At 44.5% G+C, this 128,553-nt stretch overlaps 1 protein-coding gene across 3 annotated transcripts; it reads left to right on the forward strand.

Moving 5' to 3' along the window:
- Positions 1-5,829: 5,829 nt before the first annotated feature.
- LOC147708584 (uncharacterized) lies at positions 5,830-117,507 on the forward strand. Of its 3 annotated transcripts, none has more exons than XM_086927257.1 (8): positions 5,830-6,178; positions 38,507-38,627; positions 70,546-70,656; positions 79,244-79,336; positions 84,446-84,544; positions 95,440-95,535; positions 112,019-117,161; positions 117,299-117,507. In XM_086927257.1, exons 1-7 carry the CDS (start codon positions 6,155-6,157, stop codon positions 112,564-112,566), a joined length of 1,092 nt encoding a protein of 363 aa, XP_086783383.1. In that variant the 5' UTR covers positions 5,830-6,154; the 3' UTR covers positions 112,567-117,161; positions 117,299-117,507. The 3 variants fall into 3 exon arrangements, with proteins under 3 accessions (XP_086783383.1, XP_086783384.1, XP_086783382.1); XM_086927256.1 differs by having other exon boundaries at positions 6,004-6,178; positions 79,241-79,336; XM_086927258.1 differs by lacking the exon at positions 95,440-95,535 and having other exon boundaries at positions 5,930-6,178.
- The last annotated feature ends 11,046 nt before the right edge of the window (positions 117,508-128,553 follow it).

Consider the following 128,553-nt stretch of genomic DNA (forward strand, 5'->3'; position numbering starts at 1 on the left):
ACTCAGCCCTTAAGGCACACCTGCGGTGGCTACCGTCAGGCTAGTTGGGGAGGGTGGTTTTTCTGTGGGTATAGTTTGGATGGGAACTAGATGGTACTATTTGGGACCTGTTCTGGGGGGGTGGAGGGGGGTAAGGGGTTGGGGGGAGTTCTGTTGTTGTTGGGGGGGAGGCTTGCCATCGGTGTGGGACTAACAGTGAGTTTAATTATACTTGAGCATTGTTGGGGGAAACTGGATGAGAAACCATGGGACAATGGCTGATTTATCCACCTTGAAATGTATCACCTGGAATGTGCGGGGCCTTCACACCATGTCCAGACACCATAAGATCCATGCTTATCTGGTGCGCAGGGGGGTACAGATTGTGCTGCTACAGGAGACACACCTCACTAAGTCGGAAGGATTGGCGCTGCAGCGTAGATGGAGAGGGCAGGTATACTGCATCACATATTCAGCTTATGCTAGAGGCACGTTAATCTGGGTGCAGGCCGGGGTACCCTTGCAGGTAACTAAATCCACGGTGGATCCGGAGGGGCGATTCGTGGCAATTGCCGGCGAACTGGGGGGAAGGGCTCTGAACATTTGCTGCATATATGCGCCTAACGTGGACCAGCTTGCTTTCTTGACCGCGCTGTCGGGCTCCTTGGCCCACTACCTATCGGGACCTCTTTTAGTAGGGGGAGACTTTAACTCGGTGGTGGACGTTGATCTCGACCGATCCCATCCTGCGAGCACAACACCCGCGTGCCGGGGACTACTCCCACTTCTCTGGCATGCATGAGCTGCATGTGCGGCTAGATGGATTGCTGGGATCGACGGAACTAGTATCCTCGGCCGTGAGGTCTGAGTACCTGACAAGGACCATCTCCGACCACAATCCTCTATTAGTAGATTTCTGAAGGCTCCCGGGTACCCCCTGTGTGCCCACTTGGAGGCTGCGCCCCGAGATATTGGAAGATCTAGTGTTTAAGGGGGAACTGGAAGATAAAATCGCTGAGTACTTCTCTGAGAACGAGGGCACGGCTGGGACGAGGGCCACGGAATGGGATGCATTTAAAGTGGTGGTTCGGGGATATTGCATAACGAAGAAGGTGGGAATACGACAGGTCATTCTGGATGACCTGGCTAACGCTGACCGGAAACTCCGCGAGATGGAGCTTCTTCGTCCCGGCCGCCCGGGACTGCAGAGGCAGGCCTCGGCAGCAAGGGAGGGGATAGCCGTGGAGGTCGAACGACTGCGTAGCTTCGACTGCAAGGCTTACCTGACCAGGTCACTAGCTGAGGGGGATAAATCAGGAGCGCTCCTAGCTTGGCTGGCCAACCCCACGAGGCGTACTACCCCTACGATGCCCATGCGTACTGCGGAGGGCAACGAGGTTTACACCCAACCCGAGATCCTTGATTGCTATCTGCGTTACTATGAAGGATTATACCGCAGTAGACTAACGCAGGACACTACCCCGATTGACGAATTCTTGCAAGGTCTGCCAATCCCGCTCTAGAGCTTGAACAGGCGAAGGACTTGGGGAGAGATGTAGAACTGGGGGAGATCCGCAGCGCCATAAAAGGGATGGCGAGGAAAAAGACCCCAGACCTGGACGGACTTCCGGTGGAGTTTTACTCCTCTTACGCGGACCTCCTGGCCCCCCGGTTATTGGTAGTATATAAGGAGGCGAAGCGCCTAGGGCGCCTGCCCGGTTCGATGTGCGAGGCCTTGGTGGTCCCCCTACTCAAACCTGGCAAGGAGGGCAATGACCCGGCGTCTTACCGACCGCTTTCGATGCTTACGGTTGACTACAAGATTTTGAGCAGCATACTAGCATTGAGATTGCTGGGTCACATGAGCTCCCTAGTGCATGACGATCAAGCGGGATTCATCCCCAAGCGTAACACGATGATGAATATCCGCCGCCTGCTCCGCCTGCTGGAGGAAGCCCACGCTGAGGCCCCCTGTCCCTTAATCCTCTCGATTGACCTAGAGAAGGCTTTCGATAGCTTAGAATGGGAATACCTCCGCAGAGTGCTTGGTCACTTTGGTCTGGGGGAGGGGTTCCTGCGATGGGCCACGGTACTATACGCTTCGGCAATGGCCAGAGTGCGATCGGGCCCACTGATTTCCCAACAATACCCAGTGGAACGGGGCACAAGGCAGGTTGCTCGTTGTCCCCCCTGCTCTTTGCGCTCGCGGTGGAACCCCTGGCGCTGTCGATTCGAACTGGGGCCTACTACAGGGGGTTGCAGACCTTGACGGGGCAGCAATACATTTACCTCTATGCCGATGACCTGCTACTTTTTCTTGAGGATGCAGGCGATGCCTTGGCCGGGGCCGACACAGCACTTACGACCTTCGGAGAGCTTTCGGGCCTTAGGGTGAACTGGGCCAAAACTTGCCTGTTCCCGGTTCGAAGGGGGGAGCTCCGACCTGACACAACCAGGGTGATCAGATGGGAGCCTAGCTGCCTTCAATACCTAGGGGTGTACGTTTATCATGACCCTGCTGATATCCTCGACGGCAACATCTCCCGTTGTATTCGGGCACTGAAGGGCAGTATGAGCTTTTGGGCCACCATGCCGCTGTCGGTGGCAGGACGCATTGCACTGCTGAAAATGGTGGCGCTCCCTCGGCTACTATATTACTTTAGGACGCTCCCGATCTGGGTCCCACCGGCCACGTTCCGGACCTTGAATTCAATGCTAGTGGCGTTCCTCTGGGGATCGGGCCGCCGTAGAGTGGCGCTTAAGACCCTGATGAGACCCAAAACGGAACGGGGGTTGGCATTACCCGACTTTGAAAAGTACTATTTGGCTGCCCAGCTGCAGACTTACACCCAGGAGGTAGCGCAAGAGTTTCGAGGCCCGGAGGAGGAACGAGGGCGCGGTATACCCAGGCACGTTCTATCCTATATTGCACTACAACAAAGGTTAGTCTTGAGGGACCTCACGCATGAAGAACGCACCATACGGTTGTGCTGGAACTGGGTGATTGCCGGGCGGGACTGAAACGCCCGTATGCCCCGGAAATCCCGTTGGGGATGCTCACTGCCTTGCCGCATGGTGGCGATTGGTCACGGTTACGGCTTTGGGAAGACGCGGGGTTACAACTAGTAGGCGACCTTTATGAGGACGGAGTGTTGCTGCCCTTTCAGGTGTTTCTGGACCGCTTTGACATCCCCCGGGGCGATTTCTTGCTTCACGCGGCGGTCACGAGGGCAATCCAGGCGCACTGGCAGAAGGGTTTTGAGGAACCACCGACGTCAGCGGCGTGCCAATTTGTCATGATGTCGTCGGGGACGGTCAAAGCAGTAACGTGCTTGTACTCCAGGATGGTCAACGAGAGGCTACCCCCACTGGAGACACTCAGGACCCGATGGGAGGCTGACATAGGGAAAGACATCCTGGAGACTACGTGGGCGCAGCTGATGTGCCTAGCCTGGAAAGGTACGCGTCACGCTCGATTTCAGTTGGTTCACTTTTATATACTGCATCGGGCCTACTTGAACCCGGAGAAAATACAGAAATATTTTGCCTCGGACGCGGCGGCTTGCCCCAGATGCCGGACGCTCGGGGCTGACCTCATACACATGTTGTGGTCCTGCCCTGCGTTGTCCTTATACTGGACGCTGATAGGGGACACCCTTATCGGGATTACTGGGAGGGCCCTGGAGTTTGACGCCGCGGTGGGGATCCTGCATTGGTTCCCTCACACTCCCAAAAACAAAATCTCTAGTAAATGTATTGACCTGGGGCTAATACTGGCGAAGCGGGAGATAACCAGACACTGGAAGGCACGGGTTGGTCCAACAGGCACTAAATGGCGCAATGAACTTCTAAAATGGGTTGCGGGGGAGAGCACCCTGAGGTATCAACTGGCAAGGTGGCAGCAGAACGAGAAGGCGTTAGAGGCAGCACAGGAGTGGGAGACATTGGTGCAGGCCCTGCGCGATCATAGCACATCCAGTGACTCCGATAGTGATGAAGATGAACAGCCTCCGTCCCTGTAGAGATATTTAGAGGCGGAACTTCCATTAAGAAGGAAAAGGTTTCCTACCACAAGCTCTTTGCATGCACACTAGCGCACTGATGGCGGGGTGGGAGGGGGGAGGCAGATAGAGGGAAAGGGAAGCGGCGTAAGCTTCCACCGACATCGAAGATTTTTCATACTGTATGCTTGGTACTTAGTCCTCTGGGGGGGTTGGGTCAAGTGGGAGGGGTGGGGTGTTTTCAAGTTGTTTAGAAAAGCAGAAGAGGACCTTTCATTTATTTTGGTCAACGCCAGAAGACCACTAGACCCTCATACATTGGTTCAACGTAAACGCCCCCCAGCCTCCGGGATGTGGGCTGAATGGCTGTGTGTTAGTGGTATTTCTTTACCGGGGTTTCTTTCTTTTATTTGTCAATGATAATGTGTCAACGGACCGCCATGTAACTTTGGCTAATTCCTGCAATAAAAATATATTAAAAAAAAAAAACAGTACATGGGGGTATTTCTAAAGTTTTGTTTGAAATAGTTGGTTTTATTGTGATAAGATACTTTTTGGGGATCTTGAATTGCAAATGGGGATTTTTCTTGATATGCCAATATTTGTTCTTATGGAAAAAATTATGCTGTTTACCTGTCTTAATAAAGTGAACTTTTCTGCTAAGATAATAACAGTGAGTGGATTGTTGTTATTGCCCGAAGTGGTATTAACCCCTTCCATGCTGATGACAGAATGGTTCCGTCATCAGCATCGGTTGAGCTGTGCTGATGACGGAACCATTCCGTCATGACTCCGCCCGCGCAAGGCGGAGTCAGCACAGGCGGAAAATACGCCCCGCACGGAAGGGGTTAAGGGAAGAATGGGAGTGATTGTGTGATACTTATGGATGCAAACACTGAAAACGCACTTTGAGGCACCAAAATACTGGCCATTGATTTGACGTGTGTGGTATTCTTAGTTGAGCTGAGCCTTCCTTCTTATATTGTATACTGTGGCTCATGCATGTGCATAGTGTTCTAATGTAGAATCTACTCTGTTTAGAATGTTTGGCCTCAAGCTGAAGTCAGTTGTATGCTGATCTTTAGAGGATGAGGTCTCTAGCTTAGAGTTTACAATAAAACTCTCTTTAACTTTACCTCTGCCTTACTGCTCGTCATTTCATTGACTACACTACAACTTGCTCATAAGAAAGTGTCACTCGAGGTGTCACAATTTGGCAGCAGAATGTCACTCATGCGCACTATGAAATCATATTAGAAATGTCACTCATAAGCTGTCACTGTTGGCGACAAGTAAACCAGTGCAGATTTAATAATATATTCATACACGCCAGCCACCAGACCCCAAGGACTCCCGAAATTGCCTCTGCTTCATTAGAAGTCAAGGGGAAAATACAATCTCCGTTTTTTCCCAAATATTCCAAATTCCTGTTCTCAAATGTTGGCATGTATGCGTATTTTTTCTTGTTGCCCATTGCTTTGTAGCAGTTATTTAAAAAAAAAAAAACACTCCGACCCTTGTTTCTCTGTGTGATATCAACTCTTCGCCTCCAGTTCGTGGATAGGTCGCAATAGATGTTCAGCAATTACACCCCTGATCGAGGTATACTGCTAACAACCTTAATATTAACTGTCATGCTTTTTCAAATGTAATTTAAATCAGTAAGCCTAAATTGAAGTGATAAATTCCAGAGTTCCCGTTTTTACCTAAAGGCTGTGAGTTCTTTCCAGTACATGTTTAAATCGTCTTACGAAAAAAACAGTAGTGCTTCCATTGCAAGATGGCTACTATATTGTCGAAATCCCGAGTGCAGACTGGAAAATTGTTGTACTTCCACTGTAGTCTTCGCTGTGCAGCGCTGCCTAAGCAGGAAATAGTGACACGTTCTAAGCGAAGCGTTGATTGGTTGACTGAAGCCCCATGTCTCCCCTCTTCCGTATGCATCTTCTGTGACGGGGGTGGTGTTGTTGAGCTTGTCCAGCTGATTCCTCGGTCTGTAGGCATGTGCAATGAAAAGGACACGGGAGAGCTCAATTCGCGTTCTTGTTAGTTCCGTTCAACGGGGGAGAGCCAGGTGTACCGCAGGCATCTGATGCCTAGAAGTCACCTGTTGCTTAGTTACAACCCTGACATTGCAATTTCACCTGAAAAATACAATCTCAATAAAGAGAGAAATGTTGCTGCAAGATTCACAGAAGGTGAGTAGCGTGCATGCAGTACAAAGGATGAATGAAGAAAACAAAATGTTATGTTGAAAATTAGCATAAATTCAGCAATTCGTTGTATGTTTATGTCCGTATTTACTGTGAATGGCTTAATATATCTTAAATAAATTACAGCTTGTTAAAGCAACGTCAACGTCACATTCAGTTATGTCACACCTTTGTAACATCCCTCTTGTAGAAGGGATTAGTTTATTTTACAGGCAAGGCTGAGATTCAGTCTTTGCTACATATAAGAATATAACTTTATGAGTGCAACGTGTTTATTTCTTAACCATACCCACGCTTACTTCAATTAATCTCTGAGCAATAAAAAGTAAATGTTTGAGTCAAGTGAGTCTATTTTTAAAGCATAATCCATACATTTGTAAACTTTTAATCATGTAACATTAAATACTGTACAGATTTGATGTACAAATAAATATAAAATCCATGAACAGAATTTTTTAGAAGTTTTAGAAGCTACGCTATCTTAACGCTGTCATGTGAATTTAGAACTAGTGAAGTTAGTATAATCAATGATACATAAACTGAAAGACAATTATCTGAGATACATTTAAAAATGTGACATGGTGCATGAGATTTATGATTCTATTTCAGGACAGGAGGCTCCGATTATGCTTAGTCTCATTTCTTTACTGACACATAGCAGCCAATCACATTACAGTAAAGAAAAACAAAACAATACGTCACGTATGAACTCAGGGCAACCATAGAGTACACCCATAGTATATAAACAGTCTCAGAGGTAACCACTTCCTCTTTCTTTGCTGCTCCGCAGCCAGTTAAGTGCATATTTCTTATTCTCTGAATGTTTAACTTGTATTGAGAGTTTCATTAAATACCGCTTTGTGCGCGCTGTTTAATATTGCTTTGGCGCTTATTTTCGCGCTCTTACTGCCGTCTTGGTCGTCGTTCCTTACACTCGGCCGGCGCGTCGGTGGGAGCGTGTGTCACCTCCCGGGGTCGGGCACTTGCTGCCGTTTGTCCCGTATTTTGGTGGAGGGAGTTGGGGACTGTCCTGCCTCGCGCGCGTTCAGCGCGAGTCGGCTTCTGAGCTGTCGGGCGAGCCGTGTGTCTGCGCATGCGCGACCTTTGTCCCTAGGGGCTTTTCCTCGCGCAGCTGTGTTTCTGTCAACACAGCGCCGGCTCCTGAACGCGTCTGTTGACGTTTGCGCCCACTGCCTGTCAGCTTGTCCCTTTCGACGCCGGAGCTTGGAAAAAGGTCCCGGTTGTGAATTTGCATAGGCTTTGCCTAGAGTGGTGATTTTTTGGTCGGCAAGCCTCCCTCCACGCTCTAATTCTGGTGTTCTAAGCAGTTTTTTTTACTGTTTTTCTTGCTGACTGTGAGGTTTTTTCACTCCCTCGGACTGTGTCACTGACATACCGGATTCCTTGTCACCTAGTGGGCTGAATTACTACACTCCCAGTGTACCATGAGTGGCTCCTATCATTTTGAGGAGGAAGGTGACTTTGAGGAGGAGGGGTCTGACTTTTTTGAGCAGGACCTGGTGGAGGCACTCGACAAAGGGGTGCAGCTCTCTATGAATAGGGCAATGGCTCGCGCCATTACCCCCCTGAAGCGCCATTTGACGCAATATGCGCAACAGCAAGGTTGGCTTCCCTCAAAGAAGTCCTCATCTCCTGGTAATCCCCATTCTTCGGATTTTAGGAAGTTGGCTCGTTCCTTGTCCTCTAAATCCAAGGCTGTCCCTGTATTGGTAGAGAGCGATGACCATGATGCTTCCTCCTCTTCGTCGGAGGTTTTGCCTCCTCCCCCCAAAAAACGTAAGTGCAAAGAACATTTTGTGGATGCCTCCTCGCGGCCTCCTGTTTTAACTTTTGAGCCCGAGGATATTGTGCACCCGAATTCTTCCGCCTGGCTTCCTTCCCCGGCTGTGGCTGACTATGTTCAGCAATATATCAGGCACCCTTTTGACAAAGATGTTCGAGCGCGTCTTCGCTCAGAGTGTCCGCGACCAGATTTGGCGGACAACCTGGCGGACACGCCGGAGGTCGACCCTACTATCCTTACATACATGACCAAATTTTCCAAGGACCCCAAAAAGGGTCTAGATCGTTCCTGGCGGGCTTGTCAGGATAAGGTTTTGGACCTTTTAGGTCCAATCACTAAAATATTGGACCTGGGCTTCCGGGCCAAGGAGACATCCTCCACTGTCGATCCTGACGAGCTCATTCAGTGGGCACAGCGAGCCGTCTGTTTTTTAGGGAACGCCAACTGTGCCCTCTCGAGTGAACGCCGGCGTTCTATTCTTCTAAAACTGGACCCGAAGTTGTCTGAACTTTCTTCCTCGGAGGCAGGTGCTGCTGCTCAGGGCCTTCTTTTTGGTCAATCCTTTTTGAAGGAACTCACCCATTTTGTCAGCACTTTTAGTAGTATTGACAAGGCACAGGCCACTTTGAAGCGGGCCATGCGTCCGGTTTTTAACAAGGCCGGACGAAGCTGGGGACGGTCGTCCGGCCGCGGTCAATACCAATCCACTCAACGTGGGAACCAGTCCCAAAAGGGAGGCCATCAGGATTCCGGTTATGCCCAGCGGTCTCACTTCTACCCTTCCAAAAAAGGACGTGGACAGTTCAAGAAAGGAGGTTCAGGTGGCTACTCCGGCGGACGTCAAGATTCCGCCGCTTCAGGTGAGGCTTCTTCCTGCATGCAGTGTTGTTCTGGGGGGCAGGATCCGCCATTTTCTAGCCAATTGGCGCGCAATCTCAGGCGATGCTTGGGTGCTGGAAACAGTTCAGGGATTCAAAATCGAATTTTATCATCCCATTCACCAATCTCGTCCTCCCTTCCCTCTTCACTTCTCAAAGGAAAGTCAGGAGTTCATCACAGAGGAACTCAAGTCTCTGGTGTTGAAGGGGGCCATTGTGCCGACAGTCCGTCATCCGCAGGGCTTTGCCAGCTCGATCTTTCTGGTGGACAAGAAGGGAGGAGGTGCTCGGTTGGTCCTCAATCTGAAGGATTTCAATGCGGGGGTAGTTTACAGACACTTCAAGATGGAGGGTATCCATCTGTTGAGAGACCTCTTGAGGGAACGGGATTGGATGGTTCGTTTGGACCTCAAGGATGCTTATCTTTCGGTCCCGATCTTCCATCCACATCGCCGTTTTCTGCAGTTTCAGTGGCAGGGGACTTGGTATCAATACCAAGTCCTTCCCTTCGGCCTTTCGTCGGCACCGTGGTGTTTCACGAAGCTGTTACGTCCTGTAGTGGAATCGCTCCGCAGTCGTGGGGTCCGTTTGATCATTTATTTGGACGACATCCTCCTTCTGGCGGATTGTCCGGTCCGACTAATGACCCATCTGGACTGGACCATAGACCTTCTCCAGTCCCTCGGGTTTCTGGTGAATGTTCCCAAATCTGTGCTTCACCCTTCTCAGGTCATCGATTTCTTGGGGTTCAGAGTCAACTCCATCACTTGTCAGCTGCTGCTGCCCCAGCAGAAGATTCGCTATATCAAGAAAGAATTGAATTCCATTATCTCGAGTCCGACTGTGTCATTGAGGTTGTTAGCACGAGTAGTCGGGCTTCTGGCGTCTTCTCTGCAAGCAATATTTCCAGCGCCGCTACATTATCGAGCCCTTCAACGCCTGAAGATCCAGCATCTGCAGCGGGGCCTCCGGTATTCCGATTTGATACCTCTCTCGGAGGAGGCCAAGCTGGAGATGCAATGGTGGTTGGATCACATGGAGGCCTGGAACGGCAAAGCCCTCTTCGGCTCCTCCCCGGAGGTTGTGATCGAGTCGGATGCCAGTCGTTGGGGTTGGGGAGCCCGCTGCGGTCCGGTCTCGACGGGGGGACGGTGGTCTCAGCGGGAACTTTCGCTCCACATCAACTGTTTGGAGTTGCTGGCGGGGTCTTTTGCGATCAAATGCCTGTCGCCTCTTCAATCCCACTGTTGCATCCTTCTCCGGATGGACAATATATCCGCAGTGCGTTACATCAACAAGCTGGGGGGTACTCGGTCGCGATTGTTGGCGGAGATTGCCAAGGAGTTCTGGCACTATTGCCTCCAACACAAGATCACTGTTATTGCAGAGTACCTTCCCGGGTCTCGCAATATAGTGGCGGACTGGAACTCCAGACATCTGAGGGACTTCAGCGACTGGAGACTCCACCCCAGGGTGTTTCGCCAACTACTTCGCAACTGGGGTCCGTGTCTGATCGACCTCTTTGCGTCCCGGCTCAACGCCCAACTTCCCCAGTTCTTCAGCTGGCGACCGGATCCGGAGGCTCTTGCCACCGATGCTTTCCTTCAGACGTGGCCGACATCCCTCTGTTATGCGTTTCCCCCATTCATGATGCTCCCGAGGGTTCTGGCCTACGTGACGCGCTTTCAGGCGGAATTGATTCTGATTGCCCCTCTCTGGCGGGCTCAACCGTGGTTCCCTGTTCTTCTAGAGATGGCATGCGACCTGCCCTTTCTTCTTCCTCAGAGAGCGAATCTCCTTCTAGATCCATTGCAGAATCCGCATCCCCTGGTTCAGTCAGGCTCCCTCCTTCTCCTGGCGTGGCGAATTTCGGGGAACGTTGGACGGTGCCAGGCCTTTCTGAGGACGCTGCCAGATTCCTCAGCAATGCCTGGGCCCCTAACACTCACAAGCGCTACAGAAGTTCCTGGAAGCGTTGGAGTGATTGGTGTGCTCAACGGCAAGTTGATCCCACATCGGCTGATATCTCTTTGATATGCAATTTTTTGTCCTCTCTGTCCTCCTCTTCGGGTTTGGCTTATTACACAGTCAACAATTTCCGTTCCGCCATCTCGGCGGGTCATCTTCCTGTCGATGGCAAGCCAGTTGGGGAACATCCTCTCGTAGCCCAACTTCTGAAAGGTATTCGTATGGCTACTCCTCCTAAACCTAAATATGTTTCCCTCTGGGATGTTTCTGTGGTACTACGTTTTCTAGAAGCTTGGCCGATTAATTCCTTATTATCTCGTAAGCAACTTTCAGCCAAGCTTACTATGTTACTGTGTTTGCTTTCCTGCAAACGCATTTCTGACGTCCGCGCTATAGATCTAGCGGGTCGTAGTTTCACGCCTGAGGGTGTTTCATTTCGCCTTTCCCGGCGCACAAAAACTAACACGGAGGTCATTTCGTATCCTTCTTTTCCGGCTCGACCCAACCTTTGTGTGGTTCAGTGCCTTAAGGAGTATGAGGTGAGTACTTCTCTTTATCGATCTGATATGCAGGGTCAATTGTTGATTGCTTTGCAAAAACCCTTTCGTCCCGTTGCTCCAGCCACTTTGGCCCGTTGGGTAAGATGGCTTATGGAGGAAGCGGGCATTGATGTTTCTGTTTTCGGGGCTCACTCGGCTCGGGGAGCCATGGCCTCTAAGGCCTTTTCATTGGGGGTCTCTTTATGTGACATTATGAAAGCGGCTGATTGGTCATCAGATTCCGTGTTTAAGACATTCTATTTCAAGCCTGTTCCTACTGTTGCTTCTGTTGTGGTGGATGAGCTTTGAACAAGCATAATCGGAGCCTCCTGTCCTGAAATAGAATTCAAAATTTGCTAACATTCGTGCCAAGAATTTTCAATTCTATTAAGGACAAGGAGGCGAGGATTATCCCACCCTTTGTATATGCATATATCTATTATATTGTTACTCTGCAATGCTACATAAGTTCTTTTCTGATGAAATGTACTGAATGCTTTAATTTTTGCTCTACCCACCCTTTATTTGCTCATGATTACACAGGATGTGTATTACGGCTTTGTGTCTCTTTTCAGGCTCTGATCCCAAGTGAGGTTCCTCCGGACCCGCCATTGTGGAAGTTTTGCTGCGAGTTTCTACTCCTCGTGGGACTTCTTCTATTCCTGTGGCTTTTGGAAGTTCCTCCTCCTCCTCGTTCGGATGTTGGCCCTTTCGGATGATGTTCTCCGTGGATTTTCTGATGTTCAATTGGTTCTTCCTACTGGATTTGGACAAAGAAAGAGGAAGTGGTTACCTCTGAGACTGTTTATATACTATGGGTGTACTCTATGGTTGCCCTGAGTTCATACGTGACGTATTGTTTTGTTTTTCTTTACTGTAATGTGATTGGCTGCTATGTGTCAGTAAAGAAATGAGACTAAGCATAATCCTCGCCTCCTTGTCCTTAATAGAATTGAAAATTCTTGGCACGAATGTTAGCAAATTTTGAATTCTTAATAACCCCCAGTCTGCACATTTGTCACACACAATTCAGGGAGCCATGGGGCAAGCACAACTGGTCCTCAGCTGTGATGTTTTGGGGCTATTTGCCTAATGATGATACAGGTCTCCCGTTGTCAACAAATCCACTTCTGGACTCGGGTAAGATACGTTGTTTGGGCTTTCTAGGTTAGAGGTCAGCGACATGGTCTGCCTTCGGCACAGCGTGTGTGGTGATGGCTGGAAGGGGGCGGGGGAAGGTGGGGAGGAGTTAAGAAATAAATAAAAAATAAAACTTACCTGCTGGTCGCCGTCGTAAGCTGCTGCATCTCCTCGCAGGAAACAGGAACAGCAAGTCCCCAGGCTTCCAGACTCCCATAGCCAATCACAACGCTGCTGATAGCAGCATTGTGTTTGGTCTGAGCGCCGTGAAACCGGCGCTCAGAGGGTGTGTGGAAGCCTGGGAATGTTCTCCACAGCCTGGATGGAGAACCTGCAAAGTGTGCATGACTGTTTGGCTGCCCCGAGATGGACGGCCAAACAGTATGTGGCCTTTAGGTGCAGCATCAACCACTCCTCCTACCTGTGACACGGGGAGCCCAGCCATGCCCGCCATAACCTGACGGCAACTGGAATACTAAAAATAAAATGATAATAACTTCAGTTTATTATCATTTTATTTTTTCCATTGAACTGCTTTAAGGCAGTGGGGCGATGCACGTCTGCCTTAACAGAGGAGCCGCTACTGAGTGTGTGATGCACTGTAATCCACCTCGGGCACTGTTTCTTGATTAAGTGGCACAGCCTACTAGGAGATAGCTCTTTGGTGCAGCGCAACAATCCTCTTGAGCACAGTTCTTCAAAGCGGTGGCACAGTCTGCTCAGACACATTTTTTCAATGCAGCATCACAGTTCTCTCAGGCACAGTTGTTTGATGAAGTGGCACCGTGGGCTTGGTCACAAATCTTCGATGCAGTAGGCACAATCTTCAGGGTCTGCCTATAACTGTCCTCAGTCTAGCTGTTCTGGCAGACCCACTCATCCCTCGGGTCAAGCTGCTTCTGGTTCTCTCTTGAGAGACACACCAACTGCAGGATTTGTAGGCTTTTTACCTATATCAGAAGGCAGGTTAGGTTTTGGGTGCTTCAGGTCAGAAGAACGGCTTCTTCCTTGCAGGCAAGACTTCAGGTGATGTACCCATCACCTCTCGAAATATGGCAGTCAGGCTCTGGTTGCACAGCAGTTCTCTGAGTACTCTGCAAGGCACTCACTCCCTTCCTTGCTCAAAGAGAGCTTAGAACTGGAACAACACATGGGTCACTGACTACCACTATTATAAAGTCAAAATTGACTGAAGAAGTGGATATGCACTTTAGCACTTTCTGAACCGGGTAGTGGTGATTCTGATCCATCGGAAATCCAGGGGTGAACACTTCACACAAAAAAAAAGAAATTTCAAATGGGCCCATAGACACACTCAATTTCCCTCGTTCGTTTCCGCTGGGGAAATCAAGTTTTTATAATTTCACTACAATCCTGATTAGTTGACTCACTTTAATCTCAATATCATTTGAGAACCTTTAATGTCTAACTCATCTTCACGGATCAACACTCTTCTTTTGGTCAATGGACCATTAGTTGAGTAGTTGATGGTGATATGAACAATTAACTAACTAATTTACAGATTCCAGTGAAATAACCACAGTCCCACTTAGGGTGACATACTTTTATGCTAAAAGTGATGAATGGAACGCTTGAATCAATATTAGCCACTCGTAATTAATCGGAGCTGCATCACAGTTCATCATTATTTTGCACTCCATGCCACCTCAGTTTGGGCCAACCCATATGCAAATGAGTCTTGACCCTTCTCCAATGGGAACAGTCCAGCCTGAACTTCCAGAAACAGATTTTGTGTAGAGAAATGCTCTTCATGGCAAGGTAGTCTCCAACTTGAAGCATCTATATCAGAGACACAAACAGTTGTGAGCTTTCTTTGCCTGGGTATTAATGGCCACCCTAAGCATTAATCAGGGAAAAGACAGAGACACAAGACTGGCTTCAACTAATGGGGTCTCCTTCACCTTTACAACAGTGCCCACAGGCCCACCCTTCCATCTACTATACGGCAGAGATGCACAAAGGTTAATCAGCAGGTCCTCTTAGATAAAGGCCTAATTGAATTTCAAAAGGAGCCTTGTCTCCTCTGTCCCAACCTCAGTGTCTAGGTCTCCTCCTTCCATATTCAGGAAAGTCAGCGATACACTTCTGCTGCCTGGGAAAATACCTCACCTCCATCTTGTGGACTGAAGCAGTAGATCACAGAGCGCTGAGCTCTGCTGGAGGACGCGAGTGAGACGGCGTGTTTGACAGGCAGCGCCACAGATTTTGACCCTTCTCGGTCTCTCCGGCCGCTCCGCCTCTCCCCCGGTGCGAGCGGCTTTCAGGCTGGGGGCTTGGCTGTTCCCTGCACCACCGCCCGTCCAGTGCAGAGCGCGGGAGCGTGACCGCTGGTGGCCGCCAGAACTCGTGGCCTTTGCAGCAGCGGCCGCGGGCAAAAACCGGGAGCGGCCCGGTAGCGGCGGGAGCCCTCGGCAGGCAGCCGGCTGGGGCCACGAGAGCTCTTGGTCAGCTCGGGGTCAGTCTGGAAAGCGGCGGAGGATTGCAGCAAGGTTCCCTACAGCGGCAGGAGCATTCCAGAAGCCGCGGGAACACTCAGCAGCCCAGCCCAGGAATATCCCGGTAAAGGCGGAAACTATAGCGAGGCCTCCCTGTAGTGGAAGTATTCAGGTGAGAGCCCTTGGGCGACCAGGCTGCGGTAGCAGTAGCAGCCAGGGCTACCCCAGAGGCGGCGGGAGTCGCAGGAGCCACTGAGACCAGCCTGGAGATTACTGAACTTCCCCCCACTCGGCATCTGTATCAACGGCACTAACGAGGGAGGCGAAGCAGTGGGTGCCCGGAGCTGTGGTGCCTGGAAATTAAGGCATTTGATCATCGTCTGTGCGAGTGAGACACGCCACGTGAGAGCTTCCATGGGCGAGAGCAGCTAAGCAAGGTGAGTCAGTCTGACGCACTGATTCCCTACTGCCCCCTTTATCTCGCCACATCACCCCCCATCTCTGGCTTCTCCTATATTACCAAATTTACTCACGTAGAAGCACAGAAGCTCAATACAGAAGCTTAGCAGTAGCGCTTATTGACACTGATATTGACATTGATAGCGCTAACTTCAATTAGAGACGGAGTATTTTTGTTGGATTTCCTGACTGCCGTGGACCCTTGAAGGAGAGGACTCGTCGTCGAGGGAGTTTAAAGGGACAGAGCCCACTTTGGGTGCCGCTTCCGGAGTGAAGACACCGGGGACAGCTTGTTGTGTGCGGACGTTGTGCTGTTTGCGGCGGAGGGGGGTTGAGCCGGCGACTGTGAGCGCTGCAGGCACTCCAACATCCAGGAGTCCCTGCGTGACCGGTAACACCTGGTCAGCGTTCCCCAGCTCGGACCCGCCCACCACGCTCACTACATAACTGATAGAAGCCCCCGCAGCGCGGGAGCGCGCAGGAGCGCCGGGCGAAGCCCGGGCAAAGGGCGGGCCGTCTGTGGCCGTCAGAGGCCGAAGTAGGCTGGGCTGGGCCCACTCATTTTCCTTTTTATTTTCGTTTGTTCTATTATATTGTTTGTTTCCTCGTTTTGGCATAGACATTGACTCTTTTCTGGATAATTTCAGCTCCATATAGTTTTTTATGCTTAAACTTTTATAGTGTTATTTTACTTATTTATCTGCTTGTATTTAATACTGTATTTGGCTTCTCCCTGACTTGAAATATTAACATGACAGCTAAAAAGCTTCGTTCAGGGAGACTCTTGGTAGGAAGGTCTTGTGCAAAGACTAAATCTAAGCCACTTCGCAATAAGGATGTCCAAAACCTGCAACTAAAGGGCCAGTGTCAGTTATTCCATTTATGGGAAAAGTCTAAAGATAAGAATACGACAACGGGGGTTGGCTCGGAGCAACTTACTGCAAATAAGGATATTGATGTCGTCCCTTCCCCTGTGGGGACGCCTAGGCTGGCTCTGGAGGGTCCGAATATGGAAAATAATTTAGCCGAGAACTCACAGGTTTGTGAGGGAATTAATCCAACACAATTTACTGCTTCCCATAACGCTAAGTCGCCCGCTCTCAGAGTTGAGTGTGTGCAGCAGCATAATATTTCTTCAAAGTCTGGGATCAACTTGATACATGAATTAGTAGGTGGTTCCCACCCAAGGGAAGTAGGTAATGAGGACTCTCAACTGCTAGATATTGACTTGGAGCTTTGTGGGCGGTACTTAGTAGAGGGATCTTTGAAATTATTTGAGGCCACTAAGACCCAGTTCGTCTCTACCCCGTCAGGCCTTCAATTTTATAGTAGTACCCCTTCTGTTAAATCCCAAGACATATCCTTGCAGTCCAACATCTCAAAGAGTCCCGAGCTGAACATATCAGGTATTCATCTAACTTCCTCCCCCTGTCCAGGTAGACCTGATAAACCCATCTCCGAGTCCCTGATCGCTTTAGAACATCTGTTGTCCTCTATATTATTGTTGTTGGGTAAATTTGTGGGTAGTTCTGATTGTGTCCTGGAAACAGTTACCCAGATACTGAAGGTCCTATTAGATAAATCTTTGGAAAAGGTACCCTGTTTTGATCCTCATGTTGGTTGGCAAGGGCCTAAATCCTGTACTGATATTTCTCCAGGAACCAAGCCCTTGGACCCCCTTCATAATTCAGCCCAGAATGCCCCGGCTGTTTCCATTAGAAACGAGCTACTTTCAGCCCCTAAATCTTCTGCTTATAATTGTATTGTGGACTCTGATCTTGAAGTTGTAGAGGAAACTGGTGAAGTAGCTGATTTAAAACCTGATAAAGAGCTCTTCCCTATTTTTGTCCAAGAGACTAAGGAGAAGGGGGAAAAAGCAAAAATGGAAAAGCCTAAAAGGATTAGAGGAAAAAAGAGGAAACCTATCCGCAGATATAGAAAAAAGAGGCAGAGACAAATAATTTTTGGGGATTTTCAAGACCCGCATATTAAGAGTGATGAAAATAACTCTCTGCCCATTACTGCTGCGATTGAAGATGGAAATCTGAGGCAGGGTTCAAATACGCAAATAGACGACGTTCCAGTTCCCCCCTTAGAGTACAATGACATCATCTCCAGTTGTACGAATCCTAATTCAGGAAGTTCTAATATAGGTTTGGGGAGGTCAATAAATCTTATTCCGATAGTGAAGATGATAAAACCTGCTCCTAGCGTAGCATCTGCCCTTAATCCAACGGCTCCTTCTTTTTATGCCTCGGTAGAAGGTGCAGTATGCTCTAAATAAATCTCTCAGAGGAAAGTATAGACACGCTGACGTTAGACTTCCTCCCTCTCTTTGAGCCTGACTTAATACTCCATCTCAAAGAGATGGAGAGTTTGAAGTTAATCCAATCTAATGACATTGATTTGGTCTCTATTTTGAGAGTTGAGGCTGGGTCGTGCATCAGGGTAAGGTTCTACTCCAAACCTATTGTGAACCTCATTCTGAAGCAGGCTGAGAGCTTTCAGAGTCGTGGGATTGACGTAATGCCTCTTCTCTCCAATTGCAGAGACGGCTCCTCAGATAGGAGGTCTCTGGGCTGGAGACAAGCCGGTCCTCCTATCATTTTTGAGGACTTAAAGATATGCATTTCTAAATCTAAACGGCTAGTGACACATGTAACTCCTCCCTTTTTATCCACAAATAGTAATAAAGCAGAGGACAGTCAGCAATGGAATTGGTTGCCTGGTGCTCTATCAAGTAAATCAACTGACAACCCGAAATTATTTTCTCATCTTTAGCAGCAGCTTAGAAATTCTCTCTTGGAACGCTGCTGGAATTAATAACAGTCCCGAAAAGTTGCAGTATCTCTATTCCCTGAACGCTAGTGTGATCTGCATTCAAGAGACGTGGTGTGTGGACAAAATGATTGTGGGGAGGGATTATTTTGTCCTGGAAGGAGGGGCTTCCCCCTCTAAGAGAGGGCACGCTAAAGGGGGAATTGCGTGCCTGCTCTCTAATCGGATAAAGTGGAATTATTCCCACCACTTAGATCCTAGCAACCTTTTCCAGGCAGTGACACTGTATAGTCTTGATAATGTGTAAAAGATGAACCCCATGGTAATAATAAATGCTTATATCCCCACCGATGATTGTTTTAATATTGTATTGAAACAATTCTTTGCTTTTATTAAACAAATCAAGGATACAGTTCCCACCCCCCATGTAATTTTATTGGGAGATCTTAACTGCAAAGTCTCGAACTCAAGCTTGGATCTATTTAGAAACAAGTTCAAAGAGGAATCTTTCCAAATTCCACAAGCTCTTTTCCCAGTTAAAATCAGAACAAATAAGAGAGGGAAATTGCTCCTGGAAGAACTGTCCGAAACAGAGGGTATTATAGCAAATGGAAGACTTCCTTCCGATACATCGGCAAACTTTACGCACAAATCCAATCAAAGTGAGTCGATCTTGGATTACGTAATCATTGAACATTGCGCCTTTTATCTCCTGAGAGATCTGGCGGTCTCTCAGACTGTATTCAGTGACCATAAGGTGATCACTATAACCCTCTCCATATACCCTCCTAATGTTGACCCCTGGTCCCTCAATGGCGACTCGGTCAACTTTAGTAATAAAACAGGAAGATGTTTTTGGAACTCAAAAGCCATGAAGGGCCTGGAGCACATCCTGGAAAAAACAGTAAAAGTTCTTCATAACTGGCAAGGGGTTGAATTACTACATTTTGAGGACTTTATGAAAGAGGTCACTTTAGTAGCAAGAAAATCCAACCTAACCACAAAAAAGACCATATTCCCCAGATCGATCATCCTCCTAAATAAGGAAATAAATAAGCTGGTGAGGGAACAATATTTGTCCAGATCCCCCCGAAAGATACCGCAAAATAGTCCTCTTAAAAAGAAGGAGACGTAGGGTCAAGATTAAAATAAAAAAAGAAAAAGAGGATTCTTTATGGATTAATTTGCGAGAGGCCGTAGTCAACGGTCATGCAAGATTATTCTGGTCTCTAATTGGGGAGGGCTGTGGAACAAGAGTCAGTCCCCATCCAATCCCCATATCTGAACAAATTTGGGTCAATTATATTGTTAATTTATATGCCAGTAATGGGCCGGTGGCTGAGTATGAGGGATCCTGTAATGACAGTAATCTTCCAATAGATTTCCCTTCTGAAAAAACTATCGAACTGGCCATAAAGGAACTGCGCCCTTCTGGAGCAATGGGGCCTGACGAGCTCCCGGTATCTGTTTTGAAACAGGATTCAGTCGCCTGGAGCAAAATTATTTTTCTTATATTTAGGTTTTGCTTTATGAGTAAAACTATTCCCTTGTCCTGGAAAGGGAGCATATTGGTGCCTTTGTTTAAGAAGGGCGATAGGAATGTACCCAAGAATTATCGCCAAATCGCCCTGCTCGACGCAATCGGTAAAGTCTTCTCTAAATGTCTCCTATACTCGATTAATGATTGGGTTGATAGGAGTCGCATATTACCCTTAGAACAAACAGGCTTTCGTAAGGGACATGGCACCCTGGACAACCTTTCCGCACTTCAGATAATCTCTGACCAATATGTAAGGGTTCGTGGGGGAAGAGTCTTTGCGGCGTTTATAGATTTCTCCACAGCTTTCGATAACGTGGATCGGCCCTTGCTGTGGAGAAAGCTATCTGCCCTAGGCATGCCCCCTCTCCTGTTAGATTTGGTTCGGGCTCTTCACTCAGACGCATGGTGCCAAGTCCTTCAAGGAGGGGAAAGGGGGTTGTCTCAAGTCATTCCTACCATCAACGGACTAAAGCAGGGCTGTCTTTTGGCTCCTCTGCTTTTTTCCCTGTACATCTCAGATCTCCCTAAGTCTTTACCTGCTTGTGATGGTATCGCCCCATTATTGGGGGGAACTCCAATCTCCTGTTTGCTATATGCGGACGATATCCTTATATTGGACTTAACGCCCAAAGGGTTAAATAATCGTCTGCACGCTCTGCACCTTTTTGCAGAATCCCACTACAGTTCCCACCCCCCATGTAATTTAAACGTGTTTATTATCATTTTATTTTTCCGTTCCTCCCGTTTAGGCAGCTGGCAGGGGGGGAGGGGGAGGGGGGGCGACACTCCTACACCACAGTGGAGAAGCGGCTGCTGGTAGACCTCCACTTCAGGGTCACAGGTAAAAAGTTTAAAGTCACATTCATGCATTAAATAAACACTCAATGCTGGCAACACCATTCCGCAAGCTAAACCCACAACAAGGACGGAAGTGTGTCAATAAGTGAGGACATGAATGGTGCAACCCTCCAGGTCATAGGACAGGGCCAGGAACAAATGCATGTCAAAGGACGGGCCTATGGCTTTGAGTGAACACTAGAAGAGTGTGAAGCAAGAGCCAAAAAAAATTAAAAAACAGGATACCAGATATTTGCAGGTGGGACATCTTGGCAGGCAACTAACATTTTAAGCTTGTTTTACTGAATAAATAAAATGTGTAGGTTGTATTTTTTTAACCGTTAATTGAGTTTTGTTAATGCCTTTCTTTCCTGCTTTCACACCTCGTGAAGCTATGGGAAGATTAATTGTGTGCATTTAAGAGATCCTAAAATTACCCCCCGCTGGCCATTATCTCAAATAAAGAAGAAACTGCCAGTGGGATGGAGGCTTGAAAACACCACATTACAAGCATGTGTGTTGCCTTACTTTGTTGTAAAATGCAAGCAGAGGAGCCACAAGAGGACAAAAGTCCTCATGAGTAAGTTCAGTAAGCCAAACGTTATTAATTTAGAGTCATATTGATGTTTCATTAAGAGATACCCACTTTTCGCTGGGCTTACAATGAGGAGATTGGCAAACATTCAGGGTTGTATCTTCTGCAGACAACTCTTAAGGGTAGCAAAATTTGAAGAGAAGAAGAGTTCTTCGTGTAGAGGTGGTTACCGTTTGCATATTGTTAAATGGCCACCCGGATTCCTCTGTAAATATTTTCAGTAGATTCATATTCAGGTAAAAAGGCTGTACTTGGTTGTGTGAAGTTGCATGTCACACAGGCAGCTTTTGATAAACATAATGATGAATTGTTAGAAAACCATTGTGCCATCTCAAGACCACATCCACAGTGCCCATGCAGGTATCCAGGACCTGTAAAATCCTGAAATTATCAATTGTGCCCAAGGCTACCTATAAGGCCAGAAGATTAAGCAGGCAGTCGGTGCAATCATCCAGTATAGTATGGATGTCATCATGTATTTTGAGGGTTGCGATTTCAGTGCTACACCCACTCTTAAACCCAGAATGATTGTTAGTAGATGGTTGTCTTTGATATGTCTGTTTGGCTGAATAGTGGCACATTTTTTTTAAGAACCTTTGTTAGGCAAAGAGGTTTAGGTAGTTATCCCAAAATCTGACCTTTAGTTTGGATCTGCGTGCAGTGTTTTTTACACTGAAATATCCAACCAATTTTAAATGAGTTGAGAAAAACTGCCTCATTCAGAGAATCATTCACTAAATAACACCAAAGACTGTAGAACAAATGAAAGTTCTTGTTGTAAATATAAGACAGTACTGTATCAGGAGAGTTACATTTTGATTTTAATTGTGCTTGTTTGATTGTCGTCAGTAATTATTGAACAAGGGATCCATTGATTGCCATGAAGTGATGAGTGGCTAAAGCTGTATTTCCTGCAGAGGGTATTAATCCGCGAGATTTGTTGGGATACAAATCTAAGAAGTTTTTTCAGTTCCGATGCTTTATGGCTGTAAGAATAGTGTCAAATCGCAAGGAATTAGATTTCACCCATTCAAAGAGTCTTCTAGGGTTGTTCGTGAGTTGTTAATTTTACCTTGCACATATTCTGCTTTAGTAAAAAATATGTCAATTTGTATCTTCTTTTCACTTTTTTCAAGTTCGTTATAAGTTGGATGCCTTCTTTGAGTTCCTTTTTCACTTGGAAGAGTTTGTCAGACCATGTGTTTGTGAGTAGAAGTCTTCAACCTGTGAAGAATGGAGAAAGGTCAATTTCCCTTGAAGCTGCATCCTTGGAGGTGACAAATAACATGTTCACATCAAGGTTCAGAACTGCAAGTGTCCTTCAATGTCTCTCAGTCATTGGTGTATTTGAAGGCATCAAAAGTGGTATTGCATCCAGTGTCCTTGTTTGAGATTAGGGAGACTGACACTTTGTCAGTCATTTTTAAGAAGGACGTTTCAGAAGTTCTGGAGTATTTGGAGCCCACAAGTGTACTTGAAGGCCTTAAAAATCATAGGGACACTTGAAGGTCTTGAAATCTGAAGATCGTGACTTCTGGAGGCCTTCTTGAGGGACAACAGGCCAGAGAAACACAAGAGAATGTGAAGGTCTGTGAGTCACATATGAATTTGAACTCATCCAAAATCAGTGTTGTTGCTCCCACTCTTGTTTGCGATTTGGGAGTCTGACACTTTGTCAGTTGTTATGAGAAGGGTTCTGGAGTACTTGGAGCCCACCAGGGTATCTGAAGGCCTCCAAGTCATTTTATATTTTAAATTCATAGAGTTGTATTGATTTTATTATAAAATAAACTCAAATAACGCAATAAAAGATATACAAAGTACAACAATTCACGCATTAATAACCCATCATCTGTGGTGTCTAACAATATTGTTTTCTGGTGGAGGAGAAAAATAATAACAAATTAGCCTATGGGATGTTGGTGTCCAGATTTAGATGATACATGTATGGATAAGTTGAATCCATGTGGTATGTTGAACTTGCAGCTTTTTGTGGCGAGAATATAATTAATCTGCATGGTCTGGGTGTTGTGAAAAGGTCAGTGTAGTTGTTCTGGGCATTTAATTAGAAGTCTGCAGATTTTGTAGTGAAAGTCGCCTTGGGTGCCCATCTTGAAATAACTTATTTACTAGATTATTTAAAGCTTTTCACCAATCACATTTTTGTTTTTCTAAAACAGCAAAGTGAAACCCTCTTGAAACAAATATTCACAAAAATGTGATTGGTGAAAAGTAAGTGATGGAAATTAATCATAGTACAGTAATTTGTACAGCTATAACACAGTAGCTAATTTATATTATTTGTCATTTGTATAGCGCCCAGGCTGCCATTAGTATGGCATGCAATGCTGTTTAGTAGTCTGAGGCCACATTCCGAGGATTCTACCATGTCTACCATGGGCAGAGTCTGAATCGGTGTGTGGAAATGTGCAGTCAGTGGAGTGAAGTACGAATTACTTCTGTTAGATTAATGTGGCAGATTCAAAGATTTGGGAGTTTGGTGGGAACGGTCAAAGGGCTGCGTGTGCATTGTTGAACGTCTTTGAGATGTTGAAAAGGGAGCTCTGCAATATCAGAAAATCAGGAATGTCATACATGTAGACAAGAACAAATCCTAGATAAGCCTGAAAGCATATTAAGGATATGTTGCAATGGCTCTTTTCAAATCAAGTTCACCATAAATAGGGGTTATCTTTGTCTAATCCAGTAGTACATTGAATAGGGCTAGATTGTATATACTTTTTCAATTTAGGTAGTTCAATTGGTAGCAATCTATAACTAAAGCTGATTTTCTCTCATTCTTTTTTGGTATAAAGAATAGGATGCACCTGCAGGGGAAACTGAATGTAAGCTAAAACCTTTGGACTAGTTATCAGAAAGGCATTTCATCAATATGTTGTTTTACTTTTCTGTCAGTGTACAGGCCTTCCTGCATTGGATTGAAACCCAATGTATCAGGAAAATGCAACATTTATGGTCTATAGGGTGGTGTCCTAGTTTTACTTTAGGCTTAGTGGGCGTTAAAGACATCTCTGTGGTCAAGTGTCATTCAAGTAGTCTGTCTTGACCGGGCTCACTTTGTACACAGCTGCACAACTACTTGTAGTACCTTCATTCTGGAGTTTATGAGGCGAATTGCAGTGGAAAGGTGTGGCCCAGTACTGCTGCAAGAATTTATTGGTTCTCTTTTTTCTTTTTCCACTTGATTACCAGATTGTGCTTCTGGACCAATGGCATTCCCTGCTTATGTGAAGTAAGGTAGAGCAGTAAGATCAAAACTAATATCCTGAGGTGGAGATGAGATGATAGACTTGAAACTGTGACAGATCCAATTTCAAATTGTATGGGTTTGGATTGCTTCTCATAATTAAAGAAATGCTTATTTATGATAAATCTTACTTCTTTATGATAAATAAAGGTATGTTTGGCCCCCACAGTTTAGAATGGAGAGACATTCTCAATAGGGTACCTCCCTCCCTGTGAATCAGTACAAATATACATTTAAGTGGGATGCACTGCTTATGTGGACAGAAGATGTGGAGATGGCTTTTGTGATGACCCCCTGCAAGGCTTCGCCTATTTCCTAGTCATTTGAAGAATTTTCCAAATGCTTGAGAGAGATTGAACTCATTTCTCACAGTGCTTGGCTAGGCGCTGTCTCATCGGTTTCTTCTGTGATCAGGGTCCCTCCCAGCCCCAAAGTGGTGGGAAAACATTCTAAATATGAAATATGAAAAATGTTAGCAGAATTGTTAGTGCCTCTTTTTCCCTTTCTACTTCGTAGAGGCTATTCTAAATGTATCAATAGATTAGCAATTTGGTTACTGTTTGTAGAGGAAACACCACCAGAGTCAGATTATTTTAAAGCTCATCACGTAAACCACTGTGGAATTTGCAAAACTATGTTCAACATCAACTACTGACCATTGGCGGCATCCATATTGTTTTAATGGGCTGATGTACATATATATAATTATACTTATAATGTGTACACTACCCCTTGGGGTCTCTTGGTTCCTGTCATAGTGTTTCCTTAGAAAAAGTATTTTTAAAGGGCTGTGCAGATCATTCTGTAGATGAAAGAATGCCTAAGGCAGCCGAGAGTGTAAGAGAACTGGTCCCTGAACTGATAATCTTTGCCCATAATAGGATTTTAATGTAGTACGGAGATTTTGTGATTGACTTCGGAGTAGGCATGGATGTAGATAGGGGTGGATGTGCTTGGTCAGGTACTTGGGAGCAAGGTTGCTCTTACATTTTTACATCCAAGAGGCTTGTTTGAAATTGATTTTGTCCCATACAGGAAGCCAGTGGAGGGATGTATGTCATTACATCGCATACTAATACCACGCATGCCAGTACAACGCGGGTATTAGTATGCAATGTCAATGACATCGCATGCCATAACATCGCATACTTTTACCACGAGTATGCTTTTACCGCGCATGGCATTACAACGCAAAGGCATACGTGGTAAAGCTATACATGTGGTTAAAGTATGCAAGGTAAGTAACATCCCTATCTCTACACCTACACAACAGACTACTCCCACCCCTACACTGCCCCAACCCAAAAACACTGTCACACTACTATACTACCCATACCACTCCCACCCTTACACTACCCTAAACCACTACTACACTACCCACACTACTCCCACCCTTACACTACCCTAAACCCTAAAACACTACTACGCTACCCACACTACTCCCACCCTTACACTACCCTAAACCCTAAAACACTACAACGCTACCCACACTACTCCCACCCCTACACTACCCTAAACCCCAAAACACTACTACGCTACCCACACTACTCCCACCCTTACACTGCCCTAAACCCTAAAACACTACTACACTACCCACACTACGCCCGCCCCTACACTACCCTAAACCCTAAAACACTACTACGCTACCCACACTACTCCCACCCCTACACTTCCCTAAACCGTAAAACACTACTTCGCTACCCACACTACTCCCACCCCAACACTACCCTAAAACACTACTACGCTACCCAAACTACTCCCACCCCTACACTACCCTAAACCCTAAAACACTACTACACTACCCCCACCCCTACACTACCCTAAACCCTAAAACACTACTACACTACAACACTACCCCCACCATTACACTACCCTAAACCCTAAAACACTACTAAGCTACCCACACTACTCCCACCCTTACACTACCCTAAACCACTACTACGCTAACCACACTACTCCCACCCCTACACTACCCTAAACCCTAAAACACTTCTACACTACCCACACTACTCCCACCCTTACACTACCCAAATCCCTAAAACACTACTCCCACCCCTGCACTACCCTAAACCCTAAAACACTACTACGCTACCCACACTACTCCCACCCCTACACTACCCTAAACCCTAAACCACTACTACGCTACCCACACTACTCCCAGCCCTACACCACCCTAAACCCTAAAACCCTACTACACTACAACACTACCCACACTACTCCCACCCTTCCACTACCCTAAACCCTAAAACACTACTACGCTACCCACACTACTCCCACCCCTACACTACCCTAAACCCTAAAACACTGCTACGCTACCCACACTACTCCCACCCTTACACTACTCTAAACCCTAAACCACTACTACGCTACACACACTACTCCCACCCCTACACTACCCTAAACCCTAAAAGACTACTACACTACAACACTACCCACACTACTCCCACCCTTACACTACCCTAAACCCTAAAACACTACTACGCTACCCACACTACTTCCACCCTTACACTACCCTAAACCCTAAAACACTACAACGCTACCCACACTACTCCCACCCCTACACTACCCTAAACCCCAAAACACTACTACGCTACCCACACTACTCCCACCCTTACACTGCCCTAAACCCTAAAACACTACTACACTACCCACACTACGCCCGCCCCTACACTACCCTAAACCCTAAAACACTACTACGCTACCCACACTACTCCCACCCCTACACTTCCCTAAACCGTAAAACACTACTTCGCTACCCACACTACTCCCACCCCAACACTACCCTAAAACACTACTACGCTACCCAAACTACTCCCACCCCTACACTACCATAAACCCTAAAACACTACTACACTACAACACTACCCACAATACTCCCACCCTTACACTACCCTAAACCCTAAAACACTACTACGCTACCCACACTACTCCCACCCCTACACTACCCAAAACCCTAAAATACTACTACACTACCCCCACCCCTACACTACCCTAAACCCTAAAACACTACTACACTACAACACTACCCCCACCCTTACACTACCCTAAACCCTAAAACACTACTAAGCTACCCACACTACTCCCACCCTTACACTACCCTAAACCCTAAACCACTACTACGCTACCCACACTACTCCCACCCCTACACTACCCTAAACCCTACAACACTACTACGCTACCCACACTACTCCCACCCCAACACTACCCTAAACCCTAAAACACTAATACGCTATCCACACTACTCCCACCCCTACACTACCCTAAACCCTAAAACACAACTACGCTACCCACACTACTCCCACCCCTACACTACCCAAAACCCTAAAACACTACTACACTGCCCCCACTACTCCCACCCCTACACTACCCTAAACCCTAAAACACTACTACGCTACCCACACTACTCCCACCCCTACACTACTCTAAACCCTAAAACACTAATACGCTACCCACACTACTCCCACCCCTACACTACCCTAAAACACTACTACACTACCCACACTACTCCCACCCCTACACTACCCTAATACGCTACAATAAACAAACACTACACTACCCTAAAACCTTAAATCACTACACTACATAACCACTACACTACACTACACTCCCCAATACACTACACTAAACAAACATGACAACACCACAACACACACTAAAACGTTTTTAAAAAACACACACACCACAAACATTACCACACTACTTTTAAACTACCCTAAACCCTACAGAAGTAACCCCCACCCCATGCACAAACCCCCTTACCTCTCTCCTATCCAGCGTCGCCGTGGGATCCTGCTTCCTCCTTCCTACTTGCTTCACGTCATTGTGAGGAAACAGCCTACGTTTCCTCACAACGACGTGAATAGCCGCCGCCGCCGCCATTACACATTACATCGCATGCGTTGTAAAGGCGCATGCGATGTAATGGTATGCGTGGTTTTACCACGCGCTGTAACATCGCATGCGTTGTAATGCATGCGATGTAAAAGCAACGCGTGGTAAAACTAGCGTTGTAATGGCTGTTCCCACGCCCGATGTGACTTTCAGCCCCTACTTTGAATTGTTAAAAAAACTAAAAGTTCCAGAATGCAGCATTGTGCTACTTGAAAAGCCAAGTCTGCCTGAATGTGTTCCACAAGAAAATAGCCCATGTGGCAAATATGTAAAACGTTCACAATAAGACATGTTCCAGTTTCCAATTTTTGGCTTTTTTCTCTTGGAACCAATCAAGTTTGCAATATCTTTATAATGTAGGTCAGGGGAAACTTGATACCTTATATAAATGGTTGTTCACTGGCGTTTAACCCACTTCTTTTGTGAGATCATACCATAAAGAAGTGGGCCAAACCCAGCTTTATTACAATTGGACAGTGTTTCTGCAATAGTGTGTTTCGCCCTTTTTGAGATCTACATAATGAATTATGATTTTCAAAATGTCATTTTTTTTCAAATATCTTGCAAACACAGAACTCAATGTCATAATAAGCACTTATTTTAAGACATTAGACCCCCCACACGATTGACTGTAGTATGATACAGTTTGTGTTTGATTATGTCAGTAAACAGTTTCAGAGCTCTCTACTTAGGTGTCTGAAAACATTGCAACCACAATTTGGACATATTTCACTAGGGGGGACCCTATTCCTATACATTTCTACTCGGTGTGGTTATGGTCATGCTCTGGTGTCTCAAAGGCCATCAGCTGCCAGAGCTTCCCAGACCACTGCACAGTGCTAGGATGGTCTGTCTTCTTTCATATACGACTATAAACTTCTTGGCTACCCCCGACACATGCTATAACAAAGTTGTTCTGAGGTTATCGGGTACATCAGAGTGATCATCCGATAATTCCAGCAAAATCATCCATGTGTCTACTGGAATATCATAAGCCAAAAACCCCTTCACGTTATTTAGAGCTTCTGTCCAAAAGAGGGTAATTCCTGTGCACCCTCCCTCCCCAAATGTGAGTCCTGGTTCCTTTTACAGTATAACAAGCCTAGCAAGGGTGCAGTACATTTGGATAGATGTGGGGAGCTGCTCAGATGTCATATACCATTGATATACTACCTTATCAGCAGATTCTCTAAGGGCACACTCTTGAAAATGTTACACATATTTGACCGTGTTTCCTCTAGGTCGCTTAAGGAGTCTCTTTATTTAAGTTGTTTGGCCTTCTACCCTGACATTTCTAAAGGGGTTCTTTGGGGGTGTCCTTGAATCTTATAAAGGGCTGATACTATCTCTTGAGTTCAAAGATGAGGGTAAACTGTCTTAACAGCCACTTGACTCTGTCCCATATCTCAAACACCTTCTTAGCTGGGAGGGGTGCATATGCTTTTCAAGGCTTCCTGGACTTCACCTGCCAAGGTGAGTTTACAAAGTTGTCTACCCACCACTGCCCTAACCATCAACAGCTATTTTTGTTTCTGTTTCAATTGTCCTCCTCCTACGATCACTCTTAGGTGGTCGATTTTTAATTGGCTAAAGTGTCGGGCAGCCCAATCAATATTTCTCTTGTTGGGTTTTTATTAGCTTTGCGCTCACTTTAGCCCTTTCCCTGTCTATCGGTGAAATCTAAGCACCCATTAGGGGCAAGAAAGGTCTGAAACGAGTGCAAAACTGATGCCTAGCCATTCATTTTCAGAACATTGATCCTGGCAATTCAAGCTATATAAAGGGAGTTTCCTTGTTCAGATCCATTTTGATCTGTTTCTGCAACTCAGCAAATTTGCTCTGCGCCAAGTTTCTACACATCTAGTGATATAGAGTCCTAAATACGTGATTTAGCAGCCTATCTAAACGGGGCATATTTTTGTTGGTTGGTTGATTTCTTATTTCGATAGAATGAGATTTAGTAGTTCTGATTTATGCTAAACCCAGGGAGTATCTCAGATTCATTTTGTATAGCAAGCACTGCTGGTAAATATTCACTGGGATTTTAAAGGGCTCAACTGCTAGGTTGAAAATTGGAGGCGACGGGACACCCTTGCCTTGTGCCACACCGTATCATAAATGAACTTGAAGGAATACTATTAACTCTGACTCTTGCATCTGGATTTCTATAGTTGGCCAATGCCTAGCCAGACCTGTTCAGACCAAATCTTATGTGACGTATGAATAGCTTCATATATTTCCAATTGACCCAGTAAAAAACCTTTATAGGAATCCTGTTTTACCAAACCTGCAGGTATTTTCGTGCATCTGGCTTTTTCAGCCAAGTGGACAATACTTTGAACATTGTCTCTCCCCTGTTAGTTCTGAACACTTCCCATGTGGTCAGGGTCTACTAAGTCTGGCATGCATGATATCAGTCTGTTTTCTAGGACCTTTGTAAAATTGTTTGGCAACCTTAGCAGGTGCTAGCAGCCTTTACGCTGAACATCATTTTGTGTCCTTCGTGGACTTATCAAAGATATGTCTGTCTTTTGCATCGTAAGGGTGATGTCTGATTGTCAATGAATTTAAAAAGTGTAGTTATTAGATCCACAAAATACGAAATGTAGGTAATGTAAAACAACACATTGAATCAATCCAGCAAAGCAGACATGCCCACTGTCCTCCTTTACTGCTTTCTTAACCTCTGGCGCCTAAACGGATTGCTTAAGGTCCCTTTTCTTCTAGGCAAGTAGCATGTAAATGTGTATCACAATTTTGCAAATACGTTTTAATTGCTCCCTCATCTTGTGGTTCTTGTGAGTGCAGATTCTAAACAAACTGTTTAAAGGACTCCCAAGGGAGCAATTGAGGGACGAATTTGACGAGTTCCAAAGCATAACACCCAAACTTATGTAGGCGGAGCTGTTGGAATTGGTGAAGATGATTGCATCCCAGTAAGCTTTCTTTACAGCCAACAGCCCCTTTTCTATAGTTTCATTCTAGAATGGGGCATTTATTTTTGTGCCGTGCCATTTAAATCCAGTCTTGACATCATAGGCGTCGCCTACCAAATGTGATCCCCAGAAAACTGTTAGGTGCACTGTTGTGTGTTGATTTAGATTCCGTATGAATTTTTCCCGATTCATGCCCTTATATAGGTACAATTTCTATGCCTTATATAGGCATAGAAATCCAATCCTTATTTAGGCATAGTCCATGCTACCAAAATACACGCATGGCTACTTCCATCCGTTCATCTACGTCACAACGATTTCTTGGAAAACCAGACTATTAAGCTGTAGGGACTTCCCCTTGCCTGGATATTGATTTCTCCAAGAACTCATTTATTATGCATGAACATCTATTCCTTAGGGGATCATTCATGACGTTCATATGCCCGACTTTTACGTCAATACTGGCATTCCTAAACACCTTCAAGTTATAAATATACCTTCACTTGCTATGGCAAAGCACGGTGTTGTTCGGTGCAGTTCGATTACCTACTTGCACGACGCAGCTCGCCACAGCAAGTCCGGAAGGAAGCCAACTCCCCAGCTGACGCACTGACCAGTTGCTGTCATCCTCCTGCCGAGAATCCAGCTCCATTGTTTCTGAATCCCCATGCGGGTGATAGGAAGTCAAATCCCAAGAAAGAGATACCAACCTCTCTCATTCTAAGGTATGGAGTTGATTAGAATCTAGAGAAACCTTTTGCAGATTCTTGGCAAAACTAAACTTAGCTAAAACAGCACCTACTACTTCCCTCGTACTAGACTTAGGTTAGGTATACTGGGGTTTTATTGAAACGCATGGCTCACTATTTCTGTGCAACTTTGTAGAAACGAAACATGCACGATTGACTGAGTGAAATAGTTATCTATTGTTTCCACGACTCTGAAGATATTGTTTCGATTCTTGGGAGAACAAATTTGTCATGTTTATGCGGTTGTCAGAGACTAATCCCTTCTTGTTTATTCGAGAACCTTTCTAGTGACCTCTGAGTTAGCTGGCACACACACAATTAAGTTTAATATACTCGATAGAGACATACTGACCTCAGTCCTATGTCAAATCTATAGTGTATGTTATTTCAATGCGCAGAGCCTATTAGGGATATAGGAACTACACTACAGCACTCTGGAAAGGGTCTTTGGCTTCTCCTACATGTTAATTTGCTTAACTACATCATTTTATTTACAGAAGGTATGTGATTGTATTACAATGTATGCCTTGTTGAATAGCTTATGCCTAATGAAGTAGACCTGAATTAGTTATGGCGACAAGCCAATGCTGCAGTTTTTAGGGCAAGCCGAGCTTTGCAGCGCACATGCGGTGCTCACTCTGCGAGCATGCAGTAGTCGAGTATGCTGTTGAAGCCTCGCCTACTCTCCTCCCATATTTTTGATTCGCTGGTGTTGTTGTCCTTGGTAAATGCTGGCTTCCGATTGATAATGAGGCTTGTCAGTCCCTCCTTGTTACCGCCCTGTCGCCTTTTGTTAACTCCCATGAGGACTGGATCTTTTACTTGTGTTGTTCATAAGTCGGTAAGCACTATTTTTTTTTTTTTTTGGAGCGCAGTCCGCTTTCACTTTAGCGGCTGTGCTTGTCAATTAATTTTATTAATTTGCCACGCGGGCTGAAAGGGAGCGTTTCTCCTCACTAATCTAACAAGCATTTGCAATGCAATAGGTCTCCCATTTACACGAGTTTGAGCTATTAACATTGCAAATAACAATGCCTTTTATTCCTGTATGTTTTTTAAAACATAAATAAAAGGCATTGTCATTTACAATGCCAATAGCTTAAACTCGCATAAATGCGAGACCTATTGCACTGCAAATGCTTGTTTCACTTACCTGACCTTGCTTGGTGGAGGCTCACTCACAGGGTTGGGGCTGTGGAGAACCGTCGGGGCTGCAGGAAAGCTTCAAGGTGACGCCGACATAGACACTGCACCTGCAGTGCGTACCACCTTGCCTGCTTCTCAGCTCCTGGCTGCCAGTGCCAGTGAAATACAGACACCGGAGGGCAAATTATGGTGTACACACAGTCCTGCATTAACTACAGTGCGAGAGGCAGACACCTTGAGTCTGCAAAGTGTCTTCAAAAGTCCTGATGACAAACTTTGCTGGCTCTACCCCAGCCTTTCCCAACTCGACACAGGCAGGACCCTCGTGAAAACTACCCCCTATGACAAGTTGGGAAAGGGTGGGGTAGCCATGCTCTCCACTCCCTGATTGACGTAAAACCCCAGCGCTACAGGGCTTCAGTCTAAAAAGCCTGGTGCTAATTTTACCCCTATGTCATCAGGGGAGACTGTCCCTTAAGAGTATGTCTTTGCAGAGCTGATGACCTCACAGGCGTCAGTCTGGCAAATACTGTAGACTCATGGCCCACCCACGGGCAGCAGGTTAGGGAGTACATCAGCGTCACTGGCAGCGTGTCATGACTCATCACAGCAACAGCAGCCACGGCCCCAAGCAAGAGGTGTGTGCATTTTTTAAGCAGATTTAGAGAGTTTGCTTACATCTTGGCAATGTCCCATCCTGTGGAGTGAAAGCAAAGGGGGCAGAGCCCAAAAACCCTTGTTAAGATGCCAGATGCCAGAATCGTACCACGTAGAACTTCGAGGCGGAGTTCTGGGACTAGATGTGCTGTGGCACTTTTATATAAAAACAAATTAATCTTTTACTTGCACTGCGTGCTGATTACTACCGCGTTGTGTTTATTTTAATTATTTGCTCGTGCTGAATGCTAGTGCGTGTTACCGTTTTGCCCTAGTGCTGCTCTCGGAACCACTGTGCTGATTGAAAGCGCTAGCAGCGCTGACTGCGGAGTGCTAATACATTTGTGGACAGGTTTGTGCCTTCTGCCTCCCTGACCCTTTATTTCCCACTGATACCTTTCAGTTTCTGCACCGGAGGCGGAAAGCCGGGTGTATTCTCTACGCTTTTCTTTTTACTTTGTTTCTGGTCTTTCCCCGCTCGTGTTGGGTGGCAACAGCACAGTGGGGGGGACCTGTCTTTTCTCCCATTTCTCCCATTCTTACTGTAGTCCGGCATACGAGGTGCCGCTGGGTATTGTGGGATAGGAGCAGTGGCCATCTTGGGAGGACTTTAGCACGCCGGTCGGTGGACCAGCGGTGCGGCTCTCCTTCCACTCCCCCTGCGCGACTATAAGTTTAGAGGCGTTTCCCTCCGCGCAGCGGACGAGCTGTTCGGACGCGCCCATCCCGCGCCAAAGGAGCGCCTAAGGTAAGGCCGTTCTTTGCCCGTCAGCGTCCCGGATGCGGACGGGTGCGGACGTGGGCTTTTTTTTCTTTGGTCGCTTTCTCTCTTTCTGCTACTATGCGCTGTTATACCTCTGCGGAGCTCCTTTCCTTGCGGAATGAGGTTGCTACTGCTGCTGCGTTTTCTCGGGTAGGCGGTTGTTGAAAAAGGGCTGCCCCGGCTGAGGATGGCGTATTACCGTCTCCCATGTGCTATCCCCCGCAACTCTGCCGATTCACAATCCTTACTCCCTGCTCAATACCAGGTCTCTCAGCAGGCATTCGTTGGATATTTACAATCTGCTGACGGAGTATAAGCCAGTATGCCTTTTTCTAACTGAGACCTGGTTGGGGGAAAGCTCTGACCCTGACTTAATGACTGCCATTCCCACTGACTATGTCATCGTCAGAAAGGATAGAGCCATAGGCAGAGGTGGTGGGGTCGCTCTGGCAGTTGATAAGCGCTTTTCTTGCGCAATTCTCCCTACTGAAAATATTTCGGGATGTGAGTCCCTGGGCTTTACCCTCTCTCTCTCTCCCCATCAAGCTTGTGTTGGGCTCTTAATATACAGGCCACCGGGACCCACAGGCCTCTTTTTTGAGGAACTGCAGGCTGTTCTCTTGGTATTGTGTTGAAAATCAGAACACTGTATATTGTTGGGAGATTTTAATTTGCATATGGATGTAGGGAGTGACGCTGATGTTGTTAAGCTGTGGGACATTACAGCTCCTTTAGGTCTACTACCCCATATTTTTACTCCCACGCACAATAAAGGGCACACTCTTGATCAAGTTTTATCTACAATTTCGATTAATACCCCCCCCCCCCCGATTCCTGTCCTATGGTCTGACCATTATTTAATCAATGTTTCTATCTCCCCTGTTATTTCTACCTCTTCAAGGCCATTGGAAGGCTCTAGAGGGACTGCACGGGCATTTCACTGGGTGTCCTCTGAAATGTTGGTATCTGCTCTTTCTGCACACCCTTGTCTACTGAAGGGCAATTTAGAGGAGGACCTGGATCTGCTACATAGGTGGCTTGTCGATAGATTTGAGGAGTTAGCCCCCAAGGTTATTTCCAGTAAAGCTAGTAGGTGCGCCTCTGCCCCGTGGTTCACTCCCGTTCTCTGTGAGTTGTGCAGAGAGTGTAAAAAAGCAGAAAGGGCCTGGCGCCGCCGGTACGATCCCAGAGACAAGTATAAACATAGGGAATCTACTAGGCTTTATCACCGCCATATTATGGCTGAGAAAAAAGCCTATTTTGACAAAAGGATAGAGGATGCAGCGAACACGAGTAAAGAAATATTCCGCATTGTGAAAGATTTCATTTCCCCCATCGCGATTTTGCCATCTCACTCCCATACTGAAGCCTGGATCTGTCAACTTGCACTCTTTTTGCCACTAAAATTAAAACTATTCAAGACACTTTTCCCCCCCTTAGTTTAGTACTTGCACCTGTGGTGAGTCTTCTTCGATCTCCTTCTTTAGTATTGGAAGGCCCTTCCCTGTCCGAGTTTCCACCTATGTCTCTTTCTGCCTCACTAGATCTTCTTATCAAGCTTAAGTCTGGCTCTCCACAGGATCCTTGCCCCGCTAAGTGTCTTGGTAGAGTAGCCCCTGCTATAAACTCCTTGCTTAACCCGGTGCTCAATATGTCTTTGAGCACGGGAGTAGTCCCCCAGGCCTGGAAACATGCCTTGATCCTGCCGCTTATTAAGAAGCCCAACCTGGACCCATTAGTTCATGCTAACTATAGGCCGATTTCCCTTCTCCCAGCCTTGGCTAAGGTGGTAGAGAAGCATGTGCATACCTCCCTATCTAACTTCATTGAGAGTAATGATATTCTTCACGATACTCAGTCAGGTTTTTGGACCAACATGAGTACGGAGACCGCTCTTCTTGAAGTTACTGATGCCATCAGGGAGGTATTAGACACTGGAGGAAGGGCCATTTTAGTTATGCTGGACTTGTCAGCGGCATTCGACACCGTTCCCCATGACGGTCTCCTTTTAAGACTCTGGGAGATCGGAGTACGCGGAACGGTGTTGAACTGGTTTGAGTCATTTCTGGCCGGCCGCCGGCAAACGGTCTGGGCACCACCTTTCTCCGCCGTTATGCCGCCGCTGGAGGTGGGGGTGCCTCAGGGCTCTATTCTAAGCCCCACCCTTTTACATCTATATGGCCTCTCTGGCGGCGGTGGCGGAGTCGTTTGGTGCCCAGATCGTATCCTACGCTGATGACACCCACCTTCTTTTTACTTGCTCGAAGGGCTTTGACTTTGATGGCACACGGATCAGAAGCTGTTTGGGGGCGGTCTTTGACTGGTTTAAGCAGCACAGTCTTAAATGCAATTCCGATAATTTTTTGGGCTGCTCTCCTGATCCTAGGTGGAAGGCCTGGTGGCCTCCGGACATGTACCCTCCGGCAGATTCCTCTTCCAAAGCAAAAAATCTCGGGTTTCAGATTGATGATGGTCTTTCTTTTGGGCCTCAGATTCGGGAGCTTTCGGGGAAATGTTTTGGCATCCTGAAAATGTTGAGGAAATTCCTCCCTATCCTGTCTCTTGAGCATAGAAAGATTACTGTGCAGGCATTGATAGGCTCACGCCTAGATTATGCGAATGTGCTCTACTTGGGATTGCCAAAATTTCTTGTGTCGTGCCTCCAGATGGTGTAAAACTCCGCCGCAAGGGCCATTTATGGCCTTCAGCGAAGAGTGAGCGCATCGGAGTTGCTTAAAAAACTCCACTGGCTACCTGTCGCAAGTAGGATTACTTTTAAGGCACTCACCCTTTCTTTTAAAGCGCTTCACTAGATAGGGGCCAGATATATAAGGAAGCGCCTGACCTTCTATGTCCCTTTCAGAATTCTGAGATCGGCTTCCTTGGCTATGGCCTATGTTCCTTCCATCAGGCGGGCTAGAATTGGAGGACGCTCCTTTCGATGCTTGGCACAGAGATGTTGGAATTCTCTGCCCGTCTCTCTTAGGAAAATCGGTAATTTCCTGGTTTTTAGGAAGGAGCTGAAGACATGGCTTTTTTCCCAGTAATTTCCTTTTGTTTTTTGCCCAGCATTTGCCCCGGTCTCTTTTCTCGGGTTTTTGTCAAAGCGCCGGGACACTCCAAGGAGTAGCCGTGCGCTATAAAAGACCAGCTTTAACATTAACATTAAGTAGCCGCAACTTCTGTGCACAGCACCATTTATAACATAGGAAAGGTACACTTCCGAAAACCCGGGCATGCCAAAACCAGCACTGAATCAGCATAAGCAGTTGCTGTCATGCTCCTGTTACAGTGCATACTTGAAGAAGTTCAGTGTATGAATAGTAGTAGCACCATACAAACCTGAACACTTATATTTACCCCGTCCTTACAGTAATCTTTTTGACACTGAACCAAGCATGAAACAAAAAACAACCCTATGCACTGTACACTGGAACCCCACACATAGCATCATCACACAAAAAAACGCCAAAACCATGTTGTCAGGATCCATAGACAGCAGGCTTGGGACACTTTTCATAAGGGAGGACAGTCACTTAAGAATCAATTAAATGTGCAGAAAGCACCATCTACGACAATAACTTATATGTATATACGATCCCATTATTTTAATATTTTGTATTATTGCCATACTTAAGAAAAAAAATAATTTTTTGTTTTTGTGTTTGTGTAACCACTCAAAATAAACCCATACACCGATGATGGCCCAGCGTTGTACTGCTGTGAAAGATAAGGATTGATTGATATTAGATAGCTTATATTTTAATACAAATATTTTGAGGTTTGAATTAACATATGCTTGACACAATAAAAGGGTTTCTGACTGCCATGGGAAACCTCATACCAAATATGTATTGCTTTACCGCAGCTCTTCAGTTTATTCTGTCTACTTTGCTCTTCGCAACACAGGTTACATTGCATGATGTCGCTGCCTATTTCTCTGAAGAGGAGTGGAAGCTTTTACAAGAATGGCAGAAGGAACTTTACAAGAATGTGATGAATGAAATCCACCAGGCTTTGATTTCTCTTGGTAAGTTTAAATCACTTATCGCTGTAGTCTAAGTCCGTAAAATTGAATTGGCAGAAAAATCTGAACAGGTCTATTCTAGACATTTCTAGGTCTGGCATTAGCCAAGACCTTTAGATTTTCCCGAAAAAACCCATTAACAGTACATACATATATACAGGGCTTTCAGTCAGCCCTCTTTATCCATTGGTGTGTTGTCTGATTTTTAGATTTGGCTTCCACCTTCCAGACACTATACAGCATCCGGTAAAGGGTAACCTGACTTAAGCCCTTGGCTCCCCTCTCTGGGAGTTACAGGATTAAGCCTTGTGCGCAAAGTGCATATTAACTTAAAAAGTAGCCTCCTCCAGTATAAGCCACTGGTGGGCTAATGTGTTCTTTGTTTTCAAAAAACCTTCCTTTCCTTATTTTAATAAAATTTGCAGGGCCCTGTAGCTGCACAGACACTCCTACTTGGCCCCTACTACCAACTGCAGCTCACTATATCTCGCCTGGGGACTGCGAGTGGCATCCATCTTTAAAAGAGCTTTAAAACCATTCAGAGATGCCTACCCTTGTGTCAGCAGGCACGGACAGCTGTCGTAGATTTTTTTTAATTTTTCTTCAGTAAAAACATTTTAAAATGACCACCCATGCATTTATGCGCATGAATGTGTGGCTATCTCTGAGTGTCTTTTCTTACACTTTATTACAAAAAAAGTTAATCTATTTTGTTTTAACTACATATTTCAAGTAGAGGAACACACTGTCCGCTTCTCATTTTGTTTTACATTTACCCCAGAAGGCTTAAAAAAGAGGTCAAGAAACACACCTTTAGTGTCCATCTGGATCCCATAGTGTTGACTTTAATATAACGATGGGTGTCAGTACCATTTTCTTTTCATTTGCTCAGTACTTTACACCAAAGTGCAGTACAAAAAGTATGCAATAAATATACACATTTTTGAAATGGTAAAAAAATTAAGGTACAGTGTTCATTGTTGAGCAGAAGACTGCCAAAAAGCCTATGAGAATAAAACTATTTTAGAAAGTGATCATATTGAGAATTTTGAGAGGCAGCATGGCTAGTAAGAGAGATGGAATTCAGAAACCTGAGAAGAATAAGTAGAATGGGCTGTAAGGATGGAAGAACCAAATGAGAAATCAAAAGGACCAGGAGAGTGTGACAAAGAAAAGGCCTGTGCTGGGTCTGGCGAATCAGTGGACTTAAGCTGCAACAATTCCCTACTCTGCAAACTCCAGACCATACAGAACACCGCGGCCTGACTCGTCCTCGGCATCCCCCATCAAGAACACATCAGCTAACACCTACAAAGACTCCACTGGCTCCCAGTGGAGAAAAGATTCACCTTCAAAATCCTCACCCACGGCCACAAATGCCTACACAACAATGGACCCAAATACCTCAACGACAGAATCAACTTCCACGTACCCAAAAGAAGCCTCCGATCTTCCAACCGCGCACTGGTTGAAACCCCGCGCATCCACAGAGCAGGCGGAAGATCCTTCTCTCACATTGCAGCCAAGACCTGGAACGAACTACCGGCAGACATCAGATGCGCACCCTCCCTGAACACCTTCAGTAAGACTCTCAAGACCTGGTTCTTCGGCTAAACAGACCGGACCCCCCTTCAGCGCCTTGAGACCTTCACCGGTGAGTATCACGCTTATAATTCCCCTGATTAATTACAATTCCCCTGGTTGATGCTTTGACTCCAGAGGGTGGTTTTGGCGCTATGGTCACAGGCTCAAATTCTGATGGATCCATGCAGAATTCTAATCTTCGTCCGAAATGGGTACAGTTGAGTTGGGTAACAATACACATCTGCAACTCTCAATTATGTCAGGAGTCCTCCTTGTGGGTAAAGGTGCACTCTATATCTGTTACATTATGTTTATTATGACAACAGGAAGGTATATCTCAAAAATAAACAGGTAACTAGTAAAGAGTCTAGGTTTAAGGATAAGCTGAAGAGGCAGCATACAACAAGTAAGGAGCCCAATATAAGACAGAAAGCAATAAGAAATTGTTTTTGGAAAGGATGGTAACCCTAATGCCAGTTGTAATTGAGAAATACCGACCACTATGACATACTGCACATTCCTAAAGATACAAAAAGGCCCCCCCTTAATTACTTCTAGGTCCAAAAGGAGGGGGGAAAAAACAAGAGCTAACAACCAGCAAGACCTCTTATCTAACCTATATTTCTTTAATGCCACCTTTTAGGTTTAAAATTGCCTACTATCCAACATCACTGTACAAAACATCACAAATTGTCAGAGATTTTTATTAATCCATTATTTTGTATCTCTGTATATTGATAATGTTGTTGTATTTTTATCCAAAAAGTTTTTTCTTTCATATATACACAAAACCATTTTATATATTTTTTATAGAAATTATTTTTCTTTTCTTTTTTATATAAACATTGGTTATACAAAATCATACATTAATACATATAACATTATCTATACAATTTGTTGCTTCTTAGAAAAGGCAAAATACAATTCATTGCATAAACAATAATATCACCCCACACACAGACTCACGCTTATCAGTCACACTACTTTCATACACTCTCATTCATAATAAAAGGAAAGAAGAGATTCCACCCTATGAGGGGTCTCCCACATTGTCCGGAAAGGGATTGCTTCAATAACTGGAAGATCTTAAACAGCAGTTGTGTATGATGGTATTGCCTCTCAGGGGCCACTCCTCATGGGTACTATGTTGGCCTACGCGCGTTTCGGTGGCCAAACCACCTTCTTCAGGACAAATATATATCCGAAAAAGAATCTCAAACAAGCCAGAGAGATTGATCTGTGGGGTGATAAACAGCTGTATTTGTTGGGTGTTGGCAGTCATTAGATTATCATTCTACATAAATTTTAAGACCCATATTTTTCTCACCTCTCTATCCTGAGGTTATCATGCATTTGCTGAACTGTTGTGTGAACTATACTCCTAAAGTTATCATCTTTTATATTCAGTGCTATGTAAGATTTTTTTATTTTTTTTAAAGCATTCTGCAGTTGGCCAAAGACCAAAACCATAAGATCACCTGTCAGAAAGATTTGAAAATCGTGTCTCATCAAAGAAGAGGAGAAAGTCACCCAAAAAAATTGTAATAGACAAACAAAGTTTTTATTAGCTCTCATAAGTGCTGAAGAAGAAAGATTGGTGATGTAATGATGCTTCCATGCACACAGGCTAGTTTTTTTCCCTGTGGGTTTACCTGGTGTTATCAAACCAGTGGGGGAATGGTTTCAAGTCCCACAGCTAGGCGTATAGTCTCTAGACGTGCATCTTTTTTATTTTTATAAATCTTTTTATTGAAAGTAAAAAAAAAAGAAAAAAGAAACAAACAAGGCAATAAACACAATACAACAGGATATCAGTGCGAATGAGGAAGGCGGAACAAAAAAGACCATACAATAAGGTATACAAATCATATTAGGGGAAGGAAGCAGGGGGGAAATGAGCTCCAGACCAGTTATATATATTACATTACAAGGAATGGCAGGTCAGGATGAAAGTGGAACTTCAGGGACCTCCATAAGAGGAGGAGTGCAAATCTCTCCATGGTAAGTGTTCCAATGCCCCCAAATCTTACCCCATTTCCTGGGTCGCCCCCGTGCCACATAGACTGTCTTCTCCCTAAACATGCACCAATCCATGTTTTCCATCCAAGCCTCGACCGTGGGCGGCCTCTGGGAACCCCACAACTGCGCTATGTCTCTCTTAGCCACCATATTTCCCAGGGTTGCCCACTGCGTCTGCGCAACATTATAGTCAGTTGGTTCCCAAATATTCAGGAGACAACGTCTAGCTTCGGGCAGTAGAGCAACACCGGCAGCCTCCTCCATTTTACTGTGTATCCCAGTCCAAAACGCAGCTACTGCAGGACACTCCCAAATTATATGCAGAAACGTCCAGAGCAGCCCACAACCACGCTTACAAAGACCATCTTCTGAATAACCCATTCTAATCAAGCAAGGGCCAGTCACATAGACTCTATGCAGGATTTTAAGTTGCACCAACCGGAGACGGGCCGGAATCGCGACCTCCTTGGGAGAAGAGATCGCGGACTGCCAATCCTCATCGTCTAATCCAAGACAGTCTCTGGTCCATACGTCCCGGAGGACCACCAACAGGTCAGTCCTACCATTGGTCAGTTTTTTATAGATCAAAGAGATAGTACTATCTGGAACATGACCATCCAGTATTCTATCCTCAATTGGAGAGGACTCCGGAATATCCGCACTCTCAGTAAAAACCGAATGCAAGGCATGACGGACTGAGCATATCGAAAATATTCCCTGTCACTAAGTTGGAACTCGGCTTTCAATTCCTCAAAAGTTTTAAACTTGCCTTTTACCCAGAGGCCACTCATCTTACTGATACCGATCATATCCCATTTCTCAAATCCTTTAGTTTTCCACAAGTTACCCAGCTTCTAGGAAGCAAAAAGCGGGGTCGCTCGGGTCAGTCGATCTTTCCAACCCATAGCATTGTTTGCGCAGTGCCATACCCGTACCGCACTCTTTGTGGGCCCAGAGAGCCTCCCTCCATCTGAATAAAGCACTCTATATTAATTGCCCCCCTTGAACCGCCACCTGTCCATTGCAAAGCAGGGTTCAATTCGGGACCATACATGCCATGATTAATGGCCCCCAATTGAGACGTCAAGTAATACCGTTTGATGTCAGGGAGACCGATACCACCATCATACCATGGAAGCGTCAGCTTGGCGAGGGTGATACGCGAACGCCCATCCCAGATCAACTTCCTCTGGAGACCCTCAATAGTCCGAAAATAGCTAGCGGGAATTATATCAAAGGTGTTCTGAAGAGCATATAGAAAGCGTGGCAACTACATCATCTTTAAAAGCGCTGCACGGGGGGGGGCGTGGCTAGCAGCCGAGCATGGTGGCAGCTTAGCAGAAGAGCTCCGTGAGTGAGGCGATACCCCCAGTAAATCCGATGCACTGATCCGGCTAATTCTACACTCCAGTGGGGCTGACCGGGTCTAGGACCGGGCGGAATCCCGCAGAGGCGTCCAGAGAGCCGGCGACCACCTGTGACAGGAAGAGAGAAATCCGGCGCGGTGAGGCCTGTGCGTGAAAGACAGCAGCGGACTGCCCTACGACAGAGACCCGGGCGGAAGTTAGGAGGCGGCGGGACTCGGACACAGGAAGTGGCCGGCGACCAGAAACTTGGAGCGCCATTGAAAACGGAGGTGGCGGCGGCGCACTTGCAGACAGCACCAGACAAGACAGACGTATCAGCGCCACGCCAGGAGCCAAGTGTAGCCCAGGACTAAGGCCGAGACGCCCACGAGGCCCGGGCTCCCGGTGGAGGAGGAAGGTGAGCCGGGCGCCCGAGTGGCAGAGCGCCGGTGACGTGAGGGGCAGCACTGGGTCCCCCCACTCCCCCCCCCCACCCCCACCCCCCGAACAAGAAACGCGGAGGCCGGTGGCAAGAAGGAGGCGGCGAATGCAAGGGGCCCCCCTGGCGAGAATCGAGGGCCGGGGTCGGCCCAGGGCTGTGATTACCAGTGCACGACACACGCTGCCATCCCCAACTACTGATGCTCGCCTAGTCGGAACCCCACCACGCTCCAGGAACACTGTGGGTGCCAACATCTAAGGGCAGTGGTGGGTAGGAGCGGATTATCCAGCCGGCAGCCGACGGGGCTAAGGAGTGCGTAGGGACTAACGTGAGAGGACGGGGCAGAGGGGCCTGTACAGCGATAACACTACTAGCAAGTGAATTGCGACAGTGCCGGGTCTTCCTGAAGGGTCACCGCACACCTCGCAGCCATGACTGAGAGACAGTGTAGCATACGGTGGTGGAAGGACCACAGCCGGGCACGCGCACCGCCGGCAGCGGGAGAGACGCTCGAAGCCTGACGACTACCCCATAAAGCGGGACTGGCAAACGGTGGTCACGAGAGAACTGCGGCCAATTGGACTCCCGGAGGCTGAGAGGGGATAGATCGCCCGCACCTGGCGGACGGAACCCGAAGGTACGGCGGCCCTACGAACCAGGAGTGGGGCAGACGCAAGAAAGAACATGGCGGGAAGAGGGCCCAAACACAACTCCGCACAGGCGAGGCTGGACAAATTCGCCTATGATAAAAACACCTCACCACAAGTGGACTCTCGTAACTCGACGGGCAAGTCCCAGGAAGGGGATGGCACGAAGAAGGAGACGCTGGAGGATGTGATGCGTGCCCTGGCGCAGGTACAAACCACGGTGGGCTCTACAGCAACGGAAGTTACCTTAATCAGAGCAGACCTCCAAAAGATGACCGAAAGAGTAAAACAAGTTGAGGTGGTAACGAAATCCCTGGTGGAAGACGTCTCAGACCTACAAGTTGCAGTGGAAAAGATGGCGGCCGAAAATAAATTCCTCAGAGACAAGATGGACGATCAGGAAGGGCGCTCGAGGAGGAACAACGTCCGAATCCTAGGAGTTCCGGAATCAGAAGGAAAAGGGGCAATGGACCTCTTTGTGGAGGATTTGATCAAGACACACCTGCAGCCAAAGGGCCTCTCACACTTCTTTTCGGTGGAAAGGGCCCACAGAGTGCCTGGTGGAACGCCCAAGCCCGGGGCAACCCCTAGGCCTATCCTAGCGAGACTCTTCAACTTCCGGGATCGGGACGCCCTCTTGCAGGCGGCAAGGGTATCCCCTCCTATTCGTATCCAGAACTCGACCATCGCCTTCTTCCCGGATTACACAGCAGAGGTGGCACGCAGAAGGAAGACTTTCTTAGAGGTAAAGAAGGCGTTAAGGGCGAAGGAGGTGCCCTACTCTATGATTTTCCCGGCAAGACTCCGAGTGGTGGCAGAGGACAAGGTCTGGTTCTTTGAGACGCCAGAGGCGGCACAAGACTGGTTGGAGGGCTGGAGAACTACGGGCCATTCCCATCGCACGAAAAGACAGGATCGGACTCACAGACACGATAGGCCCCCTGAATCGCAGACATCTGGAAGAGACGGGGGTAGTGGCTCACCGACGCTGGACAATCAGGGAGCTGCAGGAGGGGTGGAATGCTGAATCTACGAAAGGCGCCGCTCAGATGCCCGTTACGACAACCTCTGACGGGAGGACAAGCCTGGACACTGGGCCTGGAGGGCTCACAGGAGGGCAGGGGAGTCGCCTGCTCTGGAAGATTCTCCACCCCAGCGCGCAAGTACACTGTTAAAGGGATGGGTCAAGCACTCTGCTAAGTTTGGGAGGCGGGCGGTTGCGAGTCCGTACAGCAGGGAGGCAGGGAGGGGGGTGGAGGGTTGGGGTTGTTTACATGTTTTAGTAGTTCCACGAGCAAGGTCTAGCGATAAACCTGTACAAATGCACAACCTGGGTCAGACACTATGCGGGCGCACCCTGAGACAGGGACCCGAGTACCACAATATACTTTGCAAGTTACATGATGCAAGACACACAAGCAAGGGTAGCTGAGGAGGGGACGCTACGAACTCGGGTAACGCCGCTCAAGCTCATGTCAAGGAATGTGCGTGGGTTGGGGGACAAGATCAAACGGGGGTTGGTGTTGAATGCGGTCAAGAGGTTGGGACCGGCCTTGGTGCTCCTCCAGGAGACGCACCTTACGGGGTCCGCGACAAAGGCACTTGACAGAAAGGGATACAAGATGGAGGTGCATTCAGAATTCTCCACAGGTTCAAGGGGCACGGGCATACTACTGAAGAAGTCAGCACAGTTCATTACACTCAGTACCAAGGTAGACACGCTGGGGTGTTTCACGGCACTCCAGGGCCAATGGGAGGGGAGACTCCTGAATGTGGTTTCAGTATATGTCCCTCCGGCACTACACTCGACCATACTACCAGCATTGGGCAAATTCCTGTTGGACCTACCTGAGGGGGACATAATAATTGGGGGAGACTTCAATGCAGTACTTGATCCCACTGTAGATAGGGTACCGGCGTTGCCACAACCGCGGAGTCCCTCTCAGATGCAAAGGTTCATGACGGCACTGGGACTGATCGACATATGGCGATACACACACCCTGCAGCAAGGCAATACACCTATCACTCAGCGGTGCACAATAGACTGACACAAATCGATTACTTCATGGCACTGGGAGGTGGAATACAAAACATTGACGCTGCTGACATACACCCTAGAGGGATATCTGACCATTCCCCGATCACTCTCGAGCTCTCCACGCAGGCACGGACACGTAAGAGAATATACCCAATACACGCATCATACCTCAAAATTCCCAAGATTAGTAAAACACTTAAAACAACGACGTCCCACTATTTTAGGGAAAACACTGAGTCTGTACGGTCACCTGCAACCCTATGGGAAGCATACAAGACGGTGTTGCGAGGCCAGGCCATAGCCACTATAACGGGGCACACAAGAGAGAAACATCGTGAACGGTCGGAATTGGAACTGGCACTACAGGCAGCGACGGTGGCACACGAAGCAGACCCCACGCCAGCGACCGCCCAGACAGTCATCCTGAACCAACAATTGCTTAGGGAACATGATAAGCTGCAAACGGTGTCCCAGATCACAGACACGGCCCATAGAATATATGACATAGGGGATAAGGCAGGGAAAATGCTGGCATGGCTCGACAGGAGAGGAGGTAGTGCTAGGGGGATACAGAGTATTCGCGACAAACATGGGCGGATATGCACGTGCCCGGAAGAAATAGTGGAGACGTTAGCTGAATATTTTGAAGGGGTATATACGCCAGACAATAGGGTGTCAGCAGCAATGGCAAGAGCAGCACTGGAGAATATCCCCATACCCACGCTCACACCAGAGGAAGGGGCTGAACTAGAGGCGGATATCACGATGGAGGAGGTCCAAAGGGCGATCCACGACGTCAAGCCGGGTAAGGCGGCCGGGCCAAATGGTATCCCAATAGAATGGTACCAGTCAGCGTCAGACAGACTTAGTGGGCCCCTGCTGGCTATGTATAAAGATAGCCTGGAAAAAGCCACACTTCCGATGGACCAGAGGGTGGCAACCATAGTTGCAATCCCCAAGCCCGGTAAAGAGCCGGGGGAGTGCGGGTCATTACGCCCTATCTCCCTGCTCAATGCCGAGATTAAAATTTTGGCTAAACTCCTCGCCACCCGGTTGATGGCCTTCCTACCCCACCTCATACACCCGGACCAGTCAGGCTTTATGCCCCATAGGCATACCGCCCTCAACTTGCGTAGGGTGCATAACGTACTGGCCAGAGCAGACACGCTGACCGAGAAGGCGGTGATCCTGGCGTTGGACGCTAAAATGGCATTCGACATGGTGGAGTGGGAGTACCTGTTTGAAGTCCTAGAGCGAATGGGTATCGGCCCGAAATTCGTGGCCTGGATTCGTCTGCTTTATACCGAGCCACTAGCACACGTGGTAGCAAACGGCCATATTTCCCGGACGTTCCACTTAGGGCGAGGCACCCGTCAAGGCTGCCCGCTCTCACCACTACTTTTCGCAATTGCGTTGGAACCCTTAGCGGCCCAGATCCGCTCCACCCCATTACTGAAAGGAATTGTCTGGGCGGAGAGATGGGAAGACCGCCTGTCACTGTACGCAGATGACATGCTGGTGTACCTATCGGAACCAGAGCGGGGTGTACCGGCACTGCTGAAGCTGTGTGACGAACAGGGTAGAGTGTCGGGGTATACCTTGAACTGGAGCAAGTCAGAATTGTATGTACTACAAGGCCCAACCCCTGAACTGGGAGACACGTGCCCTCTCAAAATGGCTGGATCCTCCTTCCGATACCTGGGAGTCCATGTTACGAAGGACCCAGCGGAATTCTTCCAAAAGAACCTGTCGCCGCCACTTGAACGCCTGAAACAGGATGTCAAATTCTGGGCGACGCTGCCGCTGACAATGTTGGGTAGAGCGGCACTCTACAAGATGATGGCACTGCCCCGGTTCCTGTACATCCTGGAAAATACCCCATACCCGGTCGACAATAGATACTTCGGGAAGGTATCCGCCATAATTGCAGGTCTCATGTGGAATAACCGCCCGGCAAGGATAGCTCAGGCTAAACTGCATAGGGGGTGGTATGACGGAGGGATTGCGCTACCAAACCTGCAACTCTACTACTGGGCCGCCCAATTGAAATCCATAAACCAGTGGCTGCATGTACCTCAGGACGACCCGGCATACCGGGCGGACAGAATGCAGTTGGGTACCAACAACATCTTGACCCCACTCTATGACCAGAGGAAGGTGCGTACACTCGTCGGGCCCACGAAGCTAACTGTGTCGCTGTGGCATAAGGCACAAGCGAAACTGGGGTGGAAAGGGAAAATCACGAGACTGACCCCTCTATGGGACACGAAGGCCCTGGGCAACCTGAGGAGTAGTAAGGGATTCACGTCATGGGACACCATAGGTCTGTCCACGGTAGGAGACTTGTGGGAAAGGGACACAGTGATCCCTTTCGACCAACTGCTACAGCAGTATGAGATGGGGCCCACGGAACTGTATAGGTATATACAGGTGAGACATGCCTTACTGACCGCCATTCCCAGTGGCACGACAGTCCCAGAAGCATCGCCCATGGAGGACCGACTGCTTACAGACTTTATGCAGGAGCGGGCAACCTTCCTCACGTATCGCAAACTAGTGAATAATCTAACAGACCCAACCATAGCACTGAAAGCCAAATGGGTGGAGGAGGTAGGGGATATGGACGAGTCGGAATGGAACGAAGCGTTGGCGGCACCCAAAGAAGTGGGCATATCGGCGTGATTCCGCCTTGTGCAACTCAAGATCTTGCATAGGGTGTACTATACACGAACGTTGCTCTTCGCAATCCATAGAACACAAAACCCATATTGTCTGCGAGGGTGCGGGGAGGACGGGACACTGTTTCACACCCTATGGGAATGCGCCCGCATTCAAGAGTTTTGGAGACAGGTCATGAGGACTATTTCGCAGACTTTGGGAGTGTCCCTGACTCCCGAACCTCGGAAATGCCTACTCAAAATATGGGAACCCACAGACCTCACCAGACACGGGCAGCAATGGTCCACATTGGGTATGATAGTCGCCAAACGGGACATAGCGCAGAAATGGGGGGCGGAGAACACCCCGACACTAACACAATGGTGTGCGAACATGGACAGGGTCATGTTAGTAGAAAGAACGGTATACACAGTTAGGGCTTGCCCGGGTAAGTGGAACAAGATATGGCTCCCTTAGAACACGTTCAGGGGGGACATCTGCGAACCTCTGGAGGAGGACGACCCACTGACCTCAGACGAGGAAGGCGAAGAAGACTAGTTAGAATACAGGGAAGGGGGATCAGGACACCTAACTCAAGAGGGACGGTAGACACAAAGCGAGGGAGAGGTGGGGGAGGGACACATGACGGGGGTGGCAACGGAGAGGGCGCCGACCATGAAGGGTGGGTCCGAAGTGGACTAGGAACACTGGGCAAGCGTCCAAGACACACGGGAGATAATTTAGGCCTAAACAGGGGCGCAGTACACATTGCTAGAGACACTAGGGACCGAAAGTGGTAACTACTAGTTGGTTTACTTGTTTAAGGTTAAAAAAAATGAAAACTAGACCTCTATGATTCGTGTGGAGATAAAGACACACCCACAGGGGTGACAGTGAACTGCCGCCGCGCCCCCGGGATGGCGGCTAAAAGGCTGTGTAACGAGTCCAACAACAAGCATGACAATACGATGGCGGCCGGCCCAGGGGTTGTAGGCCAGAAGCTGTGTAACGTGAACGTTTGAACAATAAAGGTCTTCCAAAAAAAAACAAAAAAACGCTGCACGGCAGAGCGGCGAAAGCGGCAGCTTGCGGCAGCTTGCGCCAGCGCACCACGTCCAGTTTCAACCGGTTTAGTGGTCGGAGCATATTCTGTTCATATCGGGCAGCCGGGTTCAACAATACATAAACCCCAAGATACTTAAAGCCCGTCTGTGTAACTTGGATGGGACAATTGCGTGGCAAAAGAGGGATATCTCCCGAGAGGATGTATAAGTAAGATTTAGTCCAGTTGATGACTAGGCCTGAATTCCTACCAAAAAAGGTGAGGACATCGAACAAAACAATTAACGACTTCCGGGGCGACGTCAGGTACAACAGTATATCGTCCGCGTAAAGCGATATACGATCTTCGAGGTCTAGGGCCCACTGAATATCCTTCATCAACGGTTCCCATCTAATCCAGGCAGCAAGGGGCTCAAGAGCAAGGGCAAATAAGAGTGGAGACAATGGACAACCCTGTCTTGTACCCCTTCCGAGAACGAAAGGCTCAGAGACCCGACCATTCACCACAACCTGCGCCAACTGGTCCTCATAGAGGAGCCTGACCCGGCTAATGAAGCCAGGACCAAAGCCAAACTTGGCAAGTACGGCCCACAAATACGGCCACTCCACAGTATCAAAAGCCATTGTGGCATCCAAGGAGGCCAAGATGGCCGGCTCACATAATGACGAAGTCCTCGCGAGAACACCATGCAAACGTCGCAGATTCAGGGCTGTGTTCCGATGCGGGAATGAAACCGGATTGGTCTGTATGAATCAAGTCACTAATCACCTTTATTATACGATTGGCCAATAATTTAGCAAGAATCTTGGGTTCCGCGTTAAGGAGTGATATAGGCCTATAAGAGGCGCAGCGGTCCCTTGGCTTCCCTTCCTTATGAATCACCACTATGGTCGAAAGACGCTGATCATGGGGGAGGGAACCACTATCTTGCGATTCCAAGAACATGTCACGAAGATATGGCGCCATTTTATCGGAGCGCAGTTTATAAAGTTCAATGGGGAGACCATTAGGGCCCATCGCCTTCCCCGAACGAATGGAGCGAATAGCGAGAGCCACCTCATCCGCGGTTATTACGGCATCCAGCAACTCTCTATCAGAGTCTTCCTCCGGCTTATTAGATACGGGGGAATACACTTCCTGGAAATGTTCCGCAAAACTCTGGACGATCTCCTCAGGTTCAGTCACACGCATACCATTCACTCTCTCAATCACAGGAACCACACGACAACCCTCTCTTTTTTATCTAAACATGCTATCAGTTTGCCAGCTTTATCACCGACATCATACAATCGACCCTGCTGCTCCCTGCCCATGACTTTCGCGGCATCCGTAACCAACGCCCTGTAGTCAAGTTGTTTAAGACGCAGAACATGCATCTTCTCACGGGTGACGCCCAATTCCAGATCACGCTACAGCTTGGTGATCTCTGTCTCGAGTCTAACTACCTCCTCATTCCTACTCTTCTTCGCACCAGCAATCAATGACAATGCCTGACCTCGGATGACCGTCTTAAAAGCTTCCCAGAGCGACACTGCAGAAGACACCGATCCCAGATTCTCAACAAAATACTGGTCAAGGGATTTGACCGACCCCGCGCGGGTTTTAGGATTACGGAGATACCACGGATTAATTGGGGCTTCCCGCCCCTCCGCACTTACACGCACTCTATCCGAAGCCACAGTGGAGAGTGGTCGGATATTCCCCGAGCTAGATGTCGAACCTCAGTAACGGAGGGGTCCTGCGCAGCTGGCATCAGAATGTAATCAATACTGGAAAGGATACCGTGTGCACCCGAGTGGAAAGTGTATTGATTTTGGGCCGGGTGCAGCAGTCTCCAACAGTCCACCAACCCCAGTGAGTCTATAAAGACACTAAGCCAATTCTGTGACCCTGTGAGGTCCCTGGGTGGGTGTCGATCCTCCCTGCCAGAGACAACCGAGTTAAAATCTCCGCCCGTGACCAGAGTCCCCTCAGGAAGTCCAAATACTACTCGCCCCAGGTCAGCAAAAGTCATCGACTGTCGACCCGGGGGAACGTAAACAGAGATCAAGGATATAGTTCTACCCTCCCACCGTCCAGTAAGAGCTACGTAGCGCCCCCTATCATCCAGGACTGTTGCATCTATTTCTAAGGGAAGAGAATTCCTAACTAGGATACCCACCCCTCTGAATCCAGAGGAGAACCCCGCATGGGCAACCAGGCGATACCCTCTCCGGTTCATGGTATGACAGGTGTTACCGATCAAATGTGTTTACTGCAAAAATACCACATCAGGGGAAAGTCGCTTTAACAATTGTAACACAACCCCTCGTTTTATCCTGTCCCCCAACCCATTCACATTCCAACTCATTAGTCTCAATCCCCTACCCCCTATCCCAGAAGTGAAAGCAGATCCATCCCTCCTCGGAACTCAGCATCCAAATCAAATGATAGAACAATATATTGCCTTGCACTGAACCAAAACACACCCACTTGAACACCCCCCACCCTCGAACCAGAAACCTGTTACAAATTCCCCCACCCTGCACCCCTGCGTAAGACTAAATATCCACCCCAACTTGCAGTGTGCCTGTTGCCCTGATATCCAACTAGTCTACAAAAAGAAACCCCAGAGGAGGAAAGAGTCCACCAATCGCCCCACCACCCCCTGGTATGACACATCAAATCATACAGTAAAAGTCATCGAACCATAGTTAGGGTTATCAGTAAAGTTCAGGATCCAGAAAACCATGCTCCTATTCCTGCTCCGTCGGGCCGCTTTCCGCTCCTCCAGAATGTTCCTCCCGGCCATGTTGGTGTGGCAAAGTGTCGAGCCAGTCTCCCGCCATCTCTGGACGATCAAAAAAATATGTTCGTTCCTCGAATTCAACGTGCAGCCTTGCTGGAAAAAGCATTGCGTATTTCAGTTCCATCTCCCTCAGTCGTCGTTTGACGGCCAGAAATCCAAGTCTTTGCTTTTGGACTGCCTGTGTAAAGTCCGGGAAGAAACTTACAGAGGTATTTTTGTATTTCGTGGGTCCACTTATCCTTGAGGCCTGCAGGATAGCGTCTCTATCCCGGAAGTTAAAGATTCTGGCGATGAGAGGTCTCGGCGGGGCACCCAACTTCGGTTTACCACCAGGTACTCTGTGGGCTCGTTCAACCGCGAAGAACTTGCTCAGACCCTTAGGAGCGAGGTGTTTGGTGATAAGATCTTCCACATAAAGATCAGCCGCCAGATCCTCTGATTTTTCCGGGGCCCCAGTAATGCGTACGTTGTTACGCCGGGCCCTACTTTCAAAGTCCTCCAACCGGCGGGCGAAAAGATCATTAGAGGTCCGCAGGTTGCGAACCTCTGTCTGCAAGTCAGACACATCACCCGTTAGGCTGGAAGTTTTCAGATCTAAAGATTTGACCTTTTCATTAGTTTTTGATCGATCCGTACGGATCAAATTAACATCGATCGAAACGGTGTCCAGCTTGTGGGCGAGAGTCACAAATTGTTGGCCGATGGATGCCTTCATCCCATCAAGGGTGCCCATGAAGTCTTGTAAAGTCACTTCTGTCGATGAGGCCGGGCCCTTCTTAGTACCCTCAAGTGATCTACTCGGTCCACCAGGGGATCCTTTAGATTGGGCATATCGATCCATATTGTTTGCTTGGGTGCAGCCACCTTGCCGAGTGGTCTTGGACTTTTGCTTGTCGCCATCAGGTTTGGTCACCATCACGGACAAGGAGGCCTTCCAAATGGCGGGAAACAAGAGTAAATGGCCGCATCGGGAACTGCAATCAAACCATCAGCGGCGACCAGAGGGCACAGTCCGTCCAGGCCCAGTATACGAAGTCAGGACATCACCTATGATCGCTGAGCCGTCAAATAGCTTCTGCTAGTAGTAGGCTTGCTCTCAGATAGGATCAGACTGGAGCCTAAAAAATGAAAGTGAAAGTTCAAGTCAGTGTCTCCTCAGGCCGCTGTTGTTCAACTACTGCCCGGGCACCATACCAACTCGAGCTCCGGGCAGCTCTGAGGGGCAGGCCGCAATACTCGAATCGTTGTTATTCCAGTTCCCGACGTCCGATTCAAATTTGGACAACGGTGTCCACCTCAGCTATGGCTCTTCTTCGATAACCCGTTAATGTGGTCAGGATAATTTTCAGGATAGATGCTGGAGGTTGCGAGGGTCTCGGGAGCCCTGTGCTTACGCCGCCATCTTGGTTGCGCGCAAAGCTCCTCCTCTCCCTAGACGTGCATCTTGATTTTAAAACAGCACAATGTCTGTGCATAAAATTATCTCAAAGAAGGAGAGCATTTTAACATTTAGAGAGAGAAAATCTGGGCTAGTACGGAGGCACTACCTACTAGTTATAATCTCAAGAATTTAACTTACCCTGTTTCTTGTCTTTTCTTTTCTTTATATAATTTCTTTTATTTACATCAGAAGAAACACGGACGACTGTATGTGTTATTGATCTTCTTACTGAGGTTATTCATGAGAAGAAAGTCCCAGCTGGAATGCTGAATAAAAGAAACCGTCACTCATTGTTATTCCCTATGAGGCTGGAACATCTCACAGCTCCAGAGGGTTTAATAAATGGAGTTATTTAATCAAGTTTCTAAAAATGCGTACATCTCTCCAAACACTGTTGCCTAAAAGTGCTCATAACACCACACCTGTAATTAGCTATAGAAGCAACATTTGATCAAAGGATTGTTAAAGAAGGTCCAAAATGCAATCTAATACAAGGAGCATATATGATATGTAGCTCTGTGTGAAGCCATTTAGGTATAACTTATTGGAAACATCACAAAGGAAGATTGTGTACTAATATGCTAAAAACATCACAGAGGAAGATCGTATTCTGATATACGGCTGCAAGCAATCGCCTAATTCCCATCAAAAAAGCCTTCCGTTGGGTTCTATGTGTGTTGAGACTGTGCTACTTCTTGCGAGTTTTAAACTCACAAACCTTGGCTGGCATAGCCGTAATGTTGGTTGACATAGAGTCTTACTGCCGAGTGGGTAATGCTACAAACACTTTTATATTATTGTAACGTGGAATTATTAAATGACTAGGTTTTAACAACGCGGAGTGATCGTAGGTGCACGCGGTCGCCCGATATACTTCAAAAGGGCCCTAGAAGGGTGTTCTTACTTTCCGTATCCAGGTTCAGCCTCTAAGAAGTTTTTCAAATACTGCACCCTGGCTCGCCTACCCACAAGGTGGGTACACATTGAATAATACTATTAAAAACGGGTACTACTAAAAACACTCATAATAGCGGGAATGCAAGTGTATTCAATAGTTACAATTATAGTACTTCTCCTTACCTCCACGATCTTTATAACGTCAGACAAACGTCAGCAGCACTGCCGTAGTTGTACTCTTTTCCAAAGCTGCATACGATCGTGGGCGTCTTCTTGCAGTTGTTTAAATAACCTTTAACCAACTCCCGACACTCGACCCAAGTCTCGTGATAAGATGACGTACTATGTTTTTGGAGTTGTACGGTTGCCATATTTAAGCAAAAGCATCTCTATGGTAATCTTTACCCGTAAATCAATTTATAAGAGAGTTTACATACTTCCTTTGGATAATTACAAAGAAAAACTATATATTGTTTCTTATTAGACAGGTTGGTAGAGGACTTACAAGAGGTTTAAGTCATACAGGAAAGTTTTTTCATATCCCAGGTCTCGGGCATTCATGACATCGGCTGTTTTTACAAAATTTAACATCATGTTAGAATGGATGCCAGCCTCTAATGGTCCTTTCACTATTCTTCTTCTGCGGCGGTCTAGTAGTTGTTATTAGCGGCAGCCATATTGTAGTGATTAAAACTAAATAGATACAAGTCAAACAGGAACATTTTTTCCTTTTTTTCTTGCCCCCAATATCCCAAATCTCGCAATACCATGATATCGGCCGTTTTGACAAATTTTCGCACCATGTTTAAACAGGTGACAGTCTCTAATAGTCCTTTCACTATTGCCCTTTTTAATTTGTGGCTGCCTTGATCTAGTAGTTGTTATAGACGGCGGCCATATTGCGGTGGTTCAAACGAAGTAAATACAGGTTCCTAGCTATCCACTCAAGCTAGTGCTGTAGCCTTTATTGTTACACCAGATATGAGTTTACCTGATATCTGTTCTTTTCGTGCGTATCGACATATGGTCTTTACTTAAATCGTGGCCATACTGTTGGTTTAGCCACCTACATATTACAAAGATATTCCACCACAGCTATTCCTGTAGCTTTCAATTATAGTGCTGAGAATTATGGTAGAAAGAAAAACATGGCAAGTGTGTGTTCCTGATATGTATGGGAGCATAACAAAAGCTATCCCTACCGCCTCAGGGATAGTCCCATCCCTCATAGTATGTCTGATGTGGATTTCATGTCCACTACGACAACAGTAAGGGGAGGGTTGCCATGCTCTAATCCCTCTATGTGTGTGCGTGTATATTAATGCTGCCATTTTGCGGATTTAAAGTAAGATCATAGACTTTTATGCGACTGTCCAAATGATCTCTTCATTGAGTCCTTTACGGACTGTATCACGGTGGAAAATTCCCTTCCTGTCTCGCCTATGTAGCCTAGGCCACAACCTCAGAGAATGAGGTAAACGTTATTGCTACTCCTGCAGTTGGTATGGCTTTTCAGCTGTCCTGACTTAGTTTCCATAGGACCAGGTTTGAGTTGTAATCACTGCTGCACAAGCATGGCAATTGCCACACCGGTGATTGCCTAAAATTGGGGGACGGCCATCTATTGTCTTTTGCTCCCCAGTTTTAATACATTTAAATCTGCTATGTACCAACTTGTCTCTTAGGTTAGAGTTCCTTCTAAAAGCTACAATTGGTTTAATCAGTATTGTGTCTTCTTCATTGATGTTAAGAATCTTCCAGTTTTTGTAGAGGATTTGTTAAATTCTATTGTTTGGACTGGAGTGATTAACCACACAAACTATCCTATCTAGGGTTTGTTTTTCGTTACCCTTGATGAGACTGTCTCTGTTGTAATATTTTGCACGTTTTAATGATTGTCTTACGAGGCGTTTGGGATAGCCTCTGTGTACTAGCCTCTCCTGTAGTTGTTTTGCATGAATCATAAAATCTTTAATGTTTGTGCAGTTACCTCTAATACGTAGAAACTCCCCAAAGGGGATAGAATCTTTCTGACAAGTCGGATGGTAACTGCTGTGGTCTAAGATAGTGTTCTTCACAGTAGGTTTCCTATAAAGACTTAACCTCAAGGTAGCCTTGTCCACCCATAATCCATATGTCTAGGAACTCTACTTTCTCTTATGAATGCTTGGCTGTAAATCTGAGGTTTTTATCACTCAGGTTTAGCCACTCGATAAATTGGATGAGATCTGATTCTTCTCCTGACGAGATAAAAAAAAATCATCTGTAAACCTATGCCATGTGTCAATGTTTTCGTAAAAAGGGGCTATCTCGTTGTAAATATTTCTGAGTTCAAATTCCCCAATGTAAATGTTCGCTACACTCGGTGCACATGATGCTCCTATGCTGGTGCCTTTATCTGAAGAAACAGGCTGTCTTTAAATTTAAAAAAGTTATGGTGTAAGACAATAACTTGACATTCCAGAATGACATTTTTGGGTCTCTCCCCAGGAGATCTAGCCAATAGAGTTTCCACTGCCTCTATGGCCAGGGCCTAGGGGATGTTAGTATATAACGACTGTCTAGTGTCACTAAAAATTGTCTCTCATGGTTGAAGGGTTTATGTTCTATGGTTTCAACCACGTGACCTGTGTCCTTTATATACGAGGCATATGACTTAGTCAGAGGGCACAGGAAAGCATTCACATATTGTGAAAGAGGCTCTGTACAAGAATTTATGGATGTGACAATTGGTCGCATGGACGGATGATGTGTTTTTGTGAATCTTTGGAACTCCATAAAGTGCAGGAGTAACTGAGATTTTCTTGACGAGAAAGTCCATCTCTTTTCGACAGATATAACCATCCCTGAAAGCTTTCTCTGTGCTTTTCTTTATTTTGGTTTTTAAATCCAGCACAACTGACTTTGTGTTCGTTTATAGTGCTCCGGCACTTCAAGCATCATGTCTATTTTGCCTGCATAGTAGTCAGTGTCAATCAGGACAATGCCACCTGCTTTGTCACATGGTTTGATGGCAATGTGTGTATTGTGCTGCAAATTACGGAGAGCTTAGCTTTCTGGGGCAGTAAGATTTGAGATTACCTTCAGGACATATTTGGTAACTTTCTCTATTTCTTTAACCTCTTAAGCGCTGCTGACGGCCAACGGTCGTCACGAGCGCTACCTCCCCAGTGCTGCGCACGACCATTGGACGTCCATTCAGCACTAGTTCCAATGGACAGCGCAGCACTGGGGTGGGATATTTGCGAAGCAGCTAAGGTGTTAATGACTGCTTTCTCGAAGACAGCCACTTCTGGCCTACCATTTCAAATGATGGTGTGTATTTAGATGTAGGTTTGCATCCTGAAATATTGTTTTCCTGTTGCAAGGGTATATTTTGGGACATGAGCTTTTTTAGAAAGAAAAAAGATCTTTATTAAGTTGAAAAATATCTGGTTGAGTGCTAGGAACAAATGATAATCCTTTGCTCAAAATAGTGATCTCTTCTGTTGTAAGCTCATGACTAGAGAGATTGTAGATAGGAATAGTGTCTACATTTTGAATTTTTCTATCTATGATTTCCAGTACTGCTGGTTCCTTGTCTGCATATAAGGTTGCGGATGTGGAGGCGCTAATTGTGGGTAAAAATTCTTCTCTTGTCCCTGAAATCTGACGCGCCCTCTGCCCCTGCCTTGCTGTAAAAAAGGCGATTGACCTTGCTGGTACTGGTTAACATATTGTCCGCTTCGATTTCTGGAGCCTATGGGGGGCCCTCGCTGATTTCAAGAATTTCATAATCTTGATTCTGATGAATTAGTATCAGAAAAGGTGACAGTTATTGGTCTTTTATAGGGCCGCGAGTTATATTGACCTTCTTCTTGGCGATATTCTTGGTAGTAATTAATCTGCAGGTAAGGATATACCTTTTCCTGTGAGATTCAGCGTATATCTTTTTTTAAATTTATCAATTTTTTTCTATATTAGATAGTCTTCAAACTCTTCTAGTTCTTGATTAATTTTAGATCGTTTATTTTTAGCTTCCTCCACTGCTGTATTGGTTTTAAGTTTTGCTTCTAGGGGGGCATGGCCAAGCCAGTGGCTAATATGTGCGCAATATAGTGAAGCTCCGGTGGTTGCACCGGCCCATCCGTGTTTTCCCCCACACATCGCGTCCCATGCCGATGGATAACCGCACCACGCGAACGTAGAAGGGACACTGCATCTGATAGCTCATTTGCCGCTCGAGGATTTTCCCAAACAACGGAGAAATTGCCCGTCAGGTGAGAACCGGGTGACGCAGACAATCCGGCGTCCTGGAACCCAAGGCGGGTAGCAAGACGAGTAAGGCCCGGCTATCGAGCACCATTGTGGCAGAGAGCAGTGCGGCGAAGCGGTGAGTCGCGCTGGGGTGAGGGTGCAGCCCGGCCCCCCTTGACCCCATCAAGCATGCGACCGACTGGGCCTGTACACGGCAGACATTGGGGGCGCAGTGCGGAGGCTGGCACAGCGTAGCATTGGGGGACATCTCTGAACTGCCTCAGGGCTTGCTGCAGATTAGTGAAGTGGACTATTAATGGACACGAACGCTGCAGGCAGCTGCATACACCCTGCACACGATTTCTACAGAGCCCTATAGTTCCCATGTACACTGGAATCTTAATTGTTATCTGTGTAGAGCTGCAATACCAGCACACAAAGAACCAGGACAAATCTCTGAAAGAACTGCTGCAGCGCTGGACGCTCTTCCACACCTACCCTGCTGTTTATTCAGTCTCCACCCGGAGAGATTAACTGCGGACCTTGACCTGTGACACCCTGCGGCCCGCTAAATCGCCATTTTACCGGCAGGCACAGAAGTTGCCAATCACGACACTGCTGAATGGCCACACACCACACAGAGGCCTCGACATTTATGCAACTCGCCGACCGCTGTGACCACCTGCTTTTGGTGCCTTCTACCCCCATTGCGGCCTCAGCGGCGTCATCCTCTGGAGTCCTGTTGCTCGCAATGGGACGAAAAGATCCCAAACATAGAACCTTACCATTCAAGAAGGTGACGGACAGCTTTCCCCTGGACTCAACCACAATGGCTGATAACACACATGCCACAGAACACACCGTACCTACTGACCCATCTGTAGCCTCCTTGCTGCGTGAAATGAGGGCGGGCTTCAAAGCACTGGACACAGGAATCAACGTCTTAGATAAAACCATTGCGGATCTAGGGGCCAAACTGCAGGTGCACAACCGGCGTCTGGATGTGGCAGAGGCTCGAATATCTGACATGGAGGATGGGACGGCACAGTCACTCAAGAGACTGGAACGAACGGAACGCCTGCTCAAAGAAGTAGCGATAAAGAACGAGGATTTGGAAGCCCGCAGTCGTCGAAACAACGTCCGCATCATGGGGGTACCGAAGACGACTGCCACCGGCCGGATGGACCTCTTTGTGGAGAAGTTGCTCGCTGACCTCTTTGGAAGGTAGGCCTTCACATCCGGTTTTGTTGTGGAGAGGGCTCACAGGTCACTGGGCCCCCGACTCAACCCTGGTCTCCCCCCGTGGCCCATAATAGCACGCCTCCTGAATTTCAGGGATCGGTACACTGCGCTGAGACTGGCGAGAGAGCATGGAGATGTGGACTGGGAGTGGTCAAAATTGTCTTTCTACCCGGACTTCACAGCAATGAGGCCCGTCGCAAATTCAATGGGGTCAAGGCAACTTTGCGGAACCTCGGACTTAAATATGGCATTCTTTATGCGGCGAGGCTAAGGGTGGATGTGGCTGTCAGATCCCGAATATTTGACACGCCAGCGGAAGCACAGGAATTTTGTCAGGCATACAAGCAACGAAACACACAGAATGCAGCGGGAAGACCCCTCCCTTCCCCGCCTCACAGTGAATCTGATACCAGCGCTGAACTCTTCTCTAACTCTGCCACCGGTTAACCAATTTGCTTAATTACTTGCAAGTAATGCATTCAATTGGGGAAAATGTTATGTCTTTTGCATTGATATGTCAGTTGGCTGGTTCGACCGCTTGCTGCCATCCCCCATGGTGTAACCGACTAGTTGATTTTACCTCTTATTGGGGCACTGTGTTTGGGACACATCACCACAACTTGAAATGGATCTGTACTTAATGTTAGATTATTCACATAGGGTGGACAACCTCCGGATAAGAAGGCGGTTGGGTGCGGGGGGAGGTGGTTAGGGGATGGGAATATATGTTTCAATTGTTGTTTTTCACACCTTTGCTCACTAGTGATAGTTATATTTGTTGTACACTACGACTCTGCCAGGATAGACTCCCCACTTAGTTGAAATGGCACGAATTGGTAACGTAGAGGTCCCCTCAGCGCTAACCTTCCCGTCATGGAACTTTAGAGGCCTGAATGATAACCGTAAACGGCGACAAGTACTTCATTATTTAATTTGACACAAGGTAGACTTAGCATATTTGCAGGAGACACACCTCCCCCCACTGATGCGGCGCTTTTGGGTGCCAGCTGGGGCACGCATAGATATTTTGCAAATTACAGCAATTACGCTAGGGGTGTCATCATTTTGATACACAAAAGAGTCCCTTTCAGTCTTGGCAACGTGGTTTACGACCTGGAACGCAGATACGTCACAGTCACAGGTGCACTCTGCGGCCACAAGGTCTCCCTGATTAATGTCTACGCCCCCAACATGGATGATCCCGAGTTTTTTCACTCTCTAACCGCCCAACTCTCAAAGCAAGAACCCCATAAGATGTTTTTGGGAGGAGACTTTAACTTGTTATTAAACCCTATGGTGGATAGCATTTCCCAAGCCCCTGATACTAAACCACGGGCGCAGCGCACCCTGAAGGACCTCTGTGACCAATATATATTAACAGACATCTGGCGTAGCCGCAATCCCACACACACCAAGTACACTCACTACTCTGGTCAGCACAATACTAGGACCAGAATTGACTACTGATTGCTTTCCCCTGAACTCACAGACTGGTTTGATTCCCTCATGACGCTCCATAGGACATATTCTGACCACTCCCATATAGTGCTATTGCTGAAACTTCCAAGACCAGAGGGGTACGAACGACAATGGCGCTTTCTGGGTAGAGCACTCCAGGAGGACCTATTCAAAGCGTAAGTGCAGGAAGCTATCAAAGAATATTTTGAGATTAATACCCGCTCAGTGGACTCTTGGGCAGTACTGTGGGAGGGATTCAAGGCAGTCATTAGAGGGGTTTGCATCTCTAAACATGCTGGAGTGCTTAGAGACCTCCACAACACAATGCCCCACATTGAGCGCGAAATAGCTGCATTGGACTCCGAATACGCGGTGAACCCAAATCCAACTGACCCAGCAACAAGACTAGCTCCACTGTCTGAGTACAGAGACACCACTGACCGGTAGATATTGTATCTAGGAAAATAATCACACAGCTCAACGCTATGGAGAGGGGAGAGACCGGGGAGGGTGCTGGCACACATGCTAGGGCCGCCGTACAGTAAATCACACATCACAGAGATCCATTCCACCACGGGGGCACACTTATCACAACAACTGATATCCGGGACGAGTTCCTAGATTACTTTACCGCACTCTACACTTCCAAATCTAGACCGGATAGCACTGATCAGACGGACTACCTCTCCGAGGTGGCACTGGTATATCTGGAAAGATACATTCAAGACTTTTTGGCAGAACCCATATCGGTGGCGGACGTCATGCTCGCTATTGACTCTCTACGGGGATCCACTGCCCCGGGTCTCGATGACTTCACAGGGGACTTTTTCAAGGAATACAAGGACCTTCTGGCACTGTAACTCATTGAAGTATATGCGGAAGCATTAGAAAAACAGATACTCCCCCCACACTTCGTGAGGCCGTAATAATCCTCCTCCCAAAACCCTAGAAGGATCCTAAACAATGCGGGTCCTATCAACCGCTATCCCTGCTTAATTTAGATTACAAAATTCTGGCCAAAGTACTTGCAGATAGACTATCCCAAATAATGAAGTACATAATTTCTCCTGTGCAATCCGGCTTTGTACCTCACCGATCGACTTCCCTGAATCTTCGTACACTTTTTGTGGTACTTCATAGAATAAACCCCGTCGTCTGGCAGCTGCAATCTTGCTTGATGCCGAGAAGGCCTTCGATTCCCTTGAGTGCCCATTTATCATTGAAGTGATGAAGCCTATGGGCATGCCATTTGGTTTTATAAACACGGTGGCCTTTCTCTATTGCACTCCCACTGCGAGACTCCTTTTAAACGGCAGCCTCTCCGGGCCCATTCCTCTCTTTCGCGGCACTAGGCAGGGCTGCCCCTTATCCCCGCTTCTGTCCATATTAACTATGGACACGCTGATCAGGCATTTTCAGGAGCGACACCTGAAACCGAGGACTTCAGTTCAACACCGGCCCTCTACTAGTCTACCTATATGCAGATGATACTATCCTATATGTCCGGGAACAGCACTTTAACCTAGCACTCCGTTTTGGTAGATTCTCATTTTCCCACTCACGGCAAGCACGTCACCATGGGAATGTGAATTCCCCCTGGAATGGTGCCACGATTCGGTAAAATATCTTGGGATACTTATCCACCTAGACACCACACACATCATACGCTCAAATTACGGACAGGCTGTGCACACTTTGGAAACGCAAATTGAGAAATGGCTGAGGCTACTGCTGTCGCTAGTTGGACGGGTCGCAATTCTGAAAATGGTGGTTTCGCTAAAAATGTTTTATTTCTTCAACAACATCCCCATGCCACTCACTGACGGTTTCTTTCGCACACTCCGATCCCACACCACCAGACTGGTGTGAGGTGGGAAGCAACCACGCATCCGGTGGCCCATCCTTTCTCTACCGTACGAAAGAGGTGGGTATAATGTTCCAGACTTCCAATTGTATTATTTAGTAGTGCAATGCCGCTATGCACACGCTTGGTTTCACCCGGACGTTAGAATACCGTTTCTGCAACCGGAAGCGGACCTTGTTCTCCCTGACACACTCTCTGAGATACTCCCTGGGGGGTTCCCTAGAGACCCAAGTTACATTCAAATGGTATATACCACCCCATGGGCGAAACTGAAGAAATATAAGGTGCTGGAACCCTATATTCTTCCTCCCTTCCCCTACCTAACGTCAGATGGATCACAATTTCTGGTGAGCGCCTGGTAAAGCATACACTAGCTACCCTAGATATCGCCAAGATAGGTGAGTTATACCCAGGGGACATATATTCGCACTTGATGAAGACCCACAATACGACAACTGCAATTTCATGACCCGATTTATCATGACACACGTTCGCTCGGCATTGCGAGCCTCCCTCCCTACATTCCCCATGGAACCAGACTACTTCCCCCCACTTACCCTGGTACTTGAGAGTCCAGATGGAGCCCGCCTCATCTCCAAAATGTACAGAGCTAGCGCACATCAAACCAGTGTGCGACACCAAACTTCGATAAACCTGGGAAACTGATATCGGCGGGCAAATAACAGATGAACAATGGTCAAAATGTTGCGCGTCCACCAAAGACATATCCCTTAACAGCAAACACAAACTGCCCCACTTCAAATTCCTTCGCCGCGCTTATTACACACCTGCCAAGGCGCACAGGATAGACCTAGCTAGGTCTCACACACGTCTTAAATGCAACTCACCCTATGCAGACTTCATACACTTGGCTTGGTCTTGCCCCCGCTTACATCCTTATTGGGATGAAGTGCACACAATCCTGGGGAAAATGATCCACTTACCTCTCAACCCCATCCCGTAAATTGCGCTGTTGGGTTACACGGTGCAGCTCCCAAAGAAAATTAGAAGGTTCACCTCACTAGGCCTGCTTTTCGCGAAAAGAGAGGTGGCGATGCACTGGGGCAGGAAGACCGCTCCCAAAGTTCAGGACTGGTTGCACAGTTTAGCCTATTGCAAAGTCAACGCTGAGGCCTATGTTAGAATTATACCAACTACATCACGCCCCAAGGACATATGGGGCCCATTTAGGGATTATGTAGAGGCTGCCAAGCAGACCTCTGGCTCGAGAGAGGCGAGCGGCATTGTACCGGAGGGTGTGGGGTGATTGACTTGGGCCAGATTTATTGAGCGGCCAGTATTGATATTCACGATAATTATTTTTCTTCTGCATTTGCAATTTGTTTTTCTTTTTGTGTTTACCCGTCCTATACAGGGCCGGCCATGAGAGGAGGGAACTGGAGGGTTGTTAACGTGGGCCAGCTGAGGCTTAGCCCTCAGACACTACATGGAGATTACAAATGTTGGTTGCATTGGTATTGCTATATTTTGACATTATCATTGAACTGGTGGGTGCGATATGTATAACCTGCAACAATGTAATAGACAAAACTGTGAGCAAGGTATTTATTGTATACAAATATTTGTTTCATACCTGAAATAAAGTTAAAAAAAAAAAGTTTTGCTTATAGGTCTAAGATTACTTGGTTGAGAATTTGTATAATTTCTTTTACAGTCTCTGTGATGAGGATCATCCAATCCCTGGAGCAAAGGTTAGCAATCTACGACCGTTGCTCCAGGAAGTTGCGCACCTCAACAAAGAGAGATGGAACATTCCTAACTCTCAGACCAGATTGTTTCATCCCTGCTTTTAAGTATTCCAGCATAAAGTTAGCATGGGACTCCATTCTATTTGCTTTTTTCTTTAAGTTTAGCAGCTTCATCCATTCACTATTATCTCCTATAGTGTCCATATTGTCTCCATTCGTACCTGAGATTTGCCCAATTAGTGCTGTGAATACATCATCTGTAAAGCCTAACGTTTTTAGGCCTTCCACCTTACCACATTATAAGATTGTAAAAGAAAAAAAGAAGTTAGAGGAAAAGAAGAGGAAGGCAAACCCAAGCAGAATTGTCCCTATGAGTCAGGACTTAAAGAGAAAATATACATGAAAATACAATGGCAAAGGTTACTGGCTACTTATTATGAGGGTCATTGTCTGTGTAGTGTTGGTGAGAGAGGGTCATATAAAGCTAATGAGCTATAGTGCCTGCGGTAAAAACCGAGAAAAATTCTAGACAAAAAGGCCCCCCCCCCCCAAATTACTTCTAGGTCCAAGAGCAGGGTGGAAAAACTCACAAGAAGTAGCACAGTCTTGACACACATAGAACCCAACGGATGGCTTTTTTGATGAGAATTAGGCAATTGTGTGCATCCGTATATCAGAATGCGATCTTCCTCTGTGATGTTTTTAGCATATCAGTACACGATCTTCCTTTGTGATGTTTCCAATAGGTTATACCTAAATGGCTTCAAGCAGAGCTACATATCATATATGTTCCTTGTATTAGATCGCATTTTGGATCTTCTTTAACAATCCTTTGATCTAATGTTGCCTCTATAGCTCGTTACAGGTGTGGTGCTATGAGCACTTTTAGGCAATATTGTTTGGAGAGATGTACGCATTTTTAGAAACTCAATTAAATAACTCCATTTATGAAACCCTCTGGAGCAGTGAGATTTTCCAGCCACATAGGGAATAACAATGAGTGACGGTTTGTTTTATTCTGCATTCCAGCTGGGACTTTCTTTTCATGAAGAACCTCAGTATGAAGATCAAAAACACATACAGTCGTCTGTGTTTCTTCTGATGTAAATAAAATAAATTCTATAAAGAAAAGACTAGGAACGGGGTAAATTAAATTCTTGAGATTATAACTAGTAGATAGTGCCTCCCTACTAGCCCAGATTTTCTCTCTATAAATGTTAACATGCTCTCCTTCTTTCAGATAATTTTCTGCACTGACATTGTGCTGTTTTAATATCAAGATGCACATCTAGAGACTATACGCCTAGCTGTGGGACTTGAAACCATTCCCCCACTGGCTTGATAACTCCAGGTAAACACACAGGGATAACAAACTAGCCTGTGTGCATGGAAGCATCATCACATCACCAATCTTTCTTCTTCCGCACTTATGAGAGCTAATAAAAACTCTGTCTATTACACTTTTTTCGGGTGACTTTCTCATCTTTTGTGATGTGACACGATTTTCAAATCTTACTGACACATGATCTTATGGTTTTGGTCTTTGGCCTACTGCAGCATGCCTTTTTTTTATCTTTCTTACATAGCACTGAATATAAAAGATGATAACTTTAGGAGTATAGTTCACACAACAGTTCTGCAAATGCATGATAACCTCAGGATAGAGAGGTGAGGAAAATATGGGTCTTATAAATAATTTATGTAGAATGATAATCTCATGCCTGCCAACAACCAACAAATACAACTGATTATCACCCCACAGATCAATCCATCTGGCTTGTTTAAGATTCTTTTTCGGATATATATTTGTCCTGAAGAAGGTGGTTTGGCCACCGAAACGCACTTAGACCAATATAGTACCCAGGAGGAGCGGCCCCTGAGAGGCAATATCATCATACTCAACTGCTGTTTAAGATCTTCCAGTTGTTGAAGCAATCCCTTTCTCGACAATTTGTGGGACCCCGCATAGGGTGGAATCTCTTCTTTCCTTTTATTATGAATGAGATGTATGAAAGTAGTGTGACTGATAAGCATGAGTCTGTGTGTGAGGTGATACTATTGTTTATGCAATGAATTGTATTTTGCCTTTTCTAAAAAGCAACAAATTATATAGATAATGTTATATGTATTAATCTATGATTCTGCATAACCAATGTTCATATAAAAAAGAAAAGAAAAATAATTCCTACTAAAAAAATATATAAAATGGTTTTGTGTATATACTAAAAAAATATATAAAATGGTTTTGTGTATATTTGAAAGAAAAAACTTTTTTGATAAAAATACAACAAAATGATCAATATACAGAGATACAAAATAATGGATGAGTAAAAATCTCTTTGACAATTTCTGATGTTTTGTACAGTGATGTTGGGTAGTTGGCAATTTTGAACCTAAAAGGTTGCATTAAAGAAATATTGGTCAGATAAGAGGTATTGCTGGTTGGTATACTGCACATTCCTGACAGGAAAAATACTCCAGGTAGGTGAAAACCACTGCCCTCACAGTTCACTACTGTTAATTCTTTTGGGCGATATTTTTTTCACCACCAGTTTAATATGTGCTGCTGACTGTAAATATTTGACAGGCCTTCAGGTATGCAGCCCTAACCGCTGGTGACACCCCCAAGTCATGTGGCATAAGGTGGTATCCACTGGCTGTAGGTGGGAATCCCTAGCACATGGTGGGCATCCCAGACATCTTATGCTTACCCAAACATCTGATTGCATATCTGGTATACAGCGGGTATCCCCCACATCTCTTGGGTGCGTCAGGCATCTGGTGAACATCCTTAATATCGCTGAAATCTTGTGCCTGGCCAAACATCTCATTGGCATCCCTGACATACAGCTGGTGTCCCCCACAACTAATGGGTGCCCCTGGCATCTGGTGAACACCCTTAACATCTCTAACATCTTGTACCTTCCCCATCATTTGATTGGCATTTCTGGCATACAGTGGGTATTTCCCGCATCACATGGATGCCCCAGGCATCTGGTGGGCATCCATATCATAACAGTATATTCCAGGCTATAGTGATCACCTCTCGGCTCTCTTGTGCATCTGTGACTTAATGTAGGTATCCTTGGTATGCACATTTGAGGCGGTACCTGATGAGCAGTAGTAAATATGAGTAGTTGAAGAAAATGACAAGCTGGTATTTGGGAGGCCACATTAGCTAATTTACCAAAAATTAGAAGCTGGGTTTGAGAACAAAACGTATATATTCAGAAAATAACAGACTGATGTTTAAGAACAAAATAAGGGGGGTTCCCATATAAGTATCCCACATGAGCTGATATTTGTCTGACAATTCTTGATGCCTTGGTGCCAAAGGGCCCTTGCTGCAATGCATGAAAAGAAACGTTTCATATTCATTGACCATATTATTTAACCTTACAGTTAAACGTGCTTTGTATCCAGTATATTTTAAAACTGCTTTTTGGCTCAATTTTTCTTTGAATTGTAGGCAGGAAAGGAAGTGTCTCGCTTGCTTTGCCTACTGTTTATTGTGTGGTTGTGATTTATACCCCGCCACTAATTCACTGCCACTGAATGAACAGGGTGTGGGAGGATGACCGCACCCTGTTCTCATAATACTTCATATGTGATGTGGTAATATAAAGCAACCATTGGCAGATTGTTGGCTTTCGTTAGTTGTGTTGGAAATAAATAATGGAACAGGTGTGAAGTTTTGGGAACATTGCAGAGAAGGAGAGGATCTAAAACACCACGCACAAGACAAAGTCTAGGTATTCATTGGAAATGTATTTTGAGATGAAGACCAAAATGGAAGCTAATCAATCATAATTGAAAGGTCTAGTAACTGAAGTAATTGTAAACTGAAGTGGATATAATGAAAAATTCTTCATGGTGCTAAAAAAAAGAAAACACGGGGGATGCCATGTCTCTAGACAGCAACTTGCTTTACACTTTAACATTTAGAAAGAAATCAAACCTTCAAACTTGTTTGAACCTGCCTCCTTAGAAAGATCACCCAACATCACACACATCGTTGTTGTGCTTTCTTCATATACATATATATGATCTTTCAGGAAAAAAAACAATAAAATGGTTGTAAACCTCAAATTGCATATATTATTCTGAAATTATTGTTTCTCTTGAGTGATTGTTTGAATCAGTTCTTAAAATGGACACTGTGCAGCTTTTCTCGGGCATACACCCAGAGAGTACTCCAGGTTACCTCTGTGCTACTGTATGCACCAAATTATGGAATCGAACCTCCCAAGGCTCCAGTTTGTATAGCCCACCTTTATACCTTGTTAACTTCTTCACAAGTACTAAATCATAGTGGAGAGTCATGCTTTATCCGATTAGGTCATTCACAATAAATTGCATATAGAGGTCTGTGTTCAGTCAAATTGTGGTTCAATCATCTCCTCATATTCTGCATAGTGTATACTGCATTATATTTGATTATTCCATAAGTTGCTGTAAATATTTATCATGTTCTACTTTTAATGACAGGTCCTCTTATTGCTTCTTCAGTCTATTCACTAAGAGTCAAGGGAAAGGAAGATCTGTGTCATGTAGACAAGCGGGACCACGGTAGAAGCCACCGGGCTAACCCTTCCACATGTGAGTGATACCAAATAATTTCAATATTTTGTGAACAGCAAAAAGATAGGCCAGTAGTTATCACTAGAAATATACAGAAGGATTTTTCCCCTGATCATGCATGTTCCAGAGTGGACTCCAATATTTAGCTAGGAGATTGACCTCTGTATAAATTAGATATTACATAGGGGCCGATTACGATGGCAGAAGGACTGAAGTCCGTCCGCCATCGTGGTGGTGACTGGCACCGTCCGCAATACATGCGGCGGTCCCGCACACCCAATTAGGATGCGACCGCCACCATGCGGTCGCTTTTTGCACTTTAACATTGCTGCAGGTGCTGCTGACTGCAGCACCCGCCGCGATGTCCAAAATGCATGTTGTGCATTTCACTGCACTACATGGCAGGCACTTGTGGTGCCTGTCACTTGGTGCAGTGAAATGTAGGGGGGTACCATGGGTTTCCCCCAGTGCACCAACACCTCCCCCCAACACAAGGGGGTCCGCAATAGGCCCCCAAACCAATCCCCAGCAGCCTTTCCATGGCGGTTTCGCCTCCATGGAAAGGCTGGCTGAAGACAGCATCCTAATTTGGCAGACGGTACCTGTTAGGCGCCGCCACCATTTTATGGAGGCAGACCGCTCCGCCAGGCAATCATAACGATTGCCTGTGGCGGTTCCGTTGCGGACTGTCTTTGCGTCAGCCACGTCGCAGTCTGGATCCCCCGCCATCGTAATGTGGCAGGGGTAACATTGTGGTCCGATGGCGGAAGGCCCGCCATTGTAACGACCCCCATTGTAATTACAACCCTTTGGTCATGACTGATAAGCGAAAAGATGTTATCAACTAGAAACTCTTACACGCCTGTAGGTCCTGACATGTTTCACTGATAAGTAAAGTGTATGTGTAGCATTTATATATTTTCTTCCAAGTGTAATATGTTGCTGTCCTTGATATTTTACTTTGGAATGACTAGGAAGAACACCTATGTGTTAAATCTAAATTGCTCAGAACAATAAATCAGTGATCATTCCACCAACGTTGATTTAGGTATTCCTACAAATTTATTAAATCGGTGTCACTTGGAAATGAGACCTTCAGTATCGGGATAGACATGAGAGCACCCTGATAGAGAATAAAATATGGCATAGTACACATGTGAATATAAGAAGTAAAACAGTTGACGGTGATTTATTGTGACACATTCTATGAGCTGCGTGCAGATATAGAAACCAACATACAGCAATAGCCAACTAAGGAATTTTTTTACATTTCAATTTACAGCTTTACAATATATAGTACAGGTGTAACAGTAACCTAGACATTTAAATAAGACAATACAAGGAACAAATGAGTTGAATTGTAGGTTTCTTATACAGAAACCTAATAGTTAACGACCAGTCCGTTTTGTTTATACTAGGATCATATTATATTAAAAGTATTCTTTCGATGGTTTCCCCTTTTTATGATTTCCAGGGATGTGGTCAAGTCCTCCTAGGGCCTCCTTGGCTTTCTGTTCTATATATGCTCAATATTTAGCAGAAAGCCATCCAGCTTGGAGCCAGAACTGGAATATAGATGAATACTGTGGAGAAATGATAAGGGTTCATGTTGCAAAGGTACTTACTAGTAAAGTAAAGGGGCGGTGAGGGGGACAACCAGGAGGCGGTATCCTTCATAGAATAGCCCATAGCAATAGTTGTGGCATTCTGTTCTCAGGTATTTACTGCCCTGTGTAATTAGTATATATATATATATATATATATATTTGAAACAAAGGAGGCGGCACAGTCAGAGATCGATTTCAAGCCTTATTTATTGCAAGACTTCACCCCACCAACGCGTTTCGGCCTCACTCGGCCTTGCTCACGGTTGGTTAGTCCCTCTACAGTGTTTGTATTTATACTAGCCCATTTGTAGCCATTTATGAGGCATTATGGGAGATGTAGTTTTAGTGCAAGTAAATGATTAAAGAAAAGAAAGACTTTGCATACTTTTAGCACTTAAATGATAATTATTGTTCAAAATCAGGGGTTTAGTACCCATTGTCTTTGTTCGATGTTTTTATTCGGTGTTGTTCCGGGTGTAGTACCCATTTTGGTTCTGGGGTTCTTATTCCAGATGGACATGCAGATCCTCTCCAAAGTTCATCCCCTTCGGGTGTTTGGTACGGAGTCTGATTATCATGCGAGACTCCATCTGTCGCAATCTTCTGACCACATCACCTCCTCTTTCCATTTTATCTAGAACTTTTGCTCCGAAAAAATGCATTTGCCTCCAATCACCATTTTGGCATGTGCTCATGTGCTTCGCAGTGGCATATTGCATGTTGGCATTTTTTACTGCTCGAATATGCTCCAAGATTCTTTTTTTCAACATACATGTGGTGCACCCCACATATTTCATTCCGCATTTGCATTCGATTATGTAAATGACATTTTTTGAGGTGCATGAGATTTGTTGATCTATTCTCATTAACTTGCCATCTGGTTCTTCGATTGCTTTCATACTCTTTCCAATCTTGCAGGCTTTGCAAGTATTGCAGGGTTGGAATCCTTTTCGCTGCATTTCTAGCCAGTTCTCTCTCGGCTTTTCTTGGAAGTGGCTTTTGACCAATAGGTCTTTAAGTGAAGTATTTTTCTTGTATGTTATTTGCGGTGAGTTGCCAATGGTATTGCCAATATCAGGATCATTTTTCAAGAGATGCCAGTATTTTCTCATTATTCGGGCAATGTTGGAGCTTTCTTTACTGTAGGTCATTATTAGTCTTGGAGGTGTGTGGGTTTCATTCTTTTTTGGTTGTTCCATCAGTGTTTGGGTGCGTGTTTTTTGATCAATTTTCTTTTTGCAATTGGTCAATACTCTTTCTTCGTAGCCTCTCGCTCTGAATCTACATTTGCTTTCCTCAATGATTTTCTCCGCATCTTCAGCTACTGAGCAATTCCTTTTTAGTCTTGTGAATTCGCCATATGGTATACTACGCAGAAGTGGCGTTGGATGGAAACTTGTCCCATGAAGCACACTGTTCGTGGCTGTCTTTTTTCGAAATAGAGTTGATTCCAACTTTTCATTGTGCACATATATTTTTGTGTCCAAAAAATCTATTTCTTTGGTGCTAGTGTTGCATATGAATTGCAGTCCAACATCATTGTTATTGAGTTTGTTGAAATATGACTGGAATTGCTCATTTGTGCCTTGCCAGATAATGAACAGGTCGTCGATGTACCTGACCCACAACATTATCCTTTCCAAATCTTGTTGATTTTCTTCCTTCCACGCTATGGTCTTCTCCCACCACCCCATGGTGATATTGGCGTAGTTCGGTGATAGAGAAATGCCCATAGCGGTGCCACAGGTTTGTCTGAATAGTTGCTTGTTGAAGAAAAAAACATTGTTTTTCAAGCATAGATCAATCATTGATATTAGCATCCTCGAATGGTCCAGGTATATGATGTTTCGTTGTTTGAAATAATATTCACAGGCTTGCATTCCGATGTCATGGCGGATTGAGGTGTACAGTGAGACCACGTCAATGGTTGCTAGCAGAAATTCAGGGTTCCAGGTCACATTCATTAGAATTCTCAAAAAATCACCAGTATCTTTTATATACGATGGAAGACTTTGGGCAATGGGAGCCAAGAATTTATCGACATAGTTAGAGATGTTTTCGTATAATGACCCGCATGAAGAAACAATGGGCCTCCCTGGTGGTTGGTTTAAGGTCTTGTGAATCTTCGGGAGAAAATATATGCACGGTATTATTGGGTGGTCGATGGTTAGGTACTTTTGTTCTTCTTCATCTATTAAACCATTTTTGTGCCATGTTTCCAAATGTTCATGCAGTTCTTTTTTCATTCTTTCATACGGGTTTGTTGTCAATTTTTGATAGTTATTTGCCTGGTTTAATTGTCTCATTGCCTCTTCTATGTAATCAGTTGTTTTCATCAGGACAATATTCCCCCCCTTGTCCGCGGGTTTTATGGTGATTTTATCATTGTTCATTAATGTTTTGATTGCTGTACGCTCACTTTTCGAGAGATTTTCCCGTGTCTTGTTTTTGACTTTAGTGAGATTGTCCAGTTCTTTTACTATTGCTTCCGAAAATAGGTCTATCTTGTTCCCAGGTGACAATATTGGATAGTACCTTGATTTCCTCTTTAATCCTGTTGCTGGTCTGACGTCTGTTGGGATATTGAGCTCCTCTAACAATTCAGCATCCGATATAGAGGTACCATCTAAGTCAAATAATGATTCAAAACTGTTTTTCATGTCTGGGATATCCGCAATGGTATTGAAAGGAACTTCCTCACTGTTGTCATCTGTAGTGTTGATGGGCTCTGTTTGTTTGTTGGCGTGCACTTTTGCTAGTTTTAACTTTCTCACATATTTGTAGAAATCTATCCGAGTTTCCGCGTAATCAAAATGTGCCTCGGGACAAAATGATAATCCTTTGTTTAAGACACGCTTTTCAGTCTCTGTCAGTTGGTGGTCGGAAAGATTCACTATCAGGTTGGCCTCGGATTGCGATTCCGTAGAGGGTACTGGCGTTTTTCCGAGGCCAACCTGATAGTGAATCTTTCCGACCACCAACTGACAGAGACTGAAAAGCGTGTCTTAAACAAAGGATTATCATTTTGTCCCGAGGCACATTTTGATTACGCGGAAACTCGGATAGATTTCTACAAATATGTGAGGAATTTAAAACTAGCAAAAGTGCACGCCAACAAACAAACAGAGCCCATCAACACTACAGATGACAACAGTGAGGAAGTTCCTTTCAATACCATTGCGGATATCCCAGACATGAAAAACAGTTTTGAATCATTATTTGACTTAGATGGTACCTCTATATCGGATGCTGAATTGTTAGAGGAGCTCAATATCCCAACAGACGTCAGACCAGCAACAGGATTAAAGAGGAAATCAAGGTACTATCCAATATTGTCACCTGGGAACAAGATAGACCTATTTTCGGAAGCAATAGTAAAAGAACTGGACAATCTCACTAAAGTCAAAAACAAGACACGGGAAAATCTCTCGAAAAGTGAGCGTACAGCAATCAAAACATTAATGAACAATGATAAAATCACCATAAAACCCGCGGACAAGGGGGGGAATATTGTCCTGATGAAAACAACTGATTACATAGAAGAGGCAATGAGACAATTAAACCAGGCAAATAACTATCAAAAATTGACAACAAACCCGTATGAAAGAATGAAAAAAGAACTGCATGAACATTTGGAAACATGGCACAAAAATGGTTTAATAGATGAAGAAGAACAAAAGTACCTAACCATCGACCACCCAATAATACCGTGCATATATTTTTTCCCGAAGATTCACAAGACCTTAAACCAACCACCAGGGAGGCCCATTGTTTCTTCATGCGGGTCATTATACGAAAACATCTCTAACTATGTCGATAAATTCTTGGCTCCCATTGCCCAAAGTCTTCCATCGTATATAAAAGATACTGGTGATTTTTTGAGAATTCTAATGAATGTGACCTGGAACCCTGAATTTCTGCTAGCAACCATTGACGTGGTCTCACTTTACACCTCAATCCGCCATGACATCGGAATGCAAGCCTGTGAATATTATTTCAAACAACGAAACATCATATACCTGGACCATTCGAGGATGCTAATATCAATGATTGATCTATGCTTGAAAAACAATGTTTTTTTCTTCAACAAGCAACTATTCAGACAAACCTGTGGCACCGCTATGGGCATTTCTCTATCACCGAACTACGCCAATATCACCATGGGGTGGTGGGAGAAGACCATAGCGTGGAAGGAAGAAAATCAACAAGATTTGGAAAGGATAATGTTGTGGGTCAGGTACATCGACGACCTGTTCATTATCTGGCACGGCACAAATGAGCAATTCCAGTCATATTTCAACAAACTCAATAACAATGATGTTGGACTGCAATTCACATGCAACACTAGCACCAAAGAAATAGATTTTTTGGACACAAAAATATATGTGCACAATGAAAAGTTGGAATCAACTCTATTTCGAAAAAAGACAGCCACGAACAGTGTGCTTCATGGGACAAGTTTCCATCCAACGCCACTTCTGCGTAGTATACCATATGGCGAATTCACAAGACTAAAAAGGAATTGCTCAGTAGCTGAAGATGCGGAGAAAATCATTGAGGAAAGCAAATGTAGATTCAGAGCGAGAGGCTACGAAGAAAGAGTATTGACCAATTGCAAAAAGAAAATTGATCAAAAAACACGCACCCAAACACTGATGGAACAACCAAAAAAGAATGAAACCCACACACCTCCAAGACTAATAATGACCTACAGTAAAGAAAGCTCCAACATTGCCCGAATAATGAGAAAATACTGGCATCTCTTGAAAAATGATCCTGATATTGGCAATACCATTGGCAACTCACCGCAAATAACATACAAGAAAAATACTTCACTTAAAGACCTATTGGTCAAAAGCCACTTCCAAGAAAAGCCGAGAGAGAACTGGCTAGAAATGCAGCGAAAAGGATTCCAACCCTGCAATACTTGCAAAGCCTGCAAGATTGGAAAGAGTATGAAAGCAATCGAAGAACCAGATGGCAAGTTAATGAGAATAGATCAACAAATCTCATGCACCTCAAAAAATGTCATTTACATAATCGAATGCAAATGCGGAATGAAATATGTGGGGTGCACCACATTTATGTTGAAAAAAAGAATCTTGGAGCATATTCGAGCAGTAAAAAATGCCAACATGCAATATGCCACTGCGAAGCACATGAGCACATGCCAAAATGGTGATTGGAGGCAAATGCATTTTTTCGGAGCAAAAGTTCTAGATAAAATGGAAAGAGGAGGTGATGTGGTCAGAAGATTGCGACAGATGGAGTCTCGCATGATAATCAGACTCCGTACCAAACACCCGAAGGGGATGAACTTTGGAGAGGATCTGCATGTCCATCTGGAATAAGAACCCCAGAACCAAAATGGGTACTACACCCGGAACAACACCGAATAAAAACATCGAACAAAGACAATGGGTACTAAACCCCTGATTTTGAACAATAATTATCATTTAAGTGCTAAAAGTATGCAAAGTCTTTCTTTTCTTTAATCATTTACTTGCACTAAAACTACATCTCCCATAATGCCTCATAAATGGCTACAAATGGGCTAGTATAAATACAAACACTGTAGAGGGACTAACCAACCGTGAGCAAGGCCGAGTGAGGCCGAAACGCGTTGGTGGGGTGAAGTCTTGCAATAAATAAGGCTTGAAATCGATCTCTGACTGTGCCGCCTCATTTGTTTCAAATAATTACCTGGGTCAGGATCCGACCCCTGGGCAGAGCACACACTGTGGAGCGCGTTCCCATGGCTATGGGATCTCTTTGGATGCTGACATGCAATATGCCACTGCGAAGCACATGAGCACATGCCAAAATGGTGATTGGAGGCAAATGCATTTTTTCGGAGCAAAAGTTCTAGATAAAATGGAAAGAGGAGGTGATGTGGTCAGAAGATTGCGACAGATGGAGTCTCGCATGATAATCAGACTCCGTACCAAACACCCGAAGGGGATGAACTTTGGAGAGGATCTGCATGTCCATCTGGAATAAGAACCCCAGAACCAAAATGGGTACTACACCCGGAACAACACCGAATAAAAACATCGAACAAAGACAATGGGTACTAAACCCCTGATTTTGAACAATAATTATCATTTAAGTGCTAAAAGTATGCAAAGTCTTTCTTTTCTTTAATCATTTACTTGCACTAAAACTACATCTCCCATAATGCCTCATAAATGGCTACAAATGGGCTAGTATAAATACAAACACTGTAGAGGGACTAACCAACCGTGAGCAAGGCCGAGTGAGGCCGAAACGCGTTGGTGGGGTGAAGTCTTGCAATAAATAAGGCTTGAAATCGATCTCTGACTGTGCCGCCTCATTTGTTTCAAATAATTACCTGGGTCAGGATCCGACCCCTGGGCAGAGCACACACTGTGGAGCGCGTTCCCATGGCTATGGGATCTCTTTGGATGCTGATATATATATATATATATATATATATATATATATATATATATATATATATATATATATATATATATATATATATATATATATATATATATTCAAATAAAGAAGGGTACGATTGTTATATTCTAAGCTATAAACTTAGCCCCGCCCTCACCAGGGTTCTGGGCAGACTGTCACGATAATTTACTGATCGAGTCCCATGTTCCTGGCAGCATGATAGAGGTTAATGTTCTGCAAATATTTAAGTTTTAGATTCTAATTTCAGCCATGGTGGCAAGGACAGGGGAATCGTTTCCCAGTTCCTCTAGAGCAACATCTAAAAATGAGTCATTTATACATGGAGATTACACTGTAAATTAAGCTTATTTTTATGTATGTGCTTGCTTGATCAATTTGTTACACAGAATCTACAAACCAGAGGTCTAAAAAATTCCAATTCTTTATAGCAGTGGACAAAACACTGTGACTCATTAAAGATAACCGATAACTACTTTCACTAGCGATCACAATGTAGTTAATGTTTGTTTTCTATTGTGTAAAACATCATTAAACTAGATTTTTCTTATAAGCAGCAGCAACTGAGGTCATTTCCGTTGTGATTAAAGATGAGGAAGTGGAAGACCAAGAAGATGTTGCAACTAGGAAAAACATGACTAGTCCCACAGGTGAGTGTACCTATTTGTTTGGAGTCACAGGATGTACATCTTTGAGGGAGCTTCCTGTCTTACAACTCGACGAAGCAGCCTGTATATTCAGTTCATCATAATATACTATACAATCCTTTACACAACTATTCTCCGATGGTCTACCGTGTATTCTCAAAGAGAACTCCAGCAACACCTCTGCTGTCACTACTCTGAACCTCAGTGTCTCATATGGATTCTTCATCATTCATATTAAAAAGAAAGTCTTATTCACATTCAGAGATTTAATCATATTGGGAAATTATCCAAAGTTTTTGCCTGGCTTTTTTTCTTTCTGTTGTGTTACATTTATTCATTTGATAACACACAACTGTGCAACATTCTAATGAAACACTAAATCCACTCCCAACTTGGAGAGGTAGAGACAAAACATGAATCTTTCGAAGCTCTGTATTTGGGTCACAAGAGTGTTTGCATATGCCGGCCAGGCAAGAACACCATTCCCATCAGCCCTGGTTATTTCTGTAAAAGTATGTACATCCATTGCAAGTAGATCAAAGTTATTTCATGTGGACATATATTTTGCTTTTTGGAAAGCTACAATATCAACTCCGGTCCTGACACAATAGCCCTGGGATGTCTTGAGAGCCCCCTGCCTATAGGACGAAACACTTGTTGTTTGAACGAGATGCATACCACATCGGACATGCTAATGAAGAAATGAATTGAGAAATATTGGACAACTCGTACTGAATTGTTATTTGCTCTTGTGTAATATTTATTGTTTTAAACTTAGCTGATATGTGATTAACACGGGAACTTTGTAATGGTGTGCAAGCGTATTCCAATTATTGTTTAGGATAAAGTTGGTATATCCTTGGACAACAGGTAAATAGTGCTAAGCACCCAGTGACATATATTTTGATTACAACATTTTATCTTTGTTATTACCTTTGAACTATATGAGATGCTTGGCCTAGTTATCCCTGGTTGCCTGCATTTTCTTTTCTCCATCATGTGACATACGAATGAATCACCAGATGTTTAGGTAATTCAAGAAGTTTGAGAAGAGCTCAATAAGACTGCACAGGATTGCCCATATACATGAATAATTTGATTACAGATTATCCATCTCAGTTTAATAATTCCACAAGTCTCAAGCTCCATGTAGGTCTGACACTAGCCAAGACCATTTGATTTTTTACTAAAATAAAATTTTGAATATATTTATAGGTGCTTTCAGCCATCCCTCTTCATCCATCGATCAGTTGTTGTGTTATGTACATTTTACTTCTGTCCACTACAGCATACAGCGGAGGACAGTGGGTCAGCCCACTCCACCCATTTCCTAGCTTCACTGTGAAAGACAGTATTCTGCTCTTTCATTAGGAGCACATTCACAAAGTATATCTCATTCAGTGTCATAGACTACACTGGAAATACGTGTTCATAAACACAAAAAATACTTTTACTTGTAGGCACTGTTCTCTGTTTTTTATATGGGTGAGTGCCCAGCGCCTCCCCCAATAATAACATTTTACAAAAAGCATGACAAAACAAGTCAAGCATTGATAACATCAAAAGGATTGTGCAAGAGCACAAATGCTATATTGTAGAAAGCGAGTTTACCAATAAACTTGATAAGAGGTAAATAGGTGAACTAAAAAGCATAAGTGGATCAAAGGGCCTGGATTTTCATTATCACAAACATGACAAGAACCATAAAATTATCACTGATTTCCCACACTGTGATATGAAGCTACACAGAGGAGTGAGAGGGAAAGCAAAATGGAAAAGGATGACAGGGGAGAAAGAAGAATAACAACACGGAAGAGGATGACAGGAGAAGATAAAAAAATAAAAATAGTACCTCAATCACAGATGATCAGCTGAAGGCGATCAATCAAGCTGAAGGTAGCAGTCTGGACCAAACGTTTCTGTTCTAAGAGTATACTTGCAATTTTACTTGAATGACAGAAGCTCCCTTGCCATGCCAGAAACCGGTCCCCAGAAGCTTGTCTCCTTTCCGGTGAAGAATTGGCTTGGTAGTTTGGTCTGCCCTGTTCCCATGATGCACTGGGCCAGGGACAGACTAATTTGCATATAGCCAGGTTCTGAGCTGGGATGGTGCAGTGAGCTAAATAACGGTGATGGATCAAGCCCTGATCTTTGGACTGGGTAAGAGTGGTCTGCTTAAGTCAGACACTCTGTTCATCACCACCCCCTTTTCTGAATCCCTTGCCATAGATGGCACTGTGAGCAGTGCAGTGTTCATGGAAATGACTGGCCAGGAGTAGAGTCAAGTGTTTGGAGAGCTATACTCATTTGGTTCCATAGGCGAAATTGTCTCCTATCTTGTGGCTTCATTATGGATTCCTTTCTGCATCCAGAGTAGTGAAAGTTGAGCTCACGGGTAGATTCCATTTGCTTACTTTAGACAAGCTATCACAAGGGCTATAATGGCCTTGAGCCCCTGTGGGAAACCTTGGTGAGAGAAAATACTTTTGAGAGTTTACATGATTTAAAAAGAGCTTCTTGGTTAACTTTTGGAAGGTAAAGGTGAAGTCCATGATCACACTCAGATTTCTAACATCACTGTGTGTGGTAGACCCGCTTCCTGGGGCCAGATAGTTGTAGGTCCTGAGATGAGATGGTTGTAGGATGCTACTTCCGCCATTTTCTGCGGGATACCATCTTTGATTTGGAAGAGATGAATTTAAGACAATTATTCAATAAGTGGCCTTATTGACCACTGTCTTGAATAATATTGCTACATTATTAAAAATTAGAGACGAGTTCCTTATAATAGTAACCATGTCTTTTATTTTGATCTTGGAGTCAAAATGCTATAGTTGTCAAGAAAGTACTACGTGCGTTAACCGCTGCTCCTCTATTCTTTATTGGGGCGAATATATTCTATTGGATTGTAATTGCATTAATATAGTGCATTATACTCCTGAAGCACATTAGCAGAGTGGTAGCACACACTGCTCTGTGAGTGAGTGCGTGAATGGAAAAGTACTTAATTGAAGTAGGGTCTGTCTGGGAAGTCTTTTGGTGTTATGCGTGAGAGACCAAAGTGGTGCTTCTTTCTGAGCACATAACACCTAGGCATGTGACTCCAGCAATAGGCATGTAAGATTGAACCAAGCATGTCACATTTATTTAATGTTGTGCCTGATTCAGTTACAAAGGAGGAGACCAAGGCATACAGCCAATCATGGCAGGCACTCCAGGTTATATCTTGCTTCCATAGGTGAGTGACCCGTAAGTATGCACCATGTACAGTCAGCCCAGGGTAAATGATCTAGAAAGTCGATCAAGTATCAACGGGGAATAACCTGCAGGCATGCACAGGCGTAACACAGCCAACATGAATGCCCTTTAGGGTTGGTCCAGGAGCTACCGCAGGACTGCACTACTTACAGGCAGACATAGATAAAAAAATCTACAGCATCCGGCCAGGATTAGGCGAGACCGACACACTGGATACAGGAAGACAGGATAAATTCTTCAAGGGATCAATCTCGAAGCGACAAAAGAGCAGCTCACAGCATGCACTGATTATAGTCAGCAAGCATATATTTAGCCACCATTAATGCCTAAGGGGTCCACGCAGGATTGAGAGAGGGAAGCCTTTGGCTTGCATCCATCGTAAATGATAGAAAGAGTATGTTCAGGAGCGACAAAGATTAACATGCAAGCATACACACGAGAAATGCTGCTAGAGTGCATGCTAATGAAATCCATGATGAGATCTGAGATTCAATAGGTGGTGGGAGCAATAGAGGTGTGCATGGCTGCGGTTCGACACAGCACCCAAGATGGTTGTATTCTTCATCCCCATTGTTTATCAGCATTTGATAAGCAGGGATTTGGCTATTGTATGATTTCCTGTGCAAGAGGTGACTGGGAAGAGGTACTGTAGGGAGATAGGCAAATATGCTCTCCACGTTATTAGCTGATGCTCAAGATATAAGAGGTGACTGTAAAGGCATGCATCATGCCGAGTAGGTACCACTGATACTAGACCTAAACTGGAAATTGGTTACACCTTTTGTTGGGAGAGGGACTCTGGGAGTTCTTTGAACAAGTGCCATGCACCCCCTTCATTCCCAGTGGACAATAGGACCTGTACTTGCTTGTGCTTGAGAGGTATTGTCACTTGTGTCAATTCGCTATAAGCATCTAATTGTTTTGAGACCACTTCCGCATACGCGGGCCCCGTATTTTGTTGCATGTGTCAGGTGTCTTCCCCTTTATCTCTTTTACCCACGGATTAAATGCACTGGATGCACGATGACATGCTTACCTTATACCAAAATTCTGAATGTTTGAAAAGAAACCGGGCTCAACCATTCATGTATTCACTGTCTCCTTTGACGCCCCTGGCAGTTTACCATGGCCATTCAATTTGCAGGTTATATATCCCGTTGTCGTTCAAGAATAGGTGTCTGTAAACATTTGAAGGATTAACACATCTGCCAGGGATGCTACTTGGGAACTACACACTTTATCCATCACAAACATTACCGTCCATAATTGTTGAAAGGGACTGTGATTTGTGGGGCTCCATACTGAGGAAAGTGCAGATTATACATGTCAAAGAAAATTCTGTCTAATTTTTTTGTTGGATTCTAAACGTGTTTATTGCACAAATTACATGGTCTGTGACTCACCAGGAGATCTCCATACATCAGCAATGGAGCCAAGATCCCTGCACAGGACAAAACTCCAATGTATACCCAATTACACATTCGGTTTTAATATTGATCCCATTACAAAATTCCCACCAAGAGATCAAGCAGGTGCCTCGCTGAAGCCATGATAATTAGTAGATGGCCTTTTCGACTAACAAAAAATGTTAACTGTTTCGGCTGAGCAAGCTAAGTTCAGCTTTTATATCAAGACATTGCATAACGACCTCCCATAGACAGCCACGCCTGGAAGGCTAAGTTATCATGCACCAGAAAACTTGTCAGAAGCGGGTTACCATTACGCTAAGACAGGCAAATGCATTTTATTCTTCTATACACAAGTATTTCTCTGTAAATGGATATGAATGACTTTATAGAATTTCTGATATCAGAGAAGTTTTACAATCAATTTCTGTGCTGTTTTTACTGTTAGCACCCGATCCTGTCATCACATCTGTATTTTCACTGAGTGAAAAACCACGAGATGAAATGAATTTCCATGAAGAACCAGAGCCTGAAGAAGAAAACATAGGTAAGAATGATAGAGTTGATGCCCAAATGCAAGAAATAATGTGTGCTATATCCACTGTTATGAGCCAGCCCTTTTTTGTTAAATACTGATGGTGCCTCATGTAAGGTGGAAGAAGCAGTGACTCTGGGCCTGATGTACAAAGCCCTCTTGCCATTCCAAACCCAGCAGTTTGTAAAATCTCTGGGTTTGTGACTGCAAAAATGTTTGTTTAACATATTATTTTTTAAGTTTCAAAAAAACGTTATATTTATAAGTAAAGGGGTGACAATATACAGTACATGTGGTCAATCATCAAACAATACATCATAAAAGTATTCCAGCATATAAACACGAATAAAAATAATGGATACAAATTAATGACAATGAAAAAGTGAGAAATAACATATTACAAATTCTAGTAATAATTAGAGGAATTATTAGGAAAACTATGGAGGTTTAAGTACTTCTTGTTGGGAAGGGTTTAGTAAGGAATGTTGTTTGGCACAAGTATCAAAGAACGGTGTAACAGGTGACCATAACTGAATTCGTTTTGTGACCATAAGAGTGGGTGAGGTGGAAACGTATCTAACCTATGGTTGTGGCATATATCATGTAATATCACTACCATAGATTGGGGGTCGAAAGGGAACGTTTAAAGACCAGCAGGTGTAAGTTCCCTAAATATTAACTGTGTATACCAAAAACACACCTACAGTCTAACTCATGTGTTTAAAAGCTTCACATCAAGTAAGGCCCTTCCTCTCCCAAACCAACTCACGTGTAATTTATCATTAAGGGGGAGACATCCCTTAAGGATTAGAACCCTCACTCACCCGTAGGTGACATGCTTCATCATATGGGTCCTCCTTACCAGTGGGGAAAACCTAGTGCCACTGGGAGCTGCCACTTCATAGTTAAGGAAGGAGCTCAGAGATGTTTTATTTTATCTTTATAAGGATGGGTACTAATCCCATATGTGAGGATGATGAGTGTAGTGAGGTTTGTAGCGCTGTGTGAACAAATAGAAGAGTGAGTTAAAACTGTCTAGATAGAAATCACTAACATTCGTTTTATTGATGTGTTCTACTTGACAGGATTAAAAAGGAACAGCACAGTGGTATGGATGTATAACCACTGTCACATTGTGGTCGACATGTTTCAGCCTATTGATCAGACCTCTGTATCAGCAGCTTTCTTCAGGACCAGATATAATAGTGATATTGCTGCTGCAAAAAGTGAACTAGAGATAAATAAAGGTATATACAACACCGGTATTTCTGCTTATCCTTTTTGGCAGGTTATACCCAAGGTATCCATAGAAAAAAGACAAAAAAGGATGGGGGAAGGTAGAGAGAAAGAAAGAAAGAGAGAAAGGGCACAAACAATAAATCACATGGTAACTCAGGCATTGTGCATTGTCACAATATCAAAAGTCTATTAGTGCTTCTTTTTAGTCACAGCTATAAAGGCCTTACCCTCAATTGTAGGATAGCCCTGCCTCACCTCAACCTGACAGGCTGCTCAGGAAGGAGGCCCCGCTCTGCGGGAGGAAAAGAAAGTGTGGATGGTGTTATCATTTTATACACCACCTAAACCATATCCTTATTTCTTTGTAAACAAAGGGGCCAGAGGTACATACAGGTAAAGTGGATCAAAGGACCCGCCAACTAGCCACCACAAATATCTTGTTGCCACGTCCCCAGAATCAGCGTATTAAGCGGGGACAGAACACAAGCGGTGACGAGGCTAGAGTAGTGGAGCAGGAGGAAACTGTAGAAAAGATCAAGCAACACCAAGACAACTACAAGCAGTGGTATGACAAAAAACATGGGGTGAAGAGTTGCAATTGGGAAGTTGGTGACGTGGTACAAGCTAGAAAGGACAAAAAGGTGGGGGCCACTAAGAGCAAATACTACTCACCTTGTAAAATTGTCAAAGTGCTTAAGAATGTGGTACAACTTGAAAATGGTCAATGGTGGAGTTTTGACAACATTGTAAGGGCACATGTGTAATGTATGGGTATGGGTCTGGATAGCCTCCTACCACAGCTGTTGTTCAGTTTTCTCAACCCCATGATTTCTTGTTTCCTTCCCTTTCTATTGTCACCCTATATGGAAGGGAGATGTGTTGCAACTATATCTCCCAGTGGTATCTTCCGTCCACCCGTCCCCTTTCGGCCCAGTTGGTATTTCCCACCCTGAAGCTGACAATAGAATGTTGGTACCCTTTTCAGTGAGGAGAGTGGATGGTCAATAAACCAGTCTTGATTTATCTTCTGCGTCCTGTCATCATTTGGAATCCCTACAGTTTGAGATGAAAAGCAGAATGTCATCGGCATATGCTGGAAGTTTAATATCGGTTGTGGGGGTTTGAAAACCCTTTATTTGTGCGTTTTGGTTTAATAAAGGGTTCAAGGGCCAAATTAAAGAGAAAGGGGGAGAAAGGACAACCCTGAGGCACCCCTCTGCCAAGATTAAAATATTGTGAAATTGGACCATTATCACATTCAGCGGCTCGAGGATTGGAATATAGTAGTGAGATTAGGGAGGTGAATTTTGGGACAAAAACAAACTACTTATGGGTGTAAAATAGGTAGTGTCATTCAACCCTGTCAAATGCTTTTTCTGCGTCTAGCGCTATATCTGCCAGGGAATGGTTCAGATGTGAAGCTTTAGATAAGATATTGAGAAAAAGTCTTGTGTTGTCTTGGATAACTTGTCCTTTTACAAAGCCGGATTGTGCCTTGCCTAATATATTCAGAAGATAGAGATCTAAGCGTAAGGCTAGTGCCTTGGAGAAAATCTTGTCATCTATATTGACAAGTGAAATGGGTCTAAAGTTCTTACAGTGCTTCGGATCTTTGCCTTCTTAGGGTATTAAACATATATGGGCATCTGAAAAAGAGCCATCAGATTTTCCTAAAGAGTAAAAGGAGAAGATCAGGAGATGTAGTTTGGGCATTAATAATTTGGAAAAGTGGAGAAAGAATTCAACAGTGAATCCATCTGGCCCAGTTGCCTTATCTTTTTTGAGATGTTGAAGTGCATCCAAGAGTTCTTGTTGTGTTATCTCAGTCTCTAGGGGTGATAAATCAGTAGAAAACTGTTGGGATTTTTGTATAGTGGAGAAGAAATGTGAGAGCATATGGTCTGTAGAGTTTGTTTCGGAAGAATATAATTTTTTGTAAAATAATGCAGACTCATTCAGAATTTCCATGTCCTTGAACTTTAAAGTAGAACTATCATCATAAATAGAATCAATATTTAATTTGTTGTGTTTAGTTTTTAAATAGTTGGCTAGGAGTTTTCCTGCTTTGTTACTACCACCATAACAACTGTGCGCTGGATTTCAATCAATATAACGAGGCATGATCCGTTGATTCCTTATTAAACTGTAACTTTGCTTTTATAAGAGCATTAAGAACATCTTTCGAATTGGACGTGTAAAAAGAATGCTCCAGTCTCTTAATATCTTGGAATATTGATCGTGTACGTTTGCGAGCAATGCTACGTTTTGATAAAATCTCTTGCTGAAGCTTTAAAAGCGTCCCAAACAATTCAGAAGGGTAGGGAATCAGTTTGAATAATGGAAAAATATTCTGCATAAAAGGCATTGAACGAGGGAGAAAACTCTGGATCTAGTTGGAGGGAATTGTTAAATCACCACCGTTTTGGGGCATTAGATTTGGGTAAAATATCTAAATCATTTGAGATGGGAGCGTCATATGATAGTAATATAGGCCCTATTTCTGCGCACATGAGGGTGAAAAAATAATCAAATCGTGAGTGGGGCACCCGGGAATAAAAGGTATATTCTCTTGTAGTCGGATTACACAGTCTCCAAGCATCAAGGAGTTTATGCTGTGTAATCGTATGGGTAAAAGATTTGTGCGATTTGTTGGGGATGAATGAAACTTTGGAATTCCGATCTATGAAAGGATCAAAGATCTGGTTGCAGTCACCTGCAAATATAAAATTATCTTCTATGTATAGAGTGATCTGCTGAGCTACTCAAAGCCAAAAAGAGGGGTCACCACAAGTGGGGGCTTAAACATTAAGAAAAGAGACTGGAACATCCTTCAACATCAACTTAACATTTAGCCAGCGGCCATCTGTATCCGATTCTTGTGAAATGAGTTTGAATTGGAGTGATTTTCGACACAACATCATAACTCGATTATGCTTCCCATCACCACTAGAATAAAATATGTCTCCAACCCAACCTTTTTTTAGTTTTAATGACTCATTTTCTGTGTGTTGAGTCTCTTGCAGAAATATTATATCTGCATTTAACTTGGCCAAATGGGATAGGACTCTTTTACTTTTTATGGGGGAATTCAGCCCTCTAACATTCCATGATACCAATTTTAACGGCATAGCGGGCTAAAAGGGACATAAAATGATAAGAATATACAATAGTAAACTAAATTAGTCAAGCAATTAGAAAAAACACATGTGACAGAAAGTACCTTAAAGTTAATTGCCACGACTGGAGGAAGGAGTCAAGAGTGCATGAAAAATAGTAGAGGAAGAAAAAATGTTTGATAGAAAAATTAGAAAAATAGAAGAAACTATAGTTGAGACTAAGATTTAAAGGGAGGAGGTGAAAAATTATTTGCAAAATGACAATGATGAATAACAATAATAGCTGGAGAAAAACATAATCAGTATTAAATTGAAGCAAAGAATGGAAAATAATTTGATGAAAAATATCACAGAGAAAAAGGATATCAATGAAACCCAGAATGAAAGTAAGGAAAATAGTTAGAAACAAGGAGAGAAAGAAAATTAGGACTAGATGTAGAATAGAAATGTAGGATGGCTACATACCTACATGAGGGAAGACACAAGTAGACATGGAGGAGGGGTGGAACCACATGGGGTAGACAACATATCCGAGGTCGGCTGAGCGGGGAACCAGGAAGACATCATGAGACAAGGAAAGGACATCTGTGGATTCGGAAGAAAAAATAATAAATGGTTAGAAATAATAATAATAATAATTGAGTTTATAAAGCGCCTGGTTACACTGTACTAGTGTGTCCCCGCGCTGTAGGATGGCAAGTCAAGCCCCTCAGCTACTATTTCTGTTAGTTCTGCCCACCTTACCCTGTCAGACAACAGCCTTAATTTTTGGGAAACTAGTGCGTTTTCAACTCTTTGCGGAATGCCATGTTTGACTTCTCCAGCCGGAGGATCAGAGGGAGTCTATTCCACTGTTGAGCTGCCGGACACGAAAGGAGTGCCTTCCCATTCTTACTCTGCTAAATTTAGAAACCTGAACCAACCCCGTCCCGCTTGATCTCAGTTGACGGGTCGGGTGGTTCGGGGTGAGCAGGTTATGAAGGTAAGCGGGTCCTTTCCCCTGTAAGATACAGTTGGTGACTCAGAGGGCTTTGAATGTCACACGTTCCTTGTTTGGAAGCCAGTGCAAACCTTTCTATGCTCTCTTTGATGAGGCTCTTTTAGGCAGCATCAAGACCAGGCGGGCCGCCGCATTTGGTATGCGCTGCAACCTCTGAGTGCATTTAGCACTGGCTCCCAAATAAAGGACATTCCCATAGTCCAGCCTCGAAGTTATTAATGCATGGACCACGGTCTTCCTGGCTGTCAGTGGCAGTAAGTCCAGCGTCTTCCTGAGGACCCTCAGAATGCCAAATGCCAAAGCATGTGCCTGTCACCCGTTTGGTGTGGTGCTCGAACGAGATCTTATTGTCGAGCCACACCCCTAGGTTCCTCACTTGTTCACTAGGAGTGGGTAGAGGGCCCAGCACTGGAGGGCACCACGCCGAGCTCCACACTGAAGGGGCCTTTCCCACCATCAAGACCTCCGTCTTGCTTCCATTCAATTTGAGGCAGTTATTTGCCATCCAAGCCGCTAGTTCCTGCAGACATGAACTGAGATTAGTGGTGACCTACTCCTTTGTCTGTGTCAAAGCCACCACCAGTTGCATGTCGTCTGCATAGGACACAACTTCCACCTTGAATTTTTCCGTGATCTCAGCTACTGGTGCCACATATAAATTAAAAAGAGTTGGGCTAAGACTGGACCCTTGAGGCACCCCCTGTTTAAGGCTGATATCTTTGGACCGGAAGTGTCCCTGTGCCACTTGATAACTGCGATCTGACAAAAAGGACTCCAGCCAGTCCAATGCTTTGTCCACCACTCCTCCCCTTTTTAGACACTGTAGCAGAGTGTGATGGGCCACAGTCTCGAAAGCGGCACTAAGATCCAGCAGGAAGAGTGCCACCGTTTGTCCTTCATCTCCATGTTTCAGTAAGGCTTCTGTGGCTAGCAGCAGCGCTGACTCGGTCGAATGGAGTACACCGAAGCCAGATTGAGTGGGATGGAGCAATCTCTTAGCCTCAATATGGGCTGTCAGCTGCTTATTGACGGCCTTGTCCGCGATCTTGGCGAAGTACGGCAGGAGTGATATGGGGCGCAAGTTTTCTAGTTGCTCTGTACTAATGTTAGTTTTTTTTTCAGGGAGAGCACCACCACCTCCTTCCAAGTTTTTGGTACTTTTCCGGACTCAAAGGAGAGCTCTAGTAAGTGTCTGATATAGGGCTCTAGAGTCTCCACACTACCTCTCAGTATTTTGGGTGACGCGGGATCTGTTGGGGAGCCTGATTTAATGCTGCCAGCTATAGTGCAGAGAGTCTCCCGGGAAGGTACACTGAAGGTTTTGAGGCATTCCATGCTTTTTATAATGGTAGAGGTATCTCCTCCCTTACAGCCCTCTCTGGCCGCTTCCGGGAATGAGGAATAGATCCTCTCTACCTTGTGCGAAAAAAAGTCTGCCACCAGATTGCAGGATTCCTCTGATCCTGTCATTGGAGCCGCGGTACTAGAGAGGTTGGAGATCTCCTTATAGACGGAGAACAGTTCCTTCACTGAATAGTCTGCTCCCTCTATCCTACTGCTATAATAGGATTTCCGAGTTTTCCTAATTAAGGCATGGTATTCCTTAAGAACGATTTTATAATCATTCCTATCTTTCTCAGAAAAGCCTCTCCTCCATTGTCTCTCCCGGCGTTTGCATGCCACTTTCTTACCCCGGAGTTCGACCCAGAACCATGAGGCAGATTTAGTCTGGCTATTTAAGCAGAGCAGTAATAAGGAGAGTACGTGCACCTCTTAAAGCTGTATGTAGAATTAGAAGATAAATATCCGTCATGGATGTTTGATTAAGAACCTAAAATGGCTGTTCCACAACTTGCTTCGTCGGTGGATAAACAGAATTCAGACAAGAAAATGCAGCATTAGGCAGCAAAATTCTAGTTGAAAATAACAGAGGTAAGAATCTCAAAAATTGCCAGTCCAGGATGTAGAAGGGCACAGGAAGCTGTTGACATAAAGTAAAGCATCATTGTGGTAATAATTTTAGGAAGAGATTTAGGAATTGGTTGTACTCCTAAAATGGCTGCCACGCATACTGTGCTGAAAATGCTTATTCTAAATCCAGTCAATGGGGCTTAGCGCATGATATCCTAGTTGCTGCAGAAAAAGCATGTATTTGTCTCTTAGGACATTCTAGGAATGCGGTAGAAAGGCTTAAAGGCCGAAGGGTGCAATTAGGGTTTTTTTATGAAGAGAATCGCTATCCCGCCTGTGAGTCAAAATGGCGGCCGCAATTGAAAACAGGACCGCAAAAAGTCGCTGTGTGCGATATAGGTTCGTAGTGAGCAGCAGGAAGGTCGTCGAGCGCTTCAACGCATGTCCGACATCTTCCGATTTTCGTATTTGTCCTTGGAACCGTAGAAGTCCGCTTTCAGGTGGAGGTTTTCCCATTGAGCCGCGGAGCCTCACTCGTCCGCCGCCATAGCCCTCGGGTGCCAAGCCACTCCCCCTGTTTAACATACTATTAAAACCCCTTTTACATGTCAGAAGATTCTTTTGAACTTAAGATAGGGATTTTGTAACTCTTTCTGATTCCCGAAAGTGAGAGGTCCTGAATGGGGTATCCCCTTCCATTTACAAGTCATGACGAAAGGTTTGTATCAATGGTTTGTGACCACAACTGCTGAACACTTCATACTGAGTGCTCTCCATTCCCTGTGTGTGCTTCAGAAGCTTAAGGCCCTTGGGATGAGTTGGGGTGTCACCACAAAACAAATAGTAGCATGTACAACCACATTTTTCATACAAACCTCTTCATTTTCTGTCAATCGCCAGTCCCACGAATGAGGAATAGTGAAATGTGAGTGTAGTTCTTTCAAAGGCTCTTCTCTGGATGCACCTGAGGCTGTATCAGGACTCCGTACAGGACTCCTTACATTCCTAGCACAGGCGTAGAAGAGAGCAGTGCATCCATTTTCTACAAAATCATGCTGTTTACAGTGCATCTGCTAGCTCAGTAATGGTATGAATAGGCAAACAAATGGCTGCTAGTGCAGCTTGAACCCGCAGAACAGCACCACCTCTAAACCTGGAGGGAAGAGCCCTGAGAAGCCAGGGAGCAAAGTCAAGCCCCATCCATGCACCATTTATGGCACAGTTGAAATACTATAAACATTTAGGAAGCCACTGACTGTGTTCTTCCTGAAGGCATTTTACAGACTTTGCTCATGGGCACAGTTGGGGTCAGCTTCCCCTGTTGGAGGCTATTGTTAAATACATCTAATTAGCCCTGTTATGGTCTCCGTCATTTGTCTGGAAATCATTTTAAAGCAGTAGTTTGGCTACAATTGTCCATATAGAAACACATTAATTAAGTAGTTAAAATAATAATAATCTTTATTCAGCAGTAGACACAGTCATAAAAGAAACAGTTTAACAAAAGACTCAGTGCATCAAATCCATGTAATGACTGCATACAACCATGTATACGGGCTTATAAAATATCTAACAAACAGCTTAAAACATTAAACAGACGCTCAGGGACCATTAGCAGAAATTGATAAACAAAACTAGCGCATAGATATTCCACGTTAATCAACAGGGACTTGTTATATTTGTAGCAGCATAACATTGTGCAAATACGCAAAGGAATAATAACAATTAATCGCCTCCAGAGCATCACAACCTTAAGGCAGATCTTAAAAAGTTGCTTACACAAAAAAGTGTATAAACATTAGGTAAAAGCTGTAAAAACAATAAGGCAAGCATGTCTAAACCTCAGATCTTTTAAAAGCCTTTTGAGAAACGCTCTTCTGGGATGCGGGAAATATAATTTCAGAAGAAAATAAAATGGAGAGTATCCTGTGGAGACCTTGAGTCGCAGCCACAGGCACCTCTAGCATCCGTGTGTGTAACGAAGCCTGACGGAGAGGCCAGTTGATGTAGAATTTGATTCAATTTAAAATGAGTGATTACAATCTGTCGTGCTTACTTGTTAAAACAGGTAAATAGGGCTCCATACCTTGCACAGACTTTACCAAAATGTTCGCTCTTACCAAGGGTAATTAAATAGTTGAATGTGACATTTGTCTTGTACAGGAGGCTGATCCCCATGTAGGTGTGGCTGGTATCGCACAGACGAAATGCAAAGTTCTTGGGTATTTTGTAATTCTTCAATTCAAGCAGGAATTCAAGAAACCAAACCCACTGTAAGATTTTTAAAAACATTTAATAGCAAAGAATGAGAAGAAGCCCATTTAATACAATCTTCCATGAGGGGTGAAGTAAAGGGAATATAAATATAAACCATAACAATAAAATAGCCTAATGCTTTTCTTTCCATTAAGTACGGTGGTGCAGGAGATCCAGACTACATATTGTCCTTCGGTTACACCCAGAAAGAGCAGTTCAGCATCTGTTCAGGACTTTTGCTCCCATCCTTTACTTAATTTTTCCCTAACAGATAAAAGTAGTTGTCCTTCTGAGAACATTCCACGTCAAGTGGTATAGCTTAGTCAATGAGTTTCGCGGCATCGAACTTGTAGATATTCGACAGCAAGCGTGCCAACACATTCTAGCGCCTATCTCTCTTTGCTGCTGCTCCAAAGTCATCACATGGGGTGATTCTCACTAATCCTTGCAGTTGGGCCCATCCAGCTGTCATCTCACTCCTCTCCCCAACTCTTTCCCCTGCCACCTCAGTTCAGGCAAAATCCCCATCAGTGGCTGCATGCTCAGGGATCCAACTATAAAATGTGATGACACCATTCTCCTGTCTCACTGCCTCACTGCAGCAGTCTCTGAGGTCTCACAAAGAACCCAAACAAGCAGTACCATTTATTGGAACATTGGAATTTTGAGCGCTCGATTGAAGACTATGGAGTGCTCTGGGCTTCTAATGGCTGGTAGAAGTCTGAAGCACGAACATTCCAATCTTTGTTAACAGCAACAGCTTTGAACAGAGGCCTCAGGGAGCTCGAGGGATTTCAAACCCCTCGGGCTCCGCGTGCTATTGTTTTACAAATGAGAACATTCTGCCCTCTGGGGGTGGAATGTTCTAATAGCCTTTAGAGTCCTCTGTTGCGGGCCTTCTGCTCAGGTCTTTTACACTGGAGCAGGCATTTAATGGCCGGTAGAGCCCTTTACGGCGGGTTCTAAGGTTACAATGTCTCTCAGTAGTTGATTGAGCTATGCCACTCTGCCTATATTGGTGACCTACAGTGGTCCTGCAGTTCATTCAGGAAAAATGCCACCAAATCCCCCACCGGCATTGGCACTCTGGTGTCCTGTTTCCTGCACAACAAGAAAGGGGACCCCTTCAGTGACATGGCTCGGATAGACTTAAAAAATGTTTGCCAGGGTGAACTGTGTATATTTGTCATCTCTCTTTGTTATACTCTGTTGCGTCCATAATGATTGAATATGGTTGGGTGCAAACGAAGCTGCACTTTTTCAGATAATTAGTTGTCTAATTTGAATCGCAATTTTACTTGACTTTGTGTTCAGAGCAGGTTTCCAATTTACTTGCTGAGGTTTGTTTACTTATTCATTTTGCATATTGTTTTGCTCAATAACAGCTGATCCAGTTATCACATTTGTGTGTTCACTAAGTAATGAACCTGAGGATGAAATTAATTTCCAAGAAGAGCCAGTGGCTGAATGTCGGACTATGGGTGAGTAAGAGTTGTGGTCAGTACTAAACAATGAAGTGCATGAAGCTGTGTCTGATTTGTCCAATATTGGGAACAATCCACATTACTCTTGTCCCTTTCTACAGTATTATCCTTTTTTGATAGATTATTAGACTATAAATATTGTTTCTTCTGATACTGGATGATTTAAATATGACTGTGAAAGATCTCCACATAATGAATTCCATCACGAAACATGTAATTTCTGCACGTGACTCACTGACTTCACCACAAAAATGTTAGGCCAATCTAATACATGCAAAGACACCATTAAGCGTGCATGGAGGAGGCAAAAATGGATGTATGATGGAACCATGCATGCCTTTACAATGCAGTCTTTAGCATGCAATGTCTTTACCAAGCATATGCCTTTAACGCGCATGCCTTTACAACCAAAATATAAGTATATGAGGGCTTGGCTTGGACAGCCAACATGGTGGGCGAAACTCTGTAAATCTTCCCGTTCACGCTAAAGTAATTAACTAATCCGTCCTAATCCTGTGTTGTGGAGCACATCGGCTGTGGCGCAGACTGGGCAGATGGCTGGGGCATCCCTTCTTGGTCCCGGAGTGTGAGGTGGTGACCCCCTGCCGGTGCATCTCACATCAAGAGGCGCGGAGCAGTCCGGGGCCCGTCAGAGGCCGTTACATTCCCAGCGCTCGAGCCCCTGATCCGACAAGCAGCCGGGAGAGATAGGGGCCAGGTCGAGATCCCGAAGGTGAGGGGCGATCATTCGAAGTCCGGCGCTGAGGGTACAGACTGTGGCCGCTGCGGTGATCCGGGCACCAGGGTGGGCCTTTCGGCGAGAGAAAAACGACTCTGTAGCGGGCACGCCCCGAAACAACTCCCTGGGTGTGTGTGTCTTCCGGCTCGGCCTGTGGTTTCACGTGTGGCGCAGTACCCTTGGACATCTCTATGCCTGAATGCCCCGGGGGGCTGCAACGGCGGAGGAGTCATGCTGGTGCAGTGTGCGGCCTGAACAGAGCCTCACGCTTGAAGTAATTGGTGTACCCTGGGCTTTCTCCCCACCTCTTTTTCTCGATTCCCTACAATGAATGAGGTGGCGCAACAACCGGCCAGCACCTGCTATCATTGCACCTGAACTGTTGACCCGGGCTGGGGACTCAAGGAGACATAGAGGAGGGCTGTGCTGTCGAGCGCTCTGGTTTCACATTTGAACCTGAAGTGAAGAGCCGGTGGTCCAGAACATCTATATAGTGCCAGCAGAGGGAGGGCCTTGGCTACAGTGTTGCGCCGGAGGCCTGGGGATGGGCTGGGGCAAACCGTGGGCTGGTGGTCCGACGCGTCTGGTCCCACTAAGGGGCTTACTTGGCCGGCGTGGGCTGCGGAGGCGGCTGGGCTAGGCTCGGTGCGGCTTGCGGCCCAGGGCGAGACGGATTCTGTGAGACCCAGTCTGCGGAGTTGTTCCGGGGCGCAACAACAGAAACGCCTGGGCTGCTACTCAGTGGCTTGCAGTGATATCTAACCAAGAGATGCTCCCAGCCATAGGAACCTTGTGGCTCCCTCCTACCTACTGTCATAGGTAAAGACAGGCCAGGAAGGGCAGGCACCAAGCAAAGTACCCTCAACCACTACACTACGACCTCGAGTGGTGCCACTGTGGAAGACAGGTGGTGTGGTGCCAGATAACGCAACGCTTCTGTCTGCGATCACTGAGGCCAGAGACACGCTTGACGGGATCGGTGCGGCGGGGTCTGAGGTCTCCCTCTTACGGCAGGATCTTAGGAAAACTGGGGATCGCATTACCGAATCAGAAATACGTGTTTTGATGGTCAAAGATACCGTATCTACCTTACAGAAGATAGTTAATAAGCTAACAATGGTGTCGCAGGAGCTGGAGTCCAGGGTGGAGGATGCAGAAGGCCGCTCCAGACGTAATAATCTACGCTTCGTTGGCTTCCAGCAGGGCTGTGAGGGCTCTTCCATAAATAATTTCATCACTCAATGGTTAACAGATCTCTTGCCCGACGAGAAACTGTCCACCTGCTTTGTGGTGGAGAGAACCCACCGGGCATTAACGAAGAAACCAATCCCTGGAGAAAGCCCAAGGCCGGTAATTGCCAGGCTGCTGAACTATGCCGACCGGGACACTATATTGCAATTTGCCAGATCACAAAGAGACAAACTCCTTTTTAATTTGCGGCCTATAATGATCTTTCCAGATTATATCCGATTGGTACAACAGCAGCGCCAATCCTTCGCAGCAGCGAAACGTAGACTACTAGACTTCAACATGCAATATATGCTCCAATATCCTGCCCGAATTTGTGTCATATATAATTCCAAATCCCACTTCTTTGATTCACCAGAGGCTGTCTTTGCCTGGCCAGATGAACATCCCTACCTGAAGCCACATACCCCACAGCAGCTGGAATCAGACTACTTCTGGGGTTCACAGCGGAATAGACCAAAGAGGAACAAATCAAAGACACATATCTGGCTGTGACTGACGCTTCTTTAGACCGAGGCAGGCATCTTAAAAACGAACAGTTGTCATTATCTCCATGGCCTCCACAGGATGTCTTATGTCATTCTCCAGACGGAATCCTACCCTACATTGAACATTGAACATGTGTGCCGTGAGAACTACTGACGTCTCCATACAGTTCTAGAGGCCTAATTTATGAAGGGCTAGGAAAGAACTAAAGCAACTTAATTAAAGCATCTGACAAGACATTCGGTCTTGGTAAAGTATCATAAAAGGCCGTTTTTACGAAGGACAAGAGTCGGCGACTTTTTATCCTTGTCAAGAAGTCAAAATATTGTGCTATTACCTTTGAGATAAATAATCAAAAGCGTGACAAGAACCTTTTTATCACAGGATTTTTAAAGACTTTGCATACACCCATAACAAAGTGAGGGTTTTAGAGCAATAGAGAGGAAGTGGTGCTACAAAGCCCCTTGTGAGGACAGCCATATAAACAGTTTTAGTCGTGGACCAAAAATGGCATTCTCTAACTGACAAACATGATCTGGCTTATGTAAAAAAACTTTGATCTATCAACGAGAGAACGAAAGATTGTCTTGATAAAGATGGTTTAATTAATGACTTCCATAGAAACGTGTCAACGCACAGTATTTACACATTCTTTTAGAACAATGTGTATCAGGCTCCAGCCAACGTTTTGTTCTTCTTATGAATGTGTTACAGCTTCTGACAAATTTAACTGTCTGTTATTTCTCTCTCGGGGGGTTTGATGTATTCCTGTTAATAGATTCTTGATTGTCCCCCATCAAATACATAGGGGACTACAAGTGTATGAAATTGTTATCTTTGTTTTATTTTGTTAAATAATATTGAGCAGATGTACTATACATCAATGATTTGGATTTTATGATGGAATATTTGTAACTTTAAAGTGTATCTTTTTTTAAATATATTTTGTATTGATTTCTACTTTAGACATTGTCTTTAAGCTAATTGTGTGGGCTTTACTACTTGCTTACTTTCTGTATCTGTTGGTGACTGATATGATAATGAGATTGAGGAATGTGAAATTGTGTGTTTATGAAACCAAGGAAAAACATAGTTTTACTCGCCCAGCCACAGGACCATCTTACCCCAGACATTCATATTTTATGTTACTGTTATATGGGAAGTTTGGGTACTATTGAAGGAGGTGCTCTAGACACCCCCCACCCCACCCCGGTTGGGGGTCGTGGGTACCCTTCATTGCGACAGATGCTCCTTGTTTATGGCAGTATCGGGGGAGGGGGTATGGGGGTGCATAGGGTTCCATGTTAGATTGTTTACAGTTTTTATATATGTGCATATGTTACACTCTGAGCCCATCATATCAGTCTTCAAGATCACAAAAATAGACAATAGATGACCACGCCGACTCATATTACCCCATTTGGGGAGTTGACTGTGGTATCCTGGAATGTCAGGGGGTTGCTCAACAAAATGAAACGGAGCACCATCCTATGCCAAGCGATAAGGGGCTGACATCCTTCTCCTACAGGAGACCCACCTCTTGGGCACCAAGGCCCCATGCCTGGCCAGATTCGGATACAACATGATCTCTCATGCAGGGTTTACCAGGGGGACCAGTGGGACCACCATTTTAATACATCGCCGCTTCCCCTTTTTTCTACTAAGCACTGGCTAGACCCGGGGGGACAATACGTCATACTATCGGGCACACTGCAGGGAGAGCACATAAACATAGGCAGCGTATATGCCCTCCCCTCACTGGGAGATTAGTTTATAGATAGAATCATTCGACTATCGGGAGAACTTTCAAAGGGGGTTAACACTCCTGGGTGTGGATTGGAACAATGTCATGCCGCCACTGGATAGAAGGTGGGGATCAGGACGAGAACCCCCAAAGAGGTACATCGAAATTCCAACTCCTACCCACTACATTGGGATGGTCGGATGTATGGCATGAGTAGCATCCCGCCGAACTAAGTTACACATATATGTCCACCGTCCATGTCCCGACTGGACTATATATTCACGCCACATAGCTACAGCCACCAGTATCGCACCTGTCCAGAGGGCTTTCAGATCATTCTCTGGTCTCCTTTAAACTACACATTTATTCATTCTAAAAAAAAAAGCCCTTTAGGTGGCGCATGTCCCCATGGCGCCTCCGAGCCCCCGATTTATTTATTTATTTTTGAAATTTATACAGCGCACTGTTACCCGTAGGTGTCCTGGCTAATACTCCAAAGCCGAGACTATATAGAGATTAGAGAGAAAACAGCCAAGTCTTAAGACCTCTCCTAAAGGCCATCAAATCAGTCATCTTCCTAAGAGCCAGGAGCAGGGAGTTCCAGGCCTTGGCTGCACCCAGCACAAAGCTTCTGCCCCCACACCGTGCTTTCCTGATTCGAGGTACCGCAATCAACCTTGCCTCAGAAGATCTAAGGTGCCTTGCAGGACGATACCAACGAAAATACTGCTGAAGAAAAGACGGACCTAGACCTCGCAAGGCCTTAAATACTAGGCAAAAAGCTTTGAACGAGATCCGCTTTCGCACCGGGAGCCAGTGAAGTTTAACTAGCTCCTGGGTAACAGAGGCGTACTTAGGAATGCCTGTTATCAGGAGATGCTGGCTAGTGCAGTCTCCGATTATCTTGAGTTCAACGTGGCCTCTGCCTCATCTAAGTGTACCCTGTGGGAAGCTCTAAAACCCACCATTTGCAGGCGGGTATAAGTTATCGTGCCCATAAAAAAACGTAAACGCTTGGAGCAGTTGGTCAAATTGGAAACCCATCAGAGGGCCCTGGAAGACTGTGCGGTAATGGTAATGCGTGGTAATGACTGTGTGGTAAAGGTTGTTTCCCAGCAAAAATGAATGATGCCACAGGAGGCACATAATATATGTGTTTGGCAGGTTTCTGGGGGCCTATTGTGCAAATGTACAGTTTTTTTCTTCTTAAGCAGCATCATGCTTCACTGGGCAATAGCTCGCTTAATCATCCCAACGGCCCCTAGCGCCGAGATACCCCTTCAGGGGTGATTCGTGCACTATACAAGTACTGGATTTTACTGGATTTTTGGATTTACGTTTACAGTATCCCTGCTCAGTTGCTTAATTTGTCAAAATAAAATGTGCCGAGGTCTAAAATTTGTTTTGGGATGCTGCCACTAGAGTCTTTCTCTGACACTACTGATACCTACCATTGTATCTACTAGAGCCAGCCCACCCACTGCTTTAGCCACACAATGTATCCCCCATCACCACTCACTGCACCTGCATTTGGCGTCATGGACACATATTTTTCATTGCTCCTTCTATCGCACTGGGCATTTCTGTGAGATCCGATTGTTCATTTCATTGAGAAATAATGACACATCTCTTACAATTGGAAATGCAAGATATGACTGAAGAGGACAAATGTAACCAAAAGTAAATTGTGTTCTTGAAAAGACAAATGAAAACAAGTGTAAAGACCCTCATTACGATGGCAAGCGGGATAGAGACCACTGAACATGTAGTCGACGACTCCACCCACCATATTATGATCCGATCGCCACGAAGACGGTCAGAAACATGCATTTTACTTACAAACACTCATGCACATTGTGCTAGGCACCGCATGGTGCTTGGCACACTGTGCATGGATGTTTGATGGGACACCACATGTGCCCCCCTGGCCCCATAGCAGAGGTCCACAAGATACAGGGGCCCTGCTATGGGTCCCCAATGTCCCTTACCGTTTGATTTTACATGGCGGCTCTGCCATGTAATTGCTGGGGGGAAAGGACATTCTAATTCCTACGGCAGTGCCTCCACAGACACCGCCTCCATTGTAGGGATTAGAATATGACCGCCGTCCCAACGGGCTCCTTGAGCCTATCGGAGGTCCCCCCGCCTAAATCGTCCGACCACTGTTATCTTAATCCGGTGGTCGGACCAATACACTGGATGTCAGGCGAACCGCCACAGAAGACCTGTCGGTGGTGGTCCACCCAACATTCTAATGAGGCCCAAAATTTGAGATTATAAGAAGTTAAGAATTATGATTACCTGAGACCAAATTTAACTCAGAATATAGCTCCAACATTGAACAACGAGGTTCTAATGGGATTGCTTTGGCAATTGAATTTTTAACATTAAATCATTTAATCATATGGTGGAAGACATTTAAAAAATCTGTTTGAAGCATAGGGTGCATAACGCCGAACCTGGTATAAGGGGTGAGATATATCCTAATTTCTCATCCTGCATGCTTGAATAAATCAGGGGATAAATTCTGAAATAGAGTTCCCTGTAAGGGAATCTTATCCAGTGCAAGTGTTGAAATTGGAGTTATGGTTTACTAGTGCATAATAGTTGCGCTTGGGTACTATTCTTCTGCGGGAATATCAAATTTTAACAGCTGCCCTGGATAGTTAGAGATTTTTTATCAAAATATAATGGTTTTCTAGTTTTGGTGCCATTTAGATGTACTGAGTAATTTTAATTATGCTTCAGGTAACTAATATTAATTATGCTACAACTACATTGCAAATGGTGTCACATTTCTGAAGCTGTGGCTCAGATGTTGAAGTGAAGTAAAAGGTTAAAACTACTGCACAACTGATGAGTTTTCTGGCACATTTGTACCACCATAAAAGTAATCAAATATAGCCTTGCACACCAAGCAGAATCAGGCTCAACCATACTTCAGTACTTTAATTGAGCATAATTTGTGCAGATTCTTTTTAAATGTGAAAATTAGAGGATTACCTCAAAGTGGGGTATTGAAGACCTCATGTAGGTTATCTTCAGAGGAAGGATTTTGTAGCTTCTGAAGTTCCATAAGGCGAGATGTGACTTGTTGTTTGTTCTAAATGTCAAGAGGCATGCAGTAGAGAATAAGAGCAATGTTCAGCAGGAATGCACTAGGAAATGTGAATGATGCTCTTAAATATGTATTGCAAAAACAACAGTTGATGGACAGAATGCAGAACAATGTCATACATTCACACCAGTACAGAGATCTGGGCCTAAATCCATCGTTTTTTTGCACTCCACACCACCCCAGTTCAGACATGGCCATATACAAATCAGCCTTGACCCTGTGCCTCATGGGAACAGTCCAGCCCGAACCGCCAAGCCATGTCTTTCCTGGACCGGAATCAAGCACCTTAGGACCGGTTTCTGGCTATCAGCAGTCTTCAGCCAGGATAGCTTGACTCCAGTGGTGTGGAGAGCATGGGACTCACGTCTGAGCATACCCATCCCACTCGGGGTGACACATTCAAAACCAACAGTTGATGGACAGAATGCAGAACAATGTCATACATTCACCCCAGTACAGAGATCTGGGCCTAAATCCATTGTTTTTTTGCAGTCCACACCACCCCATTTCAGACATGGCCATATGCAAATCAGCCTTGACCCTGTGCCTCATGGGAACAGTCCAGCCTGAACTGCCAAGCCATGTCTTTCCTGGACCGGAATCAAGCATCCTAGGACCGGTTTCTGGCTATCAGCCGTCTTCGGCCAGAATAGCTTGACTCCAGTGGTGTGGAGAGCATGGGACTCACGTCTGAGCATGCCACTCGGGGTGACAAATACAAAAACAACAGTTGATGGACAGAATGCAGAACAATGTCATACATTCACCCCAGTACAGAGATCTGGGCCTAAATCCATCGTTTTTTTGCACTCCACACCACCCCAGTTCAGACATGGCCATATGCAAATCAGCCTTGACCCTGTGCCTCATGGGAACAGTCCAGCCCGAACTGCCAAGCCATGTCTTTCCTGGACCGGGATCAAGCATCCTAGGACCGTTTTCTGGATGTCAGCCGTCTTCAGCCAGGATAGCTTGACTCCAGTGGTGTGGAGAGCATGGGACTCACGTCTGAGCATACCCATCCCACTCGGGGTGACAAATGCAAAAACAACAGTTGATGGACAAAATGCAGAACAATGTCATACATTCACCCCAGTACAGAGATCTGGGCCTACATCCATCGTTTTTTGCACTCTACACCACCCCAGTTCAGACATGGCCATATGCAAATCAGCCTTGACCCTGTGCCTCATAGGAACATGTATTAGCACCTCTTTAAGGTGCAGATGTTTATGTTATGTTATGTTAATGAGGTTTTATAAAGCACTCGTTCACCGGTTGGTTTCTTGGCGTTGAATCTAGAAAAGTGACGGAGAATTAAGCAGATCAATTGTAAGCCAGCTTGTACAGCCAGGAGTTTAAGCAATTTCCTGAATGTCAATAGATCTGTAGTGGACCTGATTGCCAGAGGGAAAGAATTCCTTAAGCTAGGGGCCAGGGTTGCAAACCTCGCACCTCCTTGTTGCTTTAACTTAATGATACGTATTGACAGTAGCTGGAGATGGGCCGAGCGAAGATTCTGTGGGGGAGAATACCTGGAAATGAGACTGTCGATGAATCTGGGACCATGACCGCGCAGTGACTTGAATATCAGGCAGCCGATCTTAAATGCACAGCGTTGCGGCATGGGGAGCCAGTGCAATTCCCTCAACAGGGGGGAGGCATGATGCCACCTGGGTTGCCGGTAGATCAGTCTCGCTGCCTGGTTTTGGACTATCTGCAGCCTTTTCATAAGGTCGGCTGGTAGACCAAGATAAATTGCGTTGGAACAATCTAGACGGGACAAGACCGTAGCCATTACAGCCTGTATTAATGCTGCTTGGGTCAGCATCCTACTTATCTTTCTGATTTTTTGCAGCTGGTAGACACAAGAAGATGCAACAGAACCCGCATGTGTTTTTGAGACAGGTCATTGGATATTATAACTCCAAGACTCTTGGCAGATGAAGAAGGAGTGGAAGGGGCGCCTAGTTCTCCTTGCCAGTAATGCAGGGCACCAAAATTTCTGGCTGCCACCTGTAAAAATTAGTTCAGTCTTTCCAGGGTGTAATTTTAAATGATTTCTGTCCATCCAGTGACTAATAAAACGCATGGTTGACTGGAAAACCGAGACTGAGTGGGGTGAATTATCAATGGTGAAGAGCAGCTGTAAATCATCAGCATAGTTGAAAGTAATCATTTTTATTTCCTTCAATGACCTGATCAACGGGAGGAGGTACAGGTTGAATGAATGTGGGGAGAGCGAAGAGCCCACACGTGATTCTTTGCTTAGGAGACCTAAACTGAGCCAGGTGAACTGCCTGGGATCGATCCTCCAAAAAAGAGCATATCCAATTTAAAGCTGGTCCCTGAATGCCTGCTACCTTGACACAATCCACCAGGAACATGTTTAATGTTTATATACACATTTTTAAGAGTTAATACTTTTATAGTAATGATCTTACTGTAGGCATTATGATTTACAACAGCTTCTCTGTTTTTAATGTATGTAAATGTTGTAAATCTCTAGTACAACTCTCTATCAAGCTAATAAAGAATTCATTTGACTGAAGATGATGGTGCATCTTCTCATTGTCGAAACTCAGGGAGAGAAGTAACAATAAAACAATCAATAACTTTGTGATGTCACTATATTGTTCTTGTCGGCTGTACATCAATCCAAGCTACTCATAGTTGTTCTTAAAGTTAACATAAAATTACTATAACATTAGAATCTCAAGAAAATGTACCCAAGTTCTGACAGTGAATACTGATTTCTGTTGCTTCTTTTTTTCTGTTAGCTAAAGGGGCTCACCTTTTGAATTTAATTTGACTATGTGAATACTCTAGAGCACTACAGCAATATTGCTTTCCATCAGAAAGTAATAGTCCTAAACAATGAAGATATTGGCTACATTTGCACGCACAAGGCACCAGTTGATATACAAATAACTAAGTAGACTTTCTATCTCTTCCCTAAGATCTCTTAACCGCTTCGCCGCGGCAGCTTTTCCCGCTGTGCGCTGCATTTTTAAAAATCCCGCGTAACGTGACAAAGCCAGCTCGTCATCCGCGCAGCGCAGGTAACGCCCATGACGAGCTGGCTTTGTCATCCGCGTCGAAGGGGTTAAGTCCATATTGTCATTGACTACTCTTACCTATGAATGATGAGCAATATTGATATCCTAATTTAGAGGCACCAGTCAGGGAAAGCATTGTAAACAAAAAGGCCACATTGTTCTTAACTTTAAAGTTTAAAAATAAGCATTTCACGATATAAACGGAGTATATAATTGTGTGTGAGAAAAAGAAAAATATACATCCGGATGATTGACGAAAATAAATATCTATGTTAATGCTTCGTTAAGTGTCAATGTGTCCATAATTGCATCCATTGTGTTCCGTATATACCATAAGTTGTTTACATGCAGGTTTCTCCTAAACTTTGGCCAAAGTAGGCAGGAGCTAGATTGCCCTATAATTGGACCAGATAAAACAGTCAAGATTCAGCTTTTTCAACAGGGGCATAACCCTTTTGTGTTTTCACATGTTAGGGACACTGCTTTCTGAGAGCGATGCATTCAGATGCTGAGTTAATATTTCTAGAGATTGTCGAGCAAGTTTGCCTAAAATTGAAGGCAGAAAAAGGTCTAAAGGTGATCCTGATTTGATGGCATTATGGAGCAAGGTGAAAGTCGGGAAGTCCAATGGCAGAAAGGTTCTCAGAGTGCAGGGTGGGGTAGGTCCTGGGGTGATTAACCTCTCTTATGCGATATTGTGAGCAGACAGGGGCAACACAGGTGTTGTCATCTGTGTTACCACATATGTTATCACAGGTCACAAGTACAGCTAAGTTGTTATCTAACTCTGAATGTGACCGACAACAGTGAGGATCGGGAGTAGAGGAAAATTAAGCCTAAATGCTAGCAACTTTTTTTTAGAAAAAAGGTTTACTACTTCGTCACACTGAGGCAGCAAAAGAGAAACAGCAGGAGAAATATGTATGGCATCTGATAAAGTATATACTACTTAAAAAGGGTTTGGGGGCAGTTTTATGACATGGTTATTTGTTTTCAAATAGAAAGCGGCTCTGGTAGAGCTGCAATTGTTTGGTAATCTTTTAGAGCCAGAGTATACTAACATCATTTTCACAGTAGGATTTATGCCAGACTCTTTCAAAATGTTTACAGATCTTTTTGTTTTCGGACAAGGCATCTCTTAGACAAGATATCATCAGGGCCCTCAATGACCTTGACAGTTCAGTTCACATATCTTTATTTGGTTACACAAGAAGCTGTAAAAGTACATGCATTTTATTTGATTTATTTAATTTTTTTGAAAGGTTTTATATAGTGCTGGCTCCACCCATGGGTATCAGAGCACTTTATATAAGTTTGAAGATAATACAGTACAATTTATTAGAATAAATGCACATAGAATAGTGAATAAATACAGTAAAAAATGCAGAATTCAGACAAGATCAATATAGAGAACACTTAAAAAATATAGTTTGTACTGGTAAATAAGTAACAGAAGCATTAATTGCCAACTAAAGTGGCAGAGGAATTTACAAGTTTTATACAGCAACAGAGGTAAACTCAGTGGTCAGGGTATATAAGGGGGGTAGTTTAGGCTAGGTGTGAAAGGAATGGTGTAGGAATGGAGGGTTGAGGTAAGGGAGAGGAGAAGGGGGGAGAGAGGGTAGGGATGAAGAAGGGCAAGAAAATACATACATAAAATAGTTAAAATGATTAAAACAGATTTGTAGTCTAGATCATATCCATTCTAAATTAGTCAAATTAGTGCTATCTCCATATTTTAATACCTCTAAAACTGACCACTAAAAGGCAGTCATTATTTGTCGGGTACTCACTGCAGTTTTCAAAAACAGTCTGACATGAAAAATACAATCCTCATTATTCAACTGGAGCAAGATATCGTAAGCTACTCTAAAATCTGTAATACAATGTCTCTCGATTAATGGTAATAAAATGATTTTAGTATACAGTAAATAAAAATCGCAGAACAAAAAAAAAATGTACATTGATTGATTCGACCTCCTGTTCCACAGACAGGGGCGGGAATCTAAGTTTGCTTGATAACCAAATGGGACACTTGACCGTTCTTTCCCTAAAATGATACAGCAGAGTGTGCTCCCACTGCCCCATCAGGCTTGTCAGGTACCCTTGACTTGGGACACACCTATCAGGGTTCACATTCAGATAAGGTACCACTCTGATACCACACTGATAGTGAGAGGGCCATCCGGGTTTTCAAACAGTTGTTGGTAACCTATGTTATGCATACGGGATTCTACATACGCTAGACACTGACTAGTTCTGCCTTTGTCACAAAAAAAGCGGTACAAAAGGGGGTGGTGATGGACGGAGCATCTGAACCAATCAAACACTCACACCCAGTAAACAGATCTGGGTTTAATCCATCACTGTTCTTTAGCCCACTCTGCCACCCCAGTTCAGACATGGCCATATGCAAATCAGTCTGACCCTGTGCCTCATGGGAACAGTCCAGCCCGAACTGCCAAGCCATGCCTTCCCTGGACCGGAAACAAGCTTCCTAGGACTGGTTTCTGGCATTACCGCCTTCTTCAGCCAGGCTTGCTTGAATCCAGTGGCAAAGTGAGCAAGGGACTCACGTCTGAGCATACCCTGCCAACTTATGGCAAACAAAGCGGTACATAAGGGGGTGGTGATGGACGGAGCAAGATTGATTGGGAGGTGCCGTTGCTGCACCCACGTTGGTTTGGCATCAAGTTGCGCCTACGTTTGATACTATTTAAAATATGACATCAAGGGGCCGATTCCGATTCCGGAAAAACCGCTCCGAATAGCCGTTCGGAGCATTTTTCCCGTACGAATCGTACCCTGCAACGTCCCACGTACGTACGACGAAGTACGATGCGTACCAGGAGCCGTACTCCGTACGAGTCGTACAGAGACCGTACGACTCTAATCTCCGTACGATTCTCCCTCGGAACTCGCTGTACGCGACATCTGTACGGTTCGCGGCTGTTTTTTACGACCCAGCAAGTACGATAGGTGTCGGTATGCACCGTACAACCCTTTTTCTACGGGAGCTGAAAACAGCCGTAAAAGCAGAGTTCGCGCCGAAACAGGTACGGAACAGCCACCCCGGGTATGGTGCATACCCGCATGATCGCAGGGGTACGGTGCGTACCCCTGCGATCATGGGGTGTTCGAGCCAATACCCCATGTGCGATGGGTGTACCCATCGTACATGGGGTACGGCTGGTACACCCATCGTACATGGGGTACGGCTGGTACACCCATCGTACATGGGGTACGGCTCGTACACCCATTGTACATGGGGTACGGCTCGTACACCCATCGTACATGGGGTGTATGGACCGTACGGTGTGTATGTGTTTGTGTGCTTTTCCGTACGACTCTCCCTTACCTGATGTGGACCGTACGAATCGCATCCTCATACCCCGGTCCGGATCGTACTTGTCGGGTCGTACGGCATGTGTACGGAGCATACGGCATGTGTACGAGTCATACGGTTCACGGTTTTAGCATTGCAATACGTACGGATCACGACGATTCAGACGGATTCACGGAATACGGATCGTACTACGCGACTCGGACGGACGGGTGCGATTCGTAAGGAGAGGGCTCCGGATACAAATCGTACAGACCACCAAGTGTATTACGACCGCCTTAGACTACTATCAATGGGGAGGGTGCCTTTACTGAATGGCTTGTGATGTGTAGAGGCTGTATGATCATTTATGCACACGCTCTGGGAATGCTCCCATATACAAATCTATTGGAGAGTATAAATCAGGAGATCTGACATTCTAAAGGTGCCACTTCCGCTTCAACCAAGGTAGATATTACTGGGGATCCCAAATGACACTGATATTCCACGCTCTAAGCTCCTCTATAGCACTCTTGGTTTAATGGTAGCCAAAAGAGATGTGGCGAAGCACTGGGGAGTGCCGGAAACCCCTACAGTACACAAATGGAGTTGGTGATGGACATATACATGGTCGCAGAAAAGGTGACTTACCGCAGCAGGGGATGCCCCCAAATATTTACCAAGATATGGGCATGGTAAAGAGCACATTATTGGCAGGGGTCAGCAGAAGTTATTTTTGGGGTACCCCCTGGCTCGACAGCTGTACAGTCCCAAGCCAGCTGAGGGAAGTTTGATATGCTTCACAATTAACACTTTATTTTCACTATTTGTCAAGGTATGCAATGTCTGACATTGCTCAATCGTATTGTATCACTGTTATCCGTGGACTTTGGCTCATATTGCGCGTAACTGTATTACTCTGTTTGTTTATATTTTAAAGCAAAAATAAAAACATATTTAAAAAAAAATTATCTATATTGTAAGGGACAGCGATGTCAGTGTGTGTCCTTATCCCCAACAAAATTCAAAATAAAGTTGTTAAAAAATATATATATACGTGAAACTGCCACGGCATAAGCCGTATATACAAACGCACAGAGTATAGTATGCTATTTTTTTCCAATGCTGAGGGAGAGGCGGGCATCATGAACTACTCAAGGCTTTGTCTTTTGTGAGTCCCTCCCCACACCTGCAGGAAGTGACCCAACTAGGGCCACCCAGGTCACCACTGACCACCTCTCAGCCTTCCATACTTAGGCCCTCATTAGGATGGGGGACGGACCTGCGTCCGTCCACCACCCCTGAGTAGTAGGGACCGTCCGCAGGGGCAGCGGTGGTCTCTCCATGCAGATTAGGATGTGACCGCCACCCTGGCGGTCACATCCTCTATTTTTAACATTGCGGCGGGTGCGGCTTCAACCTGCACCCGCCGCAATGGTAAAAATGCATACATTGCATTTGTATGCAGAAAGTGGCAGGCACCGTGCGGTGCCTGCCGATCTTTGCATACAAATGCAGGGGGGTACCATAGGTACCCCCCATGTGCACCCCTCACCCCCCCTTTACCCAGGGGGCCCGCAACGGTCCCCTTGCAGTGAAGTTCCACATGCTTTTCCACGGCGGAAAACCCGCCGCGTAAAAGCATGTTTCAAAGCCCATCCTAATATTGCTGGCGGTGTCTGAGAGACACCGCCACCATATTAGAGCTTTTCCGCCGCGGTTGTAAGCCAACCGCGGCGGAAAAGCTGCAGACGGAAACCAGGACCCACCAGCCATCCTAATGTGGCGGTGGGTCTTTGGTGGGTCCGCTGCGGTGTTTCCGCATCCTCCGGGCCGGCGGTGGCTTCCGCCGGCCCGGAGGATGCGGAAAAACCGCAATCATAATGAGGCCCTAAATGTCAGAGAAACAGTGGAGAATATTCACCAATAATCATTTATGATGAACTCTCCGTCTGCACAGTCTTCGAGAGAGTACTACAGAAGGAAGTGAGGAACAGGTAAGCATAAAGGCATGTTATATGCATTGCACAATTGATTAATTACACACCCATAGTGGAATTTTCCTAACAGATGTGGGCAAACAGCGAAAAGACAAGACAAAAATCAGATAGAAAACAAAGATTTCTATTCTCGTATCTTGCATAGCTCAGAGCACTTTTAAGACCGTTCCTCCCTGGGTTGCGATCAAACTGCCAGACAGGTGGGAGAGGGCTTTTACTGAGAGAAAGCTATGCACTGGCACAAACAGTTCTTTGTTGCAGAAACGAAACTTAGCAAGGAGCATTTCTCGGAATCGATCAGGATTAGTTTTGAATAGTACATGAAATGGCGCCTGAAGAAGAAAATGGCGTACCAAATGTTAACTTATATATGGCATTAAAGAGTATCAACAAACACAATCTAATACACTCAATAATGGTAATAAATAACATCTTACACTCTGCTCATCTGCATAACTACTATATACATTATGCTTTGTAAATATTTTATAATGTTGCTTCTGCCTTTTAACTGAGTCTATTTCATTTTCTACTGGGAATATTCACTTGTTTGTCCAGTGTTGTAGTGTTTCAACCTTTTTTAATACTGCTTCCTATTTATAAACAATTTATTTATTTATTGCTCTGGAAAAGTGACAAAAAATGTTTATACTTGCATTAAGTGTACTGAGGAATAATAAGAGAAGTGGTGTTGTAAAATATGTGAAGGCTTGTTTTAAAATATCCAAAGATCTAACAAAGGCAATCTAATTTTTCTCCATAAGGCAATGATCTCATGCTCGAGAATGTGAGCAGAGAAGACTCTATGAATCGTGTTGAAACAAAGGCACCAGGCAAAGCTTTGTTGGAAAAAGGGAAAGTTATGGTATTCGAAATTTCGCAAAAAGGAACATACTCCAGCAGCCCACTATTTTCAGAAATGAGTGAGAATCATAGAGAAAAGATCAACACTCAAGGTGAAAGCGGTTACAGTAAAGCATTAAAGTTTAAAAGAAATCTGGAATCTCACAAAAGTAATAGGAAGATCAATCTTATAAAGTACCAGAGGACGAGAACAGGTCCTCGGTCTTATCAGTGTACTGAATGTGGTAAAGCTTTCACTTGTAAGACCCACCTAGTTCGGCATCAAACAAAACATACAGGGGAAAAACCTTACCAATGTGATGAATGTGAAAAGAGCTTTACACAGAAGGGAAGTCTTACTATTCATCAAAGAATACATTCAGGAGAAATGCCTTATCCATGTTTGGAATGTGGAACGAGCTTCCGAGAGAAAAAACATCTTATGGGACACATTAAAAAATTCCACTAGTTATGATGTGCGCAGTCCAGAAGTGTTGCAAAACTAACACATCACAGTTAAATTCACCTGCAATTTTGCTGTAAGTATTAATATACATTGCCCAACCCTGCCGAGGCACAAGAAGAAGGTTCATGAGATTATTATGCACATGCAGAAAATGTAACCCTGAATGGCAGCATGAACCATGAGAGGCGGCAAATATGATAAAGCTTTCAATTTGAAGAAACATTTTTATACTCCATTGAAGACTCCAAGCACCTTTCTTGCTTCTACAGAACTAACAATAAAATAAAAACATGTTGCATAAAAGTAGAAATACTGGAACAGTACCTGGGAAAAGTATGTGGATAGAATGATTTAAGAAAAGGTTTGAATATACATATGTAGGTAAAATTCACAGAGTTTTAACTGGAACTTACAATAAGCTCAAAACTGTATGGAGTGTTTTCGGGGTTTTACAACAGGTGAGTCAGTTCATGGTTTTTGCAAAGGGCTGTAGGGTTTTTGCAATCCTCAGAGTGTGCACAGTTAAAGTAAATTGCAACCTGTAAAAAGTCTGTATATATATATTCTCGGTGTAATCCACAAATATACCACAGAACATTACACACGTTGACACTAAAAGTAGGAAATCTAACAGAAAATACAATCCAACTGACTACAAGAACAGGGTAAAATATGACCTGAAGTCATATACACATAAATCCATATTTATTTTAAAACTACTTTAATCCCTGCCAAAACTGGTCTATAAATGTCCAAGAATTTGACGGATGTTTATTTTTCTTCTTATCAGACAAGGCAAATTGCCCAAAAACACAGTACCTGAAATCCATACTGTTCATCGGAATAAACTCATAATAGACATACTCACGTTTTCTACTCGTCAAGTATGCTCATGTTCTCATTTAAATGAAATGGCAATGATCAAGGATCCTGTGGAATTAACAATTTGCTAATGCAGAAGGAAATATTTGCTCAGAGCTTTCAGTAATACCACGATCTCAGCAGAACCGCACCAATACTACAGAAAGCAAAACGCATCTTAAAAAATTGTACATTATGACAAAGTACTACTCAACTCAGCCACAGTGATGAGCAGATACATCTATAATTAGCTCTATCATAACAGAGTTTATTAGCACTGCCAACATACAGATGTGCACAATACAGCACCAAAGCCAACTAGATGGCATACCACTGCTATCTCATTAGCACAACCTGTTCACCACACCAGGATGCCCATTAGACCCTTTCTGAACCAGTTAGCCCTCACATATGCACAACATTGCATCAGTGCTAGATATTTGACTTTAATGCAAGGCTACATGATTAGCTAACAGTGTCTTTTAGACTATCAAACTAGGCAATGCAAAAACACTTACTCCTGTGAGATTAAATAAATGGAAAATTCTTTCAGTACAAGCTTCCATACATATAGTACAGTAAATAAAGTAATTACCTTATGTCACACTTTCTAGTTTTCTCATTACCTAATACGTCTTTTTTTAAACAATGAACTGTATAAATTAATCTTCTGTAACCGTAGGAAAGTGGATTGTTCTTTGGTGTGGACAAATGTCCACCTCAAAGGATATGGCCACCACCTGCTAGATGATACACCTACCAAATAAAATAAATCTGTGCTCAACCCCATGTAACATGAAACAAAGCAGTCAAGCGAATATCAAAGGCAATGTGTAAGGTTTTTAAGCAATGGAGACGCAGTAGAAAAAGTCACAGAAAACTCAATAAAATTCCACAACCAATTTTAAAATAAAGAGAAACCTTTTATGAGTAAAATACAACTAAAATGTCCTAAAAGGCTTGCACAGGGAAATGGAAATAGTAATTTTTAAAGATTTAAGCCAAAAATCTCAAAGCGGCAATGTCTATGTACACAGTAGACCGTGACCTAGGCACAATTTGAGGCTGATTGCTGTGGAGCCCTTGTTGTTTACACCAAGTGACTTGGTCTCTGTGAAAGACTAAAAGTAAAAAAGTTTCAAAAAGTTTCAAAGTCCTAATTCAAAAAGTGACTTTGTTGTGTGTTTTGAAGAAAAATGTGTCTCCCTGCAGGGCAAATACGAAATTACAATCAGCACTGTGGAACTCCTAGTTGAATGCCTGGAGCCAGGTCATCCCACTATGACTCTTGAGCTTTTGAGGTTTTTTGCTTGAAAAGGGGTCTAAGTCCAAAAATAGATAGGTGCTTTTTTGTTTTTCCACTGATGCTGGAGCTTTTATGGGGAAAGACTCTGAAATTCAATCTGATGCAGTGGAACTGCAGGTTATGTATTTTTCACAGTAGGTGCCCTTGACGCTGAAGCACACGTTATCTAAAGTTTCCAAAGTTTTCCCTGATGTCCATGGACCACAGGAATACACTTCAACACCACCCATGACATCAGGGGACACCTAGAAACTCTAAGGGTGCCAGGCAGAGCCCACATAAAAATGCCATTCCAAGTTCCGATGGTGACTAGTCTGCTGGGAATTGGAGGAAAAAGCCTCTTTCAGTTTTTATGTCTTTGTAGCCACTTAGAAGGCCAGACAACTATCCCTTGGAATCTATTTATTTTTCCCGGGTACAAGGGGAAGCAAGTTCAGTCTTACAGAGATCCTCAAAGGTCCCAGCCAGCAGGTCTAGTCCTCTTCTGTAGATCCAGAAAACGTTCAGTGGAGGCAGGTGAGGGTCCAGCTTTCCATGGTTCACCAGTCTGTGGGTTACGGAAACTCCTGGGAACTCCTTAATCAATAGGGTAAATGTTCCCGGGGATAGTACTACCCACTTTTTCAGTAGTTCCGGTTTAAAACTGTCATGCAGACCCATTCACTCTCAAAGTCCAAGATGGGGAAATCCATAATCCCCTTGTGCAGAGCGTTTGTGCCCATTCAGAAATGTGGCCAGGGTATCGCGCAGTTCCTTGCTCTGTGGCCACTCAAAAGGAAACTGGTGATTTTGGAATGTCTGTGCAGCAGGGTTTAAGCTGTTGTTGTCAGGCTACACAGAATAGGCCTTAAACCACATTTTCACTGCTACTGAAGATACTGTAACAGAAAGAACTGGTCTGACTGGAGAGCAAATATAGATCCCACCCAGACCACCAGAGGTACAGAGCTTTGTAGCAGATTCTCAAAGAACAATGTAATTCAGGTTACCAGATCCACAGTAGTAAAGGATGAAAACAGTCTAAAAAAGAACCTGTATCTTGTGTGGGCAGTCATTGGTATCCTCCATGGAGTATATCTACCCATCACAAAGCCCCAGTCTTTGAAAACACTTGAACATATTACACACACATCAGGTCATCAGGTTGGTGGGAAGATCCAAATTATGAGACATATGTCGAATTTTACAGTACAGAGGATGATAGACCTTCTTCTCTCCAGTGATACAGGTAAAAGGTTTGCATCTCAGAGGCTAGAATAGACTGCAATCAACTGTTATTCACCTGATAGCCGGGATCGTGGGGAGCAGTTGCCACCCTCGGCTATGAGTGGGAGCACACTTTGTGTATGCCCCTTGAGCATAGCATAGACTCTGCAGTCTGTCTCAAACACATGGCATGCCTCCAGAGGCCTAGTGGATTGCCAAGTACACTAGAAATAAGAGGACATGCCAAAAAATGTTGAACAGAGGCGAAGGATTTTCCATGCCTTGAGAGGACCTTGGTCCATACAGCACATCTTTTAATATTAAGGGATTCTGTTACTGTGTCAATTGTGTTCTGTAATGTGTTAGATTTTTTCTGTGTTATCAAAGCTTGTTGCATTTGTTTCTTTTACTTGACAAACAGGGTCTTCTTCTAAATGCATTGTCTTGCACCTTTTATTTACCATACAACTAGTGGAGACTGTTGGTAGGTTTTCGTCCTTCGTGCTACTCAACTAGCTCCGAAAGCAGAGACATATTACTCTTTGAACACTAGGATGAAATGCAGGTCCATCAGATTACTAGGACAATCCTACAACGGACAGTAAAGTACATAAGGACATGATGTAAAAACAGGAGGAAAAGTAACAGAAAGGTTACTAATTAACCAATTGATAATTCAAAGTGTTGATAAAATTACTGGAATCATCTCTTGCATATTCATTGCTGTATCAAGGATTGAAGCAGATACAAGCGTATTCTGCCAGTAATGTGCACTATTTTTGCAAAGGATTAGCACTTTAGAGTGTTTAAGTATGTGGGTGGTTTATGGCATAGGGATACATTCATTAAAAAAATGGGGATTCTAAACAGCCTAATAGCTTAGAGAGATTTGGGAAAACAGTTGCACTTAGGGTATGATCTAGTGGTGTCAGAAAAACAAAACACACATTATGAGTGTTTTGTTTGAGTGTTCAAACATCATCTTGTTACATTGACATTATTGTGAAATATATATTTAATATCACAAGATGTTAATCAGATACGTTGACCTATAATACATAATGAGCAAACCTTGCTTATCATTTTCTAAACAAAATATTCTCTGTAATTTATTAGAATACACTAAAGAGATATTGGGGATTTAATGTTCCCACTACTAATATATTCCTTGCAGAGAAGAAGACTAGTGCACTTTAGAGCTCTCCTATTATGCATTTAACCCCTTGTATGCTGGTGACGAACCCCAGCCGTCATGCACTACGGTGCTCGTGTGCTGATGACGGCTGGGGTTCGTCATGGCCCGCCCCTGGTCGTTTGTTTACCGTACAGCGGCGGAAACGGGCCAGCAGCGAAGGGGTTAAGCCAAACAAAACTCATTTCTTACAATCAGATATACAAGAGATGGATCTGTCATGATATAAAAAGTGCTTCCTCTGATCGTGACCTTTTGTCTGAACAACACAAGATGCTAGTGTGACCTTATTTAGGTGTGCTCGCATGATGTGTTGTTAGATGGGTTTACCACTTTTTGGCTTTGTTACCTTTAATAAAAAATATTTTAAAACAATAAAGTGAGTGTGTTTTATTAAACATAAGGAACATCTAGTACATTTATCTAAAAAACCCTTATTCACATAAAAGATTTGTTTTAACCAATAAATGTAAACACTTTTTTAGAGATTTCAGTTTTTTTCCAATTTTGTCTTCATGCCTTTCTGAACTTGTGGAACCGCTAATGTCCTTCCTGGCAGCTCTTACTTCTATGCCCCACCTTTTACCACAAATTCCTAAACTAATTTTCCCTTCTTCCATATGTTCCTCCTTGTAAAAAGTAACAAAGTAAAAAAACAGTAATAAAAGTTCCTAAATTTTTATCAATTCTTGAAAAATAATCTCTTAAAATTCAGTAATGATGTTCAGCTGCACAGTCACCACAGAACAATCTAGCTGCATGATTCAGGAAATGAATATTATTTTCTAGCACTATCCTGGTATTGGCCAGATATACTAACGCCTGGCAAGAAAAAACACTGACAAAAGTTTCTAAGGAACCTTTGAAGTCTTTAGTGAATATACTGCAACAGATAAGAATGACAAGTAAATTGCATGAGCTCTTGAATATTGAGAAATACTGCATTTTCTTTCAGGGCATAGTTCAGTTCACAATGTTGCAAGATATGTTGTCATCACTTAAATGAACACAAATGAAAGTCGTTTTACTCTTGCTTAGGAAGAGGATTTTAGTTTAAAAAAATGTTTTACTCATAGTGAGCCCAATTTTTACTCCTCAATTTTCGAGAGCTAACCATTTTGTTGATGTGTTACAAAAGCGTAATCACCCCTGACAAAGTCTCTATTAAGTTCCATGGACTGAAGTGGTATACATGGTGCCATTCACTTAAACAATCATGAAAATTACTAGGAATTGAAAATAGTTTGAAAACTGATTATCATAAGCTCTAAGAACAGATATTTGTTAAGAACTAAATATGAGTTCATACATGAAAGGTTGTATGTAGCTGATTTCAATGTATATCAGGGCTATCTGAGTTTAAACTGCAATTGGAGAACCAAAGTATCAGTCTCAAACGACTTACAAAATAATAAACAAAAGCAGAAAAAACAAGCAAACATAAAAAAGAAACAAGATTTCTGTCTGAGAATAAGTATCATACTGCATTTCAGAAAATTAACATATGTTTTAGCAAAGCTTCAATCTAGCTGTTCACAGATTTACAGTATAACACAATACGTTTCCAAGAAAATACAGTACAGTAACAAGCTGTTATGCTTTTAAAATTCTTTGTGTTGATTGTTACCGCACTTATAGTGGTCTACCTACATTGTGGTCAAAACAAAAGTTGAAAAAACAGCTCCCTAAGAGGCAGGCGAAATTGAGCACATTAGCACATTAGCCAGTGTTTCACCACTTTCCTGAATCCATTAATGAGTGGGTGCAACAAATGTGGACCAGGTATGAATTCCATGGACAGCAAACCTTCAGTCCCTGCATATTTTATTCTTCATCATCTTATCATATGTCCACCTATTCTCAGTCCTGTGCACTATTTCCCCTTCGACGTACACCCTTGCCGTACTGTGACTTCTAAAACTCGTATTTTGGCATTTGCTTTACTTCTTTTATTTGATATTTTCTCCTTCTCTTAGAGGTGTTACAAACGCCATCCCCATTCAGTGAAACTGCAACAAACTTTTAACATGACTTTCTTGTGGGTTTTTATCACTCAATATTAATTACAATAGTGGGATTGTTTATTATCTTTCATCCTATGAAGTTTTGTAAATGTCACTGTTGCAAAAGGGTGTATCAGTAAGTCTGCATCCAACAATCCTAGATTTCCTTATAAAACAAACGGAATTTAATTTAGTGAAGTTGACATCGGAAAACTACTGTTGACCAAAATGAGTAACAATAAAGAGAATTGTGATGAATGAGATACCTTGTGTAATTCCTGGAGAGTTAAGAGAGCATCAATAAACACCTCCAGGAATCTCTTACAGTGGAACCTTTTTTAAATAGTATTGAAATGGCAATAAAAAGAGCGCATATAAAATGTTCAAACCAACATGTGAGTGCTCATTTGTCTGGATCAGTGAGATAATATCATGGAAAAGAATATTGATTCACTGAAAATATTGTTTGAAAAAAATCACCAACCTATACTTAATTAACATAAACACATATATCGATGACCAAAACATTGCAGTTAAAAATATCTATTTCTACTAATAATCAACAACATAAATATTGGGAACAAAAATGTCTCTATAAAAAGTAAAAATAACCAAGTAACTCTATAAAATGTAAAAAAAAGAAGTACAGAAATACACAATATTTACTATACTGATTTCCTAACAAATTTAGCAAAATATAACAAAATACTATAATCACTGTATTTTACTTTAAACAGCAAATACAGTTCAATTCAGCATAAATTAATAAATTGTCTAACTACATTATTTAAATATATCCTTATGATAAGCCTCAAACAAGTAAGATACAATTAAACTATGTTACAATAAATAAAGCAATTAACAAATTATAAATACTGAATACAATGAATATAATATAAATAGTCAACATTCATAAAATTAAAATATATACAGAAGAACACAAAAAACATAAATATATATTAAAAATTAAAACAAAACCACTAATTAGAGTCCACCATAAAAGGTAATAAATAGTAAAAAAATCTAACTTGACCATAAAAGCACCCATAAAGCAAACTAACCAATACAAATGCTTAAGTAAATAACAATGCAATATAAAAAGAACTGAACTGTTTACATTCACCACACCAAAAACACCAAAGCTGCAAGACAACAACACTCTGCTGGATTGTCAACAGAAAACCAAAGAAGAAAACTGAAAGAAAATATTCAACTACCTTCACAAGTAACTAAAACATTTAACTTAACATAGTTGAAAGCAACTTATTTGTAAACCTTTATAGTACAAATAACTACCTAAACTCTCAGTTTTTATATTTGTACCAAACATCAGGTACTACAGAAAATGTACAGTATGACCTACAACCTACAGAACCACCAATAAAATTAAGCAAACTAACATCCGGAGAAATACCTGCTATAAGTAAGTGAAATAAAAGCACTTCTAACCATCAATTAAATGTAAAAAATAAAAATAAAATTCCTCATCCCCTACAAACTACCCAAAAACTAACATTTTATATAGAGCTAATTCAACGTTTACCCCCAACCGCAAACAAACCACCTAATCCACATTAGAACACCTTTAATGGAAAACTGAAAAAAGAACCGCAGTTACAATCAACAACACATAAGTAAGTATAAAATGTAGAACAATTGTCGTAATATTTTATGTACATTAGCAAAGCAAACGTAGAATATTACAATTTATCTAACTATATTATTAAACCATTTTTAAACACTGGCAGAAAGAGCAACATATATCACATTACATAAAAGTAAACAATTGCTCATGTGCATGGTCTACACTTACAGCCAAGAAAGCACAAGCAACGAGAATGTTAATTTGGACTGAACAAATTACTACTCTATGCTTGTTATGGGAGGGCTGGTAGGACAAATTATTTTGTTAATGGGAGCGAACACAACCACTCCACAAATGTCATCGAAATCGAAGTAAGACATGTAGTTCAAGATTTAAAAGAGGCAAGCACTAGTTCCTAAGATCCGTCTACTAAAATTCTAAAATATATACCCCTTAAGGTACCTGAACACATCACAGGACAGATAAAATAAGAATGGCACCATTGATATTCCTGCATCTCCTAAAAGATACTAAGCCATCCACATTGCTGAACATTTAACCACCACACATAATGATGAACCCTTCCTCCTACATGATAACCTTAATTATGACAAGCACATTTTTATATTTGATACAGCAGATAACTTAAGACTAAGCTAATGTCAATCATGGATGATAGATGGAACATTCAAACTGTGCCCTAGACCATTCACTCAGATACACACCATAGATGGTGAATATAAAAACTCTAATATACTCCTCACATAGCTTAGGTACCTAACAAACAGAGTAGCACTTACTATGAACTACTAAACCATATTGTAATTAAAACAAACAACTACTCCCTACATAAAATAATAAAAGACTTTAAACAAACAATGATAAAACCAATATTCAAACTATAACTCCACAAAGCAATTCAAGGCATTTATTATTATTGTAATCAAAGCATTTGGAGAAATCTCCAACAATCTGCACTAAAGGCCCGATTATGAGTCTGGCAGTCCTCAGACTGCCAGACTCGCAGTGGTGGCGGTCCAGCCACTGCCGCTCCAGCGGTCTGACCTTATGAATTGGGTGGTTGGACCACCCTGGGGCCACCGCCATGGAACACCCATTCACTGGCAGTTTTGCTGTGGTCAGAGGCTTCAATATGCTTGGCTGGGCCGTCATGGTTCCGCAAAGCATATTACGAGTTTCCTCTCCACCAGCAGTGTCATGGAGGTTCCCCCTCCATATACACCGTGGTGGAGAGGAAACAAAAGGGGCCCTGTGCCTCCTTTGCATGTGGATGCACACAGGGGGGGCATGACCTGTGTGCATGCAAACCAGTTCCCGCCCGGCATGGACTTTCGAGTCCATGCCTTGCAGGAACCTTATTGTGAAGTTCCGTGCAGTGCCATTTTTTAAAGGCACTGCCGCCTTTGAAAGAGGCACTGTCGCGGGACTGCCACGCCGCCCACAAGCCTGCCAGACCACCTTTAAGTCGTAATCTGAAGGGCGGCGGTGAGTCTCGATGGTGTGAAGGCATGACGGTGGTGTCCCGCCCACTCTTGCTCTGCTGAAACTCATAATCAGGCCCTAATTGTAGAATTTGCAACAAACAGCCAGTTTGCCTTTGAATTAAAAAATAATAGCACTAGCATACGTCCCTGTAACAGAAGTACCTAACCACTACAACTTGCTTATAGAATGTCCATTTTACCAGCAAAGCAAACACAATCTAAGTCGCCTAATGGACTACTTTGAAGATACTTGGTTTGGCAGAATACACCATTCTGGACACAGACACCAATCCAAATTCCAAATACGGTGGAATGTCTACAACAGCACCATGGCTTAAGTAGCGAAACTAACAATGTAGAAGGATGGCAAAATACCTTCCAAGCCACACTAGGGAGAACCCAACCTACACTCTACAAATTTGTAGAAGCCCTCCAAGAAGAACAAAGCTACCAACAACTAAGAAATGAGCAATCAGTAAGCCAAACCACTAAAATATATGGCATGCAACAATGTAAAGTTAGAATCTTTATTAACAACAAAAGAGTAATCAATAGCAAAACCCCATAATAAAACGTCTAGCTACCTACACACTAACCGAAAAAGTAGCAAAGGTAAACACCACCATAAAGTGACAATTTTTATATGAACATAAAAAAAATCTACATCAGTCACAAAAACATCAAATTAACAGAGAAAAAAAAAGACAGATAAAAAGCCTTTGTGGAATAACTAATTAAAAATCAGCATATCAACAACTGCAAAGTACATCATAAATAAACACAACATAGAACTAGGTAAATTTGACACACAGAAATCAAAAATAGAATATTGCAATTACTGTAAATACGCATAGATAATAAAAAATAACATTTTCCACCCAAAAATAACTAACTAAGGCCCTTATTATTATGGCAGTCGGTCGGGTCGTCGACCCCCATTGTTTCTGACAGGTGATCGTCCGAAAATGTGTCGGCAGTCCCTCCTGCCCAATCAGGATAAGACTGACGTGCTGGCAGTTGTAAAATGCTATTTTCTACTATGGTCTGTGCTGTGGCCCAGGTTGGGCCGCAGCACTAGCCGCAGTAGAGGGCTGCCTGTTGGCAGTGGGACCGCCATAAACAGGCAGTCAGAAAGGGATATCTGAATCCCTAAAGCTGTGCCTGCACAGGCACCACCTCCACTGTAGGGTAAGGAATACGACCTCCGTCCAGACTAGAACTTTGATCCTGTCGAAGGTGGCGGCCCTAGCCCCGACCTCTGTGGTCTGACGGTCTGCATTGTAATGCAGTGGTTGGACCAATGCTTTGGATGGCGGGTGGACCACCACTGAAAGCCTGTCGGTGGCAGTCTGCCAGCCATTGTAATGAGGGCCTAAATTAGACGTACAATTCTGTAGCTCTTCGTCCACGTCCATGTTGCCAATGTAGAATCCTCCAAAAAGTAAAAATAAACTTCAAAATCCTCAAAAAAAATGTAAAAGTCCAAGTTAAATCCATCAAAGTAACACAAAGTCGTGAAGAACAGTAAACGACCCAAAAAATGACTGCTCCAGGAAACGCGAAAAATCAAATGAAAGTAAAAATTATTACAATAAATGATAATATTGTTTAAACCAAATTAATTTCCTTTTTAAAAAAACGCAGGATCCATCAGATGACTTCCAATCCATAAACCTGTACAAACATACAATAACCACCCTCACAAAACACGAGAGACAGCCGTGCGCCTGAGAGATTGCTTGGTGTGGGCTTTGCTACGTGATTGTTTTTAACCTCTGTTTTTAAAACTAAGCACAATTGCTGCTTTGCACATACGTTAATGTACTGCTTCTTGCGCTGTTACCGCTACGATCCCCGGTCCACCTTGTCTTTAGGGCCGCTTGTGTGGAGGGACGTAGCTCCTCCTCGTGGTCGCGTTACTTCTGGGGGAGATAGCATTTAACTCTGAAGGGTTGCTTGCCGTGCTGAGAGAGATGGCCGTGCGCCTGAGAGATTGCTTGGTGTGGTCTTTGCTACGTGATTGTTTTTAACCTCTGTTTTTAAAACTAAGCATGATTGCCGCTTTGCACATACCTTAATGTACTGCTTCTTGCACTGTTAGCGCTACGATACCCATCCACCACAGTCTTTAGGGCCTCTTGTGTGGAGGGATGTAGCTCTCCCTCCTGGTCGCGTCATTTCCGGGGGACAGCATATGACCCTCATGAGCTGCCGGACGCGCAGCGGACGTGTGCAGCCGGCGTGCCGCCGGCGCGCCAAAGGCAAGCCCGTCTGCGTCTGTCCATGCACCGTCAGCGGCCAGGGCCAGTCATGCTGCCCGTTGCGCCACAGAAACTAGGGGCCAGATGTAGGAGCCGAAATACCAGTCGGTATTGGCCGATTTCGGCCGTTACCGACCGGTATTCAGTAATTGGCATGTAGGGGCCCTATTTACCGACTCGGTAAAATACTGAATCTGTAAAATACTGAATCTGTATTTTTACAGATTCAGTAACTTCCTGATGTAGGTGGGACTCTTCTGAGTCCCAATGGCCTTACAGATTCGGTATTTTACCACCCACCCAATCAAAGTGACACCCCCTGCACCCTTGCTGGAATCGGTATTTATCGAATCGGTAAATACCGATTCGGTACTGCCCATTGATTCCTATGGGCTTCAATACCCATAGGAATCAATGGGCATAACCGAATCGGTATTTACCGATTCGGTAAATACCGATTGTTACAGAATCGGTAATTCAATTACCGATTTCACCTACATCTCCCCCCTTCTATTTTACCGATTCATAAATACCAAATCGGTAAAATTCGGTATTTATGAATCGGTAAAATAGAATTACCTACATCTGGCCCTAGGATTCGGTAGTCCAGAGAAGAGCTCCTGTCATTGAATAGTAAGACCGACTGTGGCACAGACATAAACCCCACCCCCTGCACGAACTGCCTATGGGGCCCCGAAACCACAATTGAGTATACGGTCAACAGTAGTAGGGCACCTCACATAACGGAAGGCAGCAAACATACAGCCACTTTTAAAGCATGCCTGATCAATTGTCGATCGCTGGTCAAGCATGCGACAGACATATGGATTTTACTGGAAGAAGGCACCTGGGATGCCATGTTTTTGACTGAGACACGGCTTAAGGAGGGTAATATACCAGCTATTGCCTTGGCCATCCCTCCGGGGTTTAAAATTTGCTGTGCACATGGGAGGGTTCAAAAAGAGAAGGCGAGGTAGCGATTATATTCAGAGATTCATGGGAAGCTGAGTCTTCAGTAATACCAAAAATAGGCACCCTGGAAGGTCTAAACCTCTGCCTAAAGATAGGCCCCTCCACTTCACTCTCAGGACTCTTGATTTACAGACCCCCCCGACTGCTCAGCTGGTGCGATTTTAGATGTTTGTGATTACATAGCACAGAACGCCTCGACCTATGCTAACTATATGGTTCTGGGAGATTTTAACCTCCATAGGGATAACCCTAACTGTATCCAGGCCACTCAGCTAGAAGCTTCTCTTGCTGGAATCAATCTGGTTCAGCTGATAAACCTACCGACTCACAAGGCAGGGCATACCCTGGACCTTGTGTTTACTAATCTTTCATCCATATTCATGGAGGCTCCAAGTCAGTTGGCATGGTCAGATCATTATTTGATCCCTTTTTTGGTCGGTCTGGTCAAAGAAAGACAGCAGGCCGGAACATGTATGGTGCGAAAAAGGAACTGGAAAAAACTCACAGCAGAAAGTTTGGGACCGGTACTTCAGGGGAAGCCACCTCCTTGCACTCCTGACCCTAATGTGGACACCTTGGCTTTCCCCATGTGGATCTCTACGGCAATAGATACGTTGGCACCGCCTAGACTTACTAAAGCGCAGAGGCATCTGCCATCGGCCCCTTGGTTCTCTGATGCCCTTAAACTTGTTAAGAGTAGATGCAAACATCTTGAACGCCAGTGGAGGGTTGATTATGTCGAGAGCGCAAAAGAAAGCCCTTAAAGATCAACACAAAAGCATAACATCAGCTAGAATAGAGTTTACAGCTAACTGTATTAAGTCAGCAGAGAACTCAAGTAAGGAACTATTTAAGGTTGAGGATGCTATTCTCAAGCCTCAAGCATTACAAATTGAAGCTCAAGCTTCCCCCTTACTATGTGAGAACATCACTGACTTTTTTGACAATAAAATCCACACTATCTTTAATACTTTCAGGGAAAATGCTGCTACGACTAAATCTGACAGGTCCGAGGGCAATGATCAACAAGCCACGTTTTGAGAATTCAACCTGGTCACTTTGCAAGACGGGCTGTCCCTGATTCTAAGCTGCAAATCTGGCTTCCCAGAGGACCCTTGCCCCCTAAAACTCTGGAATATAGTGGCTCAGTCTATAGCTAAGTGGTTGACTCATATTTGGAACACCTCCCTATTTACTGGCATCTTCCCTGAGCTGTGGAAACACGCTATGGTGCTACTCCTTAGGAAAAAACTCAATGAAGTACCTGGGGATCTGAGTAACTATCGCCCCATTTCCCTTCTTCCAGCCCTGCAAAAATGCAAGAGAAGTGGGTGCAAAGACAGCTGTCCTCATTTGTGGAGGATTCTGGCATCCTGCATGATACCCAATCAGTGTTTAGACTGGGCTGTAGCACCGAAACCGCCCCCCCCCCTGGAGGTTTCAGAATCTATAAAAACAACAGTGGACGCAGAGTTATCAGCAATGCTGGTGCTCCTAGATTGGTCCGTCTCGTTTGACACGGTGGACCATGCAATACTGATGTCTAGACTCATAGATATCGGCATGGGAGGGGGCGGTGCTGAAATGGCTGAACTTGTTTCTTTCCAACCGGACACAGCAGATCACCTTACAGGCACATAAATCCAAACGCAAGCCGATCTGGTGTGGAGTCCCTCAGGGCTCAGCACTCTGCCTGCTCCTCTTTAATATCTACATGGCCCCACTGATCACACTTATTGCCAACTGGGGAGTGAAGGCAATATCTTACGCCGACGACACCCTGCTGGTGTTCTCTTTTAAAGAAAAAGCGGACAAAACCCTCGAGGGCTGCCTGACAGATATATCCCTATGGATGAACAACAACAAGCTGAAGTTTAATGCCAATAAAACTGAGGTATTATTTTTTGGAAACATCTGCCCACCGCCTGTGGATCTCTGGTGGCCGCAGGAAATGGGCCTTCCACCTACTCCAGCAGCATCAGCAAAAACCCTAGGGGTCAAATGGGAAACGGACCTCTCCCTCTCAGCTCAGATTACGCATGTGTCTTCGGCCTGTTTTGGGAAACTGAAAAGTCTACGTAAATTCATCCACTTACTACCTGAGGACTGCCGCCGAGTGGTCATACACGCTATGGTGACGGCAAGATTGGACTATGCAAAAAGTCTATACGTAGGCTTACCTGCTTAACCCCTTCCATGCTCATGACAAGGTCAACTCGTCATGGGTGTTACCTGCGCTGTGCTTATGACGAGTTGACCTTGTCACAAGCAATGGTAAAATTGAAAGCTCAGCACAGGAGGGGAAAGCCCCCAAGCAGCCAAGGTGTTAATTGATCAAAAGGCTGCAAATGTTCCAAAATGTGGCGGCAAGAATGATTAGGAGAGTACCCTACCGTCACCATATCTTGCCACACATCAAGAAACTCCATTGGCTGCCCCTGGCTAGAAGAATAGAATTGAAGGCCTTGACACTTGCTTTCCGTTCTCTCCACAGTAAATGCCAGAGCTATCTGAAGCAGCGCTTATGCAGCTACAAACAAAATAGGCCACTTAGATCAGGCGCCTTGAACCTATTGTGCTCCCCGAGGTTCAAGAAAGCACATATTGGAGGGAGATCCTTTGTGGCTGTGGCTACAAAGCTATGGAACGATTTGCCCAACTTCTTGCGACAGATAAAATCTGAGCCTACCTTTAGGAAAGCCTTGAAAACTTGGCTCTTTAGCCTCGACACATAGGGACAGGATAGCGTTTGTCGATCTAGCGGTTCGCACTTCTGTCTTGCTCTTAGCGCCGGGACAACTCTGTTTGAGGTAGCTGTTCGTGCTCTTATAAATTCTGTTATTATTATTATTATTTTTAAATACAACATAAACATTACATTAAAACTATAATAAACACAAGATAGACCATGCAAATATCTAAATTAACACAAGACTAGTACGAAAACTCTAAGAAGGACGAACGCACATCCCAATTAAACAAGAGAACACACTACTACTAAATAACACTCAAAATAAAAACTAACAATATAACTAACATTGCCTAGATCTACCTACATCCCCCACCTTCAAAACCTTATAGAGAAACTCAAAAAGGTCT

This window comes from Lissotriton vulgaris, chromosome 6 (assembly GCF_964263255.1).
Source record: "Lissotriton vulgaris chromosome 6, aLisVul1.2, whole genome shotgun sequence".
NCBI lineage: Eukaryota > Metazoa > Chordata > Amphibia > Caudata > Salamandridae > Lissotriton > Lissotriton vulgaris.

Excerpts from the sequence above, each read along its gene's own strand:
- LOC147708584 (XM_086927256.1), top strand. The coding sequence starts at position 6,155 with ATGTTGCTGCAAGATTCACAGAAG. Across the intron at positions 38,628-70,545 it reads CCAGGCTTTGATTTCTCTTG|GTCCTCTTATTGCTTCTTCA; the intron begins GTAAGTTTAAAT and ends TTTTAATGACAG. Across the intron at positions 95,536-112,018 it reads GGCTGAATGTCGGACTATGG|GCAATGATCTCATGCTCGAG; the intron begins GTGAGTAAGAGT and ends TTTCTCCATAAG.